Source organism: Salvelinus alpinus, chromosome 2 (genome assembly GCF_045679555.1).
Source record: "Salvelinus alpinus chromosome 2, SLU_Salpinus.1, whole genome shotgun sequence".
Taxonomy (NCBI): domain Eukaryota; kingdom Metazoa; phylum Chordata; class Actinopteri; order Salmoniformes; family Salmonidae; genus Salvelinus; species Salvelinus alpinus.
Window position 1 is genome coordinate 74,614,467 of NC_092087.1, and position 144,179 is coordinate 74,758,645.

Below are 144,179 nucleotides of genomic sequence, written 5' to 3' on the forward strand. Positions count from 1 at the left end.
GTTGTCTAGCATGACAGCTCTTGTCAAAAGATTTATAAGACAAGCAGCTCTAGTATATTTTTCGTACCTGTCTATTTACCACCACAAACCGATGCTGGCACTAAGACAAGCACTCAACGAGCGGTATACGGCTAAAGGCAAACAAGAAAATGCTCATCCAGAGGCGCCGCTCCTAGTGGCCGGGGACTTTAATACACACAGAGACGTGTACAAAGCTCTCCCTCGCCCTCCATTTGGAAAATCTGACCATAACTCTATCCTCCTGGTTTCTGCTTACAAGCGAAAACTAAAGCAGGAAGTACAAGGTACTCGCTCAATACGGAAGTGGTGAGATGATGCAGATGCTAAGCTGCAGGACTGTTTTGCTAGCACAGACAGGAATATGTTCAGGGATTCTTCCGATGGCATTGAGGATTGCACCACATAAATCACTGGCTTCATCAATAAGTGCATCGATGACGTCGTCCCAACAGTGAATGTACGTACATAACTCAACCAATAGCCGTGGATTACAGGCAACATCCGTACTGAGCTAAAGGGTAGACCTGCCGTTTTTAAGGAGCGGGACTCTAACCCGGACGCTTGTAAGAAATCCTGCTATGCCCTCTAATGAACCATTAAACAGGCAAAGCGCCAATACAGGACTAAGATTGAATTGTACTACACAGGCTCCGATGCTCATCGGATGTGGCCGGGCTTGCAATCTATTATGGACTGCAAAGGGAAACACAGCCTAGAGCTGCCCAGTGACACAAGCCTACCAGACGAGCTAAATTACTTCTATGCTCGCTTCGAGGCAAGCAAAACTGAGGCATACATGAGAGCATCAGCTGTTCTGGACGACTATGTTATCACGCTCTCCGTAGCCGATGTAAGTAAGACCTTTAAACAGGTCAACATTCACAAAGTCGCATGGCCAGATGGATTACCAGGACGTGTTCTCCGAGCTTGCGCTGACCAACTGGCAAGCTGTCTCTGAGTTTGTAATACCAACATGTTTCAAGCAGACCACCATAGTCCCTGTGCCAAAGAACACCAAGGTAACCTGCCTAAATGACTACCGACCATTAGTACTCACGTCTGTAGCCATGAAGTGTTTTGAAGGGCTGGTCATGGCTCACATCAACACCATTATCCCAGAAACCCTAGACCCACTCCAACTTGCATACCGCCCCAACAGATAAACAGATGATGCAATCTCTATTGCACTCCACACTGCCCTTTCCCACCTGGACAAAAGGAACACCTACATGAGAATATTATTCATTGACTACAGCTCAGCATTCATCACCATAGTGCCCTCAAAGCTCATCAATAAGCTAAGGACCCTGGGACTAAACACCTTCCTCTGCAAATAGATCCTGGACTTCCTGACAGGCCACTTACAGGTGGTAAGGTCAAGTAACAACACACCTGGCATGCTGATCCTTAACATGCGGGTCCCTCAGTCCTCTTCTATACTCCCTGTTCACCCATGACTGCATGGCCAGGCACGACTAAGCACGACTCCATCATTAAGTTTGCAGACGTCACAACAGTGGTAGGCCTGATCACCGACAACGATGAGACAGCATATAGGGAGGAGGTCAGAGACCTGGCAGTGTGGTGCCAGGATAACAAACTCTCCCTCAACGTGATCAAGACAAAGGAGATGATTGTGGACTATTGGAAAAGGAGGACCGAGCACGTGCCCATTCTCATCGACGGGGCTATAGTGGAGCAGGTTGAGAGCTTCAAGTTCCTTGGTGTCCATCACCAACAAAGTATCATGGTCCAAACACCAAGACAGTTGTGAAGAGGGCACGTCAATGCCTATTCCCCCTCAGGAGAATGAAAATATGTTTTTATGGGTCCTCAGATCCTCAAAAAGTTCTACAGCTGCACCATCGAGAGCATCCTGACTGGTTGCATCACCGCCTGTTATGGCAACTGCTCAGCCTCCGACCGCAAGGCACTACAGAGGATAGTGTGTACGGCACAGTACATCACTGGGGCCAAGCTTCCTGCCATCCAGGACCTCTATACCAGGCGGTGTTAGAGGAAGGCCCTAAAAATACACTGCCCACAAATTCTGAGATAAGAGTCAAGACTGGGCACCCAGAGTTCTAGAACTCGAAAGAGAACAGTTTACTCCAGACATTGAGGAAAGAGATACAGATTGACCTGCATTTAATACAAAAAGACCGACTACAAATATTCAAGTGTTCTGAGAAAGCCTGAGACACAGCTGTTTGAATATAGAAAAATATGTATGTTATCAGTAAAGAACAAACTGTTTTAAAGTTGCACTTGTATGGACTCCCAATGAAATATACTACAGTACATTATCTAATTTACTAATCACCATTAGATTCCATGTTGCATCAATGCTCAAGGAATCCTTTAATCAGCATTGTACTTATCTCGACTGCGAGTGTTCGATGTCCACAAAGTTATGTCGTCTGAGAGTGTTCCATGTCCACAAAGGTATGTCTTCGAGGGTGCTCCATGTCCACAAAGGTATGTTGTCTGAGAGTGTTCCATGTCCACAAAGGTATGTCTTCTGAGAGTGTTCCATGTCCACAAAGGTCCATCCTTTTAATGCAAACAAAATATCACCAACATCTATAGTGTGCATCAAACAGCCCATCAGCTTCTGTTACAAACTCGTGTAGCCAGCATTCTCCAAAGAAGGCCATCACAGACCGAAAGCGTAACAAATTACAACCTCTGGATCTGTCCAGGTTTCATTGTTATAACTGATATTGAGGTCAGTTAGCAACCCAAGGTGTCAGTCTTCTCCCTCCTCCACCTCAACCAGTCTTCCCTGTGTGATAGCCATCTTGGTAGCCAGGTAAGACTCATTGGCCATACTGGTAAGTCTTCTTCACAGGAAGTTATATGGGATATGACCTGTGTGTGAATGGGGGGTACAGAGCTCTCCTCAACATGAGAGCACTGTACAGGGAAGGTTACAGATGAGAGCACTGGTGTATAGGACTGCATTGTCATTGTATGTGGTTTGCAGACCAATTGTGCTGACATCTGCTAATGAATATTAGAATGTTCCATAGTCGTTACAAGTAAAGTTACTGTGTAGTTGTAATCACATTATAGCACAAATGTGTTCATTGCATCTAACTAATTGCCATGGTAATACATTTAGCTAAAGTCTAAACAAAATATCATCAAACGGATAGCAATAATCAATATTCTAATAAAAACTTCAAGAACGTAAATAAATAATATTAAGATTACAGAAGAATATTCAATAAACCAATACGGGGCCGCTGGAACCGGGATGGAATAAAAAGGTAAAACATCAACAGCTTGGAGCTTTATCCGACTGTGTAACACAGTTCAAAATCCGAAGCATGCTGTGTTGGATGGAACAGAAGGCTTAGAATGTAGAAGCTGAGGCGGTATTTCTGATAGCTCGCTCCTTCATCTGAGCTGATGAGCACACTGCTCTCAAACTCAGGGTCTGTCAGCACCATTATCTGGAAGAGAGGAAGAGGGGGGTGGGATGGAAAGAGAGAGAGAGAAGGGTGGTGGGGTTGGGAGAGGGAGGAGATGGAGAGCGATAGAGAAAGAAAGAGAGTGAATTTATGAGTAGAGAGTGAGGGGAAGATTGAGAGAGAGAGAGAGGGTTAGCCATATCAGCACTCCAGGTCTAGTGGTTGGCATCAAGCTGCTACTCGAGCTTACACCTTCACTTTGTTTTGGACTTCTGTTGCCATGGTTTTTTGGCCTCTTACAGTGCACTCACAGGTCTGCACTTTGGTGCACTTTGGCTCCCAGTCACCCCTCTCCAGATACATTCCCTTTAATGAGATAGAGGTGGTTCAGAATACCGCTGTGGACCTATAAGTAAATCGTCAGGGGTTACAAAACAACTATAACAAAAAGTTGCTTTGTTAAAGAATAGGATAAGTTTTAAGGAATAAAGTTTTAAGAATGTACTGTAGATCAATAGGCTGTTGTGCTATGGTATTCTGTAACACAGCTGTGTAGCAAGAGAGAACTCCACAACTTTGCATTTACAATGCGTGACTACATGTCTAGGCAATGCAATTTGTTTTGAACAATATTTACATTTCTGATAAGAAAAAACTAATATTTGTGCAATATTATTATTATACATTTTTTTTTTTAACCAGGTAGGCCAGTTGAGAACAAGTTCTCATTTACAACTGCGACCTGGCCAAGATAAAGCAAAGCAGTGCGACAAAAAACAACAACACAGAGTTACACATGGAATAAACAAAGGTAGAGTCAATAAGACAATAGGGGAAAAAAGCTATATACAGTGTGTGCAAATGAGGTAAGATTAGGGAGGTAAGGCAATAAATAGGCCGTAGTGGCGAAGTAATTACAATTTAGCAATTAAACACTGGAGTGATAGATGTGCAGAAGATGAATGTGCAAGTAGAGATACTGGGGTGCAAAGTAGCAAAATAAATAAATAAATAACAATATGAGGATGAGGTAGTTGGATGGGCTATTTACAGATGGGCTATGTACAGATGCAGTGATCTGTGAGCTGCTCTGACAGCTGATGCTTAACGTTAGTGAGGGAGATTTGAGTATGCAGCTTCAGTGATTTTTGCAATTCGTTCCATTCATTGGCAGCAGAGAACAGGAAGGAAAGGCAGCCAAAGGGGGAATAGGCTTTGGGGGTGACCAGTGAAATATACCTGCTGGAGCTCGTGCTACGGGTGGGTGCTGCTATGGTGGCCAGTGAGCTGAGATAAGGCAGAGCTTTACCTAGCAAAGACTTATAGATGACCTGGAGCCAGTGAGTTTGGTGACGCATATGAAGAGAGGGCCAGCCAACGAGAGCATACAGGTCGCAGTGGTGGGTAGAATATGGGGCAATAAAGAATAATGTCTTTGTGGAATGCTCAATGTTACCACAGTGGGGTCAATTCTAATTCCATGCTAAGAATAATACAGTCTCTACTTTCATTTCGTCTTGAATGCAGTGAAAATGTAAATGTGTTGCTGCATATTTGTTAGAAATTAGCCTCTTGAGAAAGCAATTACAGAGCAAGATCTGTGAAACTAAAATGTATTAAGTATAATTATGTAAATTACAGTACATATTCATACTATAAAACCAAAGATACTGTGAAAGTACACAATGTTGATACAACTTAATTAAGATAAAGCCCTTTGTTTGGAAGCCTGTATGATAAATAATATGAAAAACTACATTGTAACACAATCTTGGTTTAGTATCTATATCTTGGTATAATATGATATATTTGTCGGAAAAGTAAAGCAGACATTTGCATTACAGTTCATTACTCTCAAAACACAGAAATATCCATAAAAAGCATTTCCCCAATATAGAACCATGGATTATATACTGTATATTCTATATATAATGAAATATGCTTTAATTATAATGAACTGCTAAACCCAGACAGAAAAAGTAGAAGGGAAAAGCGTGACTTGGATAGTGCCACAGCCCAAATGGCTGTGGTTTCTTTCCCTTTCTTTCCCTCTTTCCTCAGCTTTAACTAGGAATCCTCCCCACTCCTCTTTCTCCAGCTTTAACTAGAAATCCTCCCTGGTGGTGATTTAGATAAATCGTTTTTTCATTAAAGCCAATAAACAGACTACGGATTATGTGCCAGTTTTTACCCGTTTAAAAAAAATGTTCCTTCATTTTTTTGCGAAGGGCCCCCTCTATTTCACCCAGTGTCTTAGGGCCTTGTCATATGTAATTTATAGTTTCTAAGTCCAGGTCTAATCATTTTCCATAATATCGTATTAAACGACAGCATTTATTATGAGTAGAAATTGCATTCCAGTGGAGCAGGTGCCGGCACAACAAACAATGTCGGTACAGTTCCTACACCTGTTACCACTCATTTTGACATGTTGGGGAGATGAGAATCGTAGGCTGAACAGTAATAGAATAAGGACCTAAAAAGCCTGAGCTTATTCAGAAGTCCCATTGTATTACGACCGGTCGTAAATTTATGTTACAGGGTAAGTCCCGGAACGTAACCCCGAGCAGCTAATACCTGTAGAGGGTAAATCCTAGCGGGTAAATCCCGAGTGGGTTGGTTCCGGTGAGTACTATAAAGAATAGGGTAAGTCCCAGAAGGTAAGCCGGAGCAGGATAGTACCTGCAACGGGTAAGTCCGAGGGGGTAAATCCCGGGTGGAGTTGGTACCTTACTAAACCCGTAATGCGGGGCGGGGGGGGGGGGGGGGGGGGGGGGGTGAAAGCCCAGCCACGGTGGCCATGAGGGTGTAGGGGGTGTGTGTGTGTGTGTGTGTGTGTGTGTGTGTGTGTGTATGAATGTTTGAACAAGGATCGTCTGTAGTAACACTAGCAATAAAGAGAGAGTTTGGTCTAAGCCCTATTGGGACAGATTAGGTGATTTGGCAGACACGACAGTGTCGTTCAGCACCAAAAGTGTACGGAGGAGTGACCAAATTATTAATAGCCTAAATTATTAATAGCCTAAGCTACTTCACGCCGCTGGGGGGGTGACGCCTAGTCAATAATAACTGAGATGGCTTCTAGAAGCCAAGATACTCCCAGAAAGGGAAGCGTAGAAGTGGAAAATGTTACCAAAGCTTTAGAGGCACCAAAAAAAGCATATGACCAGTGTCAAGAACCAAATAAATGGTGGGTAATATTTGCCAAATTGGACAAAATTAGTACACATTTTCCCGTAGATGGAAAGTTTAAAACCAGCCAAGAGTGTATGGATGCAATCGTAGTGTGGAACACTGAAATCAGAGAATGGTCCAGACCACAATAAGCAGGAATCCTAACCACAGAATTTTATCAGCAGCGGATAAAACTGGAAAAAGAGAAAAATAGAGACCTGCGAGGTAAAATGGAGCAGGCAGTAGACAAGAATGAGGCGACAAATAAAAAAAACTAGGCATTGTCGAAGGGCATGAACATAGATTAGATGAACAGAAGCAGGAATTGGCTATTGCGCAAGAAAAGAGTCAAAACCTAAACCAGGAATTTGAGAAAGACCTTGAGGATAGACCAAACAACTCAGAGTTACGCTTCAACAATATCACAATATGTGTGGAGGAGTATTTTCAATTGCCACTCCTCCGCCGTTCGCCCCATGCTATGAGGTGAAACAGGTCACAACTGGTGGGCCACCATTATACCCCTCTCTTATAGAGGACAAGCACATTACGAGTTCGGACATCATAGTCCCGGGCTGGGTAGTGGATCAGCATGATCCAGGCAATCATAGAGATGTGCGACCAGTACAAACACACGTGACACCGGTTACATATTAACCGGGACAAATAGTACCAGGGGAGGACAACCCTATTCCAGATTATGCGCAGCCCCAAGTATGGATACAAATTCAACATCACCATCAGCCACTGAGCGTGAGCAAAATGCGTAGTGTTATGAAAGAGGCACCAGATCCAGTAAGGGAGGGACAGAAATGTATCAGTTTCTTGAGGAGGCAGGGGAGAATTTTTGGAATGCATGCTGGTGGCTATGATCATATTGTGTGCTCGCTTTTTCCAAGGGCCATGTTGCCAACACTCGCACATGGATATCGAACGTTGGCTCGGTCCTTGAGACGTGAAGCGTGTGACCCAGCGACAGAAAATTATGAAATTGAGGGGTTCTTAACTACAGTTGGGAATGTATTGTTTCGACCAGTAAAAATGTGTAATTGTACTCAGGGTCTGAAAGAAGGAATACGTGATTATGTGGATTGAATGGATGATGCGTATTTCTGGATTGAAACCTGTTCTCAAAACGGCTATTGCGGGGGTAGTGGACCAGCATTCTCACTGGGATGATATAGTACAAGCGGCGTTGAGAGTGGAATCTAATTCCGCTCACTCGGCAGCAGTAAGCGTAGTTAAGGAGAAATTGGTCAAGACTTTGAGCACCCAAGGGAAAGTGGGTTACTAATTTACCCGTGGTACTGATGTCAATGAGTGCATCAACTAACGCCACCAAAGGACTCACACCACATGAAGTGGTAACTGGCAGAATGATGAGAGTACCGGGTGCTGTTATTCACATGTCACAAATTTGTGATTGGCAATAATGGGAGAATCTATGTTGTCCTATTGTCAGAAAATTACCCATGCGTTGCGGTGTGTATTTTCCCAGGTGAGAGCAGCACATGAGGAGCAGGTGCCAGAAGATAACCGAGAGCACGGGCTGAATCCTGGAGATCAAGCATACATCAAGATCCACCAGGCAGGGGTGTTGGGATGGCGTTGGTCTGGACCACACATAGTACTCCTTACAGCACCTGCAACGGTAAAGACCACAGCCTCTCCTCGGTGTGTTCACAATTCTCACGTGAAATGAGATCCAGCTGCAGAACGGGTGAGTTGGAAGCTGCCATGATAGAGGAAGCAGAGCTAAAGAGAGAGGAAAGGTAGATTCCACTGTAGACAAGCAGTTGTGTTGGGTCTCAGAACTCAATTTTCGCCTAAAATGACATACCCAAATCTAACTGAATCTAAAGGAAACACTTTGAAGTTTGTGGAAATGTGAAAGCAATGTTGGAGAATATAACACAATAGATCTGGTAAAAGATAATATAAAGAAAAAATCAACAAGTCTTTAGTATTTTTTTTGTACCATCATCTTTGAAATGCAAGACAAAGGCCATAACGTATTATTCCAGCCCAAGTGCAATTTAGATTTTGGCAAATAGATGACAGCAGTGTATGTGCAACGTTTTAGACTGGTCCACTGAACCATTGCATTTATGTTCCAAATGCTGTTTATTAAAGGACCGATGCTCGCTGTTTATTATAGGACCATGCTCGCTTCGAGGAAAGTAGAACTGAAACATGCATGAGAGCATCAGCTGTTCTGGACGACTGTGTGATCACTCTCTCCGTAGCCGATGTGAGTAAGAGCTTCAAACAAGTCAACATTCACAAGGCCGCAGGGACAGATGAATTACCAGAACGTGTACTCCGAGCATGCACTGACCAACTGTCTTCACTGACATTTTAAACCTCTCCCTGTCTGAGTCTGTAATACCAACATGTTTCAAGCAGAACACCATAGTCCCTGTGCCCAAGAACACATATTAACCTGCCTAAATGACTACCGAACCGTTGCACTCACGTCGGTAGGCATGAAATGCATTATCCCAGAAACCCTAGACCCACTCCAATTTGCATACCGCACCAACAGATCCACAGATGATGCAAACTCTATTGCCTTCCACACTGCCCTTTCACACCTGGACAATAGGAACACCTATGTGAGAATGCTATTCATTGACTACAGCTCAGCGTTTAACACCATAGTGCCCTCAAAGCTACTCACTAAGCTAAGGCCCTGGGACTAAACACCTCCCTCTACAACTGGAGCCTGGACTTCCTGACGGGCCAACCCCCAGGTGGTAAGGGTAGGTAACAACACATCTGCCAAGCTGATTCTCAACACGGGGGCCCCTCAGGGGTGCGTGCTCAGCCCCCTCCTGTACTCTCTGTTCACTCATGACTGCATGGCTAGGCACGACTCCAACACCATCATTACGTTTGCTGATGACACAATAGTTGTAGGCCTGCTCACCGACAACAATGAGACAGCCTATAGGGAGGAGGTCAGAGACCTGACCGCGTGGTGCAAGGGCAACAACCTCTCCCTCAACGTGGTCAAGACAAAGGAGATGCACTACAGGAAAAAGGAGGACCGAGCACGCCCCCATTCTCATCAACGGGGCTGTAGTGGAGCAGGTTGAGAGATTCAAGTTCCTTGGCATCCACATCACCAACAAACTAACATTGTCCAAGCACACCAAGACAGTCCTGTTGAGGGCACGACAAAACCTATTCCCCCTAAGGAGACAGAAAATATTTGGCATGGGTCCTCAGATCCTCAAAAGGTTTTACAGCTGCACCATTGAGAGCATCCTGACGGGTTGGATCACTGCCTGGTATGGCAACTGCTCGGCCTCCAACCGCAAGGCACTACAGAGGGTAGTGTGTACGGCCCAGGACATCACAGAGGCCAAGTTTCCTGCCATGCAGGACCTCTATACCAGGCGGTGTCAGAGGAAGGCACTGAAAATTGTCAAAGACTCCAGCCTCCCTAGTCATTTGTATTTGTATTTATTATGGATCCCCATTATGGACCCATGGATGCCCACTCTCCTGGGTTCCAGCACAATTAAGTCAGTTTATACAATTTTAAAACATTACAATACATTCATATATTTCACAACACACTGTGTGCCCTCAGGCCCCTATTCACCACTACCACATATCTACAGCACTAAATCCATGTGTATGTATAGTGCGTATGTTATCGTGTGTGTGTGTGTGTGTGTGTGTGTGTGTGTGTGTGTGTGTGTGTGTGTGTGTGTGTGTGTGTGTGTGTGTGTGTGTGTATTTGTGTGTGTGTGTGTGTGTGTGTGTATGCATTTGTTTGTGCCAATGTTTGTGTTGCTTCACAGTCCCCGCTGAACAGTCATAGACTGTTCTCTTTGCCTTCCGCACTGCAAGCGGTACCTGAGCGCCCAGTCTAGTTCCAAGAGACTCCTAAATAACTTCCACCCCGAAGCCATAAGACTCCTGAACAGTTAAACAAATGGCTACCCAGACTATTTGCATTTCCCCCCCACCCTCCCCACTGGAAAGCTGCTGCTACTCTGTTATTATCTATGCATATTCACTTTAATAACTCTACATACATGTACATATTACCTGGACACCGGTGCCCCCGCACATTGACATTGACTCTGTACCATTACCCCCTGTATATAGCCCCGCTATTGTTGTTTACTGATGCTCTTTAATTATTTGTTAGTCTTATCTCTTACTTTTTTTGCATTGTTGATTAAGGGCTTGTAAGTAAGCATTTTACTGTAAGGTCTATCTATACCTGTTGTATTCGGCGCAGGTGACAAATACGGTTTTATTTGATGTTTTAACCATGTTATGAGGCTATACAGTGTTTGTTAACATTTACAAGCTTATATTTTTGGTTCTCGTGGATTTTGACAGTTGAACTAAGCTCATGAGGCGTGTAACTGATATTATTCCACAATCAATGGATATATATTTATATATATATATATATATATATATATAATTAATAAGTCTAAAAATTGATGTAGCAACTACAGATTGTCTCTTTAAGTCTGTTAAAAGTGTGTGAGTTTGAGCATATAGATATGTGAACAGCCATCCACAACAACCACTATTCGTAAAGCGCAAATATCTAAATGTGAGAGCAGCAGTGTAATCCACATCAATGCGCTATGTAGATATCAATAATAAGTGATAACAGTATCGCCGTAGACTCCCCCACTGCTGTCACCCTTACATCCAAGCGTTTATTCAAGTTGGATCATCTTTGGATGCAGACAGCAGTAGCACCATTGGAAGGCATAGCTTGGACTGTAGCCTACAAAATGCCTATTCCTGTTCAAACACATTTGGTGTGTCATCACAATGGTCTCAAATATAAACTTGCAAATTTTTTATGCTGATTTGAATGTCATTGAGAAAACAAAGAAGTGTCAAAGATTTTTTTTCCACAAACATCCTTTCTGAATTTAAAAGTAAACCTTGAAGTTATCATCTAGTTTTTCAAAAGTATCTGTAATCTGATTACAATGTTATTGCTGGTAACGTAACGGATTACAGTTACTGTTTTTTGTAATCTCTTACATGTAACCGATTACATGTAATCCCTTACTTCCCAACCCTGTATATGTAGATGTCACGCCTGCTACCGCTCTCCCTCCATGGCGCTCGAGGGCGCCCGGCTGCCCAGCATTACGCACTCCTGCCACCATCATTACGCACACCTGCTACCCTCGTCACTCGCATCAGTGATTCATTGGTCTCACCTGAACTCAATCACCTGTGTTAATACCTTCCCTATATCTGTCTGTTCCCCAGCTTTGTTCCCCGCTTCTGCATTAATTGTTGTATGTCGTTGTGTTACCCGGTTCTGACGCTGTCCCTGTGCAAAATTAAATGTTCACTCTCCGTACTTGCTTCTCTACTCTAGTGTCGGTTCTTACAGTAGCAGTCCAGGAAAATTCCAGAATCCGGCTGTTTCTTCTTGGAATTCAACCCCCCCCCCAGCATTTTGGCCAGGCTCCATCGGTGCTGACATAAAGTGGTGAGCTTTTTCATTACTAAATCAATTTCAGAGAGGTGTGAGAGAGAGAGAGGATAAACAATGTGCATGTTCCTTCATGAACATCAAATGAACAGTAAAAAAAACAGAAATCGCATTAGGCATTGTTGTGAGGCTTTGCCAGATGGCTGCTTGTAAACCAGAACAATTAAGTGGTTGGTGTACACAGGCACTGTGTGGAGACCAGGCTCTGGGGAGAGAGGAAAAAGCCCAGTGCTTCAAATCCGAGAGTGGGACCAAACTCACAAACCAAATCACCTCAGTCTGTCATGCCACACAAAACAAAATAAATAAATCCTGGGGCATTCACGAGCACAACCGACAACCAAGGTCCTGACTTGGCTGGTCGCTAATCACAACAAAGAGATAGTAGCTGTGTGATTGAATAACAAAGTCACCAAACAGGCTAGCCAGGGAGAAAAACTCTAAAAACCCTGTCAAATAATTCCACCGGGGCCCAAAAATTTGACATGGTCGGGTTGTTGTTGTCAGAAGGAAGATTAACAAAAAGGAAAAACTTTACCTGACATTGCATGTAAATGTGAGAGAGAGATGAGAGAAAACAGGAAAGTTCTTAGCTGAAGACCCTGAGGCAAGATCAAGCCTTCAGGCTCTAAACATAATCTTTCCTGATTGATATGCTTAAACATTATTCTGAACGTAGACAAAGCCCATGCATCCAGTCTTAGAGGATTCTGAACACAACATCTGAAACCACTGTGAAACATTTGTACAGCTATTGTTTGAGACAATATTAGTCATTTTTGTTCCTAGCCAGAGCACAGGGCAATGACAGATGCAATATGAGTCCAAACACCAGATTTGAATCAACTGTCTGGATGGAGGCCGAGACCTCTGGACGACACAGGAAAATGAGAGATGAGAACTTAGCGACTGAGGATTGGTTGGCAAACCGCAATGGGCATGGATTGGGCAATGCCCTACCATCGTTGCTCTGATGTTCAGTGCTGGAAAGCAGATAGTCTGTGCGGCCAGAGATCTTAATAAGAGACATGTGAAAAGAGGCAATGTGAAAAGGTCATGCAATAACAAACTAAAAGGGAAATAAGTGAATAGTTGAGGGAAAAAAGCTGACTGAAACTATTCAACACCCAAACTGCTCTAACTCTTCATTATCCATCCTCATAGCAGATCACATTGTGAGATGCTGGGATAAAAAGTGTTTCAAATTCAACAAGAGGAAAACCATCTCTACCCTCTTGATGAACAACTTAGAGTGTGCAGTCAACACAGAGAATGTGGTAGAAAATGTTCCTCAGAGTCGGGGTGTTAGGCGGGGTGGAGCAGGTGAACCTAAGTGTAGCCTCAGAGGAGGAGACAGGGATAAGGTAACCAGGGTATGAATTGAAGAGCGGGGGGGTGGAGGTGTGTTGCATGCCAGGGGGAGCTTAGGCGGGTAGCAGGGAACCAGGAACTGAGGCTGCGGCTGGGGCAAGGGAAGTAGGGGCAGGGTTAAGCAGGTCCGGAGCGGAATCCAAGGAAGCAGTAGAGCGTGGTCCAGGGCAGGGAAGCAGGACTGACGAGACGAGGGACTGGTGGCAGGGACCAGAGTCAGAGCGCCTCTAGCGGAGAGAAAAGCAACGTCAGGCTAGGGAAAACAGGCACCACAGGATAACAAGGTCTATGCAGGAACAAACGGCTTGAAATGCAGACTGACTGAGCAGAGGCTACGATCTGGTAGCGTGGAAGTGGCAGGGCTGAGTATTTGTAGCACTGTGGGAGTGGCGGCAGGTTGGGGAGACACAGAATGAGAAGTAGAGGGCGTGGCAGGGGGAGATGTAACACGGAGGCCCATAAAGAAACAGTAAACCAATACGGCCCACAGTGAAAGGGACTGTGATAGAACCTTATCTCAGGCTAATCTAAACCTTTAATATACACCATTAACAATCACATCTCCGGGATAAATCACAAGAGCCTCCCATTAGCAAACTGCCGTCGTTTTGAGTTCAGAGACAGTAGCTGAGCTGAAAGTCGTGACGACTATGAAAATTCATTTCGCTAGCGCTTGCACGCCAAAGACAAAAAGATCAGAGAAAAAGAAAGGGAGGAGAAAATGAATAAAGAGAATGCATCAAAGGCAGCAAATATAGTTTTTAATAATCTCTGCTGCCATCAGCATACCTTATCTCAGAAAGGGGACAAGCATTGTACAAGCTGTCATAGTGTTTATCTGTTGGAACATTTACACAACGCAGAGGCATTCAGACACACACACACACTTCTCACCCCTAAGGTACATTAGCTGTAGAAGAATCTCCCCTCTTATAACAGAATCCATTGAAGCATAATTGAAAATTACTTTTGGAAAGTGCCACATTAAGGGTAGGTAAAGATATTTGCAGGTGTTTGCGGGAAGAGCACAGTGGATCGTTGGTGAGAGACATGTAGGAGGGTGGAAACTCAAGCGTGAATGAATAATGGAGGGAAAAACATTCACATTTACAGACTGGGTCAGTGAGAGGAGATGTGTTTTTTCTTATTTATCTCGACACTTGGAGTGATCTTGAGAAATGGCAACAGAGACAGGAAGAGGAAATACGAAACTGTCCACACGTGAAACAAAACAGCAGGAACAGGGAAATTTGTCTGATGCACAAACATATTCACTATACCATCTAGGCTTTCTGGCTTTTTGATAATAAAATAGGAAGTCAATGAATATTCCCACTGTGTGAAATGAAGATGTTAGATAGGAACCAAGCACTCTAGATACTGTAAAGATACTGCAGGTAGCCTCGAGGTTTACAGCGCTGGGCAATGTCGCTGGTTTGACTCCTGGAGCCGACAAGGTGAAAAATCATTAAGCATAGCACTTAACCCGAATTGCTCCAGGGGCGCTGGGCAATAGTGACCCTGGCCGTAACCCCACTCCCTGCGGGTGTCTCAGGGGGAGTTGGGATATGCAAGAAACACATTTCCATGACACTTGTAACAGAACAAATATAAGCACCTCCTAAATGTATTATCATTTATCGATGCTATGAGACAGGAATGTTTCAATCTCCCAATGTACATAACCTTAACTTTCATGGAACTGTATGCATTTAACTTCTTGACGCGAGGGGTCAGATTTTTATTTTTATTTTTATAACATTCCCAAGGTAAACAGACTATTTCTCAGGTCCAGATCGTAGAATGTGCATATAATTTACAGATTAGGATAGACAACACTCCAAAGTTTCCAAAACTGTCAAAATATTGTCTGTGAGTATAACAAAACTGATTTTGCAGGCGAAAACCTGAGGAAATCTAACCCGGAAGTGATTTTTTATTTTTTTTATCTGTGTTTCATTTCCCGTCTTTCTTCCATTTAAAGGGGTATCAACCAGATTCCTTTTCCAATGGCTTCCTCAGGCTGTGACCAGGCTTTAGACATAGTTTCAGGCTTTTATTCTGAAAAATTAGCGAGATTTTTCAAAAGTAGTCAGGTGTCCTTTGATTAGTTCCTGCGCGCGAGAGGGGTAGCTCTCCATTTTTTTTCTCTCTTTTATTGAATAGGTTATGGTCCGGTTGAAATATTATCGATTATGTATGTTAAAAACAACCTGAGGATTGATTATAAAAAACATTTGACATGTTTCTACAAACATTACGGATACTTTTTGGAATTTTCGTCGAACGGAACGAGGCTGTAGTTTTCTGAACATAACGCGCAACCCAAATGGCAATTTTTTGTTATAAAAGTAATATTTATCGAACAAAAATAACATTTGTTGTGTAACTGGGAGTCTCGTGAGTGCAAACATCTGAAGATTATCAAAGGTAAGCGATTAAGCTTTTCTGACTTTCGTGACCATGCTAATTTGGGGCTAGCTGTTCTAGCATTGATTGATACACTCACAAAAGCTTGGATTGCTTTCGCTTTAAAGCATATTTTCAAAATCTGACACGATAGGTGGATTAACAACAAGCTAAGCTGTGTTTTGGTATATTTCACTTGTGATTGCATGATTATAAATATTTTTTGTAATATTTGGTGCCCTGCAATTCAGCGGTTGTTTAGGAAAATGATCCCGCTAAAGGGATCCGTAGCGCAGAGGTTAACAACCAAGAGTGAGCACAAGATACAGCATGTGTCATAAGTTACTGGACACAGGGGGAAAAACATGAACGTTTACATTTCACAAATAATTTTATTGTAATGAATACTCAAGAGAAAAATGTGTAGATTCACGCTCAGAGCGCGGCAGGTGTTTACTTCGCCTTCGCAGAAGGCAGGAATCGTGGTCACAGGCAGACAATGGTCATACACAGGTAGGCAAACAGGCAGGTGAATCAAAACTAGTACTGATGCCTATAACTGGTTCTCACAAACGAGCTAGGAAAAGGCTTAGTAGAGTCAAAACGAACAATACCTCACAAAGGCACAAACAGAATGAACTGAACTAAATAAGGAGCTGATGAAACCAGGTGAGTAGCTAACACAAATTAAATCAATGAACAAAATTGAAAGACAGGGCTACATTCAAGAACACAAAGAAACAGGGCTACGTTCAAGAATACAACGAAACAGAACACGAGGTTGACTTAGAAAATAAATACAAAACCTTACATATACAAGTTACTGGACACAGGGGAAAACTAAGAAACATGAAAGTTTACATTTCACAAATCATACTTTTATGACACTTTATGCAAGTTACTGGACACAGGCGGGAAACTGAGAGACATGAAAGTTTACATTTCACAAATCACACTTTTATGACACTTTATGCAAGTTACTGGACACGGGGGGGAAACTAAGAGACATGAAAGTTTACATTTCACAAATCATACTTCCATGGCACTTTAGGCATGGACTTCATGGCATAAATCCATGTTTCCATTCACAACCAAGCGTGCACACTAGATAAGGAATTTGTGACAAGTTACTGAACACAGGTTAAAAAACAACTACAAGACATGAAAGTTTAAATCTCACTTTAGTCCTAAGTCATTCTTTCATGGCACTTTAAGCATGGCCTTCATTGCATGAATGCATGTCCCTGCTTTCATTCACAAATGCACTCTTGAAGTGCTTTGAAGAACTATAGCGGAAGAAACGCTGACATTTGGAGGATGTTTTTAAGTGACCTCACATACTGTCTCGTGGATATCTCTGTCACGTTCAACATTCCTCTTTCACTCCTGACTGTGCATCTTCAACCTTCTTAGCTTGACCTCGTGTTCTCCCCTGTTCTCTACTTTCCAGAAAGCTCTTTTCCAGAATAAATCTTTAAATAAACATATAAAAGTTTGAGATTCTCCCTCCAGGCGTGATTATTTTTGCATGAGGTCGAAGAGAGCTTTTTAGGTCACACCGCAACAAATCCACGAGCGAGTCAGCGACATCCTCCTTTTTTCCACTCATCACCAAGCATCAGCACTGACCTGAAACGCAACGGTGTTGACTCATCTTCTGGTCCCCTTAGAACCTTTTTCGACCTGTCAACACCCTAACACGCATTCTGCCCTTTCCACACAATGGATCGCAGATGTCCTGTGTGACTTGGTGGAGTCACGCTCGGGGTATAATCTTGAGGTGGGATATTTGCTCTGGCTGGGCGGATATGGCACGAGCACAACTGATTACCATTCATTATTTAGAGCTAGAGGAAGCTGAGGCCGAGTCACTGGGGGGGCTAACCCTGGACTTTGACATACTGTAGCTAAGGATATTGCATTTGCCAGCTGCATAGCAATGAGGACGAAAGGTATGAATGTGAACTGGTACAGACCATGCTCAGGAGTGTTGTTACTGATGATAAGGGAAACCTCAGGGTCAGAGGAGTGGACTTTAAGCAGACATTAAGCAGATATGTAATGTACAGGTAACTGCCAAAATAATGGAAACACTTGAGTAAATGAGGGATACAAAGTCTATTGAAAGCAGGTGATTCTACACAGTTGTGGTTCCTATGTTAAATAAGCACTTAACATCCCATCATGCTTAGGGTCATGTATAAAAATGCTCAGTTTCCGATTATTTTACAGTACAGTAGATTCAATTACATTTTTCATTTTCCTATGTAATGCACAGGTAACTGCCAAGATAATGGAAACACTTGAGTAAATGAGGGATACAAAGTCTATTGAAAGCAGGTGATTCCACACAGTTGTGGTTTCTGAGTTAATTAAGCAATTAACATCTCATCATGCTTAGAGTCATGTATAAAATGCTCAGTTTCCCATTATTTTGACTATCATGGCTAGAAGAAGAGATCTCAGTGACATTGAAAGAGGGGTCTCAAAGGAGCATAGGGGGTTTAAAGAGAGAGAGTGTGTGTGTGTGTTTGGTTTTACTAAAACAAGGAACATTCGGACAATTGGGGACATTTTACCATTCCCCACAAGGAAAAAGGCTACTTTAGGCTTAGGGGTTAGATTTAAGGTATAGGGTTAGAATTAAGGTTAGGGTTAGGATTAGGTTTAGGGGTTAGGAGTTAGGTTTAGGTTCTGGGTGAGGGGTTTGGGGCTAAGGTTAGGGTTAAGGTTAATTTTAGGTTAAGGTTAAGGATTAGGGTTAGGGGTTGGGGAAAATAGGATTTTGAATGGGAATACATTTTTTGGTCCCCACAAGGATAGTAAAACAAAGGTACGTGCATTTGTGTCTCAGTCACCAGATCTCAACTCAACTGAACACTTATGGGAGATTCTGGAGTGGCGCCTGAGACAGCGTTTCCCCACCATCATCAACAACATGTCTCGTGCAACAATGGTGTCATATCACTCCAATAGAATTCCAGAATCTATATCAAGGTGCAATGAAGCTGTTCTGGATGCTCGTGATGACCAAATGCCCTGCTAAGACACTTTATGCTAGTGTTTCCTTTATTTTGGCAGTTACTTGTACCTCTTCTTTAAATTCCTTTTTTCATCAAGATTGATTTGAACATCAGTCTGTTTAGACTGTTTTTGTGACAATTTAAAGGATATCTTTACTGCTCCCAGTTCTGCAGCTTTCGTTTGTGGATGGAGGAGTTCAAGGCTCAATTTCTCTTCACTATAAGCCTTGGGGGGTGATGTGAAAAGGTGTGACTTCACACGTCATCTGTTCTAACCTGCCACTAGGCATTTTGGGTAAGTCAATAATCCACCTCCCTTTAGTTGGATGCTGCTGAAGTATCTATACGCCTCTCTAAAGACTGCCACTCTTTCAAAACATTTGAGAAATCACACAAAAATTAGTTACTCATCGTATGTGGGGGGGAAAAATGGTTTGTGCCTTTTTCCGTGTGCACTTTAGCATTTACAATAATTGTATGGAATCTTGCCAGGCTTTTCAAAGCCATGTCATAATGAATGAGGGGCCCCAAACAAACTTTTGATTTATACCTAGCCATAACTATGGTTGACCGATGGGCATCATACTCATATTCCCCCTCGCTGTCGGGTATGAATCACGTTGTGGAATCAATGGCACACAAATACAATTGTTTAACTTCAACCAGGGTTGTTTATCAGGCTGGGATCTGGGGTTAAATATGACAATGCTCTTGCTTTCTAAAAGGGGTGTTTGATAGTGTACTATCAAACATATTCACTGCCATACATCCTGCTGCGTTCCCCTTAAAGGGTATGTGTTTTGTTGTTTCCAGCAACTCTCCAAAGAGACATAGAAAAAAGGAGAACTCTCAGAGAGAGTGTAAGTGAGAGGAAGCCATATATTCCACCTCTCCATGCTTTATCTGTTTTCTTCTTCTCCCTCTCTATAAGTAGTTTCAGAGCCAATCATGTGGAAACGTATAACTCAAGCATGATGAGATGGGCTGAGTTGATCTGAAGGAGGAAGTAAAGAAAACATAAGGAAAAAGGGGAAAAAACTTCCCAAAACTTCAGGAAGAGAAGGGTGAAGAAGTAACATTGTGGCTCATCTGTTTCATTGAAATGGATAATGTTGTTTTCCGGCTGGCATTGAGGCTGTCTTCTTGTTTTCTCTTGACACATCCCTGTCACCTTGTCTCAGTCACCAGAATGCTCTCAGAACTCTGTCTCAGTGTTGGCAAAGTTCCATCCATAATCTAAATGGATTTAATCCATTGGCACCCATGGCAGCTCTGTGGTTTCACTAACGTGTGGTAGGGGCAATTGGTAGACAAAGTAAAAACAACACACGCAACTAGGCCCAGCTCACCAGCTAGAAACCACAGACAACCAATCAGGATCCCTCACAACGGTTGTCAGAAAGTAGCCTTTCTTGTAGTATTTATGTCATTTGTCAGAAAACCAGTGGTGTACTCAAGACTTCTAAGGCCACACACAGTATTACTTGTAGGCCAGATAGACTACAAAACATTGCATCATCATGTCTGAGGCAATATGTACAGTACAGTCTGCATGCACTGGTCAGTGTGCAATTTGTACAAGTAGACACTGGCCTGTACATCCAAATATCAATCCAAATTGGAAATGTGGTCTTTATGATCAGTCCAGTGAGGTAGAAACCCCAAAACAAACCTAGCATCACAACAATGAGGTAGAGGGTCCTACAAATCGAATGAAAACTTGTGCCGCACGAAAAAACAACAATCCATTAAGCATTCTCTCTCAAGAGGAAAATAATTGTGCCTTTATCACTGACACATGTGGCGGCTTGATGAGATTTTTAACTTGATTAGCACAAACAAAACCGAGAGCCGCGGATTCAAAAGGGAGCTGCTCTTGAGTCGCATTTGTGTTGTAAACCCGAATTATAAGCGGATAAAGCTGGTGATGAAAATCCAACCATTTACTGTTATGACAGAAAGTAAATTAGAGTGTGCTTCAGGATATGAGGGAAGAACCCAAGAGAATGTAATTAAAAAGGTATGAATTTAAATATTGTGAGAAAGGAACTAAATAAATGACCACTTAAATAATAGAATGAGTGATTAAAGTATCAGACCCCAGGAAATGGGAGGGGAGAAGGACGTGCCCATTGAAATGAATAGAAACCCTATTTGGAGAGCAAAACTATGAGAGTGTTTTTCACAGCAGTTTCACTGTAAAACGGAAGATGTAGATATTGTATATCAAGGGATCCTTTCAAATTGTTACAATGCCATGGACTAAAGCCTATCTGTTGACGCAAAGGACTATGTTGGCAAATCCTTCGTTTTGAGCCGAGTCCTGGATGACATCTGTTTATGAATAATCTAGATTGAGTGGCACTGATATGGAATATACTGTATGGGCCTTCACTTGACGATAACACAATATGATAAACCCAGACATTCTACAATATTTGAGAATCGTTCTGAAAGTCATATAAACGTCTGACGGTATCAAAATCAGCACTTTTTAAACTTCCTACTTAAGGAAGTATTGGATTCTAATAAAAAGTTATATAGCACATCTGGGGCTTCTACACCTGCATTGCTTGCTGTTTGGGGTTTTAGGCTGGGTTTCTGGACAGCACTTTGAAATATCAGCTGATGTAAGAAGGGCTATATAAATACATTTGATTTGATTTGAGGTAATGTCCAAGTCCAATTGTAATAGGTCAGAGACATCAGGTAGGTCTATGGTAGAAAAATTACAAGATAATGTTAATGCATCAAACAGCTTTGATGAGTACTCTCTTATCTGTGTCTGTGGGACTGAGTTGGGCCTTGAGACAATGCCTTGGTGATAAAACCTAAAGACTTAATTCCATAGACAGGATGCAGTGTGTGAGACCCAAGGTAAAGATAGCCTGGAGGAGGAAAACAATCCCTCATTGTTTCTAATCAACCGTACATCAACCGGATAAAACAACACCCAGTGCAGATAACCACAAGATGAACCTAAGATGGCTTATGATGCACCCCGATCTGCATGGGAGGGGTAGAACCAGCCATGTCTATGAATTTTTAAATCTACTATATAAGAACTCTGCATTTTTCTGTAACACCCAGTGCAGATAACCACAAGATGAACCTATGGTGGCTTATGATTCCCCCTCCGATCTGCATGGGAGGGTTAAGCTCTCGGTCCAACACTCAAGAGTGTGGGGTCGACAGTTTCATTATTGCAATAATGAATCGATATTAAATAAAGATGATCGTTTGAAGAAATGACAAAGTCTCTCTCACTTGATTAGAATATTTCACGACAGGTCCCCTTCTCTCCGCAACACTGGGCATATTATAGGCACTGACCTGTGAAATATCAGCCAGCCTGGGAGTCAGCTTGCTCAGCAAAATGATGTAATTTGAAAGGATGTCACTCACCCCTGCATGACCCCACTGTGGCACATTGGGAATGGGGGATGGGGGCAGGAAAGTATAAATTGCAAGGGAGAGATGGAAGGGATGTCCCAGATAACCTTTCTCTTTCTGTCTTTCTATTTCGTGTCTTTCTCTCTGTATCGTGTCTTTGTCTCTCTCTCTCTCTGTCACTATGCCACTGCGTGACTGCAGAGGAATCCTCCTCCTCACTAGATGTTACCTTCAGAAGACATGCATGTCTACTCAGCCAGAGTTTTGCTCAGAGTATATACCCTTCGCCATGGCACTGATGCCTTCTGAGTTCCTCGCACAGTAGCCACCGTTATCTCAGTCGACACAGCAGCCTATCTGATAGCGGCATATTCAGGTTTTCTTCCTGTCTAGGACCATTTAAGGAGTGAATTGACACCCACTAATTCACAGCAGGAGAGTGTAACAATGTGTTGAACTTTGAACTATGATACATTTCAATTGGGAAAGTATTCATAGATAAGTATGACATGAGAACATTACTACTACAACGGAGACCCGTTTAATACAAATGCCTACACTTAATTCACAGTTACACAATTAATCTAACCTTCTAACCTAACAATACCACTTCACGCTTCTCACAACATGAAATAATTACCAGACTCGACATCCACTTGTACAGTGAAATCCCATTTCAGATCATTATAATATTGCATAATGTTACTTTATTAACACTAATTCATGTCAGTTGTCATCATATGACTTCACCATACAGCACATCATTAAGACCACAATCAAGCGTCTAATAAGGGGATAGAGAGGGAAGAGGAGCGAGGAGAATGCTTGCATTATCAGACGGAGGGAGAAATTGCACTCGAGGCAAGGATGAGGCCAATTAGATGAAAATAATTATGCTCAAACGCATCATGATCATTTGGTGTGAAAATGTGTGTTAATGAACTGGAGAACTGAGAGACTATGACCAGCAGAAATGACATTCCCTAGAAAATACGTTGATTAAAAAGATACATTGTTGCAAAAATACTGGTCCTGTTGAAGTGAAGTCAAGAATATTGTGTGAGAAGCAATTAAGTTTCCGAGAATATATGTTTGATTTCCTGTTGAGTTGGATTGGAGTCAGGGATATGATGTGTGAAGTTGGATACATGCAGACAGGCTCATCTCTAAGAGGTTTCAGCATCTGGCGTCCAGGCATCTGTAGGCTGTAATTTTACCTCACATTGCTCTGCTGCAGTAGCACAGCTGAAGACATTTCTTTTCTGAATTCCCTCCAGACTTCCGACTGAGCGATTAAGTGACAAAGTACATACTGCGAGTGTTTCTTCAGTAAGCATACTATAAATGCCCTTAGGAACTAGGATCTCCAGTATGGGAGATCATTTTTGCTTACCTACACAGAAGTAGAAAAGGGTACAAATTCCCCAAATAATCACATAATGTATATCAAACGCTTTTGTGTTTCTATACCTGTGTACCTATTTGCTAAGACTGAATAATTAATGATCAATAAACTGCTCATCCGCCAAGTTAAGATACTCAGAAGACTTAGATGAAGAGAGGAGGCAGATCTGAATAACTTTGAAGAAATTATTTTTTGCAAGAGATCAATTTTCATCATTAGGGTACACGGTAAAAAGTCTGCCTACATTTTGCTCATAACCCTAAGCATCCCATTGAGATATAGGACCGTTCTTTTGAATATTATTCACAGGAATTAATGATCTCCTTCCATTGTTTAAGGTCAGGGCGTTCATTAAAATTGACAGGCTGACTTTCAGATACTTGAAGGCGTTGGCTGGAGTCTTGACCTTTATTGGAAAGTCAGCATCTGTCCTGCCATTTGGGCCAACAGCATGGACGCCGTGGTATAAACAGACTCTAACGGTCTCTCCAGAGCTGTGATCTCAATTAACAATGAATATTATGGATAGAGAGGAACAGAGCAAATCAAATGCAGAGACAATGCAAAGTTTATGGCTGCGATCATTTGTTGATTCATGGGTATGAACTATAACGTTCTGGAAGTTTATGACTAGTATTTAGATTGATCTCTCTCTAACTCTCTGTTTATACTCGTTCTCTCTCTACATTCCTCACTCTCTCGGTCCCACCAGGTCTCATTTGAACAAAGTTGAATATGTTCATATGTGCCCTGGTTTCATTGATATGGAATCCCAGCACTGTGGCAACCGTCACAGTGATGTATCAGAAACCGAGCCAAGCAGGGCAGGTCGCATACAACGGGTGGGTTACTGCTCTAACTGCCTTCTCACAGCGGAGGGACATGACTCGGCTGAACGAATGCCAGGGCACATCTCAGAGGGTTCGGGAAGACAATGTTCTTCTAACACACAGGATTTTTTACTTCAATTACTTTAAATGCTGACAAAAACACCTGGCTTATTTATTCATGTTCCTGCCCTGTAACTCATTTTGAAGAGCTTCACTGTTGGATGATGTATTTTATTATTTTTGGAGACTGACTCACAGTAGCAGACTTTTCTCTGCTCTATAACTACTTAAAATGAGATTTGAGATTGAACAATGTCTTATATTAGATACTGGATATATATTTGGTAAGATTTTGTTTTCATTTTTTCTGGGAAATGGTGTCACTTTGATTTCCTAGCAACTGACTCATACCTTGACATTCAACAGTACTGGACCATTTAAAGGACATTGCTAATCTTCGCAGATATTCAAAGAGTAAACCAGCTTGCTTTCTCTAGCCTCAAGGAAAAACCATACATACCATTTGTCATTGTCAGACTTATTTTAGTCTGAATTTCTCTCTGAAACCTCCTCAAACATGAAGGGTGGATTAGTTTTGTGCTCTGAAGAGAGATATTAACCTGGAAATCCCATTGCCAGCTTCAACACTCTATCTGTATGTGGCTATCTAAACAATCTCAATTACTGGAGTCGGTACTGGAGTCAAACATGGTGCAGTATTATGTGTAACAAACAATCCAAATGTGAGTTGAACTGCACAAAACAAAAATATGAAGATTGAATCCTCCCTTGTTACCCATTGGAAAACAAATGCTGTACTGAAACATGGAAAAGAAGCAAGGTTTTTTACATTTTCATTAAATGTAAGCACATAACACAGAACATTAAATTAGGAAAGTATGTTCATTGCTCTCTCTCTCTCTCTCTCTTCACCACAATGTCCTTAACTCTCTCTCTCTCCTTCCCCCTCTCTCTTCCTTGTCGTCAGCCTGACTCACTCAAAAGGAGAGTGATCTACACACGTCACAGTCTAACTATCTGGGTTCTAGAAACACATGCAAGAGCCACATCACTATAATCTCACAAATGTGTTGTCACACCAAATTGCCTGAAAGGACCGCAAGCTCTTGCTGTGTCACCACTACAGTCATCGCTAGCAAAACAACAAGAAAAACATCAACAAAAGTAATGAATAAAGACAACCTGTTCGGTAATAACATATTTTGATAGTGGTTATGGCTCATAGCTTCCCATTGACTCAAAGGAGACTTTTCCTTTTGTCAGTGTTTTTTTATGCACTTTGTGTTGTTACTCTGTGTTGTGTTTCTGTTAGTGTCCCTGGGAAGGTGTAAGTTGGACAGAGGTACATCCGCGGTGCATCACTTTAAACATGCAATCAGCTTACACAAGAGACTAGTCATCGTTCGCCTGGGGCGCCCCGCCCAATGCTCAGTAGTGCAATGCTGCTTTGCATGCAGTAGTCTTGTACAAAGCAGTGAGGGAGAGAGAAAGAGAAAAGGGGTATGGAGAGAGAAAGATGGAGGGGGGAGAGAGTAGAAAAGAGAAAGAAAGTGGAGAGAGACTGCACTATTGTTCCTATGATGAATCTGAATACGTGTCAGGGGAGGGAGGGAGGGAAAGAAAGAGAGGAAGTGAGAGAGACAGAGAAGGAGATATGAAGAAAGGCTACTGTTTTACCTCCAAAAGGTGCTCTCTGTTACACTCCCCAGGTGAAAGTTGTTGAGTTTGGTCAGAATCAGGATCACCTGGAAACAAAACACACATAACATGTGTTATAAGTATGTAATAAGCCATGAAATGACTCAAACCTATTAGATAATAAACATAAATGTTTATGAATACCACAGGTTATTCTCTCAGAAGACAATACAGACTGGGCAAATGCATTCTATGTTCTCTTAGAAGAACACCAACCTACGTATTCCATAAAAACCAATCAAAAGCAGCATAAACACCAATAACTGGTGTTTGTCGATACATTGGCATGTTATGAATGTCCCTTTGGTTCCGTCCCCAACACAACACTAGTCAAGGGGCACTTTGCCAGCCTGTATGCCCACTTTGAACCGTCTCTCTCTTGATCGCTCAGTGCTGCCAGGCTTGGCCCCTGACAAGCATGATCCTGCAGTCCCTCTGTTCCCATTCGCTTTGGTCTGAGTGTTTTTTAGAGCGGGAAAGAGAGAGAGGAGGGAAAGGGGTCTTTGATAACCCACTGAACAGGTTGACGAGTGAATCACAGACCAAGATGGCCGACCCTGTTCTACAGACCCAGTGGTCAGCTTTGATATCAAAACAGAGGACCAAAGAACTGTGTTTTTGTTTGACTCTGTGAAGCCTGAAGTGACAAATAACTGATATACTGTACCCGAATCCCAAGTCAACCCCTAAATATCCTCCTGGAGGACATTTTAAACTTGTAGAATATTTGATGTCTAAAAATACTTATGAAGTTTCTAATTTCCACTTTGAAATGTCAGAGTTGATGTAACATCACCTCTAAAAAAATATGTAGTCGCAAGCAGTAATGCAAAAATTCCACCCAGCCTATTAGAAGGCAAATTGTTGAAACTTTTTTACAATTTTGCTTAAACCTATCCAGTTATCTTAGATCTACAGGAGAGTCTAGTGGGTAGAATGGGCCAAGGGATTGATTTGGAATTCAGCGTATGCTCCTCTGAGTGGTAGGTTACTGATGCAACCAGGTTACATATGGCATCTATGGAGGAGACAAACAAAGATTAATACTGGGAAGACAACACTGTCTTTATATAAATGTCACAACAGCCAGATGGTCACAGCGCCATTAGCCATTTACATTACCAACTCCGGGTTGCGTCGTTAATTCCTGGGTTGACGCTGGAATTTGTAAGATGCAAAAACATGGATAAGAATTACTCGTCTAAAACTTTAATTATTTACCATTCGTCACGACACAGATGACTTGAGTGTGCACGGGGAAGAGGTTTTACATAATAAATGCTGTTTTCACAGCAGTCGCTTTGTCTTCTAATGCTGCAAACCAAATAAAATCTGTCTTTTTTATTTGCATACTTGTCTCTTGTTAGCGTCCCCCTCTTTGCACCAAGCGTATGTTACCTTAAAGCGAACCGACAAGCCTGACTTGAGTCATTTCGCTGCAAGGTGATTCGCTAGCTGTCTCTCTTTGTCTGACTACATTTAGAGATATACATCAGGAACATGGAACTCAGGAGGGAGAAAGGAATAAAGCCAACACCAGTTGTTAGACTTGACCTCCGTGGTTCATGTGTACAGGCTCCAGGCTTGGCTTCACTAGCCTGGCTGGCCCTTAAGAGCCCCAAGGACTGGCCTGGACCTCCTGGGGAGCCACTGAGGGTTCTCTCTGAGAGGGTGACACCAACCCGGGGCCCTACTCCTCCTCCTAAGACTGTGAGCAGATGGTTCGGGCCAGGCAAGATTGCAATGCCAGAGAGGGCAATGTAGAGAGAGAGAATTAGAATAACATAGAAGAAGAAAATTGGATTCATGCCATGCTTGTAAAATTCATTGGAAATCTACGTTTTTGTTGGAGTGTTGGTTGTGTGTGTGTGTGTGTGTGTGTGTGGGTGCGCTAGCATGTTCTTGCTTAAGAGAGTGTGTGTGTGTGTGTGGAGGTTCCTGCAGGGGTCTGATGTTGTCAGACAAGCTCACTCTTCTTTTCCAGGGGGTGGCACCACACAGACAGGGAGCAGTCCCCCTCCATGACAGCATTAATTGAAAATTCACATCGAATAACTGGGGCACCAGCTGAAATCCCAGAGAATACTTTTGTCCTGTCAGCTTGTATCACCCTCATGAAAATCGTAATCATGTCTCCGAGAATGGCTTGGTCGCCCAAAAACAAACGGAATACAAATGGTGAAAGCATTAAATGTAGGGCGGTTGCAAAAAATACAAAACTTTCATCAACCCCTTGTAACATACAGGTATTGTCAAGTTTGTTTACATAGTGCCGATCTTTGTTGGTCCTGTTTAGTCAACTGACAGGATTCAATGCAATACGGAATGGCACAAAATGTAAACAACTCTTAAATTTATATATTTAACCTTTATTTAACTAGGCAATTCAGTTAAGAACAAATTCTTATTTACAATGACGGCCTACACTAAGCTAACAACTAAGATTCACAAGGTGGCAATTTTTCCAGTACACTCTCCCCTCTTCGAAAACCCCAATTGACCTGCAATGAATGGAATAAATTATCAGCTTGTTGCCTCGCAATTAACCGACTGTGGCGAAAACATATTATTAGCATAACTAAATGTCCCATGTCAACAAAGACCCAATTCAAAGTGCCAAATGCAATTTTGAATGTTGATTTAGTTCTGTGATGCGCTAATGATAGGTCACTAATGACTTTGAGAAAACAGTTAATCTCTCCTCCAAGCCAGTCAGAAGTTTAATTGTATTAGCCCTGTGAATTGCTGGTGTCTATCGCCGGGGTCAATGCTATGCGGCCCAGTTACAAGTGCACTAAATTAAACATGCTTCTCCATAGTGAATACTGAATGAGTATCTAGTCCCTCAGGAGTGTTGAATCAGTGCGGCGTGGCGGAGACGCCTGGCTAATAAAATAACACCTCAGGATGTATGTGTACTTTTATTTATTTTTTATTTAACTAGGCAAGTCAGTTAAGAACAAATTCTTATTTACGTTTTCGACCTACATTGGCCAAACCCAGATGACGCTGGGCCAATTGTGCGCCACCCTATGGGACTCCCAATCACGGCCGGGTTGTGATACAGCCTGGATTCAAACCAGGGTGTCTGTAGTGACGCCTCTAGCACTGAGACGCCTCTAGCACTAAGACCGCTGCACCACTCAGGAGCCCCGATAAATGGCGCTGCATGTGACGACCGTGTTGCATCATGATTGCATTAACCATACAGTAGCTGTGTTATGGAACATTGAACATGTCAAAGAATAATCATTAAAACACGCATGTAGTGTGGGGAACAGTAGTTGAACGTTTATTTGAATGTCTTTTTCTTGAGACACCTGTATAGGTGTATGTTAATGAGACTTCTGCCCGTTTACACAACGATTCTTCTCATTCAAAGAGTTCTGTATCTGTTCTACTTAATTGCACACTTAGAATGTAGCTACACTTTATAACCCCCATAACCACACTACTGATCAGGTCCACTCTACTCTTAAGCCCCGGGAACAGCACCATTTGACTCTGATGTAGAGAGAGAGAAGAGTCAGACAGAGAAAGAGAAAGAAAGAGAGAGGGCGAGAGAGAGAAACAGACAGAGAGTCTGAAAGCCACGTCCAAATCCCCCAAAAAGCAGCAGAGAGCTTGCAAAACAAACGTAGGAACAGATGACATCAAAATGGCAGCCGAACGAAACGCTGATCTTTATCCAAAAGTGATTAAGGCCCCCAGCCTTTTAGTAACGTGTTAGCAGCCAAGCAATTACTCCATCAAGTGGAGGGAGAGGCCTGTTAATGAGAAAGGGAGATGGGAGATGTTTGATGGCTCTATCAGGGCACACACACCACAAATGGAGAGGTTTGATGGTTATTTCCGAGCTGTGTGTGTGTGTGTGTGTGTGCGCGTGCGTGGGTGTGTGCATTTTATGGCGCCTGTCGTTGGAAAACAGGATCTATTTTCCTGTCATGATTTTCCTTGACTGACATGTATGCTATAGAGCTGGCGGTAAGCACATTTACTAAGCGCCTTTCAAATGGCCCCCACACAATTACTTATAGCTTCCAATTGGCTCATTCATCCCCTCTCCTCTCCCCTGTAACTCTTCCCCAAGTTGTTGATGTCAATGAGAATGTGTTCTCAGTCAACTTACCTGGTAAAACAATGGTAAACTAAATAATAAATAGTGAGAGAAAAAAGTGTGTGTACATAGAGTATATTTGAGCGAGAGAGACAGGCTGCCGCTAGGCCTTGGAGTTAGTCAAGCGAATCAAACGCTATCTGGCTGCCCAGGAGAATCCTTGGCGGGGGTTTGAGTGTGCACACTGAGGAAGAAGGATAAAAGCACAAGCCAGGCCTGGCGGACGCAGACACTCTCCCTCTCTCTGACTCCATATTATCTCCAGTCTTGAGTGGTGAGATATCTTCTTCCTTCTTCTCTCCCTTCGACATTGAACTGTGAACCTCTGGCCAGAAACTTCAATGTCTCTCATGGTACATTATCATAGGACAAATATTAAAAGAGTAAAGGACTAAAACACGAGAAAGTAAAGGAGTAGGGGACAGAGAAAATGCAGGATGATGTGATGTGAGACCAGGTTTGGGGATATACTGGGGCTTTGGTATGGTCTAATGCAGTGTTCATCAGGGTAGAAGACATACGTAGACTAGGGTCTAAGAACAAGGCCATAAGTGGAGAGTACACTACAATAGAAGTAGCAAGACAACTGAATGGTCCAAATATATTCTTCAAAGTGCAATTACATTAATCCTCCATGTCTTCTCACCTCCTCCACCCGCTACATACAATCTCAAACACTTGATCTTTCCCATTTCATTTAATTTGTGGTTACTGAGACATATTCTACTGTATTCATCCAGTGAGGGACAGGAATTAGTTTGGAGTTTGTCTTTTCTCATCTTCTCCTCTTTTTCTTTCTCTTTTTCACAGCTCTGGTATTTTCTCTGTTCCTCCTGTCAGGCAGAGAAGAGGTGAGGGAAAGAAGAATGGAGGGAGTCTTTCTTCACCACAGGCATACCAGTGTGTGTCATTGTGAATCTTCCTCAGGGGTGACACGATGAGGCGACAGCAGGGACACCTGATTAACGCTGAGCCGCATCTCCTAAAAGTTTTATTCGATTTTTTCAACGTTGTCTTCCTGTCGGTCACCTTGCTGGAGCAGCAGACTGATGTGTCCAATATGGAGGAGGTGTTGTAAAAATAAAGATAATAGTTTTAAAAATGTGTTACCTATAGTGTGCCGTTGTAGTCATAGGATCTGTCAGGTGCAATTAAAAATGCAATATGTTGTCCTTTTAGTGGCCTGCGTTGAGATATGCTTTCTCCCTCAGCAGGTGACACAGGGGGAATGGTCGCTGTCATCCATCAACCAAGTGATCCATTGGCTCAATGTGATACGGCCCACCAATAACGCGGATCGACTTGCCGGGGCCACCCACCAGCATTAACATCTTGATAAGACAATGTCAGGGTGGAAGACGATGGCTGTTGTGCATTACCGTGCCAATCCTCTCCTACCATCCCGCCATTCACGACACCATCCATTACTGCTATTTGCGACTGTTTATGATTGATCCGACATTTTGGAGAATCACTTTGGCAGTTGTTGCTCCCTGTACTTTTTGCGATTTATGGCTTTCCAGAGAAAACGATGAGAGATGTTGACGATTCACAGAGGGGATGAAAACAGTGTGTTATATACACTTACTGTAACATATTCTGTCTGTCACAGATTCATTTCCATTATCTTCCCCTGTTGAGAGACATGGTCCTGAAGGCAAATCTTTACAATATTTAAATGGCAGAAAATGTATATCTAATTACATATTTACAATTTTAAAGAGCCCTGTTAGAGCCCTGGGAATTATTAATTGGATTTTGGAGTATTGAGAATAAGAAAACGATGTAAGTCACATATATATATATATATATATATACTGTATATATATATATATATATATATATTAGAAGGTTATTTTCCCAGCTTAAGCCAGAACCAACAAAAATATTTTACAGAATATTGCTACATTGTCCGTATTCGGGCAGCATACTGTAACTCAGCGAAACTTTGATGTTAGATAATACACACAGTTGATGTAAATTGGAAAAAATGGTGACTCAGTCATGCAGAAAGTCACTCTAGGCCCTGAAGGCCATTGGCTCGTTCAGGTCTGGCATGGGTCATTTATACACAGTCGGCATCACCCAGTCCCAGGCAGCCCTAACAAACAGTTCTGCCGTGTGTTGCATGGTATGATTAATTCAGACATCCATGGTCATCCAGCAACCTCACAGGGCACATCCGATGAGTCACCCCAGCAGACTGGGCCTGGGATACGCTCGCATTGTTGGAGGGCGATCACCAGCGATCAGTTATGGCTACGGTGTAGTGGGGACAGCCACTAAAGACCAGTTAGTTAGCCCCTAGAGCTAAAGGCTAGGCAGTCTGCTCTTGAGTCATGCTGATGACCAAGGTTCAATATATGATCCATCACAACAGCTACAAAAAATAAGTAGGGTCAGCTGACGGCTACGGTATCAGCTATACTGTTTGTGCAATTGAGCTGTGGAGAGATAGATAAGAGTTACCTCAACTATAGATTTTCTACTCTGCTCACAAGTACAATTGGAGCTAAAATAACATATTAGAGCATGTAAACGCAAGATGAAAGATTACAGGTATATGATTGTGCTATAACACGATAAACCACAGTCTTATTCTAAGGTTTCTGTGTACTTCGAAAATTAAATTCTATAACAAACTCAACCTCATTCAAAGAACATGTCATTTTCAATAATCATCTCGCCTAATACTTTCAAATATTTTTCCAAAATAGAAAATCACTGCTTCTGCAACCCTTTCATGTAAGTAACACACCTGCAACAACTAACAGGCGCAAATCACAATCCTCCAAGCTAGTATTATCTCCATTGAAACATCAAAGACCTAAATATCAGGCCTCCTGTTGTTGTGATGCTCCAATCGAAGTGTGGATTAGAAAATAAAGGATGTCCTATTGAGGGAGGCGAATTAAGACTTTTAAGTCTCATTAACGGCTGTGATTCGGTCGGTATGGGCCTGTGCGCTGTGCTCCTTGATATTGAGCATGCTTCGTAGATAGCACCAACTGGGCCTATAGTGATCAATACAATGAAGAGCACATTTATTCTCGCTGTCAGAGACACAGTCATGCTTTTACATGAATCACTAATTTCTTAAAGGGATACTTCTGTATTTTGGCACTAGCATGCTAGCAGGTGCTCTGTCAATCACCACATTATTATCAGCAGACTGAACAGCCTTGGTTTCTAAAATGACTGCCTCACCTGGTTCACCAACTACTTCTCTGATAGAGTTAGGTTTGTCAAATCGAAGGGCCTGTTGTCCCGACCTCTGTCCTTAAGCCATTTTACAACTTTGTAAGTATGCTTGGGGTCGTTGCCCATTTGGAAGACTCATTTGCGACCAAGCTTTGACTTCCTGACTTCAATATATCCACATCATTTTCCTTCTTCTTGATGCCATCTATTTTGTGAAGTGCACCAGTCCCTCTTGCAGCAAAGCACCCCCACAACATGATGCTGCCACCCCCGTGCTTCACAGTTGGGATGGTGTTCCCCCTTTTTTCTCCAAACATAACTATGGTCATTATGGCCAAACAGTTCTATTTTTGTTTCATCAGACCAGAGGACATTTCTCCAAAAAGTACGATCTTTGTCCCCATGTGAAGTTGCAAACCATAGTCTGGCTTTTTTTATGGCGGTTTTGGAGCAGTGGCGTCTTCATTGCTGAGCGGCCTTTCATGTTATGTCGATATAGGACTCATTTTACTGTGGATATAGATACTTTTGTACCTGTTTCCTCCAGCATCTTATCAAGGTCCTTTACTGTTGTTCTTGGATTGATTTGCACTTTTCACACCACAGTACGTTCATCTCTAGGAGACAGAACGCGTCTCCTTCCTGAGCGGTATGACGACTGCATGGTCCCAGTGTGTTTATACTTGCGTACTATTGTTTGTACAGACGAATGCGATACCTTCAAGCATTTGTCTTTCTGAGGTCTTGGCTGATTTCTTTTGATTTTCCCATGATGTCAAGCGAAGAGGCACTGAGTTTTATAGGTAGGCTTTGAAATACATCCACATGTTTTTCCTGTGGACTCAAATGGACTCAAATGATGTCAATTAGCCTATCAGAAGCTTCTAAAGCCATGACATCATTTTCTGGAATTTTCCAAGCTGTTTAAAGGCACAGTAAATTTAGTGTATGTAAACTTCTGACCCACTGGAATTGTGTACAGTGAATTATAAGTGAAATAATCTGTCTGTAAACAATCGTTGGAACATTTACTTGTGTCATGCACAAAGTAGATGTTCTAACCGACTTTCCAAAACTATAGTTTGTTAACAATAATTTGTGGAGTGGTTGAAAAACAAGTTGTAATGACTCCAACCTCAGTGTTTGTAAACTTCCGACTTCAACTGTATATATGGTATCCACTAGCTACTCTGACTCTGGGGAAGTAGATAATGGGCCTCAATGCCAAAATACTGAAAAATCCCTTTTAGTCGGTAAAGGGGGGGAAGATTTCTTCCGACGCAATGTTCGCAAGCTTTGTTTATGCAATGAATGCACTCCGTGAAGCATGGTTTTGATGTTGTAGCTACACCGGGGCGTCAAGAGGGAAGGAGATAAAGTGATAAATTGAGAGAAAAAAACATTCATTCATCCATTGAGAATAGATCAACATCACGGACGAATATCCCGCAAATACCAAAGAAGATATACAGCTTTTAAATGAGCAGACATTGTTATTCATGAAAACAGCAAGAACACAACACCACAACTAACGCATCGTATTGCCTTGTTCCTAACCCAAGAAGCCTAGACTCCTACAGTTTATGAATGCTCTTTGTTACTTTTCAATTATTTGTTAGAAACAGCAAAGAATCTCACTCGTCTTGCTGTACCTACAGTAGTATCAGACTTTTTCTACACCTCAGACTATCTCTCCTCCTGCTCCTCTACTAAGGTACCTTGACTATAAATAGATGAAACTCAGGCAAACATGCAGGTTAATAAAGCTGTCAAAGCTTCAAAATCACATTGAAGAATGACAGCTATGTCAACGCGTCTATGTTTCCATTAAGGGTAACGCATCATTCCAAGCTAAGTCCTCACTATCAGAGAAGGAATACATGTGGTCTAACTCTTTCGGCAGAGGCTCACGAGTGTGGGAATAGTGTCAGCATGCTCTCGGATAGCTCTCAGGTCAGGTGCAATTCAGCCCCGCAGAGGCTCAAAGCCAGCTCAATTAGGACATTGCGGTACTTCTCACTCCTTAAGATCAACGCCTTCTTCAGTGACTTTGTTCCCAGGGCTCTCTCTCTCTCTCTCTCTCTGCTGGAGTAGAGGCAACCAATCGGACTGCTTGCAGAATGCAGTCAATTAGAACTGGCACCTTGTTTTCAGAGTGTTAAGAATTGCAGTCTGGAATTGAGAGTGGATGGGTGTTCTTCTGTGGAGTACAGGTAGCCTTGTAATGTGTGATGTGTTGCATACACTGTCAACAATGAGATTTCATTCATTCAGTTATGTTACGTTAAGAAATACAATGTTGGCATATTGTATGATACTTTGATTATGTTGTTAATTTCCAAAATTTCTGACACTTTATTAGTCTGTGCATCCTACTCTACTCTCAGGAATTGCCTACAACATTATCAGTGGTGGGAAAAGTAAACAATTGTCATGCGTGAGTAAAAGTAAAGACACCTTCATAGAAAATGACTCAAGTAAAAGTGAAAGTCACGCAGTAAAATACTTCTTGAGTTCAAGTCTAAAATACTTAAGTATCAAAAGTAAAAGTAAATGGATAAATCATTTAACATTACTTATATTAACCAAACCAGACAGCCTTGTTTTCTAGTTTTTTATTAATTTAAGGATAGCCAGGGGCACGCTCCAACCCTAAGATATCATTTACAAATGAAGAACGTGCTTAGTGAGTCCGCCAGATCAGAGGCAGTAGGGATGACAAGGGATGTTCTCTTGACAAGTGTGAGAATTACAAAATGTTCCTGTCCTACTAAGTATTCAAAGTACTTTAGGGTGTCATAGAAAATGTATGAAGTAAAAAGTACATAATTTTAGTACTTTACAAATAGTAAAGTAATGTACAGATACACAAAAAAACTACTTAAGTAGTACTTTAAAGTATTTTTACTTAAGTTCTTTACACCACTGAACATTGTTAGGCTCTCATATTAGTCATCTATTGAACAACTAAAACCAAACAAGTTATCCTGACAACAACCTTATTACTAACAGGAGATGGTGCTGAAAGTACAATGTATCAGTATAAAAGGTTCTTCAGTCACGTACACAAATTGGCATTGTCACCTCGTCCTAATTATACAATGATCATCATCATTAACATTTAAAAGGTGACCTGTTGTCTTGGCACGAGCTGCTTTAGTGGATTCCTGTTTGTTTTCTTTTCCATCTCCCTCATCTGCTCCAGCCTTTGTCTCCGATAGCCGAAGGGGAATTTGGTTCTTGCCCCGACAGACATTTTCAGAATGGCCAATGCAAACAACAGATTTTCCTTTTTTTCTGCTCTTGTTTTGGTTCAATTGTCTTATTAAGACAATATCATTTATCAAATTTGTTTAGATCCGTGTTACTGGGCATTTCTCCTTTGCCGAAATAATCCATCCAACTGACAGGTGTGGCATGTGTCGCAATAAAAAGCAACTCTATAATGTGCGGTTTTGTCACACAACACAATGACACAGATGTTTAAAGTTTTGAGGGAGCGTGCAATAGGCATGGTGACTATAGGAATGTCCACCTGAGCTGTTGCAAGATAATTAAACGTTAATTTCTCTACCATAAGCCGCCTCCAACGTTGTTTTTTAGAGAATTTGGCAGTTCGTCCAAGCGGCCTCACAACCGCAGACCACGTGTAACCACGCCAGCCCAGAACCTCCAGATTTGGCTTCTTCACCTGCGTCTAAGAGCAGGCACCTGGACAGCTGATGAAACGGTGGGATTGCATGACCGAGGAATTTCTGCACAAACTGTCAGAAACCATCTCAGGGAAGGTCATCTGCATGCTCGATGTCCTCACCAGGGTCTTGACCTAACTGCAGTTCGGTGTCGTAACCAACTTCAGTGGGCAAATGTTCACCTTCGATGGCCACTGGCATGCTGTAGAAGTGTGCTCTTCACAGATGAATCCCAGTTTCAACTGTACTGGGCAGATAAGAAACAACATGTATGGCAAGCGGTTTGCCATCGTGTGGGTGAGCGGTTTGCTGATGTCAACGTTGTAAACACATTGCCCCATGGAGCTAGCTGGGTTGTGGTATGGGCAGGCATAAGCTACGGACAACAAACACAATTGCATTTTATTGAAGGCAATTTCAATGCACAGAGATACCGTGATGAAATCCTGAGGCCCATTGCCGTGCCATTCATCCGCAGCCATCAACTCATGCTTCAGCATGGTAATGCATGGCCCCATGTTGCAAGGATCTGTACACAATTCCTGGAAGCTGACAATGTCCCATTTCATCCATGGCCTGCATACTCACAAGACATGTCACCCATTGAGCCATTTTGGGATGCTCTGGATCGACGTGTAGGACAGCGTGTTCCAGTTCACGCCAAATCCAGAAACTTCGCACAACCATTGAGGAGTGGAACAACATTCCACAGGTCACAATCAACAGCCTGATCAATTCTACGCGTCACACTGCGTGAGGCAAATGGTGGTCACACCAGATACAGACGGGTTTTCTGATCCACGCCACAATTTTTTTTGTTAAGTATCTGTGACCAACAGATGCATATGTGTGTTCCCAGTGATGTGGAATCCATCGTTTAGGGCCTAATGAATTTATTTAAATTGACTAATTTACATTTATTTTATTTTACTTTTATTTCACCAGGTAAGGTGACTGAGAACACATTCCCATTTACATCAACAACCTGGGGAATAGTTACAGGGGAGAGGAGGGGGGATGAAATAGCCAATTGTAAACTGGGGATGATTAGATGACTGAGATGGTATGAGGGCCAGATTAAGAATTTTTCCAGGACACCGGGGTTAATTTCTTATGCCTGCAATCCCGTTAACGGGATGATATGACAACAGCCAGTGAAAGTGCAGGGCGCCAAATTCAAACAACAGAAATCTCATAATTAAAATTCCTCAAACATACATGTATCTTATAACATTTTAAAGGTAATCTTGTTGTTAATCCCACCAAAGCGTCCGATTTCAAATAGGCTTTTCAGCGAATGCACCACAAACGATTATATTAGGTCACCACCAACGCACAGAAAGATTCTGCGAGGAGTCACAAAAAGCACAAATAGAGATAAAATTAATCACTAACCTTTGATGATCTTCATCAGATGACACTCATAGGACTTCTTATTACACAATACATATATGTCTTGTTCGATGAAGTTCATATTTATATCCAAAAACCTCAGTTTACATTGGCGCCATGTTCAGAAATGCCTCCAAAATATCCGGTGAAATTGCAGAGAGCCACGTCAAATAACAGAAATACTCATCATAAACTTTGATGAAAGATACATGTTTTACATTTAATTAAAGATACACTTGTTCTTAATGCAACCGCTGTGTCAGATTTCAAAAAGCTTTACGGCAAAACACAATATTCAATAATCTGAAAACAGCGTTCAGCCACAAAAGCAAGCCATACAGTTACCCGCCAAATTGTGCAGTCAACAAAACTCATAAAAAGCATTATAAATCTACACTTACCTTTGCTGATCTTCGTCGGAATGCACTCCCAGGACTCCCACTTCCACAAGAAATGTTTGTTTTGTTCGGTAATGTCCATCATTTATGTCCAAATAGCTATTTTTGTAGAGTGTTTGGTAAACAAATCCAACGTCAGGAATCGCGTTCACTAAAAGCTGACGAAATGTCCAAAAGTTCCGTAAGAGTCAGTAGAAACATGTCAAACGATGTATTGAATCAATCTTTAGAATGTTTTTAACATGAATAATGTTCCAACCGGAGAATTACTTCAGATGAGCGATGGAACAGAGCTCCCTCGCATGTGAACGCGCATGGTCAAAGAATGGTCAGGTCATTGCAGACCTGACTAATTCCCCTCTCATTCGGCCCCCCTTCACAGTAGAGGCATCAGACAAGGTTCTACAGACTGTTGGCATCTAGTGGAAACCGTAGGAAGTGCAAACTCATCCATATCTCGCTGTGATTTCAATTGGATCTTGGTTGAAAATCGACCAGCCTCAGAATTTCCACTTCCTGTTTGGATTTTTTCTCAGGTTTTTGCCTGCCATATGAGTTCTGTTATACTCACAGACATAATTCAAACAGTTTTAGAAACTTCAGAGTGTTTTCTATCCAATACAAATAATAATATGAATATATTAGCAACTATGACTGAGGAGCAGGCCGTTTACTCTGGGCACCTCTGTGCACCTTTCATCCAAGCTACTCAATACTGCCCCTGCAGCCATAAGAAGTTAACAACCTTACTCTTACGATAAGTGCCACGGGATCATTAGTGACTCCAGACAGTCAGCACACCCTTTTAACATCCCATCTGAAAGACAGCACCATGCACATGGCAATGTCCCCAATCAATGCCCTGGGGCTTTGAGATATTTATTTTTTATTTTTTATTTGACCAGAGAAAAGGATGCCTCCTTCTGGCCCGCCAACACCACTTCCAGCAGCATTTGGTGTCCCATCGAGGGACCAACCAGGACCAACCTTGCTTAGCTTCAGAAGCAAGCCAGCAGTGGGATGCAGGGTGGTACAGTATGCTGCTGGCAAATGAACTGTAACTCACTAAAAATCTTTGAAATTGTTGCATGTTGGGTTTATATTTCTGTTCAGTGTATAATCCCATAATGTTTTGCAAGGCAACCGCTTGCAAGGCTACCTCATCCTTATTCCAAAGCAATGAACCAGAGTTTAAAATAATAAGACCATAACACTTTTATTTACATTGCTTCCTATATGATACATTAACCATCTCCCAAGTTGGCTTTCAAACTAGAAACTACTTTGAGCAGAGGCAGCAGAGACACATCATAAGAAACGTACTAGACTAATCCGGTAAAAATCTCATAACCTCAAAAAGCTATGTGGGTCAATAGAAAATGTACCCCGGTCATTACTTTGCAAAATGGGCAAATATCCCAATTACATTGTAAATAAAATAATTGCAATTAAGACATTTTAAACTTTATCAATTAAGACATTTTTACTGACAGTATTGCCTGAACCCTAATCTCTCGTGGACAGACTATGTAACCACAAATGGTACCGTAGATCTGTCATGATACAACAGGATGTGTGAGATCAGCAGCATTAGTTCCGGTGCTTGAGTTTTTCGTCACTGGTTATTTGGACAAATCAGGAATTTTGCAGGTGTTAGAAGGGGAGGGGACATTTGTCCCATAGACTTGCCCATAACTTGCAAAGACGTAGGGTGGAGCTCTTCGTTCGATCTATTTTCATAACACGTATGGACTCAGAACTTAATCGAGCATCTGACCAATTACGAAATACTTTAGTTCTAGGCTAACCAAAATGACCTAAACCCAAACCAAGACCCATCGACAGTTTCCTTATGTGCTTTGGATGATATAGCTACTCTGCATGTCTCTTCACCAAAGGTTATCTGGTCAATTAAAAAGTTCAAACCTCTTTCTGAGTTTTCATGATCAAGCCTTTTATCTGAAATGTGAAAGATAAGGTGACCAAGAAGTGCTTGCCAAGGGTTCTTCTGGCGGCCTTGGCCTTTTAGAAGATGATTAACACACACCAACCCCCTGTCACCCTTTCAACCTCAGCCTGCCATGTGAAGACTACCATAGTCTCATCACGTTAGCTCTGTATTAAGCCAACTCTCATGGAAGAGGTGGACACAACTCACACACTCCGAGTTTCACATTGACAAATGTATGCAAGTGTACATTGACATTAGCAGTATTCTCTCGCACAATCATCTCTCTCTCACTCAACAACCACACACACATATTAAACTCCGCTCACTGCCGTGGGTGACCCTCCGTTCTGCAGCATACAGCTGCATCTCGATGTGTTTGCTTAGCCAGTGAATCTTTACAAATGACCCACAAGGAGCTGTTTGGGAAAGAGGGGAGAAAATGATTCGCCATCGATAAACCCCTGATTGATTCTTGATTCTGTTTTCTGTTTTGAAAACGAACGGCAGCCTCATTGACGTTGTTTTTCCCCACCCCAAATAGTAACTGAGATGAAAATATGTAGGCATGCCTTGAGTAAGTTTGTGAAACAAGGCCCAGACAGAGAATTTGTTCCATTCTTTCATGCTTGGGTAATTCCATATGTCCCCCATAGATCCCTTATCCATCCATCCATCACATTTCACTGTGGGCTAGAAAGCTGTCCAGGGCTAACGCATACTCACAGTCCAGCAGTCCAATCAAATTGGATCTAATGCCATCATTCCTTAGCAGTCAAGGCGGGCACACAGAGAGGTGAAATTCAGTATATGTCTTCCTTTTAACCTAATCAAAGGGTTGAATAGGCTTCTTTATTTTAGTGGGAGTGGGGGATTTGCTGTGTGTGTAGGTGTGCATGTTATCGTAGCACATGTGTGTGTCTTTGTATCACATGTGTGCGTGCGTGTGTTTGTGTGTAAGAGAGAGAGAGAGTGCAAGAGTGTCAAAGAGGCACAGCCATGATACAACATGTCAAGATTAATTAGAGGATCTGGCTCTGGCTCTTGTGTTAAGATGTGATCTGATGTGATGTTAGTTCACCAAGGAGCCCCTCCACAGTAAACTGTTGGCTCACTACTGGATAATGGCATGTGTTTACTCAACCCAATCCCATTTGGCCTTTAAGGACATTGCAGTATGAACAAAATAGCAAACAGGCCTCTTATGTTGCCTTGACACTTAAAGTAATCAGTGTAAAATGTCTGCTTAACACTACAACTAAATAACGTATTAGAGTATGGTATAAAATGTCTGCCTAATAATACAACTAAATAACATATTAGAGTATGGTATAAAATGTCTGCCTATATGCCAAATAAATACCTTATAAGCCTCAAGAGACAGACCTTTACAAAGCTTTATTGATGCCCAGTAAGAAACTAATTTGTGGTTGAGGGTAATCTACACAGCTCTTTATCCCATGCTGAGGGACAATTCTCTGTGTGGGCGTGCCAAATCTACTGTGTAATGTCATTTCAGATAAGGAGTCTAGAGAGAATAGAGCATCGCTGAGGGGACACTGGCCTGATAAACTGGACTCTGGTGTGTGTGTGTGTGTGTTCAACAAGCTGTTCTCACCATCCCCAGTAGAGATATACTAGGCCTAGACTTTTCCATTTGGAGAGTGAGAAGTCAATGTTTCCAGAATGAATGTGAATGTTCATGACACAGCAATACTCTGATGGCTCTGTATCGTTAGAGGGAATTGCCATGTGTTCACAGTGATGTGGATTTTACAGAGCAAAGCACAGCAGATGAGGACAAACTCATGACCCGAATCATGGCACATGTGGATATCAGTTGTTATTGGTTTTAACTCAATGAAATTGATTGTGCAAGCGGCGAAAAGCCTCCACTAGCCAGGTGACTGACGGTGATTGGCACCACATGGTAATCCCTATCCTGTCAATTCCCAGGAGTACAATTGCCAGACTTCTATATTCCTTCCATCCTTTCTAATCCACCATCCCTCTCTAACTACCTGCTTCTATAACAGTGCACCAACGTCACTAAAAAAGACAGAGGTCCTCAGGAAAACATATTTTCAATGTTAGTGGTAAAACTCAAAGCTTCATGCCATTTCATGGCTTTTCAGATTTTGTGTTTGTTTGTATGTGTGTGTGTTTCTTTGTGTTTCTGTGTGTGTGCGAGCGCCTGTTTGGTTTACGGCTTCTACGATTGGGTTGGATTTGAATGAGGCCCATTGTTTTCCCACACGGGGGTTTGCCACGGTCCCCTCCTCATGAAGATTGCCTTGTTAACCCACTCAGTGAGTGAGTACAGGATTGCACTTTATTTAATGTATGGTGGCACCTCTCCAACAATGTCCTTTTTACATTACGGTGAGCTGTGAGCTCTGCCACCATAGCCACCACTCCAATCTCTTTCTATTATGGCTTCCCTCCTCCCTGCCTCGTACCGACTCTCATCCCCATCATTACACTGTGATAAACTTCTGCTGACGATCATCCTTTCAGAGAGACCATTGGGAGTCATTTTCTGTCACTGAGGATTTGAGAGGCCTGATAAATACAAATGTGGACAAAATTATACATCTGAATGAAGTAATGAGGAGAGAGTTTTTTTTTGTCATTCCTCTTTGTCTCAAATGTAATGTGGCCATTCACAATACGTTCCTAAATAATCAAGATATGTTCTCCCGTGAGTTTTGAGGGTACACACTGTCCATTTCTATTGTAGCCTTTGGTTATATGCTTTAGCCAAACAAGAATGACATGTATCTCTATTACAGTATGTAGGTAGGCCGTAATTGTAAATGAACTGACTTGCCTAGTTAAATAAAGGTTAAAAAAAAAAAAAAAAAATTAAACAGTACCTTGAATATTACTTTAAGCAACATATTCATAGCTAATTACCTCAGAACACCTCACAAAACAACACGATTGACTTTCAAGTTTAATAAGACTGCCAATCAGACACTATTTTTTAGAGCCATGTTACATGTCCTTAACACTAACTGTACTGCCTTTCACTTTCCATCAGCAGTTTCTGATCTGAATTTGAATTTCAGACTAAAGTTCAGCCCAGAAGCTGGTAGGAGCTTGTAGTCCGTCAGACTTGATGAGGTGTCATTAGAGAGAGAGTTAGAATGATTGATATCTTCAAATGGAAGTGTGGCGGTGAGAAAAGGCAACGTTTCCCCCTCAGACAGACGTCTGTATGAATAAATCACCAGCTCTGTCTGTGCCCTCAGAGGTACTTAATGATTGTTGTTTTACCTCACGTAGGTATACGTGTTTAGATGCAGTACTAGCACTTCTAAAAGTTCTACATTTCTAAAAGGAAAAACTCCTGTGAACTTTACACACGTCACATTTCAACAAATGATTGCTAGGCTTGATTGCTAGGCTACATCACTTCTTCTGTGTACAATCATTTTCCGTCCGTCCTATTTCAAATACAAACATTTGAAATATCAATAATTTGTCACTGGTTTCTAAAACCATTTTCATTAAATTGGTTGTGAGTTAAATCATTATGGTGGTGGGACACACAATATTTTAGCCACTATCTGGCAGTGATACTGCGAGAACTTGACGTTTTGTTTACCGGAAGCCATTTGGAGGTAATTAGTTGTGCAAATATTTCCGATTTAATCTATATTCATTGTCCCGACTTGCTGTCTTTTTGTACTGTGCCTTTGCATAATAAACAGGGTAGTAACGATGAGGAATTAAATTCTGTCTGCACGGGACCATTCTGAATCTAAAGTAGATTCACACACTAGCTGAAACAATGTGAAATTGTCTGTCCTTGTCAAAACTTCTAATTCAGACAGGTCATGTGTAGCCTACTTAGCTTTGTTTATCATAGATTACACAGGACAATTTCCTTTCCTCTATGAATGTCACGCCTGCTCCGCTCTCCTTCCCTGGCCCTCAAAGGTGCCAGGCTCCCCAGCATTACGCACTCCTGCCACCATCATTACGCACACCTGCTTCCCTCGTCATGTGCATCAGCTATTCATTGCACTCACCTGGACTCAATCACCTGTGTTTATTTCCTCCCCTATCTGTTCCCCGCTTCGGGATTAATGTTTGTTTGTCATTTTGTTACCTGGTTCTGACGCTGTTCAGTGTCTGTTCCACAATTAATGTTCAACTCCCTGTACCTGCTTGTCTTCTCCAGCGTCGGTCCTAATAGAATCCTGAAGCCATCAAACAAAGCATCGGGGAGTGCTGGTGGTGACGTCGGGTCCAGGGGCTGCGCCGACAGAACCGGGGGTGCCTAAGCCAGCTCGTCGGGCTTCCATGCCCTAGCTGGCTCGAGAGGTTTTCTTGTACCGGTTGCCTCAGCAGGTGCCCAATCCCACGTCAGGCCTCAGCCGGATCACCAGAGTTTTACGCCTCAGCCGGCTCGCCAGGCGTCTACGCTTCAGCTGGCTCATCAGGCTCCCACGTTCTAGTGGGATCATCAGGCTATCACGCCTAAACCGGTTCGCCAGGCTCCCATGAATAATGTGGACTGTGTGTTCTGTATGATAATGTTTTTAATGAAACAACAGTCTTAAGAGAATAGAATATTAACAATGAGTACCAATCATGTTGTTTTCAGAGTTATAAACTATTAATATGTTCTCAAATCACTATATTTTAAGAGAGCAGAGAGGGGACGGATGACCCTATATTCATCCAGGTATATGGTTTCACATGAAGACAGTTACCAGCCACAGAACATGGATTTATAATGACTATATGCAGGAAACAAAACTATTTCAGAAACGATATCTGTAATTTCCACCCCCCCATTTTTAGATTCCCAGTCCCAGTAAAATTCCACATCCCCCATGATGCTCAGGCAATTGAAATTCTCCTGAGATTCCATTATGTAGAGACTTGCAAAACTCAATTTTAACGGAACCATCTTGGGCATGTATTTTATTTTGAACACCCTGCCTGCCCTGATACCACCAGCACAACACAAAAGGGGTATTCAGACAAATACAATCTGGCAACCTTCCCTTAGTCTGGTTCCTTCTGCTGGACCAGAGGCTAAGATAACAGACCACTGACCAGGGCAACAAACCTTGATCACTCTCGCCACAGTGGACGGTTGATGGAGAGAGTTTGGGACTATATGAGGAAAGAGGTTGTGAACCCATCCTCAAGTATTAAATGGATCATTCCAACTCTATTCTGCAGCTAAAACAACGCCACGAGCAAAGAGAAAGAGAGTCAGAGTTGACACCATTAACAACATAACAAGCTCCAGTACCTCTCGGTAAAACAAATGAAATCATGAAGATGTGTTTTTATATTACTTATTTCTTCACTTCCTTTGCTTCTAACCTTGGGGACACAATCCATCATCATTCTTGCCTCAGCTCATGGCTCCCCTGGTTTTCACTCATGTTAGGTGTGTGCCATATGGTGTCCCCAACAAAATACTTATTCTCATCCTTCTCCAGCTCACTATTCTCTCTCTCTCTTCCCCCTGTACTTTTGGCCTTTGATAATAAAAGAGGAGAAACACTTGGCGAGCCACCTGGAAGACGACTGGCCTCTATTAAATCGAAACTTCATTTTCATTATCTACTGCACAATACCAGCGTCAACATAAGTGAAAAAAAATTCTATATTTAGTTTAAAAGTTTTACCCGATGACATCATCAAAGTTTAAACATTTTAAAAACAGTGATTTTTAAACACTGTTAGATTCTGGGTTAAACTTGGAACAGTGTTATACTCTGAAGGATAGTATCTAAGGAGTGAAAGAGACTGGTTTTTACATCAGAAGTGAATGGTTATCTGTAGAAGCCAGATGGCTTTGGAATGTGTAGGGGAGACGGGTGGAGATCTTAGAACCTAACAATGTGACTGAGGGAGAGAGGGTAATGTATAGCGTTTGCATTATGTCAGGATATGCTATTGTTAGCCATCAGGTGTCCTATGGGAGGGATCCTCTGGGATGAGAAGAGACACAGTCTGGTATCAATCACCATGACAGCCTTTAGTTGGGAAGGAGTGAGGACTTTGAGGTAGAGGTCAGGTCAGATGAAGTGAGGAAGAACAGATATCACTAAGGTTCTGTCTAGCAACAGAGATGCACTGGCTGTTCAGATGTGGAGGAGGAGACTCCGCCTAGGAGAAAGGGTTAAATATCAGTGTTTGTGTGAAAAAATATTGTCTGACTGCAGCTGTATTGAGCTTTTGGGAAGAATTACATTTGTTTAGGCTTTTCTAGTGTCCGTTGAGTTATTTACTCTAAGAATTAGAACCTAACAACACTATGAGAATTGTGGGAGCAAAAAAATACCCTCCCTTGGGCTAGACATTTGTTGCAGGTTTTTTTTTTTTCCTTCCTTTTTTATTTTTAACCACAGATCATAACGAGCGGTTTTCAACATACATAATGTAGACACTGTTTTGATGCTGGAGATGATGAATATGATGCACTTTAACAAATGGAGGTTAAATATGACACAAAAAGAAACATTATCGTGATGAATCTGCCTGAGAGGCAGAGAATAAGGCCATATTCAACTTAGTTACACAGACAGGCAGGCAGTTAAGATAAATATATTATCTCTGTGAAATATTAATAAGATTGTTCTGTGGGAAGAGAAATTGTTTATTACCTCATATTGCCACGGATATGGAAGAGACTGTAAATAGAGGCATAGGCGTTTGTGTGTGTGCGTGTGTGTGCGCGTGTGTGTTCTAAAATGTAATGTTAAATGTGTATGTCTTAGTGTATGTTCAAATGGAGTAGGTGTAATGAACACGGTGGGAGACAGAGAGCTGGTTTCAAGCACAGGGCACAGCAGGTGTTTATTTGTAAAGGACCACAGGAGGAGGCAGGTAGCAGGGTCCAGGGGCAGGCAGGTTATACACAGGGGGTCCAAAAAGGCAACAGTACAGGCAGGTTAAAAGGCTAGTAACGTCGTCCGGGAGATCAGGCAATAGGTTGATAACAGGAAATCCGATAGGCTAAAGGACAAGCAGGGAACAGGCAAAAGGCATCGTTAGTGAGGCATGCAAACACTATCGTACACGAGAGGATTAAATTACGTGAAAAACAGAGCTCTGAATAGAAGTGTGTCACAAAGCAAACAATCCTTCACAATGATGGGGTGCAAAGAACTGAACTAAATAGTGTGTGATAATGACATACAGGTGTGTGAACAGGTGATCAGAATTCAGGTGATTGGGATCTGGAGAGTGAGCCGCGTTCAGGGGATCGATGTGTTTGAGAGTGTGAGCTGGAAAGTGGTCTGGAAAGGGAGCTGCTGTAACGGACGTCGGATGAAGAAGGATCGGACCAAAGCGCAGCTCGTAGAGGGCCCCGGACTGGGAACCCTCGTAGCAGGCCCCGGACTGGGGACCCTCGTAGCGGGCCTTGGACTGGGGGCCCTGGACTGAGGACCCTTGTTGGGAGCTCCGGACTGGAGGGCGTCGCTGGAGGATCCGGACTGGAGGGCGACATTGGAGGGTCCGGACTGGAGGGCGTCGCTGGAGGATCCGGACTGGAGGGCGACACTGGAGGCTCCGGACTGGAGAGCGTCGCTGGAAGCTCCGGACTGAAGGGCGCCTCTGGAGGGAGGAGACGCAGAGACAGCCTGGTGCATGGGGCTGCCACAGGGCCCACCAGGCTGGGGAGACCTACAGGAGGCCTGGTGCGTAGAGGAGGCACCGGATGAACCGGGCTGTGGGGGAGCACTGGAGCCCTGGTGCGCAGCCTTGGCCCAACTCCTCCAGGCTGAATGCCACTTTAGCCTGGCCCCTCCAGAGTGCAGGCACAGGTCGAACCGGGCACCAAACCAAAATAGAGACATAAAAAGCTCTCTACGGTGAGGGCGACACAGCTGCTTTCAGGGGATCTACGTGTTTGAGAGTGTGAGTTGGAAGCAGACGTTTCAGTAGGTGTCTGTGTCTAGGTCACAGAGGCTGCCTCACAAAGCAATATTTATGTCCTTAAGAAACACCTTAGCCACAAAGGAGTTATATACTAGGGCAGAGAATGGCAAACGCATCAGTGCACCTGTACAATATTACACATCAAACTGGAAATGACTTGCCTGTCAAGTCTGCTCCCGCTCCCCTCCCCTCTGGCGCTTGAGGGCGCCAGGCTGCCCTGCATCACACACTCCTTCCATCCATTACGCACACCTGCCTTCCCTCGCGATATTGGACTCACCTGGACTCACTCATCTGTTTATTTCCTCCTCTATATTTGTTAGTTCCATTTCTCTGTTCCCTGCTGCTGTATTGATTGTCTTTTGTTGTTTTACCTGTTTGCTGACGCTGTTCCTGTCTCGTCCCATGTCCGTTATATATTAAATGTTTTACTCCCCGTACCTGCTTCGTCTCTCCAGCGTCATTCCATGTGACATTGCCGTCCCTTGATCTCCAAATACAGAATTATAGTATCCTCATCAGATGTCCATACGTCACAGACAATCACCGTTTCACAAATAAACCATCTGGGACTGTCCTCTATCATCATGCATTCTTAACCAGGGTCCAACAATGACATTGTTTTTTTACTCTTTGTTTCACTCTTTGTTTTTGTTTTACTTCTTCACAGCAGAATCTGTTGTACTGTAGATTTCTGGTTCGATTCCAATAACAAAGTGTGATGCGTAATGGAATTATTTGAATAATTAGGGTTGCGTAATGACAGATCTGGTGATGAGGGTTGAGTTTGTTTAGTTAGTTAAATGTCCATTACATTATAACAGCACTCAACATTTCCACCTATTATAACTAAGAGTGTATTATGCAGCACGAAGGATAAATTATCTTTTTGATGTGGATCAGAGATGTATGTCTAATGGCATTACCCATAAGCCCATACTATCCACAAAAAAGCCATTCAATATCCCATGATTGCCTAATTTAAGTGTCACTGGTTTTCTAGTCTGGAAACAAAGCAAAAAAAAGCTACACTGAAAAACACATTGTTGTGTGCATTCAAAGAGAAATAGATGAAAGGCAATAAAAATAACCTTCGAAAACGCTTTAAGAGACCTTTCTGAGACACTCAAAAGAGGTTTGTTAAAAGACTTGTGTTAAAGTCAAATGAAGGATGAAGACACAATCCCACTCATGTACCTCATTACTAGGATGAGCGTTCTTTACCCGACTTAGCTAGACACATCAGTTGTCAAACACCTGCTTACCATGTCTGCGAGACAGAGACAGAAAGACGGGAGCGCCTTCAGAGGTCAACAGCAACCTGTCGGTGTGACTGCAAGACTTCCAAACCAGCTGACATCAATGAGAATATGCTGCATCGCAATGAGTGCGACCTGAGACAACCCTTGCTGGTTTTTGTAGAATTCAGAAGTTCACAACTATGTTATGATATCAGCAACAAAAGTGTAATGATGGCTGCAGGAATTTCATGTAGATGGAAGAGTTTTAGAGTAACCTTTAAGTTCTGTTGTCACAAACACCTTCAACACTGTGATTTACATCTACACAGTGACTGACTTTCACAGAAAATAACATATATATATATTTTTTTTTATTCCGTTTCACCTGATCTGAAATCTTCCAGGAATTAATCAGTTTTACTCTGGGGTGAGTTACCCTTGTTAGTTGGTGTATACTTGTGACTTGTCACTCAAGCTAACACCTGTCCCACAAGAGGTTTAAGGGATATGTTCCGCTCTGTCATTTAGTCAATTGCATTGATCATTCTCTCATCTCAATGTGGATCTTGATGGTGCTATCATACCTTAGTGCACCCTCCCTAACTTTGCATCAGTGCCTGGTTAAAAGGAAAATATTGGGGAATGAATAATGATTGTCATTTTAAGATTGTGACAATAATATAAAATGTTACTGTTGTTGTTGTTGTGCTCTGGTCTCGACCCTCTGTTTTTTCTCACTTGACACCTCTCTCTGGGCCATCTCGCTGCCTTTCCCAGTTGCCTCCTATCACTCCTATGCAGATGATACTTGAGCAGTTTAACCTCTCTTGGATACGTGAGATGTTAGCGCCCCACCTCTTCAACAGCCAGTGAAACTGCTTGGCGCCAAATTCAAATACAGAAATACTCATTATAAAAATTCAGAAAACAAAACATATTTTACATAGGTTTAAAGATTAACTTCTAACGAGTCAGAAACCCGGATCCGGGAGCACCCCCCACCCCCCACCAGTAAAAAAGCTGAATAGCATAGCTAGCATAGCGTCACAAGTAAATAGTAGCATCTAAATATCATTCAATCACAAGTCCAAGATACCAGATGAAAGATCCACTTCTTGTGAATCCAGCAATCATTTCTGATTTTTAAAATGTTTTACAGGGAAGACACAATATGTAAATCTATTAGCTAACCACGTTAGCAAAAGACACCATTTTTCTTTGTCCACCATTTTTTCTCTCCACCAGTAGCTATCACCAATTCGGCCAAATAAAGATATTGATAGCCACTAACCAAGAAAAAACCTCATCAGATGACAGTCTGATAACATATTTATTGTATAGGATAGTTTTTGTTAGAAAAATGTGCATATTTCAGGTAGAAATCATAGTTTACAATTGCACCCACCATCACAACTCGACTAGAATAAATACAGAGAGCAACGTGTATTACCAATTTACTCATCATAAAACATTTCATAAAAATAGACAAAGCATAGCAATGGAAAGACACAGATCTTGTGAATTCAGACAATATTTCAGATTTTCTAAGCGTTTTACAGCGAAAACACAATAAATCGTTATATTAGCATACCACATGTGCAAACGTTACCCCAGCATGAATCAAAGGCAAGGGGAGCGATAACGTTATGATCACCAAAATATATTAATTTTTTCACTAACCTTCTCAGAATTCTTCCGATGACACTCCTGTAACATCATATTACAAAATACATATAGAGTTTGTTCGAAAATGTGCATATTTAGCCACAAAAAAACGTGGTTATACAATGAGAATACTAGCAAAACTGCCCTGAAAATGTCGGGCGCTATATTTGAGAGTGATCTAGTCTAATCGATAGCTAATCATAAACTTGACAAAAAAATACAGGGTTGACAGGAATCGAAAGACAAATTAGTTCTTAATGCAATCGCTGACTTACATTTGTAAAATTATCCTTACTGTGCAATACCGGGTCTGCCAAGCGAAGCTACACATAACAAAATGGCGACATATGCGTTTAAAATTTTTCAACAGAACAGCGATTTATCATCATAAATAGTTCTTACTGTGAGCTGTTCTTCCATCAGTATCTTGGGCAATGTATCCTTTCTTGGGTCTAATCTTCTTTTGGTCGAAAGCTGTCCTCTTGTCCGTCGAAATGCCCACTAACGTTCGACCGGGACCCCGAAACGTGCCCGGTGCTTCAATGTGCATCACAAAGCAATGCCTCAAAATCGCACTAAACGGATATAAATTGCTATAAAACGGTTTAAATTAACTACCTTATGATGTTTTTAACACCTATAACGAGTAAAAACATGACCGGCGATATATAAGTGGCTAAACCAACGCTTGGAAAGAGAGAGAGTGCGACGTCCATCTTGCGTGAGGCGCAGCGGGAAAAGAACGGTACATCCGGTCTTTTCTGTTTTATACTGGCCCTGATTGCGCAATCGACTCCATTCAAATTGTCACCTCTTACTGACATCTAGAGGAAGGCATGGGCAGTGTTTGTATCCTCATAGGATTTACAGGGACTTTAAAACTGACCTGGGACCAGAGGCCAAAATGTCTGAAATCTCACTCCATATCAGGAAAAGTGCTGTAGAATGGGTTCTGTTTCACTCAGAGACATAATTCAAACGGCTATAGAAACTAGAGAGTGTTTTCTATCCAATAATAACTATAATATGCATATTGTACGAGCAAGAATTGAGTATGAGGCAGTTTAATTTGGAGACGATAAATGCTAATGTTGAAACAGCACCCCCTATATTGAGAAAAGGTTAACTTCTTGTGAATCCAACCACGGTGTCAGATTTAAAAAATGCTTTACGGCGAAAGCATACCTTACGATTATTTGAGAACATAGCCCAGCAGACAAATCATTACAAACAGTAACCAGCCAAGTAGAAGAGTTACACAAGTCAGAAATAGAGATAAAATGAATCCCCTACCTTTGATGATATTCATATGGTTGCACTCAGCAGACATTAATTTACTCAATAAATGTTCCATTTGTTCGATAAAGTCTCTTTATATCCAAAATCCTCCGTTTTGTTCGCACGTTTTCTTCAGTAATCCACAGGCTCAAACACAGTCAAAACAGGCAGACAAAAAATCAAAATTGTAGCCGTAAAGTTCGTAGAAACATGTCAAACGATGTTTATATTCAATCATCAGGTTGTTTTTAGCCTAAATAATCGATAATATTTCAACCTGACAATAACGTCGTCAATGTAAAAGGTAAACAAGAAACGCGCATGAAAAAGCTCTGTGACACTTTAGGGTCCACTCATTCAGACTGCTCTTACTTCCTCATTTTCCAGAATAAAAGCCTGAAACAATTTCTACAGACTGTTAACATCTAGTGGAAGGCATAGGAACTGCAATTGGAGTCCTAAGTCAATGGATACTGTAATGGCATTGAATAGAAAAATAAATAAATAAATAATAATACTTCCCGAATTGATTTTTCTCAGGTTTTCGCCTGCCAAATCAGTTCTGTTATACTCACAGACACTATTTTAACAGTTTTGGAAACTTTTGAGTATTTTCTATCCAAATCTACCAGTTATATGCATATCATATCTTCTGGGCCCGAGAAGCAGGCAGTTTAATTTGGGCATGCTTTTCATCCAGAATTCCGAATGCTGCCCCCTACCCTAGAGAAGTTAACAAGTTTTTTCATTTTTCCGCTCTTTGTTTTTTACGTCTGTCCTTCTATCATGCTGGTCACAGACTCCTCTCCTCCTGTTCATCTCTGCTAACCACCTGAGGGTGTCCTACACCTCCTTGCTGTCCTCTCTCACATTAAACCACATTTACATCCTCTCTGAGTAGTTAATCCCTTCCCCTTTATTCCTTTGACAATTTCAAAGAGTGAATATTGTGTGAATGCATTAAATATCACAAAATAATATCTCCATCCAGAGTTGAAAATGACCTTAACTTCTCTGGGGCAGGTGGGACGCAAACGTCCCACCGGCCAATAGCCAGGGAAAATACAGCGAGCCAAATTCAAATAACATGATATAAAAATCTAACTTTCATTAAATCACACATGTAAGATACCAAATTAAAGCTACACTCGTTATGAATCCAGCCAACGTGTCAGATTTCAAAAACGCTTTTCGGCGAAAGCATAGGATGCTATTATCTGATGATAGCACATCAGTAAACAAACAGAGTAGCATATTTCAACACTGCAAGCACGACACAAAACGCAGAAATAAAATATAAATCATGCCTTACCTTTGACGAAAATCTTTTGTTGGCACTCCAATATGTCCCATAAACATCACAAATGGTCCTTTTGTTCGATTAATTCTGTCGATATATATCCAAAATGTCAATTTATTTTGGATATTTTGGACCGTTTCATCCAGAAAAACACAGCTTCCAACTTTCGCCAAGTCACTACAAAATATATCAAAAGTTACATGTAAATTTACCAAAACATTTCAAACTACTTTTGTCATACAACATTAGGTATTTTTAAACGTTAATAATCGATCAATTTGAAGACGGGATGATCTGTGTTCAATACAAAAAGAAACCAAACTGACGCAACTTTTTTCATAACGTGACTCTCTCCAAAAATGTACTTCATGTGACCCTCATTTACGATAGCCCTACTTCTTCACTACACAAAGGAATAACCTCAACCGATTTCCAAGGACTGGTGACATCCAGTGGAAGCGGTAGAAACTGCAAGCAAGTCCATTAGCAATCTGGTGTCTCTAAGAAATCTCATTGACATCAAAAAAATACAAATTCTGAATGGTTTGTCCTCAGGGTTTTGCCTGCTACATAAGTTCTGTTATTCTCACAGACATGATTCAGAGTGTTTTCTATCCAAATTTACTAATAATATGCATATCTTATATTCTGGGGATGAGTAGCAAGCAGTTGAATTTTGGCATGCTATTTTTCCCGATAGTGAAAAAGCTGCCCCCTGCCCTCAAGAAGTTTTAAGCCCACTCTATATTTCTCCAGTGCTACACACATCAATGCACATTCTTAGATGTCCCTTTACAAGCTCAGACACATTTGATGCACATTTGATTCTTGAGACGCATCTTGACAACACACAATATATGTTTGTTTTAATGATCAGAAGCTTCAAAGAAGGATAAACTTAATTCATTACATTTTCACTTTGGAGACAACATTGAGACAACATCAAGGGCGGGGTTAGCTAGCATGTCTATGGTCTTACACTCCCAAGTAAATTCTATAATCCAATCGGATAGTCTGTAAGTAATTCTCTCAGAGAGAGATATGAAACCAAGCCACTTCCATACACCAACTGCCGACGTCCTGACCATCCACAAACCATGCCAGGAACATGGGGAGAAAGGCTTTGGTTGCTCCATGCCTCTGGCAAACTGGGAGCCATGGCATTTCAACACGCATTCCCCTGAAAGTGAATTCATTGGATTTGGGAACAAGATGGTGTGAGCCGTTTACCAAGGGGTTGGAAATGAGAAGATCAATGCATTCTGCTTTCCCTGTCATGTCGGAAAAAGTGGAATCGTCAGAGACATAATGAACTCTCGGTACACAGACGCACACCTTTGCGTGTCATTCTCAATCTTTCATAAGTTGAGGGTTGTGATCATTTTGCATAATCAGAGTTCTTAAGTAAAGAGTCTTCAAGCAAGCCAATGTAATGCTCTTTACTCACATATTGAGCATATTAACATAGTTCTTTAGTTTGAGAATCTCTACACATAGATATTAATTGTTTGGCTTCATCAAATCTCTCATGAGTTGTAATAATTTCACATGACCATTGTTCTCCAGTAGAACAGCCTTTCTTAAAGTATGGCTCCAAAGTGGTTCGCTGACCTGTTAATGGTGGGTCGTGATGTGTCAGACTATAATTATTTCATGAATTACTGGAATTGGTTTGGCCAAGTGCAACAGCGCTCTCTGTTCAGTGCGCTCTCTGCTTAGTAGCAGTGTCAGTTTTTCAGCTGCGCGAGTGTTAGGGAGATGCCCGTGTGCTTCGCTGTTTACCAGATCTTTTTATGCAGTTTTTCTTGAAGATCACTCCGTGACCCAAACAATGCAGTGCTGTCTAAATTATGACTGAGCTCAATCGCAAATACAGTGATGAGTTTCTCTCTTCGTTTCATGCAAGCTTTGAGCAATAACGGCGAGTGCCCACAATGTGTTTTGTGTGGGGAGGTGCTTAGTAATGAGTCACTCAAAACAAACAAATTAAATCGACACGTCCTGACCAAACATCCACAGCATGACCATGTTTGTGGTTTTCTCGCAAAATTGGTCAGTTTGAAAATGATGTCGTGGGTGAAAATGTATTGGTGCCGGGTTTTGGGCCTACTTCTAAATTGCAGCGCGCCCGCCATGGTATTTCTCTTTCAAAAATATGTTTTATTTTTTATTTAACTATACCCCGCTGCTGTTGACTATCAGGCAGTGAGCAGGTTGTTACTGAGTGAGTGAGTGAATTAATTAAGGGTGGGGAGGGGGGGGGTGTGCGTTGAGAGCACTGGTTGAGAGAGTGCTGCAGCAGAGGCAGCTGTGTCAAGGAGTAGTAGCAGCACACGTGCACATCCTGACAACCTTTTACCATTTTGTAGGTAGGCTATTTATATTGGAGACACCCTTTTTCTGTATAACATTAACGTGCTAGAACTGATAATGGCGACAAAGCATTCGAAAAGGACTTTTGGCGCTCTAGTATCTCTAGTCAGTATGCCTAGCCTATGCCTATTGAAATCTCGCAAACAGGCCATTCATAACGGTTTGTAGTCTTAATAACATCTGAAAACAACCTAACATTCATTTTTTGAAGTTCGTCCACGTGTTTCTTGCACAGAGATTGTGTCACGTCCTGACCATAGAGAGCCTATTTATTCTCTATTTTGGTTAGGTCGGGGTGTGACTAGGGGGGTTGTTCCTATCTAGGTTGTTTATTTCTATGTTGGCATGGTATGGTTCCCAATCAGAGGCAGCTGTTTATCGTTGTCTCTGATTGGGGATCATATTTAGGCAGCCATTTCCCCACTGTGTTTTGTGGGATCTTGTTTATGTGTTGTTGCCTGTGAGCACTCCATAGCTTCACGTTTAGTTTGTTCTTTATTGTTTTTGTGCGTTTCATTGAATAAACATGTGGAACCCATATCGCGCTGCGCTTTGGTCAAAGTATGCTTACGACGACCGTGACAGATTGAGATCCTCTGTCCAACTTTCATCGCTCAATCTCTCCTGTTGGATTTATCTATAGTTGTGCACATTTATTTAAGCAAAAAGGCCAGAGGAGTTGTGGTATATGGCCAATATACCACTGCAAAGTGCTGTTCTAAAGCACGACACAACACAGAGTGACTGGACACAGCCCTTAGCCATGGTATATTGGCCATATATCACAAACCCCTGAGGTGCCTTATTGCTATTATAAACTGGTTAACAACGTAATTAGAGCAGTAAAAATAAATTATTTGTCATATTCGTGGTATACGATCTGATATACCATGGCTGTCAGAAAATCATCTTTCAGGGCTCCACCCACCCTGTTTATAATTACAATTATAAACTGAGTGGTTTGAGCCCTGAAGGCTGATTGTTTGAAAGCCATGGTATATCAGACTGTGTACAATGGGAATGACAAGAAAAATGTAATTTTACTATTCTAATTACATTGTTAACCAGTTTAAAATAGCAATAAGGCTCCTCAGGGTTTTGTGGTATAATGGTCATATACCACAAAACCCTGAGGAGCCTTATTGCTATTTTAAACTGGTTAACAATGTAATTACAATAGTAAAATTACATTTTTCATGTCCAAAGAACAGCCATTAAACGTGGTATATTGGTCATATACCACACCACCTAGGGCCATATTGTTTAATCATACAGTGCCTTGGAAAAGTATTCACCCCCTTGACGTTTTTCCTATTTTGTTGCATTACAACCTGTAATTTAAATAGATTTTTGTTGGGATTTCATGTAATGGACATACACAAAATAGTCCAAATTGGTGAAGGGAAATATAAAATAACTTGATAAAAAAAAAAAGTGGTGTGTGCATATGTATTCACCCCCTTTGCTACGAAGCTCCAAAATAAGATCTGGTGCAACCAATTACCTTCAGAAGTCACATAATTAATTAAACAAAGTGTGCAATCTAAGTGTAACATGATCTGTCACATGATCTCAGTATATATACACCTGTTATGAAAGGCCCCAGAGTCTGCAACACCACTAAGCAAGGGGCACCACCAAGTAAGCGGCACCATGAAGACCAAGGATCTCTCCAAACAGGTCAGAAACTTTGAACATCCCATGGAGCACCATTAAATCCATTATTAAACAATGGAAAGTGCCAATGGAAAGTGCCAACAACAAACCTGCCAAGAGAGTGCCGCGCACCAACCAGGCAGGGATGGCACTAATCATGGAGACAACAAAGAGACCAAAGATAACCCTGAAGGAGCAGCAAAGCTCCACAGTGGAGATTGGAGTATCTGTTCATAGGACCACTTTAAGCCGTACACTCCACAAAGCTGGGCTTTACGGAAGAGTGGCCAGAAAAAAAGCCATTGCTTAAAGAAAAAAATAAAAGGCATGATGGCCAAAAGGCATGTGGGAGACTCCCCAAACATATGGAAGAAGGTACTCTGGTCGGATGAGACTAAAATTGAGCTTTTTGGCCATCATGGAAAGTGTTATGTCTGGCACAAACCCAACACCTCTCATCACCCTGAGAACACCATCCTCACAGTGAAGCATGTTGGTGGCAGCATCATGCTGTGGGGATGTTTTTCATCGGCAGGGACTGGGAAACTGGTCAGAATTTAAGGAATGATGGATGGCACTGAATACAGGGAAATTATTGAGGGAAACCTGTTTCAGTCTTCCAGAGATTTGAGACTGGGACGGGGGTTCACCTTCCAGCAGGACAATGACCCTAAGCATACTGATAAAGCAACACTCGAGTGGTTTAAGGGGAACATTTAAATGTCTTGGAATAGCCTAGTCAATGCCCAGACCTCAATCCAATTCAGAATCTGTGGTATGACTTAAAGATTGTTGTACACCAGCAGGAACCCATCCAACTTGAAGGAGCTGGAGCAGTTTTGCTTTGAAGAATGGGCAAAAATCCCAGTGGCTAAATGTGCCAAGCTTATGGACACATATCCCAAGAGACTAGAGACTTGTAGCCTTAAATGCTGCAAAAGGTGGCTCTGCAAAGTATTGACTTCGGGGGGGGGGGGGGGGGGTATAATTAAGCACGCTCAAGGTTTCAGTTTTTTGTCTTATTTTTGTTTGTTTCACAATAAAAAATATTTTGCATCTTCAAAGTGGTAGAAATGATACAAACCCCCCAAAATATGTTTTAATTCCAGTTTGTAAGGCAACAAAATAGGAAAAATGCCAAAGAGGGTGAATACCGTCGCAAGGCACTGTCAAAAGTCAAAACAAGTTAAATCGACATTCTTTGATAGAAAATGATTTGGAGAGTTTAAGGGCAAATTATTTTGTGTCTTGTGACACATTATTGAACTTGAAAGAATTATTACTCTGATGGAAAAACGGATTTTGCTTCTTAGCCTGCGTTGTTAAAAATGACGTAGATAGTCCTTAATTCCCTTGATAATGTTATGGGAAAAGGGTTTCATAGATAAATGAGGCAACTCCTCTCTTGCTGCAAACATTTTTTGGGGGCTAGTATTCAGGCCTTGTGTGCAGGTTTTCAGAGGTCACTGGGCTAGAGATTTTAGCTGGGCCTGGCAACACTGAGCATGACAGTGGAAAAGTTAGTCAGCTAGCAAGGCATTGTTGTAATTTTACAATAGGTGATGATCAGCAGAAATAAGGGAGTACTATCTCTCATAGTAGTAGATGTGTTTCTCTTTCAAACAATCCCCTTGTACACAGCTAGCTAACTGCTGATAGTGCAACCCTAAGTAGCAGTACATAAACTCAGCAAAAAAAGAAACGTCTCTTTTTCAGGACCCTGTCTTTCAAAGATAATTCGTAAAAATCCAAACAACTTCACATATCTTCATTGTAAAGGGGTTAAACACTGTTTCCCATGCTTGTTCAATAAACAATTAAAGAACTTGCACCTGTGGAACGGTCGTTAAGACACTAACAGCAACACTAGGCAATTATGGTCACAGTTATGAAAACTTAGGACTCTAAAGAGGCCTGTCTACTGACTCTGAAAAAACAAAAAGAAAGATGCCAAGGCTGCAAGGAGGCATGAGGACTGCAGATGTTGTCAGGGCAATAAATTGCAATGTCCGGACTGTGAGATGCCTTAGACAGCGCTACAGGGAGACAGGACGGACAGCTGATCGTCCTCGCTGTGGCAGACCACGTGTAACAACACCTGCACAGGATTGGTACATCCGAACATCACACCTGCGGGACAGGTACAGGATGGCAACAACAACTGCCCGAGTTACATCAGGAACGCACAATCCCTCCATCAGTACTCAGACTGTCCGCAATAGGCTGAGAGAGGCTGGACTGAGGGCTTGTAGGCCTGTTGTATGGCAGGTCCTCAACAGATATCACCGGCAACAACAGGCGCAAACCCACCGTTGCTGGACCAGACAGGACTGGCAAAAGCTGCTCTTCAGTGACGAGTCGCGGTTTTGTCTCACCAGAGATTTGGATTTGCGTTTATCGTCGAAGGAATCAGCGTTACACCGAGGCCTGTACTCTGGAGCGGGATCGATTTGGAGTTGGGTGGTCCGTCATGGTCTGGGGCGGTGTGTCACAGCATCATCGGAATGAGCTTGATGTCATTGCAGGCAATCTCAACGCTGTGCGTTACAGGGAAGACATCATCCTCCCTCATGTGGTACCCTTCCTGCATGACAATACCACCAGCCATACTGCTTGTTCTGTGCGTGGTTTCCTGCAAGACAGGAATGTTGTGGAGTCAACAGAAGTCAGAAATAGCATTATAAATGTTCACTTACCTTTGATGATCTTCATAAGAATGCACTCCCAGGAATTCCAGTTTGACAATAAATGACTGATTTGTTCCATAAAGTTCCATAAAGTCCATCATTTATGTCCAAATAACCACTAGTTGTTAGCATGTTCAGCCCAGTAATCCATCTTCATGAGCACTAGGTCCAGACAAAAGCTCGAAAGGTTCCGTTACAGGTCGTAGAAACATATCAAACGATGTATGGAATCAATTTTTAGGATGTTTTTAACATAAATCATCAATAATGTTCCAGCCGGAGAATTTCATCGTCTGTAGCAAAGCACTGGAACGAGAGCGCACGTCATGAGCCTGAGACACTCTGCCAGACCACTGACTCATTCTGCTCCCATTCCCCCCTCCTTTATAGCAGAAGCCTGAAACAAGTTTCTAAAGACGGTTGACATCTAGTGGAAGCCTTAGGAAGTGCAACTTAACCCCATAGACACTGTGTATTCGGTAGGCCAAGCTTTGAAAAACTACAAACCTCAGATTTCCCACTTCCTGGTTGGATTTTTCTCAGGTTTTCGCCTGCCATATGAGTTCTGTTATAGTCAGAGACATTGTTTTTTATCCAATACTACTAATAATATGCATATATTAGCATCTGGGACAGAGTGGCACGCATTTCATGCAAAAGTGAAAATACTGCCCCCTATCCCAAACAGGTTTTAATACCCATCGGAGGTGCAATCCAACTTGTTCTCTTCTTTCTCATCTCTCCAACCGTCTCCTCCCTCCTCCGTTGCCTCCATCCCCTCCATCCCACCACCTCCTCCACTTCCGTCTCTCTTCTCTCCACTTGTTTTTTACTTTCTGATGATGATTCCTCGTCATATTTCACCGCAGCAATGACTATTATTCACAATCTTTGGCTCCAGAAATGATCCTTCCTGCACCTTCCTGCACCACTTTCAGCCATTTTTCAACTGACTCTTGACCCCCAGCACTCTTGAGGGCAGGGGGCAGCTTTTTCACTTTCGGGAAAAATAGCATGCCAAAATTCAACTGCTTGCTACTCATCTCCAGAATATAAGATATGCATATTATTAGTAGATTTGGATAGAAAACACTCTGAAACACTCTAAAACTGTTTGAATCATGTCTGTGAGAATAACAGAACTTATGTAGCAGGCAAAACCCTGAGGACAAACCATTCAGAATTTGTATTTTTTGATGTCACTGTCTTTTCAATTAGGTTTTTTAGAGACACCAGATTTCTAATGGACTTGCTTGGAGTTCCTACCGCTTCCACTGGATGTCACCAGTCCTTGGAAATCGGTTGAGGTTATTCCTTTGTGTAGTGAAGAAGTAGGGCTATCGTAAATGAGGTTCACATGAAGTACATTTTTGGAGAGAGTCACGTTATGAAAAAAGTTGCGTCAGTTTGGTTTCTTTTTGTATTGAACACAGATCATCCCGTCTTCAAATGGATCGATTATTAATGTTTAAAAATACCTAACGTTGTATGACAAAAGTAGTTTGAAATGTTTTGGTAAATTTACATGTAACTTTTGATATATTTTGTAGTGACTTGGCGAAAGTTGGAAGCTGTGTTTTTCTGGATGAAACGGTCCAAATAAATTGAAATTTTGGATATATATCGACAGAATTAATCGAACAAAAGGACCATTTGTGATGTTTATGGGACATATTGGAGTGCCAACAAAATATTTCGTCAAAGGTAAGGCATGATTTATATTTTATTTCTGTGTTTTGTGTCGTGCTTGCAGTGTTGAAATATGCTACTCTGTTTGTTTACTGATGTGCTATCATCAGATAATAGCATCCTATGCTTTCGCCGAAAAGCTTTTTTGAAATCTGACATGTTGGCTGGATTCACAACGAGTGTAGCTTTAATTTGGTATCTTACATGTGTGATTTAATGAAAGTTAGATTTTTATATCATGTTATTTGAATATGGCGCGCTGTATTTTCCCTGGCTATTGGCCGGTGGGACGTTTGCGTCACACCTGCCCCAGAGAAGTTAACCTTGGTTATACGCGGTCGTTTCAGCATTTATTGTTCCCCCATTTTTCACCACTCATAGTTGGTGTTGTTGGTATTGTGAATTGAAATTCTGACTAGGAAAAAGAAACTGCTTATTCAGGTTTCCATATTTTTTATAAATATGTTTTTGCATTACGAATAAAGGCAGTAGGTTCTCCTCTGAGCTTGTACCACCTTGTGACTTCTCAAAAATAAAATAATCGAAACTACGTTTTGCCTCCATTATTCTGTTTATTACCTACGATATGAGGCTATTGGATACATTTATCCAAATTGCAACGATTGCAAACAAATACATCTATAGCTGATCTAGACCGTGTGGGAAGCAGTTGGTGTAGACCAAAGGCTGGCAGATGGGGATATATGTTGATGGTTTCATTTTACAAACGACTCAATATCTCCATCTGCTGGCCTTTGGGCCCCAGTTTGTGAGAAATGCTTATAAAAAACAATTATACTCCGAAGCCTTGTCTCATATTATGTTTATAAAGACATGTTATGTTTATAAATATACTTTTTTGTTAATTTCAGTAGCCTATGTGGATGTCAGCATGTGGGATTATGTACAAATGGCCTATCTTCGATAATCACTCAAACCCTGACTCGTAGCCAGAAGAGAGCCTGCAGAATAATTTGGGACAGGTTGTACACCAGCTACCGGGGAAGCCCTCGGAATCATATCCTTGGAGAGCAAACGGGAGCAGATCTGCCTGACATTTGCTAAATCTCTGCAGAACTCTCAGTTTGCAGACTGGCTCCCCCCAACTAGACAGTAGACAACTGGACAGGCAACCGGCAACAGCCACACATGGAACACTCACATGACACCCACAGGCTGCTTATTTACGGAACTCTCTCATTCCATACTTCACTAAACTGATCAATGCACACACCATATAGCCCAGGGGCCTTTTTTTCATCTAAAGGTGGATCAGCTTTAATATTGAGGAAAGATTGTTGCTTCCATCAATGCAATTGTCTGCATCATTTCCAATCCCCCCTATATTTTGGGGGTAAATATATATATATTCACATACATACTTACACACACATACATACCCATATATACAGTGGGGAGAACAAGTATTTGATACACTGCTGATTTGGCAGGTTTTCCTACTTACAAAGCATGTAGAGGTCTGTAATTTGTATCATATGTACACTTCAACTGTGAGAGACGGAATCTAAAACAAAAATCCAGAAAATCACATTGTATTTTTAAGTAATTAATTTGCATTTTATTGCATGACATAAGTATTTGATACATCAGAAAAGCAGAACTTAATATTTGGTACAGAAACCTTTGTTTGCAATTACAGAGATCATACGTTTCCTGTAGTTCTTGACCAGGTTTGCACACACTGCAGCAGGGATTTTGGCCCACTCCTCCATACAGACCTTCTCCACTCACCTAACATAATCAGATGGTGTGCTTTCGTCGTAAAGCCTTTTTGAAATCGTACACTGTGGTGGGATTAACAACAAGTTTATCTTTAAAATGGTGTAAAATATTTGTGTTTGAGGAATTTTAATTATGAGATTTCTGTTGTTTGAATTTGGCACCCTGCACTTTCACTGGCTGTTGTCAAGTCGATCCCGTTAACGGCATCTCAGCCATAAGAATATTTAACCATCTGCCATGGAACGGGTACATCGAAAATCTCTTCCCAACTATTTTGCTATGTACATGGCAAAACTGTCCATTTTTTGGCCCTTAAATCAAATTGGTATATGTTTTTATTTATCACAATTTTCTCTAACCATTTATGGTCTTTAATGCAGGGCTGACAGACAGTTGCCTTACTTGTTCCCCCTTTTTCTTGCCTCTTCCATTTGTGTGGTAATGCTCATTTAGTGGGTTGTAATTTTGGGTAGAGTAGACATTTCCATATGTCTGTGTTAGCTACATGTGTGACAACTCCACCAGTCCTATTTATGATATCATTGAAAAGAAATAGGCCTTTTTAAAAAATGTTATCAAAAAATAAGTTATTTTTTATCAATTAGTATATTTGAGTTTAACCACAATATTTGAAGTATTATTTGTTCTGTCTTTTTAGGTGGATTAAACTGAAATTGCAAACAAATTTCTAAGGCTTGTTTAAAAAATAACGATATTGCTGCCATCCGAATTCATATTCGTTATATAAATAGGCTCTTTATATTGTGTCTAGCTTGCCATTCCAAATAAAATGGAATATTTTTTGTTCATATAATTTAGGTAATAGGTAAACTGTGATATGACTAAAGAGTTAATCAGGGTGATTTTTCCACAAATAGACAGGTTTTTTTCCTTTCCATGGTAGCAAGATCTTATCTATTTTTGCTAACTTTGGGGAGTGGGATAATTTCTTTCTTTCGGGATTTGTATATGGAGTATGTCCACATCCCCGTCAGACCATTTTATTGGTAAACTACAAGGTAATGTAAAAGTTTACATATTAACTTAACTGATTCAGGGAAAAATAGATTTGTGAAACAGATTTGAACTAGGTCGGATTTGAAAGTTATCTAAATTACTTGTTGACAATATTTGTACTTTAGATCAAGTTTGTCAGGATGACAAGATGACATGAAAACCCTTACCATGTGAGTACAGGACAAAGCGATGCAGGGAACTTTCTCCCCATGTCTCATTACAGTGCATTGTGGGATTTTATTTCTTCCTGAAGGAAAACAGATGTTATCATTGACACACCCATTAAAGCTCAATTAAAATGTGTTTTTAATTCATTTGCATGGTTGGAAAACATTAGCAGTTAGCATGACATTGCAATGAACACCGCAACATGCCTTGTCCCTCATGACGTACTCTTCTGAGATTCTGCAGTGCATTAACGTGGTGACTATTATTCTAAACTAAATGTTCAGCTCTGAACCTCCCTAATCAAGAGCTGTGCTGTTTTCAGCTGATTCCTTGTTTTCAATTAGCATAACTTGTCGATTTGCACAGAGGGTTGTATTGTAGATGGTGGAGTACATGACAGTAAAATGGTGTAAACTGTCTGAGACCTTACGGTTTCTCGTGCCTTGATCCTCTCTTTGTCACGCATAATGTTTTATGATGGAATATAATGACTTTGATTCAGAGACCAAGCATTCAAGAGAGAACGCGGTTGCATGGCAAGTGACACCCGGATAAAATGTACAGTTATCCCTTGGTTCTAAAAATATCTTGCAAATGATCTATCACAGTCTAAGAATGGAATCACATGGTATCAGATGGTATATTCCTTAAACACTTGGCCACTAGACATTTCTGTCACTGCACATTGACACATGGTGACATTATTACTGCTCTGCTTTTTAGGGAGAAGGGGGGGGGGGTTTGACCAACTGTCAAATGAAATCAACTGGGTACCAACTGGGCTCCAATGCCAAAGGTCCAGCCCTTCATAGCTACTGTCACTTTGGCACAGATTGTCCAGGGAAATATACAGCTACATGAATCCTAAAAAACAGATTAAGTGAGCATACCAACTGATCAGGTTTCTGAACATTGGTCATTATTTACACGGTAATAACGTATTAATTTGTGACAGAAGTACTTAGCTACATGAAATGACTTCTAAGATGATTCAGCACAAACACTAACATGTGAGGAAATGCACCAGAGACAAACTATATCTCTCCTCAGAACCCCGCAGTACAGTAAGACGTTTCTTATAAAGGAAGGGAGGGGTGGGGTGGAGCAAGGATAGAGGTCTCTCTACAGTCTACACTAAGCATTTCGCTACCTCCGCAATAACATCTGCTAAATATGTGCATGTGACCAATAACATTTGATTTGATTTAAGAATCGTTAGACTTCCTAAGATGACCCAAAACTGCTTCAATAAACAAGACCTCAAAAACAGAATTCTGATAAATTATTGGTATCACTTCATTGTACGGTACTATTTACAGTGGTATTTACCTAGTATTTACTAGGAAACTAGGTGGTAACATGGGTACTTTATGGTACTTAAAAAATGTAAAAACAATTGTTATGATGTCCAGTGGTGCTTCTGAACCAACATAATCACCTATACGTGTTTTACACATGTGATACTGTACATCAGCATTGAGTCTGGTGTAATTGGTATATTTCTAAAGGTTAAAATCCCATCATAACCCTGCCAGACCTGGAGACAGAGACAGAGAGCCGGTACATCCAGCCATCAATACACTGCAGGTATTTAAGGCATCCTCAGACCTCTGTGCTCTCTCAGGGGAGGCCACGGTTCAATATCCACCGCATCAAATTTTATTAAGCCCCGGCCACAAAACCCGAAAACATTTAATCTGCTTGATTAAATAATAATTTACATTTCCATAATAACTTCCACAAGAAGGGACCTGCCAGGGCCATGGGCGACCACTGACATGTACCATATTTTACGCAATGCTAAAAATACACAATGGTTGAACTGAAGGACTGAATTGCAAACCCCACAGCAATGGTAGTCTATACGGCTACTTGGCTAGCTCAAATTACTGTAGTTCAGAAAGACGTGTGAAGAAACTGTAAACATCCGAGCAAGCAGACAGTCAGACAGTGCAGTTTTGCCCTTGTCTTTATAGTATGTTGCTGGCAAGCTGTACAATATTTGAATATGATTCGTAGCAGAATGCCAAATGTAATCTTTCCCATGCCGATTATGGGGTTTAAGGCGAGCCATCAGAGAGAAGGTGGTGTCCGTGAGATAAAAACAGGAGGCCGGACTCTGAGATTCTGTCGATCCTCTCTATCCCCTAAAAGCTCTTTAATCTTGACACTACAGGGGGTGCTGTTTCAACTTGGACATTTATTGTTCCCAAATTAAACTGCCTCGTACTCAATTCTTGCTCGTACAATATGCATATTATTATTACTATTGGATAGAAAACAATCTCTAGTTTCTAAAACCGTTTGAATTATGTCTGTGGGTGAACCAGAACTCTTTCTGCAGCGAAATTCATGACAGGAACTGCGAAGGTCTGAAAACGAGGCTCTGTTCTCAGATCAGTTTAAAGCTCTGTATGTATCCTATGGGTCGACATGAACTGCACCCGCCTTCCCCTGGATGTCAGTAACCAATGAGAAGTGGAATGGAGTGTCTACGTAGTTCTCAGAGCTTATAAAAGGCCAAGGAACGAAGGGAGCTCTCTTTTCGACGTTCGTCATTGCGCAAAGCAAGACCTCAGGATGGCATTTTGAAACGCTCAGTTATCGGCCTTAGCTATATCTGTCTGTAATTTAATTCGATATAGGTGTTAGAAACATCATAACGAAGTTATTTTAAACCGAGTTATATCAGTTTATGCGAGTATATTGCTATTTTCGGAATTTCCTTAGTATTGCGCTTTGAACATTTGGGCATGTTGTGGCCACATAGCTAATGTTATTCCGTATTTATGTGGAAAAATGTAAACGCATTTGTCCGCCATTATTGCGGCACTAGTCTGGCTGTAACGCACACTGTATGTCTAGTAACGTTAATTTTTAAAATCTAACTCAGCGGTTGCATTAATAACTAATGCATCTTTCATTTGCTGTCCAACCTGTATTTTTTAGTCAAGTTTACGATTATTTATTGATTAGATTAGGTGCCTTTCCAAGATGGCGCCGGCCAGAATGCATGACCTGTTGCCACTGATCACATTGTATAACCACGATTTGTGCTGCTAAATATGCACATTTTCGAACAAAACCTATATGCATTGTGTAATATGATGTTACAGGACTGTCATCTGACGAAGTATATCAAGGTTAGTCAAAAATTATATATCTTTTGCTGTATTGTTACGATCGCTAACCTGTGCTGCTGGTAAATTGCTTGTGTTTCTGGCTATTGTGCTAAGCTAATATAATGCTATATTGTGTTTTCGCTGTAAAACACTTAAAAGATCTGACATATTGGCTGGATTCACAAGATGTTGGGCTTTCATTTGCTGTACGCTGTGTATTTTTCAGAAATGTTTTAAGATGAGTAATTAGTTATTTGACGTTGGTCTCTGTAATTATTCTGGCAGCTTCGGCACTATTTCAGATTGCAGCTGCAATGTAGAACTGTGATTTATACCTGAAATATGCAAATTTTTCTAAAAAAACATATGCTATACAATAAATATGTTATCAGACTGTCATCTTATGAAGTTGTTTCTTGGTTAGTGGCTATTTATATCTTTATTTGGTCGAATTAGTGATGGCTACTGATGGAGTAAAAAACTGGTGGAGTAAAAAAAGTGGTGTCTTTTGCTAACGTGGTTAGCTAATAGATTTACATATTGTGTCTTCCCTGTAAAACATTTAAAAAATCAGAAATGATGGCTGGATTCACAAGATGTGTATCTTTCATCTGGTGTCTTGGACTTGTGATTTAATGATATTTAGATGCTAGTATTTACTTGTGACGCTATGCTAGGCTATGCTAGTCAGCTTTTTTACTGTTGGGGGTGCTCCCGGATCCGGGTTTGGGAGGAATTAGAGGCTAACAAGATCAGGGATTGAGTTATCCCATTTGTGAACGAAGGACACCTTATTTCCGAAACAAATGATTGAGTATTGCTTGAATACTGTTTTCTAAGGGGGAGACTCGCACACAACACGCTGACACAGACCCCTAGCAAGGCGAAAGAACACAGAAACCTTTTATTTTATTTTTTATTTTACTAGGGGTGATATCAAACAAGAAATTGCCATAACTCTGTACTTGTCTTCTAAGCATCCTATCCTTGACGGGAGAAAACACTCTTGAGATTGTTTTCTGGTACCTCGTTTGATATATGAACAAGGCCCATAGGATTTTTCTTCTCCAGTGAGAGGAATAGAATACGCTCTTAGGAATACAGTGTATCTAATTCAATGTGATCCTCTTAGGGCTAGGGGGCAGTGTTCGGAAGTTCGGATGAATGACATGCCCAAAGTAAACTGCCTGTTACTCAGGCCCAGAAGCTAGGATATGCATATAATTGAAACTCTGAAGTTTCCAAAACTGTTAAAATAATGTCTGTGAGTACAACAGAACTGATATGGCAGGCAAAAACCCGAGGACAATCCATCTGGAAAATGTTTTTTCGAGGTCACAGTCCATTTCAATGCTTGTCTATGGGATATACAAATAAATAGCTCCCAGATTGCAGTTCCTATGGCTTCCACTAGATGTCAACAGTCTTTAGAAAGGGTTTCAGGCTTGTTTTTTAAAATAATCGAGTAGTTGTAGTTTTTCCAAGGTTTCTCTCATTAGAAATGTAGTCTTGTTGCGCGTGTGAATGAAGTGCGCGATCTTTGTTATTTATCTTCCCTATTGAACATACTATTCTCCATCTTAAATTGTATCATTTATTTTGATATTAGAGTACCTGAGGATTAATTAGAAACATTGTTTGACTTGTTTGGACAAACTTTACTGGTAACTTTCTGGATTAGTTTGTATGCATGTTGAACGAGTGGATTACAGAATCAAGCGCGCCAACTAAATGGACATTTTTGGGATATAAAGAAGGACTTTATCGAACAAAACAACCATTTGTGTGTAGCTGGGACCCTTCGGATTGCAAACAGAGGAAGATCTTCAAAGGTAAGTTATTTATTTTATCGCTATTTGTTACTTTTGTGATGTCTGTGCTGGTTTGGAAAAGTATTTTGGTGTGGGGCGCTGTCCTCAGATAATCGCATGGTATTCTTTCGCCATTAAGCCTTTTTGAAATCTACCAACACGGTTGGATTAACAAGAAGTTAAGCTTTTAAATGATGTAGGACACTTGTATGTTCATGAATGTTTAATATAAAACATTTGTAATTTGAATTTGGCGCACTCCAGCTTCACCGGATGTTGTCAATTTTGATTCCGCTAGCGGGATCTGTGCGCAAAGAGGATAATAATAATAATAATATTGTAAGTGCTTATATTCGTCCTATTTCACACATGTACAATTATATTAATACACGTGTGAATTTTAAATGCGTTTTTTGCATATCCCACGGATCCCAAACCGGCTGCGTGTGTGCGCCAACGTGCGCCATCGTGCATAAATGTATTTTGTCCCCCCACACCAAACGCGATCACGACACGCAGGTTAAAATATGAAAACAAACTCTGAACCAATTACATTAATTTGGGGACAGGTCGAAAAGCATTAAACATTTATGGCAATTTAGCTAGCTAGCTTGCACTTGCTAGCTAATATGTCCTATTAAGCTAGCTTGCTGTTGCTAGCTAATTTGTCCTGGGATATAAACATTGAGTTGTTATTTTACCTGAAATGCACAAGGTCCTCTACTCCAACATTTAATCCACACATAAAACGGTCAAATGAATCGTTTCTAGTCATCTCTCCTCCTTCCAGGATTGTTCATCTCTGGACCTAATATTGTGATTGGCAACTTTCATAAATTAGGTGCATTACTGCCATTGACCTCGTTCATCTTTCAGTCACCCACGTGGGTATAACGAATGAGGAGATGGCACGTGGGTACCTGCTTCTATAAACCAGTGAGGCAGGAAGGCAGGAATTGCAGAGCAATTTGCGTCACAAATAGAACTGACTTCTATTTTAGCCCTTGGCAACGCAGACAATAATTTAATAATATAGATTTATAAATGTATTTTGCAATGCTCGCGCACGTGAGTGGTGTAGTCAGGGTATAAGACACCCTTGGAGACTGGGGTCATGGCCGGGTTCTACTAGTGTCACGTTTCCTGACCTGTTTTCTGTTGTGTTTGTATTATTTAGTTGGTCAGGGCGTGAGTTGGGGTGGGTTGTCTGTGTCATTTTCTATGTGGGGATGTTTGTGTTCGGCCGGGTATGATTCTCAATCAGAGGCAGCTGTAGATCGTTGTCCCTGATTGAGAATCATACTTAGGCAGCCGGGGTTCACGTGTGTGTTTGTGGGTGTTTGTATCTTGTGTATCTCGTGTCAGTGTTCGTGCCTCACGGGACTGTTTGACGGTAGTTTCATTTTGTATTTTGTATCGTATATGGTTTATTTTGTGTTATTAAATTACCATGGAAACCAACCACTCCGCATTTTGGTCTGATCCGTCTCGCCTCTCCTCGTCCGAGGAGGAGGATTGCGACTACCGTAACAACTAGTTCAGTATGATATTAGCTAATGAATAAGAGGTGCTACAGGAAGTTCAGTATTTCGTCCAGCATTTCTGAACCGCAACATACAAGTGCAAGGAACTTATAGAAAGCATCATTTTCAAGATCATCATCCTTCAACAATGTGATGTTGTCAAATTGACCATCACTTCTATTGTTTTATTTAATGTCAACTTCATACCCACTCCATTAGGCCTACATCATATAAGACAGAGGGCTTGACTATGTGTTCAAACTGAATCGGTCCTGGGAACTGAACAGTATTCGGGCTAAACTGCGTTTAGACTATTTTAGGAGAGGGAGGAAAATTAGGTTCTATCTCATTATTTAATGAGTCCCCCATCAGTGGTTATCTAATGATGAAGAGCCTGTCTCTGTCTCTAGGTTTTAAAATATTTAGATTTACCATTTAGATTTTACCATTCACCTCACACAACTCTAAACCAGACTTTTCCTCAGGCCTACAGACTCAAACTGCTGGCTTGAGTCTGAAGCTAAGCATAGTTGGTCCTGGTCAGTCCCTGGAAGAGAGACCATATGCTGCTGGAAGTGGTGTTGAGAGGACAGTAGAAGGCACTCTTTCCTCTGGTCTAAGGAGATCCCAATGCCACAGGATAGTGATTGGTGACATTGCCCTGTGTAATGTGTCGTCTTTCAGATGGGACAATAAACGGGTGCTCTGGCTCTCTGTGGTAACTAAAGATAACATGGCACTTATTGTAAGAGTAGGGGTGTTTACTCCGGTGTCCTGGCTGAATTACCAATTTGACCCTCATACCATCAGGGCCACCTAATCATCCCCAGCTTCCAATTGGCTCATTCGTCCTCATCCTCTCCCCTGAAACTATTCCCCAGGTTGTTGCAGTAAATACAAATGTGTTCTCAGTCAAAGGTCTGTGTCCAAAATGACTCCCTATGAAGTGCACTACATTTGACCAGATCCATTTGGGCCCTAGTCAAACGTATTGCACTATATAGGGAATAGGACACCCAGGGTCAACAAGAACAAATCAAAGAAAACAATATTGCCACTGAGAAGCAGATAACATGCCAAGATCGGTTTCCGATTCCAACAAATTTCCTTAGAATCTTATAATACATGAACAGTATTCTGTGTCTGTGAGCACAGGAATAATTTGGATTCCATTATCACAGCTGGCCAGACCTTTGAGATAGAGATATTTCTCAAGTGGGGAGATACTTCAGTCAATAATTGCAAATCGCAGTGGGGCTCTAAGGGGAGTGGAGTCAAAGACTAACAATGTGGCAGTCCACAGGAGATCTTGAGGAGACACCTCAAGAACACACTAACACTACTGGAGGTAACCACCAGTCAAGGCAACAGTCTAACTTTGTCTCTGTATATTATAGGTCTCATTTGTCAACTTGAATGTAGCTTCTATGCAGCCCATCGGAAGCCAACATGCAGCGATACAGATTGTTATTTCTCGAGTCTGAAAGAAAGTGGTGTTTCTGCAAAGTATCCATAATACATATGGATGGAATGTATATATAGAAATTCACAGAAGTCTTTTCAAATACGTTATTTTGTTGTTTTGTACAGTCGGCTTTAATTGCCTTCCTAATGTCAATCTACCTCATTCACATTAAGTTTTTTCTTCGCTCCAAAGTAGCTGTTTGTCTACAGAGAAGATATAGAGCAAGGCTGCCAGTTTCACTCTGTATGGTTAATTGCTGCACCACCTGGTGAAAATGAGTGGATCTTCCCCAGAATGGAGGCCCACTATGCCAGACTGAGAGCAAAGCACTGCCAGCCTTGTCTTACACCCATGCCAAGAAAACAAATTGATATTTTAAAGGAACAGACGGATCCTGGAAAACAGTGTTTACTTGTTGGACTAGTTTCCTTGAACAGTATAAACGAAGCATCTCAGAGTAGGAGCAGTGGTGGAAATATTATTAAATTGTCATACTTGAGTAAAAGTAAATATACCTTAATAGAAAATTACTCAAGTAAAAGTGAAAGTCACCCAGTATGTACTACTTGAGCAGAGGTCGATAAGTATTTGGTTATAAATATACTTAACCTTTTCACATGTGAGTTCCAAATGCCTCTAACGGTTGCACCAGCGTGAGTTTTTTAAGCACGTGATGTCAGAATGCGCTCACTGTTCCAAAATGTGATTGTTACGCAACAGGACAGTTCATCCGCGCTGCCCTCAAACCAAGGCACGCTGCCTGTTTTTATTTATAGGCTGTTTCATTTCGTCAATTTCAAATGATTTTCGAACAAGTTTTATGTTTTAACAACAGTTTGAATTGAGGTGTGTTCCGCTTCCTTATTAATTCACATAAAATTAGGTATTTTCACTTTTGTGGATAATTTATTTGTTATGCATTACTGACCCGGACAAACTTCCCCAAGCACTTCCCAATTGTTTCAACAGATCAAGTCAGCAGACATTTGCGCATCTCTAGTCAGAACAGGACCTGCACACATATGCTCACATTTTCCGTTCATTGTTTTCATTACTACATGATAATACCTTTGGAAATGTGTGCCTTTCTATCAAAGTAAGTGCCTTATTACGTTATCATAGTTCCTGTATGTCCTGTTGTCATTTCTACTCTAACTCACTATGTACGGAGCATAATATATTTGTGTCTATTCCTTATAACCACGGACATGCGAGGTAACGTTACTAATTTCATTACCTTTACTGTGTTAAATTCAATTGTGGTTATGTAGCTAGCTACATTTTTCTATGAGCTCTGTAAAACAATGCTAATAGCGTCAGAGAAGTACTTTCAGAAACTACACACACAAACAGTGTTGAACATTATTTTCCATTATCATAAATGGAACTGAACATATTTCGAGCTGAAGATCGAGGACAGCTTTTGTATGCTAGCGTACACTCCTTAACAGTTTTACTGGATGACAACACAGCAGGAAAATACATAGGCCAATATGTAATAGTTGTCTATTTTATTTGAAGTAAAACTGCATACAAGAAACAAACAAGAAATAAGAAAAGAAAAACTGAAAACTTGAGCGTGCAAAACAATTCACCCCCCCAAAGTCAATACTTTGAAAAGCCACCTTTTGCAGCAATTACAGCTGCAAGTATTTTGGGATATATCTCTATAAGTTTGGCACATCTAGCCACTGGGATTTTTGCCCATTCTTCAAGGCAAAACTGCTTCATCTCCTTCAAGTTGGATGGGTTCCACTAGTATGCAGCAATCATTAAGTCGTACCACAGATTCTCAATTGGATTGAGGGCTGGGCTTTGACTAGGCCATTCCAAGACATTTAAATGTTTCCTCTAAACCACTTGAGTGTTGCTTTAGCAGTATGCTTGGGGTCATTGTCCTTCTGGAAGGTGAACCTCTGTCCCAGTCTCACATCTCTGGAAGACTGAAGCAGGTTTCCCTCAAGAATTTCACTATATTTAGCGCCATCCATCATTCCCTCAATTCTGACCAGTTTCCCAGTCCCTGCCGATGAAAACATCCCCACAGCATGATGCTGCCACAACCATGTTTCACTGTGGGGATGGTGTTCTCGGGGTGATGAGAGGTGTTGGGTTTGTGTCAGACATAGCGTTTTCCTTGATTTCCAAAAAGCTAAATTTTAGTCTCATCTGACCAGAGTACCTTCTTTCATATGTTTGGGGAGTCTCCACATGCCTTTTGGTGAACACCAAATGTGTTTGCTTATTTCTTTCTTTAAGCAATGGCCACTCTTCCGTAAAGCCCAGCTCTGTGGAGTGTACGGCTTAAAGTGGTCCTATGGACAGATACTCCAATCTCCGCTGTGGAGCTTTGCAACTCCTTCAGGGTTATCTTTGGTCTCTTTGTTTCCTCTCTGATTAATGCCCTCCTTGCCTGGTCCATGAGTTCTGGTGGTCGGCCCTCTCTTGGAAGGTTTGTTGTGGTGCCATATTCTTTCCATTTGTTAATAATGGATTTAATGGTGCTCCACGGGATGTTCAAAGTTTCTGATATTTTTTTATAACCCAACCCTGATCTGTACTTCTCCAGAACTTTGTCCCTGACCTGTTTGGTGAGCTCCTTGGTCTTCATGGTGCTGCTTGCTTGGTGGTGCCCCTTTCTTAGTGGTGTTGCAGACTCTGGGGCCTTTCAGAACAGGTGTATATATACTGAGATCATGTGACAGTTCATGTGACACTTAGATTGCACACAGGTGGACTTTATTTAATTTATTATGTGACTTCTGAAGGTAATTGGTGCAACATATCTTATTTAGGGGCTTCATAGCAAAGGGGGTGAATACATATGCACTCATCACTTTTCAATTTCAATTTTTTAGATTTTTTTTAAACAAGTTATTTTTTTCATTTCACTTTACCAATTTGGACTATTTTTTGTATGTCCATTACATGAAATCCAAATAATAACGCATTTAAATTGCAGGTTGTAATGCAACAAAATAGGAAAAACGCCAAGGGGGGTGAATGCTTTTGCAAGGGACTGTATCGGTGGTGGTTGAAAAAACACTAAAAAAGCTTGTTTAACTATAGGGGGGAAAAAAGGAATACGCATAACCCATGTTTCATATTCATGCAGTTATTGAACAACAACTGCATTTCCACCTCCCAACTCTAAATGCACATTGTCATGGCAGGTCATCCGTCAAGTCACCTGTCAGGTTAGTCCATCAGTAATTGCTGCAGATGTGCTCAATAGTGCTTGAGCATATGGTACTCCCCAAAGCATGGTGAAACACATAGAGGTGTGTCGCAACCTAAATGCATGTACTTTGTCAACATCCTCTGCTTCCTTCTCCTGGTGCCAGACAGGCAGACTTTGCAGTGCTTCCGTGTGTGACTACCATGAGCAGAAGTTTGAGGGACTTTGCTGGGAAAATGCCGTGCAGTGAGGCGTAGGGGATTGGATGCAGCAGGATGTCCCCCAGTGGATGGGCACCGATGGGTGTGGTGCTCCTCCAGCAGCTCTCTCATGAGATTTTCTCTGTTCTTTTGGTATGTCATTACTTTATCCATGAGGGAGTGGGGAGGATGAGGGAAGGGAGAGGATGATGAGGCAGTGGGTAGGTGGTTGAGATATTGTCACTATGATTGCAAAATGAAACTGTATGTGATTTGTATGGTAACTGAACGTCCAATTACATAAAATTATCTCACCTGTTAGTTGGCGGTAAACTATGTGGCCATTGATGGCAGCAGTGTCAATCAGATGGAAAAATATCTTCTTATACTACTTGGTAGTTTTCCGAGTGCATTCTACAAAGCTGTTTATCATGTCCGCCTTATCCACTGCCCTCATTTTGAGGTTACAGTCAAGCACACAGTCTGGTTTGATCTTTCTCTCTCCCGTCAGGTGGTCCACCTTCCCTGTGGCCGACATGGTTGCTGTATGGAGAGTGGAGAGGACATGAACGTCTCTTTTGTCACGCCACTTTACTGCCATCTGTTGACCATTCTCCTTGAACTCCACCTCCCCTCTCTGCATCTTCTTGCATCCGAATGTCGGAATCCCCTTCCTGTTCAACCTGACCGTGCCACAGGCCCCTGTGCTGTTGGAGAGCAGATGCTGGAAGAGTGTGGGACTGTGTGTCTCTTGCCGAGATGAGGATCCAGCATGGTCATCACCGTGGACCCGGACACCCCAAGCCCCTCATAATATTGGATGTCAGTTGTGGACCCTGTGTAGACTATAATGTCCTGGACAAATCATGTCTTCACGTTGCACATAACAAAGAATCAATAAATCACTATCAGAAAATGTTTTGTGTGGTAATTATTTATTTATTTGTTTTATTCACATGTTTTCAAGTTCTGGTGACAAATCATGCATTCTGATTATTGTATACATTGTAATGGACACACATTTTGTGTGTAAAATACTTTTTTGAAGGTTGTACTAATTATGATGAGCTAAGCTAATTCCAGCTATGTGTGGAGCCATGTTTGTTGACATACAATGCATTCTGTCGGACCAAAGATGTTATAACAAAATGACGTGAGGGAGGGTTCACTCATTTTTAGAGTAAACTTCCAGAAGTGAATGATGGGATGTGAACAATGGTAGACGACACACCCCCTTCAACATGCATACTGCAAACAGACCAAACTAATATTGTCTCCTCTTATTATCTTTGGTTGATTCTAAAAAACTAATTTGGTGGCACGCACAAACTACCTATTTTAGGATTACTTCGATTTCTAGAAAGTGTTCTACTCAATTATTTAGATCAATGGTGAGCTCACCCGTGATGTGATGAATTATAAATAGTAATTGTTATTAGTTAATTCATATTGTGGTTTCTGTCAGCCCGAGAGTAATCTTAATATGACCACTTGTGTTACGCCAATCTTTCCTCAGTTAGCACTAGGACAAATGTAGCCTACATTTTCCGGTTTGGATGATTGTGTTGCTGTAGATACTTCTGTGAATGTCTGAACATTGCATCCAAAAATAAACTGGTCACATTCACTGCATAACTTAGTAAGGACTGTGTTTGTGCAAAACATTTCTGTGACAAAACTGTGGCCAGCTCCAACGCTGACTGCTGCGTCAATCTAAACTGGACGTTCTGAATAAGCGTTCTAATCACACGGGTTTGAGCGTACTCTGCAGGGACCACTTTAGAATGATCACACCCTATCAAGGCACAAGGCGAGACCCAAATGCAGACACAGGAGGCAGATGGTTGGAGTCTTACAATGTTTACGGAAAACCGCTGGTTGACTTGGAAACATACAAGACGAAGTGGCACAGAGAGACAGGAAACACAGGGATAAATACACTGGGGAAAATAAGTGACACCTGGAGGGGGTGGAGACAATCACAAGGACAGGTGAAACAGATCAGGGTGTGACACACCCGTTTCTTGGTGCGTGTGAAAAGGTTAACTAAAAGTTTAACAGATCTATTTGGGCCCTGGTCAAAATGAGGGAATAGGGCAACATTTCAGAAACACAGAGGGCACCCAGGGTCAACAAAAACAAATAAAAGAAAACAATCTTGCCAATGAGAAGCATATAACTTGCCAAGACGGTTTCTGATTCCAACAAATTTCCCTAGAATCTTATTATACATGAATGGCATTCTGTGTCTATGAGCACAGAAATAATTTGGATTCCATTATCACAGCCGGCCAGACCTTTCAGAAGAGATATTCCTCAAGTGGGGAAATACTTTAGTCAATAAGTGCATATCGCAGTGGGGCCCTAATGGGAGGGGAGTCAATGACTAACAATGTGGCAGTCCACAGGAGATCTGCATGAAGAGCACAATAACACTACTGGAGCTAACCGCTAGCCAGATTGTCACGGCAACAGTCTAACTTTGGCTCGGTATATTATAGGTCTCTTTTGTCAACTTGAATGTACCCTATATGGAGCACATCGGTAGCCAAAATGCAGCAATAAACGTTGTTATTTCCGAGTCTGAAAGAAAGTGGTGTTTCTGCAAGTATCCATAATAAATACTCTCGTCATTCAATGTATGGAAATTCATTTTAGTTTTTTCAAATACGTTATTTTGTTGTTTTGTAGGCTTTAATTGTCACACCCTGATCTGTTTCACCTGTCCTCGTTATTGTCTCCACCCCCTCCAGGTGTCATTTGTTTTCCCCAGTGTATTTATCCATATGTTTCCTGTCCCTCTGTGCCAGTTTGTCTTGCATGTCCAAGCCTACCAGAGGTTTTTCCCGTTTCCCTGCTTTGCCTTTTCTCCTTTTTCTAGCCCTCCCGGGTTTGACCCTTGCCTGTTCTGGACTCTGTACCCGCCTGCCTGACCATACTGCCTGCCTTGACCTCGAGACTGCCTGCCACTCTGTACCTCCTGGACTCTGATCTGGTAATGACCTTTTGCCTGTCCACGACCATTTTCTTGCCTATTCCCTTTGGATTTATTAAACATCTTAAACTCCAATCATCTGCCTCCTGTGTCTGCATTTGGGTCTCGCCTAGTGTCATGATCTTCATTGCCTCCATAATGTCAATCTACATGTCAATCTACCTCATTCTCACATTAAGTTTTCCCTCACATCTTCGCTCCAAAGTAACAGTTTGTCTACAAGAATTGTAAATTAAGAGCACGCCTGCCAGTTTCACTTTGTATGATTAATTGCTGCACCACCTAGGGAAACTGAGTGGATCTGCCCCAGAATGGAGGCCCACTATGCCAGACTGAGAGCAAAGCACTGCCAGCCTTGTCTTACACCCACGCCAAGAATACTAATTAATTTTTTAAAGGAAGGGGGAGACCTGATCCTAGATCAGCATTGTGCTGAGGTTCTTTTTGAATGTGTGACCTAGATTACATCATACTTATAGTGTTATGGTCTGCTTTAGCTGTAGTTAGTGGGCACCAACTGAACTTAGAGCACTTTGTGATGGCAACAATGTCAATTGATGACAACAATGTCTAACAGAATATGGTTGGCTTATGAAATGTGACAATACGTTTTTTTTTCAGAAGTTTGACCTATCTATGAATATCTCTAAATTTCCCCATGTTGTCACTGCGTTTTCCATCTCTCTATCAATACCCCATACAGTATCAAGCATCAATACCCCATACAGCATCCACCATTAATACCCCATAAAATATCTATCAACAATACCCCATAAAATATCCACCACCAATACCCCATACAGTATCTACCATCAATACCCCATACATTATCCACCATCAATACCCCAGACAGTCTCTAACATCAATACCCCATACACTTACACTCCATAACAGCAAAGTAAACAACCATTTCAACAGGTAAAAATACCCTTATGAATATATCATGTAAACAATCGTTTGGTAACTATTTTGAGGAAATTTGAGGAAAAAATTCCAGAGATGAACCAATATGCCCACGAGTCCGCTTACATGCACCCACACACACACACAGACACACACACCCTCTCCCCCAGACCCCCCATTCCTTCCTCAAATTCCTCCCATATGATAAGAGAGAATGTGGCAGCGGTGGTGCGATGTGAGAGGAAACTCTCTTCTCAGCAGTCTCCCTGCTACAATTAATGAAGAGATCACATTATATATTTATATACAGTTATATTATATATCTATTTCTAAGTCATTAAGATTTTGCCCCCGAGGGCAGACATCCCCCTGTTGTTGCTAGCGAATTCTCCTGGGAGCATTCATTTTATTTGGTCTAGATAACAAAGGGAGAAAAATGATAAGCTACCAAACCAGCCTTTTTTTCAGAAAAACCTGCATGCAGTTGCTATTGCTGGGGTTTGTGTCTGTAAACATGGGGAATGAATGCTTGAGGAAGGTTGTTTATGGTTTAATTAAATGACAGGGTTAAGAAAATAAAAAGCTACAGGCAAAAGCATTATTCTAGGTATTAAGAGGTTGTTATTGTTGGCTATTGTTTCAAAGGAACAATGGTTTAATGTTAAAAAGCATTTGGGGTGTAATTTTGCTTTACAAGCTGTTATTTTGTGCTGAGCAAGAGTAATGACAGTAGACATTGTTTAGGAAGCATGGTACTTGTAAAAATGATATATATTTTGTGTGTGTGTGTGTGTGTGTGTGTGTGTGTGTGTGTGTGTGTGTGTGTGTGTGTGTGTCTTTAATAACAAAAAATTACCAGATGGTCGTTACAATAATTATTGACATATCATTATTGTAGCTGTGGGCAAGTCCATTCATATGCCCTTGCCCAACACCTATATGCATTTACATCAAACAGCATTAGCCTTGCCCTACTGTTGATATTGCCAGTTAGAAGATCATAGGCTTTTAATTGAGTCTTTTCACATAACAGCATCAACCAATTCAAACTGCCAACTAAAACACATGGATCAGCCCACTGATTCAGAAAGAGGTGAACTTTTCACACTGTGACTGCATCCCGAATGGCACCCTGTTCCATAGTGAACTACTTTTGACCAGAACTCTATGGGCCCTGTGTACTATATAGGGAATACGATGCCATCTGAGATTCAGCCTGTGTGTACATGACTTCTCTGGTAGGTTGGGGCTTTTTGAATCCTTTTGAAGCCCATGTGAAATGAGTGCTCAGTCATTAGTGTGAAATGGGTGCTCAGTCATTAGTGTGAAATGAGTGCTCAGTCATTAGTGTGAAATGAGTGCTCAGTTTTTAGTGTGAAATGAGTGCAGTCATTTCAGAAAGGTGACCGTCGGTGGCAAAATGACACATGGGAGTTATTGAGGGTGTATAAGGTATGAATTATGAGGAGCAGACTGACAAGTGAGGACAAAACTATTTTCTAACAGTGTTAGATTTATACAAAAATAACCATGGGAAAGCAAAGGACGATATGAAATCCAACTGATACAGTATTTCACTGAGGGAATCTTGATCAATTCATTCTGAAACTGTAGCATGACATTAAGATAAAGGAAACATACTGCACATTATAAAATCAAAAATGAAGACAGTGAAAATCATCTAAAATGACTTCCAGGCCTCCTTATCCAGAATATACACAATCCATGCATTTTCATTCCACTCAACACAATCCTTACTTCTAGCATTGTTCCATAACTCCCTGGTAAAAACAAGAACCCTGTTCTCTCCCCACTGGCCATTGGCCAGGTGTTGCAGACCATGTGACCTAGGTCAGCACTGTGCTGCCTGAGAACCATGGCTCTACAGCGTAGGAGGTGAAAACAGGGCACCGGTGAGAGAGGGAATGCTATAATCTGAATCTAACAGTGGTTCAAATGACACAAATATGCTACTTCTGTGTGGTTTAAACTGCATTAGGGTCTGCCAGGTGTTTTGAACAAATAACATAATGTGCTTCCATGTACGATTATAATACCATGGTGTACTATCTAGATCAATGTTGTCCCATTCTGGACATGGGGACACACAGACTATTATTCCAGCCCTGCACTATCACCTGATTCAACTTTACAAGGGTTTGATGATTAGATCATTAGTGCAATCAGGTGTGTTTGTGCTAGGCTGGACCAAAACCCTGCACATCCTGTGGGTCCCCAGGACCAGGATTATATAACAGAGTGAGACAGATTGAAACCCTTACAGAATGTAAGAGCTACTGTAATATCATCCTGTATCCAAGATGTTATATGTAGACCAGTACAGTTTACGACAGAAGTGTGAAAAGCCACATTGCCAACGTTGTAACTGTACTGTAGGCAGCAGCAGCAGGTACATGAAAGGAGATGAGAGGAGTTTGATTGTGCGTCAGCGTTCTCTTTGACCGCTGGAAGACCTTTAGCTAGCTAGCCTAGGGGGGTAGAGGAACTATCAGCTACAACCTCCCTCGCTACGTCCCACAGGACTCTCTTACTCCCTCCCTCTCTCTCTCCTTCCTTCATAAATACCGTTTAAGAAGTTCTGAGTGCCAACAGTCATGTACTGCTATGGCATCAAAGAGGGAACATCGCTGGATCGAGTATATCACCGTAATGCCAGTTCTTCCCCACGTTGGATTGATAACTTGAATCTGTAGCATCATACAGTTAGCTATGCCCCGAAACATGAGAATCTAGGCCTATACTCAGAATCAATTCTTATTTTCATGCGTCTTGTTAGAGTCAGTTGTTGGTAGAGAAGACAAGCATGAAATATGTGGATATCATGCAGTACTCTATAACTGAATACATCATCAATATTATCAAGACACCACATTAGACGCACCACAGCCAGGGGTGGATAGGCCATCTGGCATTTCTGGCAAATGCCAGATGTGCTGGACCATTTTTTAGTTGGGTGGGCTGGTTGAAAATAAATCATATCAAAACTTAATGTGACATGGCATCGGCAAAGAGACCTGCTCCGTCTCTTTCATCAATTACACAGACAAGATCATGGATCGTAAAACGGAAAGGGTGAATATAAACTTACAGTAGAAAGAGCACATTCTACATTATCACCTCACTCATTGTGAGTTGGCAGTGCGAACAGTGATGTAGGCTGGTGTGGATAAAATGCCAGGGCAGAATTCTTGTCCCAGTCCGCCCCTGACTACAGGACACCATTATGCAGATCAAGCAGGTATTACTGCAATATTATAAACCGTGGTGACACTTAAGTTACCGGTAACCCTAATCTATCAATCACTGACATTGATCTAAAAATTGTAGTAACACTAAAAAAGTATAACACCAAAATAATTAACTTGCACTAATTAACTGCAAGATACCTTTATGCAAAAGCAGGAGATTTATAGAATTTGAAGACTTATAAAATATACCAGTGAAAACCTGAAGGTCCTCGTTAATTACAAGGCCAGATTAATATAATTTGTTAGCCTCCTTTCCTTTCCCCACTTAGAAAAAGAGAGGGAGAGTAGAATGAGAGACAGTATCCTACGCCACTACAGCCTCCCGGGACGGAGACAGACTGTACACCGCATCCTGTTACTGTTTATTATCTATCCTGTTGCCTCGTCACTTTATCCCTATCTATATGTACATATCTACTGTACCTCAATTACCTTGTACCCCTGCACATCGACTCGGTACTCGTACCCTGTGTATGTAGCCAAGTTATCGTCATTGTGTATTTATTCCTTGTGTTATTTTTTTATTTTTTTTTAATAGTATTTCAACAACAAGAAATTCTCTGCATTGTTGGGAAAGGTCCCGTGAGTAAGCATTTCACTCTTAGTCTACACCTGTTGTTTACGAAGCATGTGATAAATAACATTTGATTTGATTTGATCCCCCATTGGCTGCATTTAGACAAGCAGCCCAATTCTTATATGTTTTTATGTCAGATCAGCTCTGAAAAAGATCTGATGTGAAAAGATCTGATATGATTTGTCAAATGACCAATCAATGGAAAAGAATATCAGAATTGGGCTGCCTGTGTAAACGCAGCCATTGAGGAGTATATCTAATGTGACCTGACTTTCTCTTTCTACCCTTCTCTTTCCCCCTCTCTCGCTCTCTCTCTTTCTCGATAAGTGTATTCCAAACTAGAAAGTTCATTGTAACTTAAGTTTTAGGACCCATGCCCCATGCATTGGCTTGTATCATATAGTGGGGGAAGACTGCAAAGCCTCCTCCATTTTGGTTCCCCAATTTGGTATTATAATGTATCACCATTCATCTCTTATCCCCATAGTGGATTTATGATGACAAAGCTGCAAGAGGCCTGAAGATAAATGACCAGATTAATTACTTTTTGAACTGGGGGAGGCTCCCAACACAGACTTTGTGATGCATGCAATGATTGTTTCGCATGTATGGATGTGGTTAGACTGGAACCGGAACAAGATCCTGAGGCACAATTTTGTCTAACAGGTTTCTCTCTCGCTCTCTAGCTCTCTCTCACTCTCTTTCTCTCTGGCACCATTTTCCCTCACATTTTACAATATGGGCCAAATTCATAAGCTGAATTATCTATATTCCAATTGCTTCAAGGATATTGATAATATCAGACAACATTGTCATTGATTGTGAGGTAAAGCGAGCCAAACGGTAGGACAAGCTTGACAGTCAAACACGAAGCAGTGTTTGGCCAGTAGAAGCCTCAGGCAAGGTGCTGAATACATTGGCTGTTAGGGGCTACAGTTGTACTTCATTTATGGTTATATACGTTGTTGTTTTGAAATAGCTAATTTACCCGTTATCCCCTGGGAGAAAATGGCCACCAGTCTGTGACATAAAAAAATAAACGTCAATTTATTTTTAACGATGAGGGTGGATAGTCACGTTCCCTCGACTGTAGCCTATGGCTTTCTAGCGAAGGAGAAAGGAGGAGGAGATCTAGCGCAGTTTATCGTTAATGTGAAATAGACATCGTATTCAAGGTCATTCCAATGAACAAGACAGACACTCTTGATGTCTAACGCAGAAATTGAAGGACACTTGGAGGAGAGGAAGGAGAGAAAGAAATGAAAAGGAGGAGAGGAAGGAGAGAAAGAAATGAAAAGAAGGAGAGGAAGGAGAGAAAGAAATGAAAAGGAGGAGAGGAAGGAGAGAAAGAAACGAATAGAAGCAAAGAAAATGAGAACATTTTATAAGGAGTGAAGAAAATGATAAAAGGAGAGAGAAAAACAGGAAAAAGAAGGAATCCCTCAGACGAGTTGTTTGATTTGATGGAAGGACACTTGGAGGAGAGAGGAAGGAAAGGGAGGCAAAATTAGATAGAATTCAATAATCCAAAGACAAGTTAATTGCCTGAGTTCCTCGACCTTGGGGAGATTTGGATCCATCTGGGGACTTGGAGAGTACAGACAATTCACACAGATTCTCGCCTTCAGGAACCATATGCTGCTGCTTAACCTTTCTGGATTGCTGTCATATGGCAGACAATTGAGTTATACTGGCAAGCATTTGTGAAAGAGTTAAAAGACTGTGCATGACGAATGTTAATCGTAATGTTTACTCCCAAGAAGGCATCATTGACTTAATTCATCAGATCTCACTAAAAGGCATGACAGTTATATATTCAGGAGTATCATATTGGTCCCTTGTGTCAAATACAGACGGCATAGTATTATTCTACACCTATACAAATAGCTATCTAATAAACATGCAATGAACAAATTATCCAACAACCTTGAAAATGTTACAGCATGTGAACTATTCAAATGTAGTAAATCCACGTAGCTTCACTGCCTGCAACTCCCTATCCACCCTCAACAATCTAGGATAAAGACAGCCAAGTTTGATAAAGCAGTCTGTTGAGGATTAAAACAACAGGAAAAACACTGAAATGAGAGATAGAAGGGAGTGAATGACTTCAGGCCAGAAGCTGTCCAAAGCTACATTGATCTACAGACACAGACACACACACACAACACCACTCCACCCCATTTGAATAAACATGATTACAAGAGTTCACGTCGGGGTCACCAACGTCCCTGCTATGGTGGTGTTATCATTTTCTAACTTTGCTGTAGGTAACTTTGTAATACTCTCCACCGCTCATTCTGCCAACACAGTAATCACAGATTCTGGACGATTTGCCGCTTACTGTACTGTAATTCTCTCTGTGAAAGTAAACTCCATGTGACAGAGGTTTCAGAGACTGAGTGTAGTGGCAGTGCTACAGGGAAACAGACAGTAGACATGGAAGAGGAATGTGGGTTCCTTTTACAGATAGTGAATCCATACTGTATGTAGGATTGTACAGTGGGATCCTCTATTACAGATAGTGAATCTATACTGTATGTTGGATTGTACACTGGGATCCTCTTTTACAGATAGTGAATCCAGACTGTATGTAGGATTGTACAGTGGGATCCTCTATAGGGTTCAGAACCAAAGCAATACACTAGATATGTGGTTGTGACTTGAATTCCTCCACACTCTGTAGGCTACACATGTATTGACAGATGCTTATGATGGATCAGATAGACAACACATGGGTTTGACATGCTGGTACAGGAGATGATTAAGACAGATACTGTAGTGACAGAGATTCTACTTCTAGATTCAACCCCTAAGGTTCTTCCTTAGTTCCTTTGACTTCACAATCAGAGTCATTTCTAAGCGCTTATTATTAATTTCTTTAACCTTTATTTAACTAGGCAAGTCAGTTAAAGAACACATTTTTATTTTCAATGACAGCCTAGCAACAGTGGGTTAACTGCCTGTTCAGGGGCAGAACGACAGATTTGTACCTTGGGATTTGAACTTGTAACCTTTCGGTTAATAGTCCAACACTCTAACCACTAGGCTACCCTGCCGCCCCAATGATCTAATTGTAGATTATGGCTGAGGCCTTGTGGAGTGTATGTGTGTGTGTGCACCTGTGTGTGCGTGTGTGTGTTTATCTTTTTTCCTGTGTGTGTGTGTGTGTGTGTGTGTGTGTGTGTGTGTGTGTGTGTGTGTGTGTGTGTGTGTGTGTGTGTTTGTGTGTGTGTGTGTGTGTGTGTGTGTGTGTGTGTGTGTGTGTGTGTGTGTGTGTGTGTGTGTGATGGAATACTAGCGTTTGTGCTCCTCTTTGTCTGCTTTCCACTCCACTGAATTAGCCTTCCCATGAAGCCACAGTGCAGCGAAGCAGGAAACGATTCTTCCCAGAGCCACTTTGTATTCAGATCCTTCAAATGTGTGTGTATATGTGCGTATGTGTTTGTGCATGTGTGTGTGTGCGTGTATGTGTGTGCGAGCGTGTGTCGGTATCTCTGTATGTGTTTGTGTGTCTGTAGTCATCTGTATCCTTGCATGGCAGCCCCACACAGCCTTCCTAAGGAACACTAGTAGCGTTTTGATTCAAAGACTACCCTCTCAAATAAGCATTTGATAGAAAATAAGAGTTCTCTCTTTGACTGTTTTTTTTCAAGCTTTTGTGATAACATTTAAGCATTGGATGCTCTGTGAGCTCTATGAGAGGAGGCTATTGTTGGTTTGAAATAGTTTGTTTTTCAGTTTTTTGGTTAAACTGGCTTGACTATAAATGTTTGCTACTTAGCCTTCTGTATCGACTGTGTTCAGCTTTACATCTTTGTGGAAATAAAACATTAAACCCCTGAATTGTTTCCCTATCTATTCCATAAAAACTAGAATACATCTATCTCTATGTAGTCCTACAGTAGGCCTACAACAGCATCCTAATGCCTAGGACTGGCACACTAATTGTTTAATGTGTAACTGTAGATTATGGATAAGGACTGTCATGAAATTGAAATAACTGTACTAACCGTTTTAATAGAATTAAAGTTAAATTAAAGTTATTGAGGGTTAAAGATCATACCCCCAAGACATGCTCGGGGTGGCAGGTAGCCTAGCGGTTAGAGCGTTGGGCCAGTAACCGTAAAGGTTGCTAGATCAAATCCCCGAGCTGACAAGGTAAAAATCTGTCGTTCTGCCCCTGAACAAGGCATTTAACACACTGTTCCTAGGCTGTCATTGTAAATAAGAATTTGTTCTTAAATGACTTGCCTGGTAAAAATAAAAAAAAGTGCTACCTTCTCACCATTACAATAACAGGGGAGGTTAGCATGTCTTGAGGGTATCTTTGAGCCTCTGTAACTTTCTGACTCAACACTATTCAGGATTATTCGTAATCATGGTAACATTAATGTTGAGTTGATGAGTGCCTGGAGAGACATGGCCTGGTCGCCCCACCGCAGGATGGCACAGAGAGGGGGGCGAGCAAGGGGAGATGAAAAACAGTCTTTAAGGTCCACCAAAAGTACTCACTCCAACAAATGAGCTAGATCTCTTAAAGGGACAGGTAGACACATAATGACCGGCAGTACAGCAAAACAGACAACTTTGGGTATCAAGTCTGCATACGCGTTCGGCTGGAGAGAACCTAGCAATGCCGAGCTGCAACGGCTCAAGAAGAGGTGAATTGGCAGTCTCTGGAGGCTCTTGGAGGGACTCGGGCAAGCTCCGATCCTCTCGGGGACGTAGACACCGGGGACTTCTGGAGTTCATCAGATGCAAGGTGGGATCCCTGAGTGAGTGATTGGGACCACAATCGAACCTCTTCTCCCTCCTACGTTCCCGTAGCCGACCATCGATCTGGATGGTTAAAGCGATGAGTGAGTCGAGATCCGTCGGTAGTTCTCGGGCTGCCAGCTCATCCTTTACCTCCTCCGATAATCCGTCCAGGAACATGTCAAACAGAGCTTCCGGGTTCCAGGTACCTTCCGCTGCTAGCGTGCAGAACTCCACCGCATAGTTTACCACACTGAGGGTGTCCTGCCGAAGCTGGAGTAACTTCCGGGCAGCCTCTCTCCTGGACACCGGAGCCTCGAAAACCTCCAGACTGAGGCAGACGGCGGATTGTTGCTCCCACACCGCCGTGGCCCAGGCAAGTGCCCACCTGAACATCAGCGTAATAATGTACGCTATCTTCGAGCGGTCCAAGGGGAACGAAGAAGGCTGCAGCTCCAAAATGAGGGAGCACTGGGACAGAAAGGCCCGGCAGGTTCTGGAATCTCCATCGTAGCGCCCTGGGGGAGTTAAGCGGGGTTCCTGGGAAACCGGGATGACAGCGCTGCTACCAGCCGGGTTACTGAGGGGCTGGGAGGTTACCGTCGTGGTAGGCTGCCTGGTCGGCAACCCACGGAATTGCTCCCGCAATACGTCCAATGCTAGGTTGTGACGTTCGGCCACGTCCTAGAATCCTTCCATCAAACCGCAAAGCAACTCCTCGTGTCTACTAATGATGGCTCCTTGAGAGGAGACTGCATTGCAGAACTGGTCCAAGTCTGCTGGGTCAGTCATGGCCAGTTCATACCATCAGGTTTCAGGTAAGACCCAAGTACAGACTGTGTTGAAGTAACAATGTTTATTGCAACAGCAGGGGTGGACAAACGACAGCTCAAGGCAGGCAGGGGTCGATAATCCAGAGTAGTGGCAAAGGTACTGGTCGGCAGGCAGGCTCAGGGGCAGGCAGAGTGGTCAGGCAGGTGGGCTCAGAGTCAGGACAGGCAAGGGTCAAAAGCAGGAGGACGAGAACAGAGAGACTGGGGAAAAAACAGGAGCTGAGAAAAGGCAGGTTGACTTGAACAAACAAGACGAGCTGGCATAGACAGACAGAAAAGACAGGTTAAATACCCAGGGGATAAGTGGGGAAGATGGGTGACACCTGGTGGGGGGTGGAGACAAGCACAAGGACAGGTGAATGACAAAATACAACACATTTGACTACTTTATTCATAAGAGTCTTTGGGGGGCAATAATTTTGACCCCTACCTTTATGAGAAAAAAAGCATTACTTGTTAAACAATATCTAATTATTTGAGCAATTGCATCAATGTAAATATAATTTTTTTTTAAATGTGCATACAATATATCTCAGCATTTGAATAATTTATTTTATACAGTCATTATTTTTCATGTTCATTAAGGGTGTCAATAATTTGAGACCCCATTGTATTAAAAAAATATATAACGCTGAGCACAGTCATTTATCTGACAAACAACCTTCACAAAAAAATCCATGACCGTCACAGCCCTAACAACCAGTATATAGCATCATGTCTACACTGTGGTGCTCCCAAACCCCCCTCTACATGTCAGTGAATGGTTTAACCCGGACCTGTCTGACCTCACATAAGCCCATCGCTCTGCCCATCGCTCCCTCGGGGAGGGGGGTAACGGCATATCACTGTGGCCTTTGAACCTGTCGTTGACAACTTCAGGCCCCCCTGAAGTTGCAGCGATAGAGGCTCATACATCTTATGAATATTGCAGCTGGCATGGCGATGACATAAAATATGATATTTATTTACACCCAGGATGTCACGATCGTCGTAATGAGGCAGAGTGGACCAAGGCGCAGCGTGATAGAACGACATCTTTTTATTATGAAGAAAAACAACAAACAGACGATCGTGAAGCTATACAAACAAATAGTGCTGACACTAAACACTACACATAGACAATTACCCACATTAACCTAATGCCTATGGCTGCCTTAAATATGGCTCCCAATCAGAGACAATGAATGACAGCTGTCTCTGATTGAGAACCATTCAGGCAACCATAGACATACCTAGACATCTACACTCAACACAAACCCATACACTCTACTAAACCCCCCTATACCATACAACCACCCAAGACGAGACAAATACACACACACATCCCCCCTGTCACACCCTGACCTCACCAAAATATTACAGAAAACAAAGATAACTAAGGCCAGGGCGTCACAGTACCCCCCCCCCCCAAAGGTGCGGACTCCGGCCGCAAAACCTGACACAGAAGGGGAGGGTCCGGGTGGGCCTTCCTACGGCGGCGGCTCGGGTGCGGGACGTGGCCCCCACTCCACCATAGTTAATACCCGCTTTGGTGGCTCTGGCAGATCCTGGCTGACTGGCGGCTCTGGCAGATCCTGGCTGGCTGGCGGCTCTGGCAGATCCTGGCTGGCTGGTGGCTCTGGCAGATCCTGGCTGGCAGGTCCTGGCTGACTGGCGGCTCTGGCAGGTCCTGGCTGACTGGCGGCTCTGGCAGGTCCTGGCTGGCGGGCGGCTCTGGCTGGTCATGGCTGGCGGACGGCTCTGGCTGGTCATGGCTGGCGGACGGCTCTGGCTGGTCATGGCTGTCGGACGGCTCTGGCTGGTCATGGCTGGCGGACGGCTCTGGCTGGTCATGGCTGGCGGACGGCTCTGGCTGGTCATGGCTGGCGGACGGCTCTGGCTGCTCCTGTCTGGCGGACGGCTCTGGCTGCTCCTGTCTGGCGGACGGCTCTGGCTGCTCCTGTCTGGCGGACGGCTCTGGCTGCTCCTGTCTGGCGGACGGCTCTGGCTGCTCCTGTCTGGCGGACGGCTCTGGCTGCTCCTGTCTGGCGGACGGCTCTGGCTGCTCCTGTCTGGCGGACGGCTCTGGCTGCTCCTGTCTGGCGGACGGCTCTGGCTGCTCCTGTGGCGGACGGCTCTGGCTGCTCCTGACTGGCGCACGGCTCTGGCTGCTCCTGACTGTCGGACGGCTCTGGCTGCTCCTGACTGGCGGACGGCTCTGGCGGATCTTGACTGGCGGGCGGCTCTGGCGGCTCGGGACAGACGGGCGGCTCTGACGGCTCGGGACAGACGGGCGGCTCTGACGGCTCGGGACAGACGGGCGGCTCTGACGGCTCGGGACAGACGGGCGGCTCTGACGGCTCGGGACAGACAGGCGGCTCTGACGGCTCGGGACAGACGGGCGGCTCTGACGGCTCTGGGCAGACGGGCGGCTCTGACGGCTCTGGGCAGATGGATAGCGCAGGCGGCTCTGGGCAGACGGACAGCGCAGGCGGCACTGGGCAGACGGCAGACTCTGGCCGGCTGAGGCGCACAGTAGGTCTGGTGCGTGGTACCGGAACTGGAGGTACCGGGCTAAGGACATGCACCTCAAGGCTAGTGCGGGGAGCATCAACAGGACGCAAAGGACTCTGGAGACGCACAGGAGGCTTGGTGCTTGGTGCCGGAACTGGTGGTACCGGGCTGGAGACACGCACCATAGGGCGAGTGCGTGGAGGAGGAACAGGGCTCTGGAGACACACTGGAAGCCTGGTGTTGGCACTGGTGGTACTGGGCTGGAGCGGGGAGGTGGCGCCGGATATACCGGACCATGCAGGCGTACTGGCTCCCTTGAGCACTGAGCCTGCCCAACCTTACCTGGTTGTATGCTCCCCGTAGCCCGACCAGTGCGGGGAGGTGGAATAACCCGCACTGGGCTGTGTAGGCGAACCGGGGACACCATGCGTAAGGCTGGTGCCATGTATGCCGGCCCGAGGAGACGCACTGGAGACCAGACGCGTTGAGCCGGCTTCATGGCACCTGGCTCAATACTCAATCTAGCCCTGCCAGTGCGGGGAGGTGGAATAACCCGCACCGGGCTATGCACACGTACAGGAGACACCATGCGCTCTACCGCATAACACGGTGTCTGCCCGTACTCTCGCGCTCCACGGTAAGCATAGGAAGTTGGCGCAGGTCTCCTACCTGACTTCGCCACACCCCCTTGTAGCCTCCCCCCCCAAGAAATTTTTGGGTTTTACTCGTGGGCTTCCAGCCTTGCTTCCGTGCTGCCTCCTCATATCGCCTCCTCTCGGCTTTAGCTGCCTCCAGCTCTTCACGAGGGAGGCGATATTCTCCCGGTTGTGCCCAAGGTCCCTTACCTTCCAGTATCTCCTCCCAAGTTCAAGAATCCTGTATGCGCTGCTCCTGCTGCTGCTTAACACGCTGCTTGGTCCGAGTTTGGTGGGTAATTCTGTCACGATCGTCGTAATGAGGCAGAGTGGACCAAGGCACAGCGTGATAGAACGACATCTTTTTATTATGAAGAAAAACAACAAACAGACGATCGTGAAGCTATACAAACAAATAGTGCTGACACTAAACACTACACATAGACAATTACCCACATTAACCTAATGCCTATGGCTGCCTTAAATATGGCTCCCAATCAGAGACAATGAATGACAGCTGTCTCTGATTGAGAACCATTCAGGCAACCATAGACATACCTAGACACCTACACTCAACACAAACCCATACACTCTACTAAACCCCCCTATACCATACAACCACCCAAGACGAGACAAATACACACACACATCCCCCCTGTCACACCCTGACCTCACCAAAATATTACAGAAAACAAAGATAACTAAGGCCAGGGCGTGACACAGGAAGGAAGATATTTGATTGCCTTTCCTTTTGAGGTATTGGCACTGGAGTAAAAAGAAAAGATAGATAGATGGTTTAACCTCTGTCTTCTTATAGGTTAATCTTGAGTTGTTGACAGTACCAGAATAGTTTTTTAGCCATGGCAGCTTTGACTAATCTCTATTCTACAAGGTGCATGCGAAATGTCAGGCATGGTTCATATTAAGTGTAGCTTGAATTATGCATGTACAGTGTATTCGGAAATTATTCAGACAACTTGAATTTTTCCACTTTATGTTCTTTTCCAGCCTTATTCTAAAATGGATCAAATAGTTTTTTTTCCCTCTTCAATATACACACACAAAACACCCCATAGTGACACAGCAAAAACAGGTTTTTAGAAAACAAAAATATTCACATTTACATAAGTATTCAGGCCCTTTACTCAGTACTTTGTGGAAGCAACTTTGTTGAAGCAATTACAGCCTCGAGTCTTCTTGTGTATGACGCTACAAGCTTGGCACACCTGTATTTGGAGAGTTTCTCCCATTCTTCTCTGCAGATCCTCTCAAGCTCTGCCAGGTTGGATGGGGAGAGTTGCTGCACAGCTATTTTCAGGTCTCTCCAGAGATGTTCGATCGGGTTCGAGTCCGGGCTCTGGCTGGGCCACTCAAGAATGCTGCCACCACGTGCTTCACTGTGGGAATGGTACCAGGTTTTCTTCACACGTGACGCTTGGCATTCAGGCCAAAGAGTTGAATCTTGTTTCTCATGTTCATGTTGCCTTTTGGAAAACTCTAAGTGGCATGTGCCTTTTACTTTCACGTGCCTTGGGCTCCCGAGTGACGCAGTGGTCTAAGACCCTGCATCTCAGTGCAAGAGGTGTCGCTGCAGTACCTGGTTCAAATCCAGGCTGCATCACATCTGGATTGGGAGTCCCATAGGGTGGCGCACAATTGCAGGCTGTCATTGTAAATAAGAATTTGTTCTTAATAACTGACTTGTCTAGTTAAATCATTTTTTTTACTGAGGAGTGGGTTTCCATAAAGGCCTGATTGGTGGAGTACTACAGAGATGGTTGTCCTTCTGGAAGGTTTTCCCATATCCACAGGGGAAGTCAAGAGCTCTGTCAGAGTGACCATTGGGTTCTTGGTCACCTCCCTGACCAAGGCCCTTCTCCCCTGATTGCTCAGTTTGGCTGGGCGGCCAGCTCTAGGAAGAGTCTTGGTGATTCCAAACTTCTTACATTTAAGAATGATGGAGGCCACTATGTTCTTGGGGACCTTCAATGCTGCAGAAATGCTTTGGTACCCTTCCCCAGATCTGTGCCTCGACACAATCCTGTCTTGGAGCTCTACCAAATCAATTCAAATCAAATTGTATTGGTCACATACACATGGTTAGCAGATGTTATTGCGAGTGTAGCGAAATGCTTATGCTTCTAGATCAGACAGTGCCGTAGTATCTAACAGGTAATATCAACAATTCCACAACAAAACCTAATATACACAATCTAGTAAAGGAATGGGATAAGAATATATAAATATAAAGATTAATGCGTTGGTGGCATTGTATTATCCTCAAAGCGGGCAAAGAAGGTGTTTAGTTCGTCTGGAAGCAAGACGTCGATGTCTGCGACGAGGCTGATTTTCTGTTTGTAATTCATGATTGTTTATAGACCCTGCCACATATGTCTCGATATTGAGGCATTGAATTGCAACTCCAATTTGTCTCTATACTGACACTTTGCTTGTTTTATCGCCTCACGGAGGGAACAACTACACTGTTTGTATTCGGCCATATTCCCAGACGCCTTGCCATGATTAACTGCGGTGGAACGTGCTTTAAATTTAGCATGAATGCAGCCATACATTCACGGTTTCTGGTTAGGGAAGGTTTTAATAGTCTCAGTGTATACAACATCTCCTATATACTTCCTTATAAACTTGCTCACTGAGTTAGCATATACAGTGCCTTGCAAAAGTACTCATCCCCCTTGGCGTTTTTCCTATTTTGTTGCATTACAAACTGTAATTTAAATAAATTTTTATTTGCATTTCATGTAATGTAATGGACATACACAAAATAGTTGAAATTGGTGAAGTGAATTTGAAAAAAGTAAGTGTTTCAAAAAATTCCATAAAATAAAAACTCAAAAGGGGTGCGTGCATATGTATTCACCCCCTTTGCTATGAAGCCCCTAAATGAGATCTGGTGCAACCAATTACCTTCAGAAGTCACGTAATTAGTTACATGAAGTCCACCTGTGTCACATGATCTGCCACATGATCTCAGTATATATACTCTTGTTCTGAAAGGCCCCAGAGTCTGCAAAACCACTACGCAAGGGGCACCATGAAGAACAAAGAACTCACCAAACGGGTCAGGGACAAAGTTGTGGAGAAGTACAGATCAGGGTTGGGTTATAAAAAATATCAGAAACTTTGAATATCCCACGGAGCACCATTAAATCCATTATTTCTTTTTTTAAAGAATATGGCACCACAACAAACCTGCCAAGAGAGGGCCGCCCACCAAAACTCACAGACCAGACAAAGAGGGCAATAATCAGAGAGGCAACAAAGAGACCAAAGATAACCCTGAAGGAGCTGCAAAGCTCCACAGTGGAGATTTGAGTATCTGTCCATAGGACCACTTTAAACCATACACTCCACAAAGCTGGGCATTACAGAAGATTGGCCAGAAAAAAAGCTAATGATCAACTTCACCAGGGTAGGGGGCAGCATTTGGAATTTTGGATGAAAAGCGTGCCCAAATTAAACTGTCTGCTATTTAGGCGCAGAAGATAGGATATGCATATGATTAGTAGATTTGGATAGCAAACACTCTAAAGATTCCAAAACTGTTAAAATAATGTCTGTGAGTATAACAGAACTGATATGGCAGGCGAAAACCCGAGGAAAATCCAACCAGGAAGTACTATTATTTTGAAAGGCTGTTTTTCCATTGAAAGCCTATCCACCATACAAAGACTTAGGGACCAGTTCACAAGCTCTATGGCTTCTTCTATATGTGGCCAGTCTTTAGGCATTGTTTCAGGCTTTTACTCAGAAAAATTAGGAAGATACAGCACTTTCAATCAGTGGCCAGTGGAACATTCAAACAATCAGCCATGCGCCTGATCGGGAACGCGCCTTTCTTGTTTCTCATTTTCTATTGACGAAGCTTTTGTCCGGTTGAAATTGTATTGATTATTTATGACAAAAACAACCGGAGGATTGATTTTAAACATCGTTTGGCATGTTTCCACTAACTTCTATTGTACCTTAAAAAAAACTTTTCGTCTGGACTTAGTGCACGTGCCTTGAGCATTCGGATTACTGGACAAAACGCGCAAACAAAAGGAGGTTTTTGGTCATAAAGAGGGACATTATCGAACAAAACAAACATTTATTGTCTAACATGGAGACCTGGGAGTGCCACCAGATGAAGATCATCAAAGGTAAGTGATTAATTTTAATGCTATTTCTGACTTTTGTGAGCCCTCTCCTTGGCTGGAAAACTGCTGTATGGGTTTCTGTGGCTAGGTGCTGACCTAACATAATCGCAAAGTGTGCTTTCGCCGTAAAGCCTTTTTGAAATCTGACACAGAGGTTGCATTGAGGAGAAGTTTATCTTTATTTGTATGTTTAACACTTGTATCGTTTATCAATGTTTATGATGAGTATTTCTGTAATTTGATGTGGCTCTCGGAACTTTCACCGGATGTTTGTTTGAGACAATGCATTTCTGAACATAACGCGCCAATGTAAACTGAGATTTTCGGATATAAATATGAACTTTATCTAACAAAACATACATGTATTGTGTAACATGCAGTCCTATGAGTGCCATCTGATGAAGATCATCAAAGATTAGTGATTCGTTTAATCGCAATTTCTAACTTTTGTGAGCCCTTTCCTTGGCTGGAAAATGGCTGTATGGGTTTCTGTGGCTAGGTGCTGACCTAACATAATCGCAAAGTGTGCTTTCGCCGTAAAGCCTTTTTTAGATAACTCCAGGACCTTTTCATTCATAACAATCACACATTGTGTAGAAACAACACCAAAACAGTAAATGCTCATGTTCTGATGCCCCTCCCACTCAGCAAAACGCCTTGAAAGAGAGAGAGAGAGACTTCTTTTTGGAAATACAATGGAGAGACAGGAGTTCAAAGTCACGTACTGCTTGCTTCCCCAGACTGACTGTTAGCAAATCTCCTAACATCCAGCCGCATCTATTTCCCTCCACTAAATGAAAGATGCTTACACAATATGTTTGGTAATGGCCGATGTTTAAACAGGTTATTATCATTAAAATCGAAATGGGAATAAAAAGGGAAGAAGAAGGGGATAGAAAAGTTAATGTGGCGTGGCCCCGTTTTACAGCCACTCTCAGTCTTTTTCATAGATAAACCACTAGATAATTTCTATTTGACAGTGTGTTAATTGAATGTGGGTCCTGGGGTATAATGTGTCATTATTAGTCTTGATCAACGACAACCCCTCAAGAGAGTGACACCATTCACCCCGACCAAGTGAGAAAGAGAGGGAGAGAGTGACAGAAAGAGGAAGGGGGAGGGAAAGACTATTTGCATGTGTGAGAGAGAAAGAGAGCGGGGGTAGTGAGAGAGCGAGAGAGAGAGAGAAAGACAGAGAGAGGGGGTGTGAGTGAGAGAGAGAGAGAAACAGAGAGGGAGAGAGAGAATGAGAGATAGAGAGGTAGGGGATCTGCCCCCTCAACATCCTCTATGACATCATTACTTACTCATCGCATTCTACCTAGTGTGCTAATGTTCAGGAAATGCCAAGAGAGATCAACGTTACAAGGTACAGTGCCTTGCAAAAGTATTCACCCCACTTTGTTGCATTACAACCTGTTATTTAAATGGATTATTATTTGGATTTCATGTAATGGACATACACAAAATAGTCAAAATTGGTGAAGTGGAATGAAAAATATAACTTGCTTCAAAAAATTTGACATAAAAAAAACAGAAAAGTGTTGCGTGCATATGTATTCACCCCCTTTGCTATGAAGCCCCTAAATAAGATCTGGTGCAACCAATTACCTTCAGAAGTCACATAATTAATTAAATAAAGTCCATCTGTGTGCAATCTAAGTGTAACATGATCTGTCACATGATCTCAGTATATATACACCTGTTCTGAAAGGCCCCAGAGTCTGCAACACCACTAAGAGAGGGGCACCACCAAGCAAGCAGCAGCACGGAGACCAAGGAGCTCTTCAAACAGGTCAGGGACAAAGTTGTGGAGAGGTACAGATCAGGGTTGGGTTCTAGACAAATATCCGAAACTTTGAACATGCCACGGGGCACCAATAAATCCATAATTTAAAACTGGAAAGAATATGGCACCACAACAAACCTGCCAAGAGAGGGCCACCCACCAAAACTCACAGACCAGATAACCCTGAAGGAGTTGCAAAGCTCCACAGGAGATTGGAGTATCTGTCCATAGGACCACTTTAAGCCATATAGTCCACAGAGCTGGGCTTTACGGAAGAGTGGCCATTGCTTAAAGAAAGAAATAAGCAAACACGTTTGGTGTTCGCCAAACGGAATGTGGGAGACTCCCCAAACATATGTAAAAAGGTACTCTGGTCAGATGAGACTAAATTTTTGTTTTTTGGCCATCAAGGAAAATTATATGTCTGGCACAAACCCAACACCTCTCATCACCGGAGAACACCATCCCCACAGTGAAGCATGGTGGTGGCAGCATCATGCTTTTTGTTTTTCATTGGCAGGGACTGGGAAACTAGTCAGAATTGAAAGAATTATGGATGGCGTTAAATACAGGGAAATTCTTGAGGGAAACCTGTTTCAGTCTTCCAGAGATTTGAGACTGGCAGGACAATGACCCTAAGCATACTGCTAAAGCAACACTCAAGTAATTTAACGGGAAACATTTAAATGTCTTGGAATGTTCTAGTCAAAGCCCAGACCTCATTCCAATTGAGAATCGGTAGTATAACTTAAATATTGCTGTACACCAGCAGGAACCCATCCAACTTGATGGAGCTGGAGCAGTTTTGCCTTGAAGAACGGGCAAAAATCCCAGTGGCTAAATGTGCCAAGCTTATAGAGACAAATCCTAAAAGACTTCAGCTGTAATTGCTGCAAAAGGTGGCTCTACAAAGTATTGGCTTTGGAGGGGTGAATAGTTATGCGCGCTCATGTTTTCAGTTTTTTTGTATTATTTCTTGTTTGTTTCACGATAAAAAGTATTTTGTATCTTCAAAGTGGTAATCATGTTGTGTAAATCAAATGATACAAACCCGAAGGGGGGTGAATACTTTCGCAAGGCACTGTAGCCCACTTTGCCTCAAGAAGCAGGTGGTAAAGCTCAAGACTGTGCCAAGGGGGAGCATGCTGCATATACCACCTACTTCGATCTACCTACTACACTGCACCACACAGTCCAACCACTACCATGCAAAACTGGTCTGAGATCAGCTATTGGAGAACTAGAGACAGTCAGACCTCGCCAGTCCAACTATTTGCATCCAAACTGTACTGGGACCTTCTGTTAGAGAGCCAGAGACAATGTCACTGTCAGCCGCTACTTTATCCTGAGATACCTCCCGTGGAAAAGATATTTAATAGAATGAAGATGAAACCAAATCACATTTGACACTCTGTAATATCAATGTAATTAACACCCACACACTGACACTCTCTCTCTCTAATACACACACACACAGACTTTTGTCACACACACACACACACAGACATGCGGCTCGGTGCTCTGTCGACCCCCTTGTACTGCAGAAAGGGATCAGTGGCCAAGCGTATTATTACACTCAAGTCAAACAGTCTTAACGTATCCTTCCACCAAGGCCTAGTCTAGTACCCCTACCGTGGTGATGGTGCAGGAAACATAATGAGACCATTAGCTTGATGATTGGCTGCCTTAAAATGGATAACTCCGAGCCATGCAAGGGACGTGAGTCTCAAGGTTTTTAGTGACTTCTGTCGTCTTAGATGTTGCTCTGTTCCAACAGCAGGTGCTACGGTATGTAAGGTGATTGTAATTGACCCTGAATGTGTTGTAATGCAGGCATCAATGCAGCATCACTGCAAGCATACTGGGTAAATGTGTGGCTATCAAATGCTGATAAGCCAACTGTAGTTACAGTTGAAGTCTAAAGTTTACATACACCTTAGCCAAATACATTTAAACTCAGTTTTTCACAATTCCTGACATTTAATCCTAGTAAAAATTCACAGTTTTACGTCAGTTAGGATCACCACTTTATTTTAAGAATGTGAATGTAAGAATAATAGTACAGAGAATTAATTATTTCAGCCATTATTTATTTCATCACAATCCCAGTGGGTCAGAAGTTTACATACACTCAATTAGTATTTGGTAGCATTGCTTTTAAATTGTTTAACTTGGGTCTAACATGTCGGGTAGCCTTCCACAAGCTTCCCACAATAAGTTGGGTGAATTTTGGCCCATTCCTCCTGACAGAACTGGAGTAACTGAGTCAGGGTTGTAGGACTCTTTGCTGACACATGCTTTTTCAGTTCTGCCCACAAATGTTCAATGGGATTGAGGTCAGGGCTTTGTGATGGCCACTCCAATACCTTGATTTGTTGTCCTTAAGCCATTTTGCCACAACTTTGGAAGTATGGTTGGGGTCATTGTCCACTTGGAAGACCCATTTGTGGCCACGCTTTAACTTCCTGACTGATGTTTTGAGATGTTGCTTCAATATATCCGCATGATTTTGCTCCTCATGATGCCATCTATTTTGTGAAGTGCACCAGTCCCTACTGCAGCAAAGCACCCCCACAACATGATGTTGCCACCCCCGTGCTTCATGGTTGGGATGGTGTTCTTCGGCTTGCAAGCCTTCCTATTTTTCCTCCAAACATAATGATGGTCATTATGGCCAAACAGTTCTATTTTTGTTTCATCAGACCAGAGGACATTTCTCCAAAAAGTATGAACTTTGTCCCCATGTGCAGTTGCAAATCATAGTCTGGCTTTTTTATGGTGGTTTTGGAGCAGTGGCTTCTTCCTTGCTGAGCGGCCTCTCAGGTTATGTCGTATATAGGACTCGTTTTACTGTAGATATAGATACTTGTGTACCGGTTTCGTCCAGCATCTCCACATGGTCCTTTGCTGTTGTTCTGGGATTGATTTGCACTTTTCCCACCAAAGTACGTTCATCTCTAAGAGACAGAACGCATCTCGTTCCTGAGAGGTATGACGGTTGCGTGGTCCCATGGTGTTTATATTTGTGTACTATTGTTTGTTCAGATGAACGTGGTACCTTCAGGCATTTGGAAAATGCTCCCAAGGATGAACCAGACTTGTAGAGGTCTAAAAAAAAAATCTGAGGGCTTGGCTGATTTCTTTTGATTTTCCCATGATGTCAAGCAAAGACACACTGAGTTTGAAAGTAGGTCTTGAAATACATCCACAGGTACACCTCCAATTGACTCAAATGATGTCAATTAGCCTATCAGAAGATTCTAAAGCCATGACATAATTTTCTGGAATTTTCCAAGCTGTTTAAAACTTCTTATGGCTTGGGGGCGCTATTTTCACGTCCGGATGAAAAGTGTGCCTTAAGTAAACTGCCTGCTACTCAGGCCCAGAAGCTTGGATATGCATATAATTGGTAGATTTGGATAGAAAACAAAAATGTCTGTGAGTATAACAGAACTGATTTGGCAGGCGAAAACCCCAGCACAATCCATCCAGGGAAAAATTGTTTTGAGGTCAATCTGTTTTCCATTAGGTTTCTATGGCAAGGCCGATTTAATATAAATATTCTTGCAGTTCCTATAGCTTCCACTAGATGTCAACAGTCTTTAGAAATTGGTTGATGTTTTTCTTTAGAGAAATGAAGAAGTAGCCCTGTTATTTTCCTGTGTCACTCCAGGTGCACTCTAATGATTTGGTGCGTGCGACCTGGAACATGCTTTCTTTGTTTTCGTCCGGTATTGAACACAGTTTCTCCTGTCTTAAATTTTATCGATTATTTACGTAAAAAAATAGTTAAAGTTGTATTACGTAAGTTGTTTGAAATGTTTGGACAAAGATTACAGGTAACTAATAAGATATTTTGTAGTCATGTAGCGTGAGTTGGAATCTGTGTTTTTCTGGATCAAACGCGCCAAATAAATGGACATTTTGGATATATAACGGCGGAATTAATCGAATAAAAGGACCATTTGTGATGTTTGTGGGACATATTGGAGTGTCAACAGAAGAAGCTCGTCAAAGGTAAGGCATGAATTATATCTTTATTTCTGAGGTTTGTGTCGCGCCTGGCGGGTTGAATTATGATTGTCTGTCTTTGTTTGATGGGGTGCTGTCCTCAGATAATAGCACGGTTTGCTTTCGCCATAAAGCCTTTTTGAAATCTGACACTGCAGCTGGATTAACAGCAAGTATGGCTTTAATTTGGTGTATTGCATGTGTGATTTCATGAAAGTTTAATATTTATAGTAATTTAATTTGAATTTGGTGCTCTGCCATTTCACCAGATGTTGTCAAATTGACCCCGCTAAAGGGATTTGATCCATAAGAAGTTATTAAAGGCACAGTCAAGTTAGTGTATGTAAACTTCTTACCCACTAGAATTGTGATACAGTGAAATAATCTGTCGGTAAACATTTGTTGGAAAAATTACTTGTGTCATGCACAAAGTAGATGTCCTAACCGACTTGCCAACACTATAGTTTGTTAACAAGAAATGTGTGGAGTGGTTGAAAAACTAGTTTTAATGACTCCAACCTAAGTGTATGTAAACTTCCGACTTCAACTGTACATTAAACAACCTTCATCGGTAGGTCTTGGAGAGCAGAAGTGTCATGACCTTGCCCGACCAGGGAAAGTTCACTAAGGTAAATCGAGGACCCTAGGTATAATTCCATCACATTTCACATGTTTCTCTCAAACCAGTCCATTAACTAAATAATAAATGACATGTATGTAGTCGTTCTTGATAAAGCGACTAAACAAGATGCTAAACACAAACACACAGCTCGGCGCTAGCCTGAAAAGGTTGGGCCAAGTGCCCCATCTGGAATCCCGGCCAAGACATTAGCTCTGTGGGGCAAGTCAAGACGAATCCTCTGTCTAGTCATGGCGGCGCATGGCGTCTTGCCACCAAGCTTCACTACTAGTTCAATTCATTTCAGGTTAGTTGTAAGAGGTGCGTAACTGGCTGCAGGGAAGTCAGGCGCAGGAGAGCAGACATGGGTAACAACCGGAGCAGTTTATTTAGGCAAAACAAACTGCAACCAGAAACAACAAAATACGGGTTGAAATAGCACGTCGCAAACCAGTTAGACATGCACATACACTTAACAACAAACAATTCCACACACAGACATGGGGGGAACAGAGGGTTATAAACACGTCATGTAATGAGGGAATGTAAACCAGGTGTGTGGGAAAACAAGACAAAACAAATGGAAAATGAAAGGTGGATCGGCGATGGCTAGAAGACCTGTGACGTCGACCGCCGAACGCCGCCCAAACAAGGAGAGGAACCGACTTCGGCATTAGTCGTGACAATAGTTCAGTTCATTTCAGTTTATTTCATTTCAGTTCAATTCAGTTCAGTTCAGTTCATTTCAGTTCATATTATAGAAAGTTCAGTTTATTTTGAGGGAAAGAATCCATTTGAACCATGATATTCCTTCGTTCAGGTTGAGGGGCCACGTGCATGAGTCTACTACAGTGGGGCAAAAAAATAAATATTTTCCACCATAATTTGCAAATACATTCATGAAAAATCCTACAATGTGATTTTCTGGATTTTTTTTTCTCATTTTGTCTGTCATAGTTGAAGTGTACCTATGATGAAAATTACAGGCCTCTCTCATCTTTTTAAGTGGGAGAACTTGCACAATTGGTGGCTGACTAAATACTTTTTTGCCCCACTGTAAATGTACTGAAATTATTGAAGAAATAAAATGTCTTCAATTATGGTCTATCAAGTACATTTAGTAGACTCATACATTACTGTAGCCTTACAAAGTGGGCCTCTTATTCTACTTCGTGTGTGTGTGTGTGTGTGTGTGTGTGTGTGTGTGTGTGTGTGTGTGTGTGTGTGTGTGTGTGTGTGTGTGTGTGTGTGTGTGTGTGTGTGTGTGTGTGTGTGTGTGTGTGTGTGTGTGTGTGTGTGTGTGTGTGTGAGCGTGTGTTTGCCTATTATCTCTCTGAAAGAGATGTAGGTATTTCAAAAGACCAGCTCACTACATTGATAACCTGCCAGATATATAATGAACTCTCTCTGTGATGCCCCTCACATTAAAGACCACTCACAGAGTCCCACTCTGCATCTTATGCAAATCCATATTTAGATTTTCCCCACTGGATGTATGAAGAACAGAGAGAAAAAATTACACCAAGAGAAAATAATTGACATTGATCACACCATGGCTGGCAGATTTTCGTGCAATATTGTAGATATGTAGATATGTAGATATTTACTACCAGCGAAGTGCATTACTGAAAGCATCAACTTAAAAAGCGAGTTGATGGATGAAATAAATGATCAAGGTTGAAAATCACTTAGGAAAGTGGCTTTTATGATAATAGCGATCAGCATGAGGCACAATCATGGCGGCCATTTTGGATCCACACTGGCAGGAGGAAGGAACCTTGCCATTAAATTCATAAACACCACTGAGAATGAGAGACTCAACACTCAGCCCATCTCTCTCCCCATAGGGAGTCTAGGCTAGTATCCACCCAGGGCTCAGGTACACAGACAAACAGACAAAGAAGAGACCACATTAGCCTTGCCTACAAGCCTCAGAGGACACAACCTGCCTTGGGGAACGTAACACCACTACTACCCAGGTCATCCTAGAGGGAATAGTGGTAAAACACACCACAACACAGCTCGGGCAGCACAAGCACAGCAGGGCATTCTGGGAAAAGTAGGAAATAGAAGAGAAAAGGAGTGAAAAGCAATGGTGGCAAAACGACAAGTGAGTGAAGGCATGGGTGTAGCCAGAGTAGACTCAGCCACCCACCACACACACACACACACACTGCTGTGGTTAAGTTAGAGTTAGAGCACTTCAGGCTCCATCAGGCCGTCCTTGAGGGCTTATTTCATCACCCATACAATCAGGATCTAAAGCCCAATGAAGATAAAGTAGTCCAGTACTAGTGTCTGAGAGCTGGAGAAAACAAGCTTGAGTATGCAGTCAGTCCCTCTCACCTGGCAATAAGAAAATATCTCAAAATGAATGCCAGTTTCCATCTTTAAGATCATTTTTCAAGATTTACAGCTAAGGGGAAACGGAGATTGGGAGGAAGGCTGAGGTAGACAGTAAAAAAAACAAGTTCCTGCAGCATGTCATAATAATTTCAGAACAGAGGATTTAAACAGATGGATTAGCTTTTGTCCTCCTTCATCCAGATGAAATCCAGCAAGAAGAGGCAGCCACAACAACAAATGAACATGTAAGAGTGATAAAAGGGCCCAGTGGCTTTACATGGTTGTGGAAATGACTTCTAGTAATTTTGCCTCATTATTCTCTTTCAAATGAAGGCCTCTATCCCATTTGGGGGGATGAAATCATTTTAGTATTCAGAATAACATTGGGATGGAATGATCTGGCTGCTACAGGAAGATGATTCATCTGTGTCATAACAGCCATTCATGTATTAGTAGCCTGCAGTATTAGCCAGAACAAGGACATGTCCTGGCATTAACATGACCTACACGTTCCATTGTGACCTCAGTTAAAGCATAAGCTGTCTTCACTCACAGAGGATGAGACAGGTTGTAGTGCATCACCAATGAATACCCTTATGTGTACTGACAGATTTTGGTGTCAGAAATGTTACGGACCAAAATCAAATACGACCTAACAATGCTTCTGTTTGAACGTGTAAGCATACCATCACAGACTTATAGCCTGCCAATCAACGTAATTGCACTCTTGACCATCAGATATCGATAATTTAGGCCTATGAAGGCATATGTACAACAGTGTTATAAGTGCTGTTGATGTTTTGCTAAGCAAGTTAAGACTAGATCTTTCACTAGATTATTTCCTTGCCTCTGATTCCATTGGAGACCATTGTCTCAGGCTCTGTATTCCTACAATAATACACCACTGCAGATGCTGCAGTAAGGAAACCTAATGACACTCTCATACAAAGTCCACATTATTCATTGGCATAGAATCGAATAATTCAACTAGGCCTAATCTATAGCTTTTGTAAAGGAATTGTGAAGGTAAACGTGGCAAGAACTAGCCAGCAATTCAGATGACCATATAGGCTTTCCTTCTCAAAGGAAATGTCATTACAAGTAAATCTTTCGAAGAATTTATAGCCCCCCGACAAATATATTTACAACTCTGCCCAGTCAATTAAATTGGATGAATGGTTTCGGGTAGGAAGCGAGGTATACTTGATGTAGTCTATTGGCAAAAATATATATTGCTAAACATAAGACAAGTTAATTATGAACATTTATTGCAGTCATTTTCATTAAATATAAATAAACTGAAACTAATATTGGAATTCACCTGTCAGAGTAGACTAGCCTACGCGCAACCTATAGTGAGTGTTTTTCTACTGCTATGCGAAGCAATGCCGCTATCGGTATGGCACGGGCACAGAGTCTGCAGCAAGCAAGCATCTCTTCGTGCGCAATAGCAATGCCAGTCCAACGTGGTCCCGAATGCTTTATTCTGGAGGTAGTGAAACCCATTATTTGGGCTATGTGCCCTGTTGTGCCCAACTGAACCAATGCACCTGTTACCGTGAACAAAGAACTCGCTAAAACAGGCAAGTTATCTGTGCGCAACACATCAGGATATGATAAGCCTTTACATTGCTTCACGAAACGTAGTGCTTTTGTCATCATATAAAACCACACAAACTTGGTGAATAATCATCACTTACGCTGCTGTTTTGTCCCAAACAGCAAACTACTGCATGGTTGTGTCCCCTGTCAAGGCGAAAGTAGTGCTGGTTAGTTTGGGATCATCTCCTCTACTGGCTGAGGCTTCTCCTCTGGAAGTCCCTCTCCTCTCGTCCGTGTTCCACTTGAATTCGGATTAACCAATCTTTTCATCCAGTAACGGACCAGGACTCCTTCTCTCATCCGAGGTCTCTCTTTCCAAATCGGGGCCACCGGTCCCCAGACTCGCTAAACCTGGGAGGTTTGGGACCGCTTCTCTCTCTCATTTTCACTAGATCCGGTTGAAATCTTCCAGAGCGACTTTTATGGTTACTCCATCGTCAATGAACCTCGGCTCATCCTCGTAAACACCTACATGTTGGGTGTCGCTTAGTACTTCAGTTTTTGGTTAGTACTCCAGCCGGACGTGTATCCAGTTGCAATTCCTCCAGGTGTAGCTGGACTGGTGACGGGCACAATGCGCAAATTATCTGGGTATGAGCGGAGAGATCAGAAGCCAGGTACACAGAGTTAAGTGCAAGCAGGGGTGTCAGTTGGCCATGCCAATCTCAAATCAAGAACAACATTGTAAAAGTAATCTACAAAAAAAGTAATAATTGACTTTCATTTCAATCTCTAATAAAATTCCACCGCTGTTTAGGATTTATTCTGGTTGGCTTTAGGACCATGCAGATCATCGCTCTGGGTGAAGCTACCACCCTGTGCGACTTTATCCTAGAGAGCAGAGACAGTTTGTTTAAAACCTGTCAGTCATTTAGACAAGGCGCCAATTGTTTTGAATTTCATGTCGGCATTTGAACTCGGCCTCATAAGCCTCGCAGCCAGCTGTTTTATTCATCGGTTACTTTCACATTGATGTCATGTTGTGTTGTTGAAGTCGGAATAGGCTGTGCGTCAAATGAACTAGGGAAAGATATTCAGCACAATATATATATACAGTTGAAGTCGGAAGTTTACATACACTTAGCTTGGAGTCATTAAAACTTGTTTTTCATCCACTCCACAAATTTCTTGTTAACAAACTACAGTTTTGGCAAGTCGGTTAGGACATCTACTTTGTGCATGACACAAGTAATTTTTCCAACAATTGTTTACAGACAGATTATTTCACTTATAATTCACTGTATCACAATTCCAGTGGGTCAGAAGTTTACATACACTAAGTTGACTGTGCCTTTAAACAGCTTGGAAAATTCCAGAAAATTATGTCATGGCTTTAGAAGCTTCTGATAGGCTAAATAACATAATTTGAGTCAATTGGAGGTGTACCTGTGGATGCATTTCAAGGCCTACCTTCAAACTCAGTGCCTCTTGCTTGACATCATGGGAAAATCAAAAGAAATCAGCCAAGACTTCAGAAAACAAACTGTAGACCTCCACAAGTCTGGTTCATCCTTGGGTGCAATTTCCAAATGCCTGAAGGTACCACGTTCATCTGAACAAACAATAGTACGCAAGTATAAACACCATGGGACCACGCAGCCGTCATACTGCTCAGGAAGGAGACGCGTTCTCTCTCCTAGAGATTAACGTACTTTGGTGCGAAAAGTGCAAATCAATCCCAGAACAACAGCAAAGGACCTTGTGAAGATGCTGGAGGAAACAGGTACAAAAGTATCTATATCCACAGTAAAACTAATCCTGTATCGACATAACCTGAAAGGCCGCTCAGCAAGGAAGAAGCCACTGCTCCAAACCACCATAAAAAAGTCAGACTATAGTTTGCAACTGCAACTGCACAAAGATCGTACTTTTTTGAGAAATGTCCTCTCGTCTGTTGAAACAAAAATCTAGCTGTTCGGCCATAATGACCATTGTTATATTTGGAGGAGAAAGGGGAGGCATGCAAGCTGAAGAACACCATCCCAACCGTGAAGCACGGGGGTGGCAGCATCATGTTGTGGGGGTGCTTTGCTGCAGGAGGGACTGGTACACTTCACAAAATAGATGGCATCATGAGGAGGAAAATTATGTGGATATATTGAAGCAACATCTCAAGACATCAGTCAGGAAGTTAAAGCTTGGTTACAAATGGGTCTTCCAAATAGACAATGACCCCAAGCATACTCCAATGTTGTGGCAAAATGGCTTAAGGACAACAAAGTCAAGGTATTGGAGTGGCCATCACAAAGCCCTGACTTCAATCCCATAGACAATTTGTGGGCAGAACTGAAAAAGTGTGTGCGAGCAAGGAGGCCTACAACCTGACACAGTTACACCAGCTCTGTCAGGAGGAATGGGCCAAAATTCACCAAACTTATTGTGGGAAGCTTGTGGAAGGCTACCCGAAACATTAGACCTAAGTTAAACAATATAAAGACAATGTTAACAAATACTAATTGAGGTTATGTAAACTTCTGACCCACTGGGAATGTGATGAAAGAAATAAAATATGAAATAAATAATTCTCTCTACTATTATTCTGACATTTCACATTCTTATAATGAAGTGGTGATGCTAACTGACCTAAGACATGGCATTTTTACTAGGATTAATTACTCAGGAATTGTGAAAACTGAGTTGAAATGTATTTGGCTAAACTGTACGTAAACGTCCGACTTCAATTGTAATTACTGGTGCCTTTACAGAAATAAATATTATCCTTCAAAATACTACACCAGAGAGCATGATTTGGCAGAGGATCATTAGGGTTTTAAAAAATATATAGTTGTGGACGGTTTTAAGCGTGCAATTTGAGCAGCATGCCTGACAAATAGCCTACCAAATAGCTGATTGTTGAGTCACAGCTCTCAGTTAAATAGCCCTAGGCCTATCACAATATTTCAAAATACGATCGTAGGAAAAACATAGTTTAGAAAGCAAAGAAAAGACAAAGAATAATCTCTAATCTCTAAACTTCGAATTTAGCGAACAGTGGCCTATTTTATTGGCACCAGCGGAGGACATGGCCATATCCCTGGTGAGTGCCAGCAGGCCATACTCCTGGTAAATGCTCGCATGCCATATCTCTTGTGAGTGCGCGCATATTCACAGTCTTTGTCATTAGACCAGTACCACTGGAAAGCTTTTTGAATGACAATAATGTCCTCTTCCTGTCTAGATGGTGATCATATAGTACAATTTGTGTCTTCCCTTTTCGAGGCCTAGATTAAATGGTTGCATTCAAGACAAGGTCACTTTTACTGATCTGTTTGTCAGAATCATGTCTCCATCGTTATAATGAGTGGACCAAAGCGCAGCGTGATCTGGGTTCCACATCTTTTATTTACTAGGTGAAACTCACAGCAAAACAAAATCAATAAATCTCACAACGAAACGTGAAGCTAACAATAGTGCTAACAGGCAACTATACATAGTCAAGATCCCACAAAGCACAATGGGGAAATGGCTGCCTAAATATGATCCCCAATCAGAGACAACGATAAACAGCTGCCTCTGATTGGGAACCATACCAGGCCAACATAGATCATTATTCACCTAGATAACCCACCCTAGTCACTGTCACGCCCCAACCAACATAGAGAATAAGCAGCTCTCTATGGTCAGGACGTGACATATCAGCATAGTAGGCTACTAATTTGTATCTTATGAAAAAATATATTGCTTTTGTTACCAGTCACATAAAGTGTAGTAGAATTTCATGAAATGTGTTTCTAAAATGCCCCATTTTTCCTGTGCAAAGAAAGGAGAAGACATTTCCCTCATTAGGCCTATACAGTGCAATCAGAAAGTATTCAGACCCATTGACTTTTTCCACATTTTGTTACGTTACAGCCTTATTCTAAAATTGATTAAATAAAAAACATTCATCATCAATCTACACACAATACCACATATTGTGTGTAGACTGAATTGTTTTGCAAATGTATTAAAAATCTAAAACAGAAATACCTTATTTACATAAGTATTCAGACCCTTTGCTATGAGACTCGAAATTGAGCTCAGGTGCATCCTGTTTCCATTGATCATCCTTGAGATGTTTCTACAACTTGATTGGAGTCCACATATGGTAAATTCAATTGATTGGACGTGATTTGGAAAGGCACACAATTGTTTATCTAAAGTCCCACAGTTAACAGTTCATGTCAGAGCAAAAACCAAGTCATGAGGTCGAAGGAATTGTCGAGGCACAGATCTGGGGAAGGGTACAAAAAAATGCCTGCAGTATTGAAGGTCCCCAAGAACACAGTGGCCTCCATCATTCTTAAACAGAAGAAGTTTGGAACCACCAAGACTCTTCCTAGAGCTGTCTGCCCGGCCAAAGTGAGCAATCGGGGGAGAAGGGCCTTGGTCAGGGAGGTGACCAATAACCTGATGGTAACTCTGACAGAGCTCCAGAGTTCCTCTGTGGAGATGGGAGAACCATCCAGAAGGACAACCATCTCTGCAGCACTCCACCAATCAGGCCTTTATGGTAGAGTGGCCAGACAAAAGCCACTCGTCAGAAAAAGGCACATGACAGCCCGCTTGGAGTTTGCCAAGAGACACCTAAAGGACTCTCAGACTATGAGAAACAAGATTCTCTGGTCTGATGAAACCAAGATGAACCTTTCTGGCCTGAATGCCAAGCGTCACGTCTGGAGGAAACCTGGCACCATCCCTACAGTGAAGCATGGTGGTGGCAGCATCTTGCTCTGGGGATGTTTTTCAGTGGTAGGGACTGGGAGACTTGTCAGGATCGAGGGAAAGAGGAGCTTGCAGTGTCATAACCAAGAAGACTCTAGGCTGTAATTGCTGCCAAAGAGCATTTAATAAAGTACTGAGTAAAGGGTCTGAATACTTATGTAAATGTGATATTGCAGTGTTTTTTTTAAATAAATTTGCAAAATAATAAAATAAACATTTTTTATGCTTTGTCATTGTGGGGTAATGTGTGTAGAATGATGAGGGGAAAAAACGATTTAATAAATTTTAGAATAAGGCTGCAACGTAATAAAATGTGAAAAAAGTCAAGGGCTCTGAATACTTTCCAAATGCACTGTATGTCACTACATGCTCAGGCATTCATTGTTCAGAATGGTCTGTTTTGCTAACGGTGATGCAGTTATATTATTAGAGTAAAATATGACTCTGCAATCCACTCATTACATTAGGATTAGTAGCCTATTTTACATTAGTCTGCAAATGAGATGATAGATGCATGCAATCCTTTATTATAAAGGTGCAATTTGGTGGTGAAAAATAGGTTCCCCAAACTTAAAACTCATGCTATGCCTATGGATGTCCAGCCAGGTCACCCATGATACAAGTCAGTGTTAGATGTCTATCCATGTCCGAGGACTTCGGGAAATGTAGAAACTGGCCACTAGGGGCAATAGTGAACGCTGTTACCTTCAAGTAAGTTGCTGTTTCTGGTGCTAAAGGTCTGCCTCTGGTGCTAAAGGTTGCATGTTTGAATCCAGCGATCGAAAGTTGTTTTTGAGATTTTTGTTTTTGGCCTGTCCCAAACCTTAACCGTTACCTTAACCATTCAGAGGTAATGCCTTACCTTAAGATATCGGAGTTAGTGCATAAACTTAACCCTAACCTTGCCCTTAAAAATATTACATTTGACATTTGAGACACATGGATGAAAGTCTAATTCTGACTTGAGTTTAACTCAAGTTTAACTTGACTTTCAGTATCGGCATTTGAAATTGGTCTTGTGACTTGATAGTGTTTATTATGCATCTATTTCACATTGCACTGATTGCATGCCCTGTTCCACAAGTAAATTAGTCAATTGATGATAAGGTTGAGTAGTGGTTGCCATTGTACACACTGTTTGTTCCACAGACAAAATAACTTCTGGATATCAGGACAGCGATCACTCACCTCAGATTAGATCAATATTGTTTCTTCAACAAGCAGGACACAGAACACCCGAAAAGGCCAACAACCCAGTTATTGGCAAGAGGAGGAGACGCAGGTACAGAGGACACAGAGCGGGGTGCCTCATTAGGATCCACAGAAGGCGAGTGGGAAAGCTGCCGTTACCGTCAATATTACTCGCCAACGTGCAATCATTGGACAATAAATTAGACAAGGTACGATCACGAATATCCTACCAACGGGACATAAAAAACTGTAACATCTTATGTTTCACAGAATCGTGGCTGAATGATGACATGGCTATTCAGCTAGCGGGATATACGCTACACCGGCTAGACAGAACAGCACACTCCGGTAATACGAGGGGGGGGGGGTCTGTGCATATTTGTAAACAACCGCTGGTGCACGAAATCTAAGGAAGTCTCTAGATTTTGCTTGCCTGAAGTAGAGTATCTTATGATAAACTACAGACCACAGTATTTGCCAAGAGAGATTTCATCTATACTTTTTGGTGCTGTTTATTTACCACCACAGTCGGATGCTGGCACTAAGACCGCACTCAGTCAGCTGCATAAGGAAAAAAGCGAACATGAAACCGATTACCCCAGAGGCGGCGCTCCTAGTGACCGGAGACTTTAATACAGGGAAACTTAAATCAGTTCTACCTAATTTCTATCAACATGTTAAATGTGGGCCTCCCGGGTGGCGCAGTGGTCTAGGGCACTGCATCGCAGTGCTAACTGCGCCACCAGAGTCTCTGGGTTCGCGCCCAGGCTCTGTCGCAGCCGGCCGCGACGGGAGGTCCGTGGGGCGACGCACAATTGGCATAGCGTCGCCCGGGTTAGGGAGGGTTTGGCCGTTAGGGATATCCTTGTCTCATCGCGCTCCAGCGACTCCTGTGGCGTGCCGGGCGCAGTGCGCGCTAACCAAGGGGGCCAGGTACACGGTGTTTCCTCCGACGCATTGGTGCGGCTGGCTTCCGGGTTGGAGGCGCGCTGTGTTAAGAAGCAGTGCGGCTTGGTTGGGTTGTGCTTCGGGGGACGCATGGCTTTCAACCTTCGTCTCTCCCGAGCCCGTACGGGAGTTGTAGCGATGAGACAAGATAGTAATTACTAGCGATTGGATACCACGAAAATTGGGGAGAAAATGGGATAAAAAAATAAAAATAAATAAATAACATGTTAAATGTGCAACCAGAGGGGAAAGAATTGTAGATCACCTGTACACACACAGAGCTTGTCCCTCACCCTCCATTTGGTAAATCTGACCACAATTCTATCCTCCTGATTTCTGAAAACAAGCAAAAATGAAAGCAGGAAGCACCAGTGACTCGGTCTATAAAAAAGTGATCAGATGAAGCAGATGCTAAACTACAGGACTGTTTTGCTATCACAGACTGGAACATGTTCCAGGATTCTTCCAATGGCATTAAAGAGTACACCACATCAGTCACTGGCTTTATCAATGAGTGCATTGAGGACGTCGTCCCGACAATGATTGTACGTACATGCTGTACCTCAACCAGAAGCCATGGATTACAGACAACATTCGCACTGAACTAAAGGGCAGAGCTGCCGCTTTCAAGGTGCAGGACTCTAACCCGGAAGCTTTTAACTTCTTGAGAATACAGGGGGTGCTATTTTTCCATTAGCATAATTTGCTCTACAGATTAAACTGCCTCTTATTCAATTATTGCTCTTACTATATGCATATAAATAATACCATTGGAAAGAAAACAATCTCTAGTTTCTAAAACCGTTTCAATTTTGTCTCTTAGTGATACAGAAGTCATTTGACAGCACTTTCCATGACCAAGAAGAAAAAAGCAAGATGTGTATGCCAGCTTCAACTCTCTGCCTATATATGGTCGTGCCCCCTATGACCCGAAACACACCTCATTGGCCTTCCTCTGGGTGTCAAGAGGACGTCAGAGGAAAAATATCTTGTTTATCAGGGACTGACGTGAAATGAGAGCTAATTCTTTGGCGTGACCGACAACTTCCGGTTCTGTAAATCGTGCGACTTGTAGCTGCGATTGTCTTCTGTTGTGCGGCCATTATGGATGAAAACTATCTCCGTCTCGAAGTTTGTTTGATACATGTGACCAGATCATCGTAATGTATGTTTTTTCAATATAGTTTAATCAGATTATTTGAATTTTTTCGGGAGTTTTGTGGTGTTCCGTTGTCTGATTTTATTTACGTTTGAGAGATCCGTGCCACTCGACCAGTACCTGTGCTAAATGGAGTGGGAAAGGAACAATTCTGAACGGAACCAACGACTCATCTTGACAAAGGACACTTTGATCAACATTCTGATGAAAGATCAGCCATAGTAAGACCCAATTTACGATGTTATATCATATCTGTTGTGCATGTGAACTGGCCGTGGGCGCCTAGCCGAATCTGCCTGGTATAGCTATGCTAATTTAGCGCTACATTTTGTTTTCGTTATAAAACATTTAATAAATCTGAAATATTGTTTGGATTCACCAGATGTTGGGCTTTCAATATCTGTACGCTGTGTATTTTTCTGAAATGTTTTAAGATGAGTAATTCGTTATATGACGTTGGTCTCTGTAATTGTTCTGGCTGGGTCAGCACTATTTCAGATTGCAGCTGCAATGTAGAACTGTGATTTATACCTGAAAAATGCACATTTTTCAACAAAAAAAAATATGCTATACCATAAATATGTTATCAGACTGTCATCTTATGAAGTTGTTTCTTGGTTAGTGGCTATATATATTTTTATTTAGTCTAATTAGTGATAGCTACTGACGCAGGAAAAAACTATTGGGAGTAAAAAAATCGTGTCCTTTGCTAACGTGGTTAGCTAATAGATTTACATATTGTGTCTTCCCTGTAAAACATTTTAAAAATCTGAAATGGTGGCTTTATTCACAAGACCTGTATCTTTCATCTGGTGTCTTGGAATTGTGATTTAATGATATTTAGATGCTACAAGTTACTTGTGACGCTATGCTAGCTATGCTACTCAGTGGGGGGGGGGGGGGTGGGGGGTGCTACCGGATCAGGGTTGGTGACTCGTGAGAAGTTAAGAAATCCTGCTATGCCCTCCGACAAACCATCAAACAGGCAAAGCGTCAATACAGGGCTAAGATCGAATCGTACTACACCGGCTCCGACGCTCGTCTTATGTGGCAGGGCTTGCAAACTATTACAGACTTCAAAGGGAAGCACAGCCGCGGGCTGCCCAGTGACACAAGCCTACCAGATGAGCTAAATCACTTCTATACTCGCTTCGATGCAAGCAACACTGAGGCATGCTTGAGAGCATCAGCTATTCCGGACGACTCGGTGATCACGCTCTCCGTAGCCGACGTGAGAAAGACCTTTAAACAGGTCAACATTCACAAGGCTGCGGGGCCAGACGGATTACCAGGACGTGTGCTCCGGGCATGTGCTGACCAACTGGCAGGTGTCTTTACTGACATTTTTAACATGTCCCTGTTTGAGTCTGTGATACCAAAATGCTTCAGCGGGCCACCATAGTCCCTGTGCCCAAGAACACGAAGGCAAGCTGTCTAAATGACTACAGACCCGTAGCACTCACATCCGTAGCCATGAAGTGATTTGAAAGGCTGGTAATGGCGCACATCAACACCAGTATCCCAGAAACCCTAGACCCACTCCAATTTGCATACCGCACAAACAGATACACAGATGACACAATCTCTATTGCACTCCACACTGCCCTTTCCCACCTGGACAAAAGGAACACCTATGTGAGAATGCTATTCATTGACTTCAGCTCAGCGTTCAACACCATAGTACCATCACAGCTCATCACTAAGCTAAGGATCCTGGGACTAAACACCTCCCTCTGCAACTGCATCCTGGACTTCCTGACGGGCCGCCCCCAGGTGGTGAGGGTAGGTAGCAACATATCTGCCACGCTGATCCTCAACACTGGAGCCCCACAGGGGTGCGTGCTCAGTCCCTTCCTGTACTCCCTGGTCACCCACGACTGCGTGCCCAGGCACGACTCCAACACCATCATTAAGTTTGCAGATGACACAACAATGGTAGGCCTGATCACCGACAATGACGAGACAGCCTATAGGGAGGAGGTCAGAGACCTGGCCGGGTAGTGCCAGAATAACAACCTATCCCTCAACGTAACCAAGACTAAGGAGATGATTGTGAACTACAGGAAAAGGAGGACCGAGCACGCCCCCATTCTCACCGACGGGGCTGTAGCGGAGCAAGTTGAGAGCTTCATGACATTACCCTGAAGAAGGCACAGTGATGCCGAAACGTTGAAGGTTTACCCAATACATTTTTGGTAGCTTGTATATATATTGAGCGACTGTCTTTATTTTTTTTTAATAGAAATTGTATTAGTCTAAAATAATATATTTTCCCAATTTTATTTTAGCATAGAATATAGCTCAGTATTTGTATTATTTATTTTATATATTCTTTTTTGGTCATCTTTATCAAGCGTGCCAATAATTATGGACCTGACTGTATGTGTTAATCTAGCTATGCAGGTTTTTTTTCATGCTGTTGCCCTTCCAGAATAGAAATTATTAAAAACAGGTGGTTCAGGTTCAATGGACACCATTGAATTATTGCCCCCTTCTGAATAACACAAGCTGTGACTGATACGCAGTAAATACATCTGTAATATATCCCTGAATTGTATATGCTCAAAATGAGCGTTCATCAAGAATTCTGTATCACCATTCCCCATCTGGGTTATTCATACATTCAACATTCTCATACTATCAGAAGATCTGGCAGCTACAGGATCGGTGGGCCAAAGTAGGCTAATGTGATTAGCATGAGGTTGTAAGTAACAAGACGCTTTCCCAGGACAAAGACATATTTGATATTGGCAGAAAGCTTAAATTCTTGTTAATCTAACTGCACTGTCCAATTTACAGTAGCTATTACAGTGAAAGAATACCATGCTATTGTTTGAGGAGAGTGCACAGTTATGAACTTGAAAATGTATTAATAAACCAATTAGGCACATTTGAGCAGTCTTGACACAAGAGTTTGAACATAAATGCAATGGTTCATTGGATCAGTCTAAAACTTTGCACATACACTGCTGCCATCTAGTGGCCAAAATATAAATTGGCCTGGGCTGGAATAATGCACTATGGCCTATCTCTTGCATTTCAAAACTGATGGTACAAAAAAAAAATTAAAAACGCATGTATTTTCTTTGTATCATCTTTTACCAGATCTAATGTGTTATATTGTCCTAAATTCATTTCACATTTCCACAAACTTCAAAGTGTTTCCTTTCAAGTGGTATCAAGAATATGCATATCCTTGCTTCAGGTCCTGAGCTACAGGCAATGTCATTTTAGGTGAAAATTGAAAAAAGGGGCGGATCCTTAATTAACAGTGAATTTGTATTCGATCATGACAACCCCGTTGAAGTTACATAGTACAGTCTGGTAGCAGTGAAAAAATTGCAAACCTTAGCTCAACACCCATGATTAGTTAGGCCGACTCCATAAGCTTGAATCAGGACAAACGTCAACAGGGACAGTATAATTTGTTCAGATAATTTAGAGACGCAAACGGAATCCCAGATCTCTCTCGCTCTCTCTCTCTCATGTGGTCCTAGTCTAGGGTGTCATGGGCCCAATGCTGCTCCTGACTGTCAGATCTGGGTTCAAATACTATTTGAAAGCTTTCAATTACATATATTGTTTGCTTTAGCCTACCAGCAGTGCAAGATGGGTGGGGTTTACACCTTTGCAATTACTCTAATAGTTCCACTGCAACAGACAAGCTCAATTAAGCCTAGCTATTTGATTTCAAATAGTATTTAAACCCAGGTTTGCTGACTATCTATAAAGAAAATATTTCACTAGTCTCCCTCAGAATGGATGCAATTCAGTACAGTATATTTTCTGACCTATACTTTGATAAGGCTAATACAGATGTGGGATCTTAATTTGATCACCCTGTCGCAGGAGAACTTTCCTGTAATGCAGGAAATGTAAAACCCTATTTATTTGAGTTTAGAAATTTTGAAAAAATATGCGTTAAGAAAAACACATCCACCCCTTCAAAAATGTCCATTAATTATAATCTAAGTAATAAGATTATATTTCTGCTGCAGAAAACTGGCTCAAATTAAGATCCAACATCTGTACTTTAATATGGGTTTTGCCCATAAACAGTAGTCGGCAATGGACAGCAAGGTAGAAATGCATGTGCTAACCAAACTGGGGCAATCAATTACTAAATGACTCCCATCAAAAGTTCAGAGAACACATCAAATTCATTCCACACATAGAAACACAACTAAATGTTGACTCAGTAATAGCTTCAACTCAGGTTCTCTCTGTCCCAATTAGATAGCATTTTAATGTGTACATCAACATATTAGTGCACACACAACGTAGCCTGGAAACATGTAGGGTTGTTTCTGGAAATGCAGATACAGGCACCCACAGGCAGCACTTGTAATGACCATTCAGTATTATGAACAAGGCTGATTAGGGGATGAAAAAAGCTTCTCCCTTTAACACTATCAGTCCCGAGACTCCAGCTAAAATCAGGTTTTCATTTATCTGACTTCCATTTATCTGCATGTACAGCGCTTGTGTAGCCTTACAATGTTAGGGGTTTTACCATTCTTTTCAGGACAAGTACAACACAAAACAATTTGACACAAATGGTTGCATTCATAAGTACTATTGACAAATGTCAATAAAAAAACATGATCAGCCAAAGAATTTATATGAATGCTGTAAGAATAGAAATTGTTTGCTCAGTGGGAAATTATATCCAAATAGTCAATGACAACTGTGTGGTGTTTGTAGTTTGTGACAGCAACTATGTGAGGGTGTTTTACATTGTAGTGTATACCAAGAGTTGAATATCTCTCTCTCTCTACCCCCCCTCATCTTTCTCTCTTTCTGCCCCTCTCTTCTCTTTCTCTCTTTCTGCCCCCTCCCTGTCCTCTCTCTCTCTCTGTCCCTCCTCTCTCTCTCTCTCTCTCTTTCTCTCTACCCCCTAAACTCTTTCTCTCTTTCTACCCCCCCTCCTCACTTTCTCTCTTTCTGCCCCCTTCCTTACCTCTTTCTCTCTCTCGGCCCCCACTCTGTCTCTCTCTGTCCCTTCCCTCCCCTTCCCTTCCTTTGCCCTCTTTATCCTTCACACACTTTCTGTCTATTTCCCTTTCTCAAGGTATTCTACCGGTGTCTTCTGTGATTGGATATTAGCTATTTGATCTTACTCTGAGAAGCGGTGATAACTTCAAACGTCTCCTTATTTGCATTAGCGAGGCTACAATGACAGTAGCAAGGTGAAACGCTGCCACAGGAGATGCGACTAACAGGCTATTTGCACATGTCCTTACACCGTGCAGTCTAGAGTAATTATCTCTCTCTCCGGGAGTCAAACGCTGAGCACTATAATGGCAACATTCTGCTACAAATGTGACCATCTTTTAGATATGTATCATTATTCTTCCCTTTTCCCTCATCTGTCTTTGAGGTTATTGATGCGTGGTGGTACAGGGTCCATCACAGACATCAGAGACTGAGCTAAATAAAGGCTTTGTATGTCTTTACCACCCCGCACCAAAGCATGTCATTATGACTTCAGCATGTAATCATTAGTTTCAATGTATTTTGTGTCACAGGCAGCAGTACTGGAAAAAATAATTTCGGAAAAAAATATTGCTAGTTTTATTTATTTTTCTTTTTCTTTAATTATTCAGAGAAAACCCAATGAGACCATGGTCTCATTCCCAAGGGTGCCTTGGTCACAACAATAAAACAACCAATACAATGTAAAACAAAACAGCAATTAATACAGAACACACCATTTATGAAAAACAGGTACAGTCCTCTGCTACTAGGTCCTCAATTAACACCCTCACATTCAGAATACAGAACCATGTCTACCATTAACCTGAACATATAGTCCCAGTAGCTGGCACTAGATCATTATAACACACTGTACACCCCAAATATCTGCTGACAAACTACTGTACATGATTGACATCTAATCTGATGAAAGATGTGAAATCAAGGAGGTGTCATGTCTTTCACCAGCGTGGAGAGAAATAATGGACCGGGCGTTTTCTCCCATTGCCAAGTTCCAATTAAGGCCCCAGTAAGGCAGATGGAGATATGTTAATTGGGACAGAGGACAGAAGGTCAGAGAGGAGAACGAGGGAGCCTAATTGGCTGAAGTTCCCATGTAGCCTATCACATCCCAAATCGAACTCGCTTTGGTGGAGAGTCTTTTGTTCTGTGTAAAACCCTGCATCATTACATATACAGTGGGGAGAACAAGTATTTGATACACTGCCGATTTTGCAGGTTTTCCTACTTACAAAGCATGTAGAGGTCTGTCATTTTTATCATAGGTACACTTCAACTGTGAGAGACGGAATCTAAAACAAAAATCCAGAAAATCACATTGTATGATTTTTAAGTAATTAATTTGCATTTTATTGCATGACATAAGTATTTGATCACCTACCAACCAGTAAGAATTCCGGCTCTCACAGACCTGTTAGTTTTTCTTTAAGAAGCCCTCCTGTTCTCCACTCATTACCTGTATTAACTGCACCTGTTTGAACTCGTTACCTGTATAAAAGACACCTGTCCACACACTCAATCAAACAGACTCCAACCTCTCCACAATGGCCAAGACCAGAGAGCTGTGTAAGGACATCAGGGATAAATTGTAGACCTGTACAAGGCTGGGATGGGCTACAGGACAATAGGCAAGCAGCTTGGTGAGAAGGCAACAACTGTTGGCACAATTATTAGAAAATGGAAGAAGTTCAAGATGACGGTCAATCACCCTCGGTCTGGGGCTCCATGCAAGATCTCACCTCGTGGGGCATCAATGATCATGAGGAATGTGAGGGATCAGCCCAGAACTACACGGCAGGACCTGGTCAATGACCTGAAGAGAGCTGGGACCACAGTCTCAAAGAAAACCATTAGTAACACACTACGCCGTCATGGATTAAAATCCTGCAGCGCACGCAAGGTCCCCCTGCTCAAGCCAGCGCATGTCCAGGCCCGTCTGAAGTTTGCCAATGACCATCTGGATGATCCAGAGGAGGAATGGGAGAAGGTCATGTGGTCTGATGAGACAAAAATAGAGCTTTTTGCTCTAAACTCCACTCGCCGTGTTTGGAGGAATAGAAGGATGAGTACAACCCCAAGAACACCATCCCAACCGTGAAGCATGGAGGTGGAAACATCATTCTTTGGGGATGCTTTTCTGCAAAGGGGACAGGACGACTGCACCGTATTGAGGGGAGGATGGATGGGGCCATGTATCGCGAGATCTTGGCCAACAACCTCCTTCCCTCAGTAAGAGCATTGAAGATGGGTCGTGGCTGGGTCTTCCAGCATGACAACGACACGAAGCACACAGCCATGGCAACTAAGGAGTGGCTCCGTAAGAAGCATCTCATGGTCCTGGAGTGGCCTAGCCAGTCTCCAGACCTGAACCCAATAGAAAATCTTTGGAGGGAGCTGAAAGTCCGTATTGCCCAGCGACAGCCCCGAAACCTGAAGGATCTGGAGAAGATCTGTAGGGAGGAGTGGGCCAAAATCCCTGCTGCAGTGTGTGCAAACCTAGTCAAGAACTACAGGAAACGTATGATCTCTGTAATTGCAAACAAAGGTTTCTGTACCAAATATTAAGTTCTGCTTTTCTGATGTATCAAATACTTATGTCATGCAATAAAATGCAAATTAATTACTTAAAAATCATACAATGTGATTTTCTGGATTTTTGTTTTATATTCCGTCTCTCATAGTTGAAGTGTACCTATGATAAAAATTACAGACCTCTACATGCTTTGTAAGTAGGAAAACCTGCAAAATCGTCAGTGTATCAAATACTTGTTCTCCCCACTGTACATGTCAAATGAAAGCGCAGGCTACGCTAGGTTGTATTATCCACCGTTGTACCACCATTAAAGACTCACTGCCTCATGATCTTTTAGCTGCATGGACATTCCCTTTGAACTTGGAAACTGACCACGAGTGGGATACCGTGTTTCCTCCTTTTGAATGGTACACATTGTCTAAGACTAAAGGAGGGAAGTAATGAGTGTAGCTAGCTATCCACCTTCCTTGGACTCCCTTTGCAACAAGACTAAAGGAAGGAATTCTTGCTAGCTACCGTCTACTCGGGGTTTCCTTTAGAAATGTTGAATGGTACACATTTTCTTACATTCTATGAAGTAATTGTTGTAGTTAGAGTTAGTAACCTTTACACGTGAATTTACATTTACATTTACATTTAAGTCATTTAGCAGACGCTCTTATCCAGAGCGACTTACAAATTGGTGCATTCACCTTATGATATCCAGTGGAACAACCACTTTACAATAGTGCATCTAACTCTTTTAAGGGGGGGGGGGGGTTAGAAGGATTACTAATTACTAATTTGGCAGTGGAATGTACAAAGAGGGTTGGCCAGCTAATCTGCAGTCGTTTTAGCTTCCTCATTCATTAAAAGGAAAACCTAATTGGTGTAGCAGTAGACCAAATTGCCTGAAACAGCTTTCTACAGTGCTTTGGATTAGATAATTACTATCAATTAAAAAGCACCATCAGTTTTACTTTGAGCATACATCCCCAAGTAGAGTGAAGTCAATTTGGTGAGCTGCCGGAAAGCAACGGTTAGAGAAAAGTTATTAATCTTGTTTTGACACCCAGAGAAGGAAATGCCAGAATATTCTACACAAGCAGTCAAAACTCAGACTGAAAGAGGTTAAAGTCAACAGGTCTTGGATTGCACAGCTCGAAAAACAAACGTGCTTCTGTCATATTCCATCATAGAACAGCTTTCTTAAAGATGATTTAGAATCATACCGTAACTTATTTTTAAGCATTTTTCAATTAATATAATGCAAATATATTTAAAAAAATAGCTGTCATATAACTTCTTGTTTCGATCCTTGCTCTATGAGCCAAGTTAGAATTCACACCAATTGGGTTAACACTATTGGGGTGATGTGCAGAGTGTTTGCCTTTCACACTAGCGACCAAGGTGTATTGTTTTGTTGTCACTGTAAAACAACGTGAACCACGCAATGAAGTCAGCTTTCATGTTTAGTTAATATTTTTTACTAATTCCCAACCCGACCAATATCTTCATATCATTCAATTTCTTCTAGTTTTATCACACAGCTGATTCATATCAACAGCTGACATCCACAGAACCCAAGACAATATTGTCTGCAGTGACATAGGTCTTTGCACGTTAATTGTATCAGATGTATATGTTTTTCAGTTTCCTCCGTTGCTACCGAGGTGGCCGCTAGCCCTCTCCACGTCTACACAGTCATCAGACAGATGCATTATCGCCCTGTGTCTCTGGGGTTAACTCAATCTATATCACATTGGCTATGCTAACAGATAATCATTAGCCGTGTCATCCAACTCTGTAATTAAAAGGGCTAACTTAATTTTGCTATGGAGTTCACACTAGTTGTCATTGAACTAGAGCAGCTATGCCCCAATACTCTTAAACAGCTGCATCTCTTTCTATTACCCTTTTTAACTTTTCCTAAGTCAGTCCTTCCAGGATTCTGCGATCGCATAATCCAATGCATATCAACAAATCACTGCATATTTTGCGAGAGCTTGCTATTTTAACCAATCCCCACACTTTTAGCGCATAAAAGGGTCCAATCAAAAGTGGGTTCGTAATTTGACCAATTACTGCACTGTTATCGTGGAAATTGCCCAATACAACCACATGTGAACAAAGTTTTTCCCCCCTGGCTGTCAGCTTATTCACGCGTGAAGATGATGGGGGATTGTTGATGGCTGACAGGCAGTACAATGAATAGAAATCATTCTCATTTGCCAACAAAAATAACAGCTAAAGACTGTGCAAAACAATTTCCAAATGTTTTTGGAAACAAGAGAAAGTCAACAATCAACAGTCACTTCGAATCAGCAAAGCATATGAGAATGTCAGAACAGTTCCCACAGCAGCGGCAGATCACCATGACTGAAGTGGTAGCAGGGAAGACTGTGGCAAGCGCTGAAAGAATCAAGGTGAGTGGTGTTTTACTCAAACTTTTACTCTGCTAATCTTGGCTTTAGTAGGATGGTCGGCACTCTGCTCTCCCCAGTCTGTCTATGAAGAGCGGTACTCAAAGCACCGAGTGCAATTTTAAACTATATTTTAAACTCTCTGTAAAGCCTAATACGGATCACGAAAACACAATCTTTCTGGATTTTTTAGAAATGGTAATACTGTTTTAAAAGTGCATATCAACCACAATACTCTCTTTTTCTGTTTTCTGTTATTTATCTCCCTTACGACCCTTTCAGATAAAATCACAATCTCAAGTATTTTGAAGACAACTTATGCGAAAGGAATATCGGTCCTCAAATTGAAAGCGATTGATCAGCTTTGAATCAAATTTGTTTTTGGTTTTTTGAGAGAGCGTGTGAGTGGGAATGGTAGGTGCATCTCATGTTGATAACAAGCCCCAAGCCTGATGGAGAGGAGAGGTGTGTGTGAGTGAATGTGTGAGTGGATTATGACAGAGCTGTTTGTTCAGGAAAATAAACAAATTTGAGTACTTTAGATGTTTCACGTTTTTTTGTATTATGTATTCTGCTTAAAATTGTCCTAAAACGGATTACATATGACTTTTTATTGCTTTATATGAAAAGAAAAGCTGCCGCAATATCAAGCATTTTTGGCATTTTTGTGAAATCCTGGAGGGACTGCTACAGTAAGTGGACAGATCTGAGGGAGTGTGTCACGAACGTCGTAATCCTCCTCGTCTGAGGAGGAGTTTTTATTGTCTGAGGAGGAGTAAGGATCGGACCAAAACGCACAAAGAACACTTGAAAAACTTACAAAACAACAAAACGAACGTGACGCTGTAATACGAAAGTGCAGACACAAGCAACCAACATATAGACATAGACAATAACCCACAACCCACAATACAAAACAGGCTACCTAAATATGGTTCCCAATCAGAGACAACACAAAACACCTGCCTCTGATTGAGAACCATATCAGGCCAAACACAGAAATAGACAAACCAGACATACAACATAGAATGCCCACACAGATCACACCCTGACCAACCAAAACATAAAACATACAAAGCAAACTATGGTCAGGGTGTGACAGAGTGGAAGCAGGGGGTAAACAACATTTGAAATCCACCTTGAACTCCATTGGACAGTCACTCTTAAGTAGCTGCGTTTTAGCTCTTCCTAAATCACCATATCTGAACAGAGTGGAATCGTGAAGTAAACATTGAATGGGGTCCCATGGTAGAGCATGGCACTTGCAACGCCAGGGTTGTGGGTTCATTCCCCACGGGGGGACCAGGATGAATATGTATGAACTTTCCAATTTGTAAGTCGCTCTGGATAAGAGCGTCTGCTAAATGACTTAAATGTAAATGTAAATGAATGTTTTAAATCCTCATTGTCTTCAATTGGACAGTCAGGATGAGTTTTCACCAACTTTGATTCACCAGTCTCAACTAAAGTCAGTATAGAAAACAGAAGAGATGATCAAAGGAGATCATGTATTAGTAATTAACATAAATCTGCACACCGCAGTATTTTGGCTACAAGAAATCCAGATTACCTACAGACTTAAACAACAGACTGGATTAAGTTGTTTTTTGTGGGAATTAATAATTGTAACACCCTGTTTTTTTGTTCTCAAATAAATATGATCAATGTGGCACCCTGGAGTTTATGCCAAATAGGAATGACAGTGCATCTGTCAAGCGTTTGACTGAGTGACACTGAGCTGGTAGGGGGTCTTTTTGAGCAGAATCCAACACTATGGTTATTCTATTGGTTGGTGGCAGATGGCATTCGAAACTTAACACCGTTAAAATTACACCACGGATGGTTGTATGGAACAGTTGAACAGTTTCATGTGGAATACAACACAATACAACTTTATTGTCCATATGTTACAGCGAACAACGGAAATCTTCTGCTCCGTTCTCAACCCTCCATCCCCAGACAGAACACATACAGTTGAGACCAGCACACCGTCAAGCTGCACTACCCCTGGATGAGAGCATATTGTGAGGTTAAGGGCCTCTCTCAAGGTTCCCAACAGTAGGGTAATGTCTTGAGGATGTGATCCCAGCAGAACTCCAGTTGCCAGATCAATTCCAGCCTTTTTCCAGCTCTTGGCCTGGGAATCGAACCGGCCACCTTTTGACTAAAGGTCACTGGGCAAACTACCTCCCTATTGGTCTGTATATGCAGCCTGATCTTGTAGACTAGACGTAACATAGTAAACCTATATATCCGGAACGCTCAAATGAGAATAATAGGTTAAGTTCGGAATGGTTACATAAAACAGAAGGAGGGTGGTGGGTCAGGGTTTATGGGTAGACATATAATGTAAATGTCTAGAAACCCAAAGGTTGCATGTTCGAATCTCATCACAGACATTTTGTCTAATTAGCAACTTCCCAACTACATACACTATTTTAGCTACTTTTCAACTACTTAGCATGTTTGCCTACCCTTCTCCTAATCCTAACCATAACCCTAACTCCTAACCCCTAGCCTAGCTTAATGTTAGCCATCTATCTAACATTAGCAACAGCAAATTGGAATTCATAACATATCATACATATTGTAATTCGTAACATATTATACAAAATGTATGATGGACATCTACAAATGAATACATACCATACATATAAAAAAAAATGGAGAGAGACAGATTTAGATATACTGTTGTTGTTACGTCTATCGCTGAGTCCAGGTTGCTATATACTGAACTGCCAATCCACACAATTTAATAACTTCAGTAATATCACGACTTGGTATGATTTGATTCTGTAACTGTTATTAATCATCAGTTAACACTTGTATTATACCTATTACAAAGTGCGTATAATGTGATAAATGTATCCCTGCAATCCTCTGTCAGCCATAAAAATACTACGACAGCAGATACATTAATTCTACATAATTCATACCAGAAACAATATGACAGCACATGATTCATTGACGGTGATGTATACAGTGCCTCTGCAGGACAACAACAGTATGTTAACAAACAAGCCCGACTCGATCAAATCAACAAGAGCATCAACAAGCGTTTTTGTGACTACCTCACAAAGCTCTGGCACATAACGCCACTCCGACTTTGTTCATGTCACAGAGGACAGAGGAAGGGAGTGGAAAAAATAAATACAATATTTTGAATCCCATCCTCCTACACTGCTGGTGATGAATGGGAGCGACGCAGCTAAAGCTGAGGTCATCAATCATAGACTAGACTATTAATACATTTTGTAGGAGGTAAGCCAGCAAAGACCTGTTCCACATCAGCAGAAAAAAGGAAAGCTATTCCAAACCCAACCTTATTTTAGCTATCGCAGTAACACCACTCGTCTCCATAGTATTTCACACATTACTCATCAATGATCACTACATTCTCCCTCATGGATTTTGCAAACATCTATCACTCCCCCCAACCAGGAGTCAGCATTGGGTCAGACATCAAGAGAGCAAATTATCAGCCACCATCATCTTTCCCCAGGCATTATAAATATGGTATTTATCGTGAAGCTGATCCTCCATGGAGGACCCACTTCTAATATATTCCTCATCTGACAGGAGGCGAAATGACAAATCTCTCCTTGGACCATTTATGATGAGGTACCAGATGAGGAACTTAAAGATGCAGCACAAGAGTAAAGACTCATGTTTTATGCATGAGATGACAAAATGGTGCACCAAATACTGAGCTGTATTTACTGTCACAGAGTTGCTACCCATCTCATTGATGGGATGGCAAGATTGATGGGTGAGTGATCCAAAGATAGGGTTTTCAAATGTTAAGATAATACGTCATTCACAATGTCCTTCTTCATGTGCTATATTTACGTGATGTTGTACAAATATACAAACATATCTCTTGCAATTAAGAATATGCAAGTTGAACTTTACTACCCACATTAGTGGAGTAAGGCAGATGTGAGGATTGTACAATAGACACTGACAGTAGGTTCTTGCATTGGAATGCATGTAGTGCTCAAAAAATGTTATTTCTTTCCAATTGGCCAGAGTACCCAGAACTAACCAATTCTGGATCATTTGTCTTGGACCCGGCGACCACAACAAATGAGAGAGTACATCCGGACAATTCCCTCAATCAAAGTGTACATGTGAACGTTTTTTCAAAAGTTAAGTGGTGGAAAAAGTACACAATTGTCATACTTGAGTAGAAGTATAGACACCTTCATTAATAGAAAATTACTCAAGTAAAAGTGAAAGACACCCAGTAAAATCCTACTTGAGTAAAAGTAAAAAAGTATTTGGTTTTAAATATACTTAAGTATCAAAAGTAAATATAATTGCTAAAATATACTTAAGTATCAAAAGTAAAAATATAAATAATTTCAAATTCCTTTTATTAAGGAATAAAATGTACAGATAGCCAGGGCCACACTCCAACACTCAGACATAATAATTTTGTCTGAGTGTTGGAGTGTGGCTATCATACATTTAAAATATAAGAAATTGTGCCATCTGGTTTACAAGCAACAAAGCATTTGTGCTTAGTGAGTCCGCCAGATTAGATGCAGTAGGGATGACCAGGGACTTTCTCTTTAAGTGCGTGAATTCAAATCAAATCAAGTTTATTTTATATAGCCCTTCGTACATCAGCTAATATCTCGAAGTGCTGTACAGAAACCCAGCCTAAAACCCCAAACAGCAAGCAATGCAGGTGTAGAAGCACGGCGGCTAGGAAAAACTCCCTAGAAAGGCCAAAACCTAGGAAGAAACCTAGAGAGGAACCAGGCTATGAGGGGTGGCCAGTCCTCTTCTGGCTGTGCCGGGTGGAGATTATAACAGAACATGGCCAAGATGTTCAAATGTTCATAAATGACCAGCATGGTCAAATAATAATCAGGAGTAAATGTCAGTTGGCTTTTCATAGCCGATCATTAAGAGTATCTCTACCGCTCCTGCGGTCTCTAGAGAGTTGAAAACAGCAGGTCTGGGACATTTTCCTTTCCTGCTAAGCATTCAAAATGTAATGAGTACTGTTGGGTGTCAGGGAAAATGTATGGAGTAAAAAAACATTTTCTTCAGGAATGTAGAGAAGTAAAAGTCGTCAAAAATATAAATAGTAAAGTAAAGTACAGATAGTCCAAAAAACTACTTAAGTAGTACTTTAAAGTATTTTTTACTTATAAACTTTACACCACTGTAAAAGAGAGATAGAAGTGCATTACTGTTGCTATAAGATGTATTAGTGTGGCATTCAGTGCTACTTCTCTTGTACTGTAGTTGACATGCTATAAAATGCATTGAGATAGCTTAGGGTGACCAAGGTCAAACACAACACCATTTCTGGTCACAGTCCAAAGATGATCAGTCAATAATTCTGAAATGATTAATCTGCACACCAAAAGGTTTAACACTTAAGAGAAATCGTTACATTTTTATAGTTCTAAAAATCTTAAGTGTTGACGTAATCACGGTATACGGTTATTGTCTTAATCCTAACTGGATCTTGAGTAGGACCTGACAGGTGAGAGATTTATGTCCTCAATTTAAAATTTCCAACTGACACTGAGCAAATAGATTGTTGTTGAAACGGCCTTATTGGTCATCCTCGGGACATTTATAACCGTCATTGTTATTCATCTCCTTTGAAATGCTCCGGACCTTCCAAGGAGGGGGGGGGCGGAGTTCTACTCCACTCCAGGCTACTTTGTAGTGAAAGTTGTGTACGTTGTTTACAATAGCACGTACAGTGCCTTGCGAAAGTATTCACCCCCTTGGCATTTTTTTTCTATTTTGTTGCCTTACAACCTGGATTTTTGGGGGGTTTGTATCATTTGATTTACACAACATGCCTACCACTTTGAAGATGCAAAACATTTTTTATTGTGAAACAAAAAAGAAATAAGACAGAAAACAGAAAACTTGAGCGTATATTACTATTCACACCCCCAAAGTCAATACTTTGAAGAGCCACCTTTTGCAGCAATTACAGCTGCAAGTCTTTCGGGATATGGCTTTATAAGCTTGGCACATCTAGCCACTGGAATTTTTTGCCCATTCTTCAAAGCAAAACTGCTCCAGCTCCTTCAAGGTGGATGGGTTCCTGCTGGTGTACAGCAATATTTAAGTCATACGACAGATTCCCAATTGGATTGAGGTCTGGGCTTTGACTAGGCCATTTAAATGTTTCCCCTTAAACAACTCGAGTCTTGCTTTAGCAGTGTGCCTAGGGTCATTGTCCTGCTGCAAGGTGAACCTCTGTCCCAGTCTCAAATCTCTGAAAGACTGAAACAGGTTTCCCTCAAGAATTTCACTGTATTTAACACCATCCATCATTCCTTCAATTCTGATCAATTTGCCAGTCCCTGCCAATGAAAAACATCCCCACAGCATGATGCTGCCACCACCATGCTTCACTGTGGGGATGATGTTCTCGGGGTGATGATAGGTGTTGGGTTTGTGCCAGTCATAGCGTTTTCCTTGATGACTAAAAAGCTTAATTTTAGTCTCATCTGACCAGATTACCTTCTTCCATATGTTTGGGGAGTCTCCCACATACCTTTTGGCGAACACCAAATGTGTTTGCTTATGTTTTTCTTTAAGCAACGGCTTTTTTCTGGCCAGTCTTCCATAAAGCCCAGCTCTGTGGAGTGTACGGCTTAAAGTAGTCCGATGGACAGATACTCCAATCTCTGCTGTGGAGCTTTGTAGCTCCTTCAGGGTTATCTTTGGTCTCTTTGTTGCCTCTCTGATTAATGCCTTCCTTGACTGGTCCATGAGTTTTGGTGGGCGGCCCTCTCTTGGCAGGTTTGTTGTGGTGCCATATGCTTTCCATTTTTTCATTATGGATTTAATGGTGCTCCATGGGATGTTCAAAGTTTCTGATATTTTTTTATAACCCAACCCTGATCCGTACTTCTCCACAACTTTGTCCCTGACCTGTTTGAAGCTCCTTGGTCTCCATGGTGCCGCTTGCTTGGTGGTGCCCCTTGCTTAGTGGTGTTGCAGACTCTGGGGCCTTTCAGAACAGGTGTATATATACTGAGATCATGTGACAGATCTTATGACACTTAAATTGCACACAGGTGGACTTTATTTAAATAATGATGTGACTTCTGAAGGTAATTGGTTGCACCAGATCCTATTTAGGTTCTTCATAGCAAAAGGGGTGAATACATACACACACACCACTTCTCCGTTTTTTGAATTTTTTGAAACAAGTTATTTTTTAATTTCACTTCACCAATTTGGATTTGTAAATAATGCAATTACTTCAGATATTTACTCTGTAGCTAATATCCATACGCTCCAATATGCAGCAAGGGGTTGAGAATCAAAGAGAGAACTCAACAAGGTCATCTCAAGGTAAACCCATTCTCACAACAACAGCACACCCCAGACTCCCTTTTATCTTGTATTACCACATAATTACCATTCGTCATTTGTTAGATTTCACAGACTTGTACAGCAAACAATATTATCAAGCTATAAGGGGATTTTCATTTGGCCTTTTGTTTTTCTTCTTTTTTCCTTCACCTTGAGCTCTGTGATCAGAGTCTGTGGCCCAACCCAGGGGAAATCATGGATTCAGTGTCTCAGTTTAAACAATGGTTCTAATGTTTGAATTTGAAAGCCAAATTAATTACTCTGATTTAATCCTTGAAGACACAAACCGTCCTACTCCTCTTAATCACAATCACATTGTCGTGGAGGTTGTTGCCCTTTACACTTGCATTTACTGAATACAGACGTATGATGTTGATGTATGGAAAGGCACAGAAAAAATGAAATCCGCATGAGATGTTATTTACATTGAAACATGAAATGTGGATGTGTTTGTAGACTATAACAGCTGGAGGGTGGTGGAAGACAATGTGTTATTGTCACCAGGAACGAGCTGTGACTTCTTATAGTCATTTACGTTGTGTCCCAGTTGACTATTTTAAAGATTGCATGCTGTCCTTTCTTGTGTAAATGGGGCTGAATTAGACTATTGTTTCATGCGTGTCAATGGAAATAAACCAAGTCATGTCTAATATTGTAGCAGTGTTTTATCTACAATGATTAATGTGGTTAGGAGCTCTTGTCTAGATACTCAGTGAGAAAATGTGCGATTTGTGATCATGTATATCTAACATGTGGATGGAAAACAAAGTCTCAAGTATAAGCCTATAGCTACCCGATTGCATGAATCACTGAAATAGGTACAATGGTTGTGAGAAGATGCATGGTCTCGGTAGCATATTTGCTGTAATTGTGGAGAGTAATTTATCATGTACAGGCTATAGGAAGAGAAGTATTAACAGTATGTAGTGTTAATATTATTAATAATGAGAGGTTATAAACTGACCATATTCTCAGATCGTAGGCCATTGGGAAATGGTAGCTGTAGGAATCACGGGGAATCATGTATGATTACAGTATGTAGTTTATTCTCAGCATCAACATCCATAAAGTGAAATGGAGCGCAATAGGAAGAACTAAAAGATGTTGTTGCAACCCTCAGTCTAATTACAGGATATATACTGCATGACATGTTGCTCTTAGATGTCTCACCATGCTCTTTTCTCTTCAAAATAGATTACTTGTGTTGAGTAACACATCATTTAATTTGTTAGATTTAATGCCATTTTCGATGTAAATATTAAACACAATCATAATTTCTTTAGTTAGATTTGCATTTAAATATAATTCTACGCCAATTCAATTGTTTATTTGCAGTAAAAAAACAGCTTTGTGAAAGGTATTAACACATCTTGAAAGAAAGAGAATTGAAAGGAATTAATCGTAGTCTACTGCCACTACAAAATAACTTATTCTTCCCTCTCACCTGTCTTCCCTTTTCTCTCTTTTACACCCATGGTGGTCAGCATGCCATGCTTGTTGTGTTTGTTGACAGCTTTGGGCTATGTTCCCTGACCTCGCCCTTTCCCCAGTTTCACACCCATGCCCAGAAGGTGTGAACAAGGAAGAGGACTGGGGCAGCGTGGGGCTTAGTGGTGAGATGAATCAGGGACATGGAGGTTGCATACAGAGAAAAACACACTATGGGTGGTTGTGCTGCCACATATAGGGGGTTGCAGCTTGATCCCTTATTAAGTTCATCCTAACAGGAATGAGTCCGTACCCCCTGGTCTATCTATCTATATGGATGGGAAGCTGAGTTGAATAAACAACATCTTATAATTCTGATTTCTGTACAGTACCTCCAGCTCTGCTTGTATATCAACTTACCTGGTAAAGTAAGTGTTTAATACCTTTATGGTTGTCACCAGGTAGTTCAGCCCGAGTACCATACCTATTGGATGCCAATGTCTCATCTGGGAACGCACACTGTGTTCCAGCTCTTATGTCAGAACATCCCTTGTCAACAACCTGCTAAATACTGTCATTCATGACATTGTAAACCAAAACACACATTTGGCTGCACCCAATTAATACATTAATACAATTTTGTGCACGCAATTCTGTGCACCCAATTAATACATTAATACAATTTTGTACGAACAAATTTTGTACCACACTGGAACGAAAGCATCAGTTGTTTCTCTATTCAAACTTTGCTTCCAAGCCGGAAACCGGCGTTCCAGTGACACTGCCAACTTTTACACTCCACAGCTGCATTGTCGAAGCCCCACAGGGTGCGGCCATGTCTGGCCCACCTTGTGAAATCACATCCATAGAAATGTGATTACTAGAAGTTAATGTTCTGTGATAGATAGGCCGACAGCCATGTTGAGTGTACCCATGCCAGTAATTATATTTCTATGTTCAGATGTGGACGACCAGTGGTTGAAACCAAAAAAACTGCACATTTTCTGTGCCCTTTTCTCTCAGCTAATTATGTTTATCACTCCAATTGATGCTGGACATACACTAGAGTAAGTTTTGGTAATGCAAGATATTTGGAGAAAAATAACTGGTTTGGTGATTTAATCTCTAATTATGCATGGCTAGTACAGAACCTAGTACAACTGGATGGAGGGATTTTGTAATTCAATGTATTTTATTAGTACTAGGTCTAATGGGTGTCTTAAGCCATAAAAATAAATGGTATGGACAATTGCCCAAAGGAAAAAGATTTGCTATGTCATCATAGTTGTATTAATGTTTTTGTTGTAAATAAGAAGAAAGACATGTATCCTTTTCGTGCTTTATATTGACAGATATATTGTGTCATTTTTTTCTTCTTCGCAAGGACACAACCCAGAGTCATTGGAGGAGATTGCAGTGTCCCGAACGTCAAGTCATAGTGCATTTTTAAGCGTGCCGTTCAGACTCATTTCAGCCCCCATTTGGAAATCTGCTGTCGACTCGTTAGAAGTTGATTATTTACTCAATAACCCATTAGTCTGTCAGTAGAGGAGAGCAGAGCAGAGCAGAGCAAAGGCAGAGGGCAAGACAAGATTATCAAGATTCGTGATTGTTGCAAACATATGGAAATAGTGTGGTTTTGATGTTGCACAATGTATACAAAGTTGCTGACAAGGAACGGCAAGGGTGTGGCGCAAATTCTTACATCCCCAGTTATCCAGGAGGAGGTTAGACCACCCTGTGTTATGGTAAATACGTAGGATGCCATTGAATGCTATTCCCTGTTCCCACAAATGTTACAGGTTGTAAACATACATACCAAACACATGTGGTATAGTTCTATCTGACAAACCTCTCAGAACACCAGTGAGAAGATCCTACCACTCACTGAAAAACATGTTGCCTCTCATTTCCCTCTCACACATTTAAAATATCCATAGAAGTTTATGTTTATCTTCCCTGCATGGTAATTTAAGTCTCCTGCCTATTTTTGAAGTAGGTACTTACCTTTAGAAGGCCCGGTTGCTCGTTCTCCATCTTAATGAATGAATCACCTTTTAACATTTGGGAGGCACACTATTGACCAGATGGAAATGGGAATGCTGACCCAGCAAGCCTCAATCACCTCTGAGAATAATTACCAATTTGAGCCCCTATGTCCCCTTTATCAGTCTTTCCTTGATTATATAATTAATTTAAATTAAAATACTTTTTACTTTGACTCTTAAACACAGAGAATTATCACTGATGACAGTCTTTTTTGTCTCAACAGTGAAGAGTATTGGAGAGGTGGTTGTGGGTGGAAAATAACTTAATCTTCAAAACAATGTGCTGTGCAGTAGATGGTGAAGTGCTTTACAACTTTTAATCTTAGGGATAGATAAGACACTTATATGTACCGACATTTGTTGTTTCTCTAAAATCTGTGATCATGACACAAGGCACTGCGTGATTCACAAGTGTCCCGTTGACGGGACGCCTGAGTTATAACACCACGCATCTAAATGATGAAATACCTTCAAAAGATGAAGATATTTATAGGATGAATATATTTATCAAGACATCATGCAGCAGTGGGATATTTTATATTATACATGAAAATGATTGATACAGTGCCTTTAGAATGTATTCACAATGCTTGACTTCTTCCACGTTTTTTTTTGTTACAAAGTTGGATAAAAATTGAAATAACTGTAATTGTTTGTCAACAATGTGCACAAAATACTTGAAATGTCAAAGTGAAAGAAAAATGCTAAAATGTTTAAAAATAAAGTGAAAAATAAAACACTAATATGTCTTGATTAGATAAGTATTCAACCCCCTGAGCGAATACATGTCAATACACCTTTGGCAGTGATTACAGCTGATCAGCTGTCTTTCTGGGTAAGTGATCAAAGAGTGCTCAACGAGCATTCCACAGCTGAAATGTGAAACATTTGCTTATTATTCTTTTCAACATTTTTCAAGCTCTGTCAAAATGCTTGTTGATCATTGCTTGAAAACCATTTTCAGGTCTTGCCATAGATTTTCAAGAAGATTTAAGTCAAAACTGTAACTCGGCCGCTCAGGAACATTCACTGTCTTCTTGGTAAGCAACTCCAGTGTAGATTTGGCCTTGTGCTTTGGGTTATTGTCCTTCTGAAATGTGAGTTCATCTCCCAGAGTCTGGTAGAAAGCAGACTGAACCAGGTTGTGCTTTGCCTGTGCTTAGCCCCATTCCTTAAATTTTTTATCCTGAAAAACTCACCAGTTAAAAGCATAAATATAACATGATGCAGCCACCACTATGCTTGAAAATATGGAGAGTAGTATTACTTTTTGCAGTATTACTTTAGTGGCTTGTTGCAATAAGGATTCATGTTTTGGTATATTTTTATTCCATACAGGCTTCCTTCTTTTCACTCTCTCAATTAGGCTAGTATTGTGGAGTAACTACAATGTTGTTGATCCATCCTCAGTTTTCTCCTACCACAACCATTATACTGTGTCAAAGTCCCCATTGGCCTCATGGTGAAATTCCTGAGCGGTTTCCTTCCTCTCCAGCAACTGAGTTAGGAAGGACGCCTGTATTTTTTTAGTGACTGGGTGTATTGATAGACCATCCAAAGTGTAATTAATAACTTCACCATGCTCAAAGGGATATTCAATTTCTGCTTTTTTATTTTTTACCCATCTACCAATAGGTGCCCTTCTTTGCGAGGCGTTTGAAAACCTCCCCTGTCATTATCGTTGAATCTGTGTTTGAAATTCATTAAGGGACCTTACATGAAATTGTATATGTGGGGTACAGAGATGAGGTAGTCATAAAAAAATCTTGTTAAACACAATTATCCCATGCACATTTTAATGTGACTTGTTAAGCTATTTTTTTTGCCATAACAAAGGGGTTGAATACTTATTGACTCAAGACATTTCAGCTTTTCATTAGAAATGTATTTCGATTTTTGAGGGGAGGGGAACATAATTACATTTTGACATTAAGGTTGTATTTTGTGTAGGCACATTTGTTTTAGGCTGTAACACAACAAAATGTGGAAAAAGTCAAGGGGTGTGAATACATTCTGAATACATTGGTTTAGTAATTCAACAAAATATGATGTTAACGCAATAGGGAAAACATTTGTTTGATAGTGGTTCAATAAAATCAATACTGACTTCAGTAAATTGATAGAGATCAATAAACTCTCAATTGTCTACAAATATGCCCAACTGTATGACTCCGCAAGGTACGGTGTTCCTTTCACAAGGCTATTGACAGAAATACCTGACAGCTGATAACGATGGCACGATGTAGAAGGAAAAAACCAGTAGGTCTCGGCGGAGTTATTATTCATACACAGATGACAAGCAGAAGCAAATGAGCTGTGAACGAGGGCAGCTGTCCCTGCTGTTGCATGGAGAACTCTGGATTTGGAGGATACAAGAGGTAGTAATAGTGCACTTTAGACTAAAGCTTATGCTAAACTATTAAATACTTCTCATTGGAGGATTGTGTGTCAAGGTAGGTGAGGGTGAAGTGGCGATGAGAGGGACTCATTATTTTTTCTCAGATTTGACAGTTGCCGTATCGGAAATAGCTCCTCTCGTCTAGCTAAGAGGGACATTCTAGAGAAATAGAAAATGCAACGGTTTGTGGCGTATCCATTCCAGAGATTCTGATTGAGCCTGACAAAATGTGAGGAGTGAAGATGGATTTGTTTTTATTGCTACTCATATGATTGCAAATAACAGAGGGCCCTACAATACTGTAGCGACTAAACAAACAGTATGGAACAGAACACCCTTTCATTTGATCCCATATGATGATGTAGTTATTCTGAGCCAGGAGGTTGGTAATTCAGGCTTTTCATGTTCAGGCACTTCCACAGAAACTCTGAAAATGGAACTGTGAGACTGTAGCCAATGAAATATTAAACTCCTTTCCTATCTTTCTGTAAAATTTGTAATGCATTCCCTGGTGTCTGACATTATGCACTGCCAGTTCGAAAATTTCCACTCACAACTATACACAAAGAGAGTGCTCTTAGACATTTATTTTTTAAACGTTGAAATGTAACTGTGACACTAAACCTCTTGTAACAGGGATGACTTAAGGTAACAGGGCTGAGTTTAGATAACAGGGATGACTAGATAACAGGAATGACTTTAATCAGTAAAGTAACGGGATGATCCCTTTAACGTAGTTGAGCAGAGGCAATACTCCAGTATTTCCCAACCCTTATTCCATCTTTATTTAACCAGGTAGGCCAGTTGAGAACACGTTCTCATTTACAACTGCGACCTGGCCAAGACAAAGCAAAGCAGTGCAACAAAAACAACAACACAGAGTTACACATCGGATAAACAAATGTACAGTCAATAACACAATATAAAAATCTGTATACAGCTTGTGCAAATTAAGTAATTAGTAATTAAGTAATTACAATTTAGCAATTAACACTGGCGTGATAGATGTGCAGATGAGGATGTGCAAGTAGAAATACTGTTGTACAAAAGATCAGAAAAAACAAAAACAAATATGGGATGAGGTAGGTAGTTGATTGGATGGGCTATTTACAGATGGGCTGTGTACAACTGCAGCGATCGATAAGCTGCTCTGACAGCTGATGCTTAAAAAGTTAGTGAGGGAGATTTAAGTCTCCAACTTCAGTGATTTTTGCAATTTGTTCCAGTCATTAACAGCAGAGAACTGGAAGGAAAGATGGCCAAAGGCCAGTGAGCTGAGATAAGGCGGAGCTTTACCTAGCAAAGACTTATAGATGACATGGAGCCAGTGGGTTTGGCGACAAATATGTAGCGAGGACCAGTCAACAACGAGAGCATTCAGGTCGCAGTGGTGGGTGGTATATGGGGCTTTGGTGACAAAACGGATGGCAATGTGATAGACTGCATCCAATTTGCTGAGTAGAGGGTTGGAGGCTATTTTGTAAATGACATTGCCAAAGTCAAGGATCGGGAGGGTATGAGGGTATGTTTGGCAGCATGACTGAAGGAGGCTTTGATGCAAAATAGGAAGCCAATTCTAGATTTAATTTTGGATTGGAGATGCTTAATATGAGTCTGGAAGGAGAGTTTACAGTCTAGCCAGACACCTAGGTATTTATAGTTGTCCACATGGTCAGAACCGTCCAGAGTAGTGATGCTAGTCGGGCGGGCGGGTGCGGGCAGCGATCGGTTGAAGAGCATGCATTTAGTTTTACTAGCACTAAGAGCAGTTGGAGGCCACAGAAGGAGTGTTGTATCGCATTGAAGCTCGTTTGGAGGTTTGTTAACAAAGTGTCCAAAGAAAGGCCAGACGTATACAGAATGGTGTCGTCTGCATAGAGGTGGATCAAAGAATCACCCGCAGCAAGCTTTATCTTTGATATATACAGAGAAAAGAGTGGTCCCGAGAATTGAACCCTGTGGCACTCCCATAGAGACTGCCAGAGGTCCTGACAACAGGCTCTCCGATTTGACATACTGAACTCTATCTGAGAAGTAGTTAGTGAACCAGGTGAGGCAGTCATTAGAGTAACCAAAGCTGTTGAGTCTGCCAATAAGTAACCCCAACAGAACACATGTTTGTTGTAACCCTGGACAAGCACACCTGATTCCACTTGTCAACTAATCATCAAGCCCTCAATGAGGTGTGTTTATCAAGAGCTACATCGAAACTGTGCACTGTTGGGGGTACTTGAGGATCAGGGTTGGTAAGCACTGCCATACTCAATAGAACTGTTTCATAAGTAAATATCCCAAACCCCAGTGTCAGTGTGAACACTTAGTTCAATTAGGCTTCAACTCAGCCACTTCAGCCATTGAAGAAATTTACCATTTACATTACTCATGAATACCTCCGCATTTACTTTCATTTCAGTTATCGCCATTCCGAGGTGAAATATTAATCGAATAAAACCAACCTCCAGGCTTCTGAAAAAGAATAATCATTACTGACTCACATCAATTGTTTGTCCAAATATATATTTTTGCCAAATACAGTAGTATTTTATCCAATGAACTCCAAAGTGCCCCTATAAGTGGCCAGAGTTTTATAGTCTGTTTCTGGTCAATCAATCCCAAGAACAGTTCCATCTGTGAAACCTTTTTTGTAATTAATTCAACCGCCCGGTAAGCTCCCACGATACATCATTTTTGGGACGAGTCAGAGAGGAAATCAAAGTTAATTCACCTCTAAACAGATATTTGAACCTTGTGGGGTGAGCTGTCCTAGCCTTGTCCTGTTGTTTTGTGTCAATTTACTTACAGGCATAAATAAGGGAGGAAGGTTGAAATAACTGTCCACCCTCTCAACACACACATTCATGTACTTGCGCACACACCGTTAAACACAGTTATACCTGCATTAAAGGCGATGTCCCCACTGTTGCGGGGACTGCATTCACGGTAGAACTAAGTGCTGCATATGTCCTTAACATTTTTACGCAGATCTTCCGCGATACTTCAGCAATACGAATTGAATCCAGCCCAAAGACTCGCCTTAAAGTATATTTACCAACAAAGTCAAAGCTCGCATATGTTTTTGGGGGCCTGAGTAGATTCAGGTTTGTGATGGAAAATGACATTGCAGAGGTGACTCTAGGATTATCCACTGTTTTTAACAGTGGATGGCTCTATAACAGTGGATGGGTCTACAACAGTGGTTGTGTCCATAACAGTGGATGGTTCTATAACAGTGGATGGTTCTATAACAGTGGAAGGGTCTATAACAGGTCTGTAACCTGTCATTATGTTGTATCTCTCAGTCTCAGTAGTGGAGGCAATTTTAGTGGAGGAATATCTGTGAAATACATTATAAACCCGCCCACCTGTGCCATTGAAGATAGACAACCAAAGACTCGTCTTAAAGTTTAGTTACCAACAAAGTTGAATCTTAGCTGTATCAACAACAATAAAGTCAGAGAAAAGATGGAGTATAGTTTTTGTTTTTAAGAACTGGCTATCCCCTTCCCCAAAAGTAATAGATCCACAAAAGTGAGTGGGTATTGTGTGGCACGATACACAATTAGTAAAGAAAGGAGCCCTGTTGAATGGAAGAGTCAGTTGGCATAGCAATGCGTGTGGCTTTTTTAGGTCTCCCTTCCTGAGTCCCTGAGCATTTTAAGTCATCTGTCAAGCTCAGTTCACCTGTGTACTTGAGGCGCTGAGTAGAGTCTCTCAACTGAACGTCACTTGGTCTCAAGATGTTGTCATCTTGATGTGGCTTTGATCTCTATGAACAAACAAGCTTTTATACGTATTACTTTTCCATCAACAATGGATGGGAAACGAGGACTATGATCTCGTTTATGAAATGAAAAAAATAAGACAGAAGATGCTGGAATTGTAATTAATTTCCCTGATCCCTGATGTTTGATGTTAATGACTTTCGCGTAATTTGAAATAAATAAACAGTTTTTATTATGACATCTTGAAATCGACAGATAATGGAAAATAATCAACAGGCCAGCAGGCCATGTTTGAAACTTGAATCATTAGCAATAGAACAAAAGAATCCATTCTGATTATGTTCAGATGTATATCAAAGGGTATTAAAAGTGTTCCACCCACAGAAGTTGTTTTGTCATTTCAAACCCAAAATGGAGATGTGCAATAAACAAGAATCCGCCTGCCGTTGTACTCAGTCAGCCTGATATGGTTCTCAATCAGGGGCAGGTGTTTTACGTTTCCTCTGATTGAGAACCATATTAAGGTAGGCTGTTCACACTGTTTGTTTGTGGGTGATTGTTCCTGTGTCAGTGTTTGTGCCACACGGGACTGTTTCGTTTGTGAGTTTGTTCCTGTTCGTGCGTTCTTCGTTGTCTGTAAGTTCTCATGTTCAGGTCTGTTTACGTCGTTTGTTATTTTGTAGTTGTTCAAGTGTGCTTCGTGTTCGTCTTTCTTTATTAAACGGATTATGTATTCAACCCACGCTGCCTTTTTGTCCGATCCTTGCTCCTCCTCAGACGAGGAGGAGAACGAACGTTACATCAGATCTCAGTCTAATTGAACACCAATGGTAGATTCTGGAGCGGCGTCTGAAATAGCGTTTTGTACCATCAATAAAATGCCAAATCCTGGAATTTCTTGTGAAAGAATGGTAACGCATCCCTCCAATAGAGATTCAGACACTTGTAGGATCTATGCCAAGGTGCATTGAAGCTGTTCTGGCTCGTGGTGACCCAACGCCCTATTAAGACACTTTATGTTGGTGTTTCCTTTATTTTGTCAGTTACCTGTATTTTCCTCCACTAAAATTGCCTCCACTCTTGAGACTGACAGATAAAAAGCAAAAACAAAAGCTCAACTGCTATTCATTTGTATTTATGAGCCTCGCTGAATTGGTTATGTGTCTGGCACACTGAGAAGGTGCCGTGCTAAAACTCAGAGGTGAAACCTTGCGGCATTGTGTAAGGAGCTGGATGATCTGAATACACAATAGCTTCAGA

General features: G+C 41.7%; 1 long non-coding RNA gene and 1 pseudogene across 1 annotated transcript; one reads left to right on the forward strand and one right to left on the reverse strand.

Moving 5' to 3' along the window:
* Positions 1-3,352: 3,352 nt before the first annotated feature.
* Positions 3,353-108,654, reverse strand: LOC139541314 (VPS10 domain-containing receptor SorCS3-like; annotated as a pseudogene).
* Positions 74,642-77,952, forward strand: LOC139567738 (uncharacterized). Its single transcript, XR_011673460.1, has 3 exons — positions 74,642-74,754; positions 77,003-77,189; positions 77,548-77,952. It is a non-coding gene; the product is annotated as an uncharacterized lncRNA (long non-coding RNA).
* Positions 108,655-144,179: the final 35,525 nt, after the last annotated feature.